The 139,115-nt window shown below is 46.0% G+C and overlaps 1 protein-coding gene and 1 long non-coding RNA gene across 6 annotated transcripts; both read left to right on the top strand.

Moving 5' to 3' along the window:
• The first annotated feature begins 35,633 nt into the window (after positions 1-35,633).
• On the top strand, positions 35,634-45,766 carry LOC121335870. Its single transcript, XR_005952661.1, has 3 exons — positions 35,634-35,730; positions 44,588-44,592; positions 45,642-45,766. It is a non-coding gene; the product is annotated as an uncharacterized LOC121335870 (long non-coding RNA).
• A 351-nt stretch (positions 45,767-46,117) lies between these two features.
• Positions 46,118-125,164, top strand: SERTAD2 (SERTA domain containing 2). Of its 5 annotated transcripts, none has more exons than XM_041404265.1 (3): positions 46,118-46,499; positions 102,704-102,861; positions 119,635-125,164. In XM_041404265.1, the coding sequence occupies exon 3, from the start codon at positions 119,639-119,641 to the stop codon at positions 120,581-120,583; it is 945 nt and encodes a 314-aa protein (XP_041260199.1). In that variant the 5' UTR covers positions 46,118-46,499; positions 102,704-102,861; positions 119,635-119,638; the 3' UTR covers positions 120,584-125,164. The 5 variants fall into 5 exon arrangements, with proteins under 5 accessions (XP_041260199.1, XP_041260201.1, XP_041260200.1 ...); XM_041404267.1 differs by lacking the exon at positions 46,118-46,499 and adding an exon at positions 48,023-48,219; XM_041404266.1 differs by lacking the exon at positions 46,118-46,499 and having other exon boundaries at positions 102,596-102,861.
• The last annotated feature ends 13,951 nt before the right edge of the window (positions 125,165-139,115 follow it).

Genomic DNA, 139,115 nt, shown 5'->3' with positions numbered 1-139,115 from the left:
AATAATCCCGATTTAATAAGACTTTTCTGTTTTCCAGTCTTATGGATAGACCTGAAGATCGCTATACCATGGCTGGAGCTCCTGGGAATTGTCTGTGTGTAAATAGGTAACAACACCACTGACAAGCAGTTGTACACTACCATCCACTTTAGACCTTGATGAAAATTCTTGATTTGCTCTTGCACTGAAATTAGAGTCACGATACCAGCACGTTGTTATTGATTTTGTATTTTTTTCCCTGATAATTACTTTCCCTTTGAGTAACACTTGGTTTGTGGAAGTCTGTGAATCAATGTCCCATTGAATCAACAGATATAGGAAACAGAGACTAAACAGGGAAACAAGTGTCTGCAAACACTTTTAAATGCATACAATTCCACAAACCTCAAAAGGAACAAAAAATAACGTAGATCTTTTAAAATCGGGTTTGAATTTTTTTCTGCAAATAGGTTTGTGAATAATAAACAAGCTACTGTCTGACGTAATTGTTTCTTTCTCCATCAGAAGCATTTCTAAAATGGTTTTTAATTAACATTTTCAGAAAATTCTTTGTGAAAATGTCATGCTTCATTTTTTCCCTGCATTTTCCCCTGCCGTTCTCTCCTGATCTCACCTTTTTTTCTTTCAATTTACCCATGAAAAGGGAAAGAGAAAAGCAGAAAATAAATGACAACAGAAAACTATAAAATAAATATAAAAATATGGAAATCTATTCCTTGTTTCAGTTGAGAAAAGATTCTAAAACCAAACAACAAACACAAATGCTGTTCCCTTGTGCAAACTGAAAGCAAGGGGAGAAATTCAGGAAAGTGTGAACAAGAAGAATGTATTAAATCAGAAAACTCATTGATAGCAGCACATGTATGAGACCAGTGCAAGAACCAACACAGAACCTTTTCCACCATATGACAGTGGACTCCTCTCTTGGAGTATCCCGCCATGTCCTTGTGGGACTGACCTTGCTCAAAGCAGTGCCGTGAGAACAGCCAGGGCACCTGCAGGAAAACACACCTCCAGAACTGTAGATCCCACTGAAAGTTCTTGAACCCATGCTGAGGCTGTTTGGTCATAGCCAACCCTTCCAAAACAACACTTTGACATAGGGATGCTGGTGTCAAGCTTCCTTATCAATGACACCATGAGAATTCCCCCTAATTTCCCCTTCCTTTTTTCCCCTCTCTTGATTGTTTGATTCAAATGCTGATCCAAACTGTTATCCTTCCTCCTTGACATATCCCCAGATGACAATGCTTTTGCCAATGAGAAGACAACAGAGCACATGAACCTCCCACCATACAAATGGACATCATCCCAAAGATGTTGTAGGCAAAGCTAGCTGGTTTTCCACCCTGTGAGAGTTCATGGATGGCTGCAGTGATTAACCCTGAAGCCCGCTGGCTTATTCAGTAGTAATTGTTGACTGATCCATTGTGTCATGTTTTCATTTCAGCGCTTGTAGTTCTTGGGAGCTTTCCAGTGAGTGAGTCTGCATGTTTCCAATGCCCACCCCGCTGGTGCTTCTAAATTAGGGATTTTGACTTTCCCTCTTGGAACTTGAAGATTCTTTTTTTTTTGGCTTAAGTGGCTTTCACCTGCATAGGGCTAGAGTGCTTCCTCCAGAAATCAGCAGAGGGATCATGAACAGGCAACAGCAACAACAAAACAAATAGAAAAAAAATCCAGTTACTTTTAAATATATTTTTTTAAATCCTTTTGCTTTCAGTGAAAAAACAGCCAGTATAGTTTTCACCACTGGCCCAAAAGGAAGATGTCATGCTGTTTTCCAGTCAAATTCAACTTGATACCAGTTTTAGATGGTGGGTATTTGAAATTCTGGCCTCAGTGTAAGGAATAAAAAAATCTTAATGGCTGTAAGAGAACCAGGTCCTTCCCTTCTATGTTTCATCTGCACATCAGTGCAGATGGATGCTTATAATAACACACTGGAAATGTAGGATTTTAATGCCCCTAGGAAACAGAGGTGATTGTTTTTCACACCTGCGGAAGGTCAGCACAAAGACTGGAAGAAATTAGATTTTAATTTCTTTGCTAGGGGAGGAGAGGAAGGCCTTCAAAGAGCTGTTTGTAGCTCCCTGAGTCTCATGCCTGATACACACAAGTCTCAGCAGCTGGCACAGGTTAGAGTAGCCCTCAGGCCACATTTCCTACAAACCTGCATAGCAGCGGGAATGCAGAGAACACTCATTTGCCACCTCCGCTTTCCCCATCTTCCTGCTGCTATTTCCCTCTTCCTAAGACTGGCAAGGTCATCTGCAGCTTTTTCCTTGGGTCTGGCTGCTGTTTGCTCTCTGCTCTTGGGAGACCCAAGAGAAACATCAGCAGGATTCCAGATAAGTCATCCATCAGTCACCTCCTGCAACTGCTTTGATTTGAAGTAGTTTGAAGACTGATGCCTCAAAGGCATGGTGGGGAGGAGGGAACAAGATGAAAGGGAAGAGGGCAGGAAGGGGTTGTATTTTATAGCCATGTTTTTCAAGAGAAGCCTGAATAAAGGTGCTCCCAAACTTCCCAACGGAGATGTGCTGGGCAGCCTGCAGTGTCCTAAGGGGCTGTATTACAATGTGGCCTTTTTCTGAAGAGGATTCACAAAGAGCACATGGGAGAGATCTTGTTTTCTACTGAGCAAAATGAAGTCCTCAGAAGAGCCACAGCACATGAGCTGAGGCAGGAAGGCCTAGAGCACTTTCTTGGTATGCAGACTTTAGTTTGGCAAGAAGACTTTGTTGGGCCTGGGATGCCAAGCAATTTGGACAGACTCCAGCCCCGTTGAAGAAAACCTCTCTGCCTGCATCTGGGAGGAACGTGAGATGTGCTCTTCGGCTCTTCCCAATGCCTCTGGCCTGATCACCTCATTGCAAGCTGGATGCAGGACCAGCCACCCATGCATAGTTACCTGGATTTACCAGAACAAGCCAGATTTCAAGACATCTGAGACCACAGAAAGAACGCCCCTGGCCTCCTGTGATGACAGAACCATAGAATATTGCTCTGGTCCTGCTTCATTAAGGTTCCTGGCCAGCAACTGAAATAACACAGTCCCAAATACAATCCTACCACAGCGTCACATGTTGATTCAGCATTTCTCCAGGCTGGGTAAGTGCTCACACCTGATCAAAAATATTCTGAGTAGGAAAAAATTCGTCTGTAAATGCATTTTCTAATAGCAGAGGCAGGCAAAGAATTTTGCAAATACCACTTGCTTGCCCAAACTCCAACAAAATATAAACTCTGCAGACAGGGATGGTTGACCTAGGGTAAATATTTAACTTTATCCTTCAAAGGCACATGCAGTTTTACCAGAAAGAAGATGAAAAATATAGAATAATACCCACACACACATACCTTGTTTACTCTAAGGATCTTTTGATGGCTCTGGAAACAAAGTTGTACTGAGGCAAGAGTAATTTTTAAACTTTGCGTGTTGTTCCCTTTTTCAAAACTATCATAATATGAAAACATGAAGAAAAACCAATCACCCCCCAAGAACAGCAGAATTTTTTTCCTTCATAAGCTCTCCCTGAGGTTTTTCTTTGAGTTTAAATCAAGGAAAAGTAGGAGAAAAAGGGCAAGAACAAGAACAGACATTCAAGATCTTGGATATGTGACAACCTGTCCTAGCAGGGGACATTGCCTCTAGCTGGTGGGGGAAATTTAGGGTCAGGCTTTTCAAAACAAGCTGGGCTGATCTGAAAACAAGCAATGAAGCTTTGCTACTGAAGAGGCAAGGGAAGCGACTGGGACGTCTCAGCCATGGGAAGCATGCTTGAATGAAGAGCTTGAAAATGTTCCAAGTGCCTGCTGATTTCTCCCATGGTAGTGGGTTGATAAAGTGCCTTGCCACTGGCAGGAGGTGGATAAGTTGGACATCTGAGGGTTTGCCTGGCATTCAAGGATCCATAGACAAGCAGAGCGTGCATTGATTTACATCAGTTGCATGGAATATGCTATAAAAAGCCACATTAGGAAAAAAAAAAAGTGTGAGCAATTTCTGAACGTTGATTGTGACTCAGTGACTAGAAACAACAAGGAGAATCTCTATCCTTACATATTTTATCCCTGATTACAGTATGACAATGAATACTGTATCCCGGATTATGGGTGACAGTAAACTGGGATGACAGCAAACAGGAATGACAAAGCTTCTGCCAAGAAACATAGGGGACCAGGCAGCTGCCCTTTGTCCACTGTAAGGCTGTCTTCCCATGCCCCCAGCTCACTGCAGGATGTGACAGTGGCCACACTTAGGAGCTGTGGGAGCCAGTGTGGGGACCAAGCACATCTGAGAAGTAACTGGAAGAAAACATAAGGGTAAGCAAAGCAAGAATGTAATATTTTCAGGGAATACTTTCCAAGTATCCAACAATCTGCAACTCAGATATTTCCAGGTGGTCCTTTGGTTTAAAAGCCTTCCATTAATTTTCCACCTGGAAATTTTTCTGCTGTGTTTTTCAACACCATCATCTCTTTTCCAGAGAAGTGGTTAATCCTCTGCACAGCTCACTGTATGCTTCTGTCACCCTCTGCACCTTTCCTGGTGGAGACAGGTAGCTACCAGGACTGCATCCACTAAAAATCTCCATGTTTGCTACAGTCCATGACATACAGATTTAAGAAGGTGTTACCTTTTGCCTCTGTCTTCCAAGGCTGCTGCTCAGCCACCAAGTGCAATTCCCTCCTTCATGAGGAAGGGAATTTGGCGTTCTGGCTCAGGAGATGTTATTTGGCTCATGAGTCTAATAATGTTGTGGGTCTCTGAGGCTGTCAGTCCTTGAATTTCTGTTCAGAGGTGATCTCAGGCAGTTCCTCAGTGGAGGTTTCTCTTCAGCCAACCTGGCCATTTTTTTGGAAACTCACAGAAATACACTTCCTGTGAGATTTCTACCCTTCAGCAGAATATTCAGTGGAATTGCACGTTGGAATCAAGTGCTGTTAATGAGGGACAGGTAAATGGAGTCAAGCAGAGACACATCTCCCAGTGCATGTGCCAATGTACCCAGCTAAAACTTACCTTTATGTTTACTGCTCTCCCAGCTCTCCGTGTGACTCACAAAGTAGTTCTCCTGATCTGGGAGAAAGGGCTGATGCAGATTTTCCCTTTAATCCTGAAAAGACCCATAAAATATGTGGAAATACAGGGCAGTCACATATATCTCAGGAAAATGGTAAATGCGTACTCAAAAGAGAGGAGAAACACAGAAACATGTGTCATGAGTCTGAAGATTAGTATGAAAATAACCTCAGTCTTCAAAGCAAAGTCACAGCAGGGTGTTGCATTGCTACTCTCCCCCTTTTCTCCCAACATGTTTGCATCATGGAAAATGAGCTTTTTTTTGCTAAAGTACACAGTTTCAGACACATTTCTTAGCTAGACCTAGGAAAGTACATAGGTACCTGATGTTTTTCTGGGGCTTGTAGTTCTCAGTGATCGCAAAGCCTTTGAGAATCTGAGCTTACTTTCTTTATTGTACAACTTTCAAAGCTGCCTAGGCTAATGTAGGTATGTGAGATACCTGCTGGGAGCTCCAAAGGCCCTTTTACTTGCCTGAACTGAAGCAATTTTAGCTCCCTAATGAAGCAGCATCATTATCAAAACCAGGCAAAACAAAACAAACAACAACATACCTGTGCAGAATAGATTACACACCACTGTGGCTGTGTAACAGTCCTGTTACTGCAGGTTTTGGAGTAATAGCCCAGCTGGGAATTCAGATGAGAAAAACAACGCAGGACGAGTGTGAACTTTCCACCTGCCTGAGGTCAGAGCCAAGACCTGCATCAGGGAGTGCAATTCACCTCTGGCACAGTGCAGCCACAGAGCAGGGAGTCAGCCCCAGGGTGAAGCCCCTGATCTTGCACCGGGGCTGCTCATCTGTGGGACACATGTGCTTCTGGGGGGAAGGTGAAGAGGTCCTGCTTAGCCTTGTTACCCCCAGCTTGCAAAGGAGCTTTGAGAAAGGTGAAGAGAGGCAAAGCCACCCTCCACTCCTTGCTCACACGCCACCTTTTTTCAGAGGTGACAGAGTGGCTCTATTGGCGGCAGAGGATATGCTGAGCAGAGCCACCACATCTTTCTGGTGGATAAGGAGAGGCAGCAGAGGCAGCTGCTGGAGCACACTGAACGTTTTTTCTGAGTGCCACAGGAAAAGAAACCATTATGAGAGTGTGCTAAAAGCCTATTCATTGCTAAGGAAAGGGCTGCTGAAGAATGTGGGATGCATGCCGAAAACTGCCAGCCAGAGCAACAGAGAGATTATTAAAGCCCTTTGCAAAGACCCCCATCTCCTTCCTTTGGCAGTGGCACTTCTGGACATGGAGTCGTTTCGGCCCTACCCATTGAAATCCTGTAAATAGCTGTTTGCATGGAGGCAGGAGCTGGGTTACAGCTGAGGGGTTTTTCGTGTGGGAACTGTAGGTAGCAAACGTGGCTGTTCTCAGCTGTGCTCCTCAGCGGGGAGCAGTGCTGACCCTCTCCGGGCTGGATGCTTGTGCAGGGGCTGTGCACACAGGAGGCTGGGGCCTGGAAGCCTTTTGGTCTTCCAGTAGGAATATCTTGCCCTGAATCGGCAACTACCTGTTCTGGCAAACCTGAGAGCTGTCTCTGTCCCATTTTCTGCCTTCCTTTCCTGCCCGCTCTTACATTTCTTTCTCTAACCACACCTTAGCTTTTTATCTCTGCGGTGTTGTTTGGGATGAGTGCCTGCGAGACAAACCCTAGCCAAGGGGAACCCATCCAAGGAACAAAGCCCTGGAGCAATGACAGCCTACAAGACAGGCTGTCCCCTTTGCTCTCTAAGGTGAAGCTGATCCTGTGAGATTGCTGTGCCCATAACTATTTTGTTTTAAGACCTAGTGTACTCCCTCCCTGCACACTCAGGCTGGTGGGAATGCTGTAGTAATCGGTGCTGTACAGACACACCAGGGAAACACCCACCCAACAATTGTTTCTGCAGGATGAGTAGAGAAGTGGAAGCACAGGAAGGTAAAGAGACATGCCCAGGATTACTCAGTACACCCAACTCTTTCATCTGCTTTGTCCCATGCTGTCCCCTCTGGCACCTGTATCACATATCAGGATGCAATAGCACAGCTCCAGGATGGGAGCATTGCTTTCCTGCCTCTCGGAATGGCATGGCAGGGGACCAGCAGGAAGGAGGAGGTGAGGCTCTATCCTCTAGGGGTTGAGATGGTCTATTAACTACTCCTGGCTTCAAGGAGACTCCAACATGACCGCTTCCATACCCAAGGGTTTAAAAGTCATAAGTCAGGTCCCTCCAAAAGCATGAGACTTTATGGTTTCAAAAGTATAAGGTCTGAAAGAAAAATAAGTGCCTGTTCTTAATTTTCCTTTGGTATTGAAACCCTTGGATCATATTTTTGAGTTTTTAGCCCAAAAATAAGTGTTTATTCTTTTGGTTGCCTTTTGGTTAGGCAAGACAGAGCATCTTCCTTGTCTGCTCACTCAGGCACATTCATGAGACTTTTCAGAACTTGAAGTCTACGAGCCCTCTGACCCTCTGTCCATCTTCATTAAATTTGGTTGATGGGTTCAAGTTGTGAAGGAATCAGCAGCTATGCCCACACATATTACTCTTAACTAAATTTTGTGTCCTTAGAAAATGGGACAGAAATAGAGCTGTCCAAGGTTACTGCTACCTTTTTAACATTACAATGAAATCTTCTTGGAGCAGAGGAAAGTCAAGGAAATACTTCATATGTTGGAAAAGCAGCTCAGAGGCTGGACCAGGAGTCTCCCTGGAAAGAAGAAAGCACATTCAATACTCAAACTCAGCTGAAGCAAAACCATAGAAAACAAACTGCCTGCATAGGGAATTTGGGGGGGGGGGGGGGGGGAAGAGCCAACGCTGGGAAAGGGGGAGAAAAGAGCACAGGGTTATTTAGTTCAAGTAAAAACAGAGCAGCACATCTGAAGAACATAACAGGGAGGTGCGTGTTACAACTGGCCAGGATGAAAAGAATCAGAAAAGAAAGAAGGAGAGGCAAAGGCAGCTTTAGGAGTAACGACAGGGAGATCAGATTTTCAGGCAGAGCTCAGACATGTCAGCTAAGTGGAGCCTTGTGAGTGCTGCCTGATGCTTAATCCAAAAGGCATCCCAAATTCCAGTAACAATATTCACCTCAAGCCAGCAGATGCACTGCTTCACCTACCGCCTTGGGGCTCAGAAAAATACTGGTGTTTGGAGGTTTGCCCTTCCTTCCCTGCATCTATCCCAAATCCTGACTTACCTTTGCAGGGTCCACAGCTCCTAACAAAGCATGAAGGGAGATGTTCAGCTGGGCTCAGCTAATGAAGGATCAGAGATCTGCCTGCCAAAGCCATATGGCATTTTCACCCCAGTCCATCCTGGAGATGAATGGCTGAGATGGGAGTACAAGTCACTTTGTTCTCTCTGGTTTACATCCCCAGAATTAAATGAAGGTGTTCTTATAATTTCTTCTCCAGGAGACTGTGTGCACTGTCAAGAAGGGTTCAGATCCCCCCAGTGCTGCAGCACATTTATTCAAGTGGTGGCTGGGTAGTACTTGGTCCCTTAATGATCTGGTACTGAGCAGGAAGACAAGGGGAGCAGCAAGGGTTCTCCAGGATGTGCACAAGGATGAATTATGTGAGAGTAATACTCAAGGATATAATATTTAAGGATGACTGCTGTGAGTTCTGTGACGGGAAACAGGCCACCCCTTGCTGCCAACTGGAAACACAGAAAGTGTTCAGGAAAAATCTTGAGATCCAGCCTGAGCTGAAAAGGGGAAGCTAATGGGGACAGGAGGTCACTTGCAAGGTAGGTAGGAGGTAGGAAATTCCTCCATGGTAAAACACCACTTCTGACTTCTGTTCAATCCAAAGTGCAGCATGAGTGGCCAAGCACTGCCATGTCCCACCCTTGGCAGCACAGTCACCTGTCTTGTTGATTCAGTTCATTCCCAGTGGGAGAGGATGGGGCAGGATTTGGCCCTTTTTCTCTAGATGTCTGTCCAATCTGCGGGCTTGCAAGCAATGAACCGTAAAAAAAGAAGAGTTGACAATTAAATGCTCAAAATCTACTAGGACTTTGTCCAGAGTGGGCTAAGCAAACAAGTACAGATGGAGCAACCTATGATCTGCACAGTTACATGAGCTGCACAGTTAAGGGTGTACTCTATGCTGCTTAATTGCTTTAATCATACTAATTTATGACCCAGTTTCTTGCTTAATTAGTGAAATGAAGAATGAAAAGTGAATACATAGAATTAAGTCTTGACTTGTTAATTTGGCTTATAACCTCCATTACTGAGCTGGGAGAGCCGTGTTCATTTGGTGTCTGGATGTTTAATGTGGTTGTTCACATGGTTCAGAAAATGGTGAGGAATCAGCAACGAAAGGGACTGATCTGATCAGCAGCCCTCAGCCTCTGGGCCTCCCAGCAAAGGCTGAGTCAGTGACTGTACAATGTCCTTGGAAGGGCCATTTTGGGTGAAGGGGGATGCAAACTTTCGCGATGCTGCTGCTGTGCATGACACAGCATTTGCCCACTCATCTGGAGCAAAGTTCCAATTCATCCCCAAATGGTTCCTCCAGAACTCAGCATCTTTCACGGAAGAGCATCACCAGCCAGCTCCAGCAGGTTCTGGATGCATTTTTCTTCATGGGACATTGACCACTGTTGTTCCCACTCATGTGGAACAAGACAGCACCATCTCTCATGCCCTCAGGGGCCCAAAGAGAACCTCAGGGAAAATGGCACAGAATCTTCCCTGCCTTAGCATTTTCAGACAGGAAACTGTTTTCAAAGAATGAATTCTAGTGATAAGGTGGGGTTGTTTTTTTCCCCACTCTGAAACCAATCTTTTTCTAGCTGCAGGGGGTTGTTCCCTCCATACTGTCAAATAGGAAAATTAATTATTAAAAATCGGATGCAAATGCCTCTGCTTTCTTTTGTCCTTCCCTCTTTTTTCTTTCTGCTGCTTTTAACTTTTGGACATATTCTATTGTTGGATAATTGCATTGGCTAATTGCATTTAAACAGTTTTAGCATGATTGGGTAATTAAATTCAGAGCAACTGGGTTGAAAATGCACAGAATCTGGTAGAAGTATTTCACAACAGGCTGAACTAGATAAACAAGAAGGGATGTGTTAGTTTGTGTGAGGGTACACAGGCATACTTAGGGTACACGGGTCCAACTCCCAGGCAGGAAATGCCATATTCATGACTCTGGACCCTTCCCCAGGACCTGGAATCGATGGAAAACAATTTTGGCTGGCAATGGAGGGAATTAGATTTTCATTAACACCAGATAAACCAATTCCAGAAGTGAAAACCCCACAAATATCTTAGGAGCTTCTCTTTTCACTGTATCAGAAGCCTCACTGGCAAATACAGCTATTATTTCTAAATGCATCCAGTGAAATACAAATTTCCAATAATTCAAATTTCCAGTAATTAAATGGTTGCAGCCAGGTGTGTAGCTGTACTCTTGGCTCTCTTGTAGCCAGCAGGAAAATAACCATTTTCTTTTAATCTTGTGCATATTCTGAAATAATTTCCTGGGAGCTTTTCACCTACCATGTGTGAAGCAGGTATCCAGCAGGAAGGGACATGGGACACATGAAGTTTTACCCAGCTTCTTGTTGCTGGCTCCTTCCCTACTCCTCCCTGTGGCTGCTTACTTCATGCAGAGTGTCCTCCTCCAGATCTCAGGCATGTGGGAAGGCTGGTGGGAAATGCAACAGATTTTGGTGAAGGTTTCCCAGGCAAACCCAGCAGCCCTGGTGATGGAGCCCTGTGCACTTCTCATGACCGTGCTGCTTCTCAGGCCCCCACAGCACACCAGAGGGAGGAGTCATTTCCCCTTCCTAGCACTGTGCTTTAGTCCTGGTGAGGAAATGAAATCTTCTCATTTTCTGCTCAGAGGGAAGGAGCAGGCAGGAATTGCTTGTATAAAGCCCACCACCAGCATCTCCAATGTAGCTAAAGCAATTTGCAGAGCCTGGAATGAAACTTGCACCAGTCTGCCTATTTACCCATCCTTCCTCTATCTCTCTCTCTCATCTGAAAGCAAGACACAAGTTTGTGAGTCACAAGCAGACTAATTTCAGAAAAGCCACTTCTGAGAGCCTCTGGTTGCTGGATGAGACACTGGAGCAAACCTCCTGCCAGTCCCACCAAGGCATCTGACTGAGATAAAACAGGGCAAAGCACTTCTCATTAAATGACCCTGGCAGAAATCATTTCATAAAGGGCATCTTGTTGATAGCAAGGACTTCAGGCCAGGGCTGTGACTCTGCCACACCAAGCACAATGTCCACACTTGGCATGATGAGAAGTGATGGTGAGCAAAGCCAGGAGAGCAAGTCTGAGCCAAGCACTTCAGCCTTGGGTTTTTCCAAGCAGTGCAGCCTCTGTGGGCACCGGGCAGGCACAGGTCTGGGCAAAGTTTGACATTTCCCAGCTGCAGAGGCAGAATTTCATTTTGCCGCTCAAGGCACGAGGAACTGAGGCACATGATGTATGGGAAGGGGATGGTGGGGACAGATCTGGGGCAATGGGCTTCTGCTCCCATTGGAGTAAGAAAGATGGGAGACTGGTGGGGGGAATCTCAGGGGAAACTCTAGAAAATTGCAGGACACCTCCAGCTCTGGCATACATTACAGGGCCATACTTGCCTGACTTGCCATAAAACCTCACAGATTTCACTGCTAGTGCAAATTTTGGCTTTTACACCAGCATATACAAAACCCATAAGCATATGGACAGCAACCACAGCAGCAGGTGTTGTCACTCAGTGCTCTATTGCACTGCCCTCCCAGGCAGAGAAGATGCTGTGAAGGAGAGGGTGAAGGTCTGGCCTGTGTGGTTTGTACCCCTGAGCCCCAGGTCTCTGCAAGTGGGAGCTAGGGGGCTGACATTGTGTTGACATCTCTGCCTGTTCAGATCCTGCGGTGTACAAAGTCAGTGCGCCTCAGGGAAACTGGTGTTTTCTCACACCCAGGCATCTCCCCTGGGACAAGAGCCTCTTGTTTTTCCCCCCAGTCCCACTAAGATGAACCTTGCAGGAGCTACACTGCATTGGGATCAGACTGATATATAGACTCTGTAGAATCTGAAGTGCTGGCATAAGGCACATGGAGTAATTTACTTTAAAATAAAGAAGAGCAGGGTGTGACTGTTAAAGGAGACACACACTGTGTGCACAAAGGGCTTGGGTTTGGTCATGGGCCAGCATCATAGCAGCTGTCATCCCCTGAGGTGGACATAGAGACAACAGTCACCTGCTGTAGCCTGCCAAAGTGGAGTGTTCTTTGCAGTTGCCAAAGAGGTATTTTCTGGAAGTCGAAAAAGCAGTACTCTCCCAGCACATTCATGTCCTTTTAGTGGTGTACCTTTTCTGGGGTCTACAGTGAGTGTCCACCATGTGGTACCCATCCTATGCATGCTTGCCCAGCCTCTCACTGCACCTCAGAGGGATTTTACTACCATCTGCAACTCTCCCTGTGTGTTTCTGGGTTTCTGAGTGCTGTGAAAGTCTTTTCTCTAGTCTGGGCCCCCAAAAGGAGCACTGATATTCTTCCAAAGGCTTCCTCCAAACATCTAAGAGAATCATTAGCTGCTGCACAGCTCCAAAGTAAACTGTAGCTTTCTGAGGTCCTGGGGGTGCTCTCTTTGGGAAAAGAAGCTTGATCCCATGTCAGCACCACAAGCAGAGTCACCCTAAGTCTTCCTGGCTGCCAGCACCAGCACAGCCCCCATTGCATGACATTGAGCATTTCCAGTTCAGCAGTCTCACTTTGTTTGCATTCTATTGCCCAGGCATGACTTATATCCTTGCTGATGGATGTGTCCACAGTCAGTGTGCCAGGCTGGGCACAGCCTGTCCTCTAAACCGAGCCCGAGCTGCTGCAGGCACAACCAGCAGCTCCTGGGGTCACACAGCATTTTTGGCTCAGAAGATGTTTGTGTTACAGTTTCCTCACTTGGGTCCTCATCTGCCTCAGGGAAGTTGAACTGGCCAAGACTGACAGAGTGGAAGGGCCCTCGGGAAAAATACCCTCCAGAGAGATGATGCATTGTTGTTTTACAAGCCCTCCTTCAGCAGGGTACCACATTAACCTGGGCCACCTGACTAAAGAGTTTTGCTCCTACTTAGGGATCATTTTCACTAGGGTGAAGGCAGGACTTGCATCCCCCCAGGTGGGTATCCCCATCCCCCTCTTCTATTTAAAGAAGTTTTAATTCCCCTACTGACCCCTATAAACCCTGCTGCTTTTCTCTGTGGACCATGCTGCTGTTGAAAGCTGGTCCCATTCCTCTGCCTAAGGCAGGGGCAGCTTTCCATGAACAGACCCTAGAGTCCCAGCTGGAAACTCAGCAGCTCCTACCATAATCTCTCTGCAAGCACACAGAGCAGAGGCAGGAGACACTGACACCTCCTGGTGTAGTGTATCACTGGGAAAAGGTCATTGCCATTGCCTGAGACACTCTGCTTTGGGGTATACCCAACACTGGGTTTTACTCTGCTGCATGGGCACCTTGGAACCTGATCTTGCTTTGAGGTGTCAGGAGATTCTACATTTTTCTCATGAATATATGGTTGTTTTCTCATTGCTTCTTTATCAACTCATGGTTTCCCTGCCAAGGTTGTGGTTTAGCTTAAAAAAATCCAGTCAGCTTTTAAATACAGTTTGCCACACAGCTCAGTGTTTGCTAATACTGCAGAAATTATCTTAATTTTTTTGAGAACAACATTTTCATATGAGTCCAGCCCAGCTGGTGAGCCCAGCAATCCAGGCAAACATTTCTGTGTCCTTTCCCCTCATGATAAACGTGACTGTGCCATTGCTCAGGGACTCACAGACCACACTGTCTTATTGTTTTTCACATGAGGTCCCTCCAATTTGGCAGAATTTTTGCAATGGGAGTTAGTTAGGGAAAGCTTGCTGATGAGAAAATACTAGGGCAGATGAAAGTCGGGCTCAAGCACCTCTCTTGCAACTCTAACAGAAGTGAAACCCAAATAAAAATTATTGCAACAGATGCCAATCAAGTTCCACATCTCTTCTTATCAGGAGCAAGTCACAACACTGAGTCTCAATATTTTGAAGTTGTACATAGGATAGGAAGTGTCACAAAATAACATCATCCTGGAAAAGTAGACTGGAAGTTATTCTCCATATTTTTAATTTTAAAAAAAGGGGGGGGAGGGGGGAAGCAGCAATCTTACTTGATTTACCCTAGTAAATGGTTTCCTTAAATAATAGAAGAAGTAATGAAAAGCATAGCTCAAGCAAGCTCAGCCTTTTGGAGAAACTTTACAGTTTCTGGTTTTTATAAGCAAACATCCTCCGGTTCCCATCCTGTGAACTTCAGCTTTGAGGTACTGAGCTCCTTTGTCCCTCCAGAACCGCAGGGCTCAAACCTTAGCGGGCTGGAAGATGAAGGCAGTGCAATAAAGGGAAAGCAAACCTATTTTGATTGCACAGTGCCACCCACTGTCGGACAGACAGACGGCACCGGGGCCGCTGCGCGGGATGGGCGGCGCTTGCTGCTCCCATCAGTAACAAAGACATTTATCTGAGATCGATCATTCTGATATCTAAGAGACACAGAAGTCTGTAAGGCAGCTCTCTACATACATAGAATATATACACAGATATATACATACTGCTGGGGTGAGTTGTGTGTATAAAGAAATAGAAATAGAAATAGAAATAGAAATAGAAATAGAAATAGAAATAATATAAATATAAATATTGTCTACATCAATCAATATCTGTGTACCATTCTGAGTCTTGATGGGTCACAGAAAGCTGAGCTGAAGTGAATGGAGATCCAGTGAGGAGACCTTGTTGGAAAAACTTTGGATGTGTCTGGAGGTCACAAATGTCTGGGAAAACACATCAGTTGGGTGCCAGCCCCGCTGGGTGGCCTGCAGGTGTAGAAAGGATAGTCAAGGAGATTGGGAGGGGATGGAGATGTGGTGGTGCAGGGAAATAGGGGCCCATGTGCATGCTTCAGTGAAGATGCTTAATTTGTTGTTTGCAATAGATACATATTTTGATTATCAGCTACTTATGTGTATCAGGATGGATGGAATTATGTGATGAATATCCTCTGTCTGGACATCAAATGGAAAATATTTCACCCAAAGCACCATGTCGCTCTCTGGGTTATGCCATTTTGCATCTACAGAAGGGAAGATATTTCCAAGAGTTTTATGAGGAGCTCAGACCAGAGCATCCCAAGACCATCCAATCCTACAGAACCGTGTACCCTGGGAAAAGACTGAGCTGTATTTTTCTATACATCCACCACCCATGGCCAAAGGCGATCCAAGCAGCCGGAGAGCAGGGCGTGCTCCGGCGAGCTGGGAGCTCCTGCAGGATGGTGTTCCCTTCTGCAGAGATGCCCTTGGAGAAGAGATCTTTCATTAAGATTGTCGTTTGCTACCGTTTCCATCTCCACAGAGGCTGCCTCCTCCTCACAGGCAGCATCCCCAGGGAGGGAGCGCTTGTGAAATATTCATACATCAGAAGAAATTACATTTGTAAGCGTGGACTGCGAAGCGACAACTGGCTGGAGGGGCGAGCAGGGAAAAACAACAGGAGCGAGGGAGGGAGGAAAAAAAGGCAGAATGTGGGAAATGGAAGGTGAGCTATGATTTCTCCCTGCCAAAACGCAGCAATGAGCTTCGTGGGCTCTGCTGGGGTTCATTTATGAGGCCATGTGTAGGGAATAGATTTTCTCATCATTCGGGGATGTCTGAACAGCATTCGTGTTCGTGCTTCTGTGAGACTGGAGAATAACCTCACATATTTGTACAAGGGACAAAAATGCCCCCCAACCACTGGCAGATCTGTGTCATGGGTTTGAATAGTTTGGGCATTTCTGCAAGGTCTGCTCCAGTTTTAAAGAATGTAAAAAAATTCCACATTTGGGAATCTTTGGTGAAATGGGATTGAACAGCAGGAAAAAGGCAAACCCAAGAACATTTAGCCCTGCATGTCAGGAGACTTCAGGCCCACGATCAACAGGTGGCACCTGAGTGCTTGGTGCAGCCTTTGGGTATCTCCAGCACACAGCTGCAAATCTTTTACAACCTGGTGGACCACTAATGCTCCACAAGCACATTGCAAGAACTCCTTTAGAAATACATATTCCCTCTTAAAAACCACGCTTTTCATTTTCTTCTCTCTGTGTCTCCCCCTGAGGACTGGATTCCTTATCAAGATCCAGTGCCTAAGACCTCCAGCAGTGTCAGTAACAGTGAAAACTGGAAGAATCATTGTTTATGATACTGCAATCATTAAGATCCCCCCATTACTGATGTAGTCTGTTGCCCACTGCTGCTTAATTTATCCAGATAGCCTATAGGTATAGGAAAGGGGATGGATAGCATCCTACAGATGTTTTCTTGAGATGATGGTTTCCCTCCCTGCACCCTCACAGCCTTCCCACCCTACACCCTTCTAGCTGGGTCCTCGCCCCCCTTGCAGGAAGCACACACACACTCACATGATGCGGGAGCAAGTTTTGACTATTTTAGGGCCTGAAATTTCCCTGTCGGCATGGCAACTTTCAACTCCTCACCTCTGACGGAAGCTGCTTAAAATAGAAAATCCAGAAAGCAAGCTCTGTGCTCCATGCTCAGCAAGCCCGGCTCCAGTATGGCAGGCAGGGCAGGATCTGGCTCACAGGGCCAGAGAAATGCCTGGCTTAAGGAAGATCACCCACAGGCCATCACCACCCCCTGCTGCAGTTTGTAAAACACCACCTGAATCTTCATGATTTTTGCTGTCTAACTGTATCCCCTCCCTATCCAGCCTTCTTAGCTCAGGGAAGCTTTATTTCAATATTCCCAGATTTATCCACAGCCACTGAGCCTCCATCTTTCCATGGATACTGTCTCCATCTTAAGTACATTTTCCCCACACCTCCAGGCCTATTCAGTACTATGAAAAGTGCCAACCCTCCAAGCTTACTTTTTATTTACCTTTTTTTTTCCTTTGCAAAACCCATTAATTTTTTACACTTACTCTTTTTCCCAAACCAGTTTTTCCTCCAGCTCACACGCAAACAATTGTGATTGCATGGGGTCAAGTGGGCATGTGGTGTGTCTGCTCTAATCCCCGCTTAACCTAATTCATTTTCTGTCTAAGAACAAAACTCTGCGAGATTCATTCAAGAGTCTGGATTATGTCTCTCTTGGCCTACAATGCTCACATAGGATTAGGGAATAAAAAAACCTAGAAGTCATTGACGAGGCACTAAACCTGCAAACAACCCAAACACCTTAAAAATCCCTTTCTGTGCCTGGATTTGAGCTACGAGCCAGGATGTGTGTGAAGATCTTCTCCACTGAAATGTCACTGCCAACACAGAGTCCAGCCCTCAAGGCTATTTTTAGGTCAATGGGGATCTGGGCCTTGCTGTCATATTTTGTGCCTGAGGGTTTTTCCCCCTTATTTTCTCCTCTCTGCAACCCAAAGTTTTCTGGAGAGTTCGGCGGATGGAGCTGGGTTGTCTGGGGGGTTTTATTCGGCTTTCATATGGGAAAAATAAAATCAATCTTCTACATCAGGGAGAAGGGCTTGTTTTGTACAAACACAATCACTGCTGCTTGTTGTTGCTTCTAGGGGAGCTTGTTGACATTTTTCAATCAAAATATTTTCCACTCTCCCTCCAATTGATGTCTTTTTCTTTTCTCCCCTCCTCCTCCTCCTCCCCTTCAGTTTGGCAGGTGTTGTTTTTTTAAACAATTTATGCACTTTCATTTCTATGTGTTTCTGAAAGGGCAACAAACACCCAAGCATGTTTCTTTCCCTTTCTGCAGGTGGGCAGTGAGTATTAACATAAAGAATTTCTCTCTCTCATGTCTTTATTTTATTTATTCCCATCTTTTTCCCCACTGCTTCCCTCTCTCCTGAACTTGTCGAAACTGCTCCAAGCAGGCAAAGGGCAAATGCACCCCACTGAGCCAGGCAGGGCCAGTAACCTCTGCTTTCCAGGATAAAAATGGATTCACTTAACTTTTCCTTCTTAGTTTGAGATCCAGGGATGCTTGACTGAGGCACTTCTGGGAAGGCATCTTCTCAAGAGTCTGCTGCAGGCTCCTGGCTCCAGGGGAATGCAGGACTCAGCTGGGAGGAGAAGTCACCTCCAAGCACAGGGATGAGCTCTTGCCAGAAGCAAGCCTGGGACACTGTCCCCTGCAGATGTTTGCACCTTTTTTGGGTATTCTGACTCTTTTAAAAGCTGCCACTGGAAATGGGGATTACCTGTATTTCACCTGACTTGCATTTCTAAATCGCCACTCATAGATTCCCTTAGAGGGGAAACAGGGAGGTCCATTCCCCAGACCAGACAGAAAACCTCAGGGTTGTATCTCTTACACAAAATGCCAGAGGAGATTTAATGCTTTACTACCACAGCGTGTGCTGTTGTTCAGCCTAAGAGGCAGCAAATCCCCATTTCTCAGGCGAAGCTCCTCCTGAGCTCCTCTGTGGGCATGGGAACTGCTACAGCCTCCAAGGAATACCAGGAAGAGTGTGGGTTATCAAGAAAAAGCAGTCAAGCTGGACAAGCAGGTATCTGCAGCTCATCTAAAGGACCTGCAGATAAGAGAAAAACAGCAACAGAAATTTCAAAAGCAGATTAAGGGAGAAAAAAAGTGCATTAATCTCATTTCTAGGCCAGGCCAAAAAATCAGGTGTTTGGGAGTGATTCACCAAAGTGTGCTCATTCCAAACATCAGCTTTCCTGGAGCCATTGAACAGTGAAGCAAAGTTAATATGCTCATCTAGTTGCCTTTATATAAATGTCTATGGTGTCATTATTAACACAGTCAATACCAGGAGCTTTATTTGTTGATTCCCCTGAGTGGGACACGAGTCCCGAGGTGCCCTGGGCATGAAGCCCTTCAGCCTGGAGCTGCAGGTGGGTTCCTGCAGGACTACAAAGGGTGCCTGTGCTCCAGCTGCCCAAGCAGACAGGGTAAACACCCTTGGCCCTAGCTATTATAAGAAAGAGAGGGCCCACATGTCCTGACTCACTCCCTGAGGACACCCAGCAGAGGAGCTTGTGGTCACCCGTGCATCCCTCCTGCCCCACCACTCGCCTTTGCTGTGGCTGCAGCTGGTTCCCTCTGAATGTTGGAGCCTCTCTGACCTGTGCTCCCAAGGGAGTGCACCCCTCCTTTCCCAAATTCACTGTTTGTCTCCTGTTCCTCCTCCTGTGCAGCCCCAGTTCCTCCTTCAGATGCCCGTTCCTCTGTGGCAGGGACTGGCAGTGATGGAGCTCCCTTTGGGGCAGCCCCGGGTTACGATCGGCCCATTGCTCCCTGCTGGCAGTGTTCATCTTCCAGAGGTGTAAACAACTCATTGAAAGTAAATCAAAGTTAAATATCTAAGTCCCCTTCCTGGTTTGGAGCTTCTCCATCAGCCTCACAGTCTTACCTGGCATGATGCAGTCACAATGCTTTGAGCTTTGGCCCAGGGATAGGACAGAAATTTGTGTGTGTGTCTACAGAGAAAAGGGGATGATCAGGATGAGGAGAAAGGATCAGGCAGCAGTGCAGCAGTTTTGTGCCAACAAAGGATGTTTTTATCTCTGTCACCTTCATTCCTGTTTAACTCCCCCCAGCCCCTCAGCAGCCACCAGCTGAAGCACAAACCCAGCTTTCAGGGTTCAGGCTCTGTCTGAGGGAACAGAAACCTGCTGTGAGAAGCCCAGATGTTGGGATAAACAGAGAATTTCCTAAAATTATTGCAAAAAGGTCAGCTACTATTTAATTTAGATATTGCTAATGAGAATTGCCTGGGTAGGCTGTACAGATTACTAGAAAGTCCCTTCCATACTTCTCCGTTAGTCTGACTATTTAACACCCCCTCTGTCCCCTCCCTAGACACCCCTCGACTGCCCCTGCTGGCAGGACATCTGCCAGGGGAGGGTGATAGGACAAAGAAGCCACCATAAATCACAGTGGCTAATTGCAAAGCTGTGTGTATCTGTCCTTGCCCTTTTGTGCCTTCGCCTTCAATCCACAGCTTGCCCATCCGATCCATCTCCCTGTCAGTCTTGCTCCTTCGTGTCCCTCTGTGCTGCTCCCCTTTATGCGCTGAAGCACAGCCTCTGCTTCCTCATAATCAGCTTGATTCCCTGTGTCTTCGCTCTTGAGCACTCCCGGCCCCTTTGCCAGCTTGTTCACTCCTTTTATATTTCTCTTCTTCCTCCAGTATCATCACCATCCTTGCTTCCCTGCTTGCCTCTCTGAACAGACACACATGATGTGTTTTGCTGTTGCCATGCTTTTCAGACATAAACTAATTATGGTCTGCAAGCCAGAAGGTCAGCAGTAGGATCCTTATTTTTGCAGCCCTCAAACCCACTATGTCAATGCACACACAAACATGGATGAAGGTCTTTCAGGGAGATGGTCAGGCCCAGACACCAAAACCCTGTAAAACCAGTAAAAAAGGCTGATTCTTATCATAGAAGCACTCCCTTGTCAGCATATGCTGTGCCCAGTGCTCGAGAGAAAAGCCACGTCAGCTGCACTTTAATGTCAGAAATATTCAGGAGGCAAAACTGCCAACCTTTGGGTCATCTCTTCATCCTTAAAATATTGGCCAGCCTCCAGATTTCCAGGAACGGGTTTTTTACCACCCAGAAGAGTGTTGGGAGATGACAAGAGGCCATACTTTTACATTCAAGTGATTTAGGAAAAATATCAGGAATAGATCCCAGGGAGAGAAGGAAACCCCTTGGGGATTACTAGGAGCCAGTTTAGTGCTTTCCTGGGGGAAAAATAAATTGCAGGGCAAACCAAGAACTGACAGTCTCTGAGGCAGTGTTTGACTCCCTGCAAAAACTATCCTTGATATTTGCTGTCAGTGCATTGTTCCAGCCCGAACTGCCTCACCCAAGCAAAGTTGTTCCACAGGTTTCAAACACTGAAAAATTGTAGGGAAAACAGGTTTCAGAGAACAAAGCAAACCAGGAAAGTTCTTCTGTGAGCCAAATACCATTACTTTTTTGCAGAGACTTCTGGACTGTGGGACCCCAGCATTAGCAAATCTTGTTAACAATTTGCTTGAGCATTTTTGTGAGGCACCAGAAGAATGGGTTACGTGTCTTATTGATTTAATGACAACTATCGCTGCTGGGAATTGATGCTTTCATTAGAGAAAGCAGGTTAGCAATAGACTTGTGAATGTCTGACCAACTCAGGAGGTGGCAGGGAACAAATGGTTTCCCCTATTGAAATAGGCACGGTGTAATGCAGGAAGACTCTGCTAATATCAGAGAGCTGTAACACAGCTCTGGTTCACTGGATTAAAAAATCCCATAGTTGCTGAAACCCTCCAAAGATTATGATTAATATATCATCTCTTTGGGAAAGAGCAGTAAAATACTTGATCAAAGCTAGTACTGTTTGCTGAATATCTGCCTTTGAAACCTTGGGAATAGGACTCAGTTTCCCCACACTAGAAATCTTTGGCTGATGATGCCACACATCTTGGATGACGATTCCTAAAAGAATATAGGCAACCTGAGGCAGAGAAGTCTTCCTCATTGGGAAAAAAGTCAGAAAGGAAATTGAGGGTTGAGGTGGGAAGAGACCTCTGGAGGTCACAAGGTCCTGTATCATCTGTGAATTCCCTGTGGATGCATCCCTATTCTCTCCTTGAGGTCCTTGACAGAGACGTGGGGCAGCACTGGGGGGCTCCACCATCAATCCCTGGCTGCACCATTTTCCCAAGTGGGCTTTGTGCCACCAACCACAACCCTCTGGATCCAGAGGGTTGCTTTTTAACCCACACTGCCATCCCCTTCTCTAACCTGCACTTTGTCCAGGGGGATGTCACAGGAGACAGTGTCAAAGCCCTGCTGAAACTGAGGTAAAGAAAATCCACCACTCCCACCACGTCCACCCCGGGTTGGTTAAACACAATTTCCCCCTGGCCTTTCCCTTTTTCTGCTGAAATAACAACAGAGCCCAAGGATGTGGTATTTTAAGAAAACAACTAGATTAAGAGACAGATGCTAAGTGTTCAAAGACTTCTGACAGAGATAAACTGCAGTATCAGCCTCTATCAGATGGAGAGCACAGGCCCCACGCTTCAGGAGAGAGGTTTAATGATTTAATAGAGCTTTCCCACCTCTCACTAGTGAGCTCCAGCCCTGCACACAGATAGGTGAGCACCAAGGGGAGACAAGCCCAGATGTAAATAAATCATTAGAAGCCCTCACTCAGGGTCTCAGCACTGAAGACTTTCTTTGGGCATGTTTCAAGCAAGAAGCAGAGCATGTTTCCCGGTGCCAGGTTATGTCCCACACCTCCTGGAGGAGGGTGGATATCTCTCTTCATTCTTCCTACTGCCTCTGGGGCTACAGCCTGTGCTTTCTCTGGTGCTTCAGGCTTTTTAGCAGGTATTTAACTGTTCATGTGAATGCACGGTGATTATGCTTATGGCGAGAGAGGGAGATCAAAGAATTTTCTGGATTCTGCTTCCTCTTTGTCCTTTTTTTTTTGTCTGCCTCCCTCTCCACCCTGGCTTTCTGTTCCCCACTGGAGCTGCTCCTGTTACCCTACCAAGCCAGCACAGCTTGGCCCTGCAGGTTGTCCTCCATCTGCAGCCTTTGCCCCAACATTCAGTTAGGTGGAAACCTCTAACCTTCAACTAGATGGGAAAGGAAGGAAGAAGAGGAACTTCCATGTGCCTGCTTGTGGTGCAGCATCTATCCTGTTTGTTGGGGGGCAGGGTCATATCTCAGGCATCCTCCCTGACTCCATTTCTGAGAAGGGATGTTCTCTGCAAGCTTCATCTTCCTGTGCAGTGGCTTCCAGAGGCTTTGCCCACTCAGGGCTGGTGTTCACGCATTTAAACACGACAGCATATGTGGATCCAACAAGACCTACCAAGTTTTATCCACAAGGAAGAGGGAAGCTTGTGATGGTACCACTGCTCTATTTCCTCTGGCCTCACTGACGTGTATTAACCATGGCAGTCAATACTCACATGGTTTAGCTTGATGAAATGAAGAAAGAGAAAGGGAGAAGGACACAAGCATACAGACTGGGAGACAGGAAAAGTCCTGAAAATGCCATAAAACCTGCCAGGCATCCTTATTGCTGCCACTGGGGATAAGATTTTTTTCAAGTGCAATGGCAGCAAATAGTTCAAAGATGTGATTTCAAGGACCCCCATAAGAAATCCTCCTCCTTGCTATGTGAAGCTTCACCTTTTCTGATTAGTTTTTAACATGCTGCTTAGACCACTGTACTGATTACAAAATGAAGTTCCTCCTCTGAAATCAGGATGTCTGCACTAAGTTACAGCTAAAGAAGCTCTAGTCCCAAATCCCACATAAGAAGCTCTGGCACCCACAAATTTCACAGGATTTTTGGGTGCTCACCACCTCCCAGGCAGGATGTGTCCTCAAATGACTGAACTGAGAAGAAAAAAAAAAAGAAAAAAAGTCCTCTCAAAAGTAAAACACGCTTCTGATGCAAAATTAGCATTTGGCAGAGAAGTGACTCATGGTGACTGAGGGCTTCGTGCAGCCCTTCTCTGAAGCATCCAGAATCTTTTTCTGGCTTGTGATTCACCAGAAAATGGTAGATGAGCATATCTTGACCTAAGCAAAAACTGAGGGTGTTACAGAAGAAGATGAACGTCTCTTCTCTGCTCCCTGAAATGGCGCTGCTGGCAGCTCTGTGGTGCCAGGAAGAGGGAAGACTGCACTTCCAGGGGTAGGTTAAAAGGCAGAAAGCTTCATTGACAGCATGTTCTAAGTCTTTGGGAAGCCTGATGGTGAACCAGTGGTGGATTCCACTTTATACAGAGCAGGACCCTGTGTGGGAGTGTGACATGTCAGCTCTTCTGAGGGCCTGATGCCTTTTATTTTTTTATTATTTATTACAGGACCCCATTTTTGTCACATTTTCCATATGCTCTTGTGACCCATAGCCCCCATAGACCCAGAGTCCAAAAATCTCACCTTTAGGCTCTTCACAAAGACTCTTCAGCCTTCTTTAAGAATAATTTTTGGGAATGGGGACCAGCAAAGCACCTGAGCACCACCCTAAACCCCATCTATACTTCCCCTTCGGACACAGCCTCGCATCAGCGGCACAAAGACAGAATTTTATCACCACACATGAAGTGCAGTTTCACCACCTAAATTGCTACAGGACAGAAGGAAGGAGACACCTATAAGACATGTATATGTTCACTGAGTGGAGCACATATAACAAATTTGGGTTAGAGTCCAGCTGCATGAACTGGGGCAAGCACAACACCTCCAGCTCTGCAATGCTCTGAGAGAACCTTTCTGCCCAAGGCAGGGCACAGTGTGGAGCCAACAGGCACATCTGGCTGATGCCCCAGGGACTCTTGCTTTTTGCAGGAAGGGTGATTGCAACTGTCCAGGCACAGAGAGGCAATGAAATACATTTTGTTTGTGGTTGGATTAGCTGGGTTTATTGATGGCTAAGGTGAAAAGACCAGCCCATCTTCTGCTTCTTGTTTCATAACTAAGCCCTCTGTCATACTTCATTTCTACATCTCTCTTAATTATTTTTTAATCCAGATGACTCCCCACAGCAAAGTCCCAAGTCAAGCAGTCTCTTATTCTCTAGCAGAGAGAAATAGATGTTGATAATGATCTTTTTTTCTTCACATCAAGTAGAATTAAGTGCCAGCTTTTGTCATGACTACAAAACATTCTCTCCGGGCCGAGGATTCCCTTTGGATAAATGCTCATCACAAAATAGCACCTTCCCAAGCACCTTCCCTCATTAATTACCCCCGGTCAAAATTTCCAGGATCTTCCTACTGCAAAAACACTATGACACTGATGTCATGGCTTAACCTGAGCTCATCTTAAACAATCTAAATCAGGTTTTGTGGGAAGGGTAGCCACGACTACAGAGCAATGCTGAGGGTAAACACTTGAGGTGGTGGATGTTAGCTGAGCTCTGATGGATGGCAGCATCCTGCTACAGGCACTTGAGGGATCCCTGGGTGAGTGGCTGGATGTGTCACTCCCCATGGCTCCAGACATCCAAGTGCAAAGTCCTTTTTTGCCACTTGCATTGTGAATGCAAAAGACTTTGGGCTTTTGTGCTTCCCTTCTCTGGGCTCTCCATGAAAAGGAAAGTGAAAATTGCTTCCCCCATGCTGCTGCTGAAGGGAATCCAAGCAGGAGCCCTTTCCATAAGGATGCTTTGCTGTGGGATCATCCACCTGCCCTAAGGTACCTGCTGAACCTTTTTGTCAAAGGGCAGAAGAGCAATGCAGAAGTGGCCAGCCACGCTGACCTGAGCACAAAAAATGTTGCCTTGGAGAGGCTGCCTCCTTGAGCAACAAAGGCAAAAAAAAAAAAAAAAAAAAAGGAGTAAAATTCCAATCCTGCCATTGCTTTCATGGTAATCAGCATGGCATTATGCAGAATGATTTGTAATTTTACTCTGACAGCTATTCTCTTCTGGCATCCGCCATGACTTAAACAAATGTCTGACATTGCAAGGGGCTGAGGGTTTGTGCCTTTCACAAAAACCTCAGCTCAATAAGGAGCCCAAAGAGAAAAAGGTGCTGCTTATTTCAATCCTGGCCTATGGATCATGGAATCTTTCCTTGGTGCCTATGGTTGTTCTCTGATGTCAGCCCCACTTGAAATTCCTTTTGCAGAGCAAACAAGAAGCACAACCTGTGGACTTTGCTTTTAATATCCTCCTTTTCTTCTGATAGAGAAGTGTCTGGAGTGAGAGAAGATGCAGGGATAAACCCTACAGCTTGACCCAACATGGCAGATTCTGAATATGAATAAGAAATGTCAAAGTAATATCCAACCTCTTACTTGGGCAAAAACTTTTATTTTTTTTAATGCCTTCTAGATAGACAAAGCAGGCAGCAAGTGCCTGGGTAATAAGTGATCAAGTAACTCTTCAGCTGTACAGGTTCACAGGAAATTGTCTAATCTTCCTTCCAACTCACAAAACAAGGGAAGCAGGATACAGAAAATGAGAAATATTCTCTTTTGCCTTGAATTAACTTGTCTTTTTGACTGAATTTCTCAGAAATCCAAGTCCAGTGACTGAAGGAGCTTCAGCCTTATGAGCTGTCTGATCCTGGACACTGAAGAGGATGAAACACAAAATGGGATGAGGCTCCAGAGCTGGAATGCTCCAGTTCAGATTCATTCATAATATTAATATTTCTCTCGCCACCAGATCTTGTTCATTCAAGATACCTGTATAGCTCAGGCCCTCCCACCAACCACAAGAACACCCTGCCAATCCACAGGGATTTCCTATAGGTCTATTTTTAGAGAAAGTTCAGAGTTTGGAATCAATAAAAACTGCTTAGGTCAGAGTTCCATCTGTGTCGAGCCTGGCTGGTTTTCAATCAATCTCTTCATTAAATATTCATGTCTTGATAGAAAATTAGGGGGGAAAAAAAAAAAAAAAAGGAGGATTTGTTATTGTGTAGGAAAAAAATTTCCTTTTCAAGCAAAGCAGCTATAATTTGTCCAAAGTTGATCCACACTTACAGAACTTCTTTGGCTTCTGTGAATATTTTTAGTTTTTATCTGGCTACTTTTGATGGTTTATTTAAGGTGTTGTTGGCACAAGTGGGAGATTTCTGGGAACTTTATAAAAGCTTTTAAGTTTTTTTGCTTTTATTCTGGAAGCTTTTGTGTGCCCAACAGCTGACAAGCCGTTTCCAGCTCTAGTGGCTTGTCCAATAAAATATATTAATGTTCCCTACGGCCTTGATACATTTCTGTGATGCTCAGAGAAATAGAAGGCTGCAATTCCCACCTCAAAGCCTCTCACCAAGTACTCTGCCTGATATGTAAAGACCCCAGTGTCCTGAGGCATTTGTAATATAAAGTTGAGGTTATATAATGCACCATCCCCTTCAACCCTGATCAGGACAGATCCAAGGTCATTTCCCTGGTAACTTCAGGAGACTTTGGCACAAACCCATGGCTTTTTTTTTTTTTATAATTACGAGCCACTTTTGAAAATTGCCTGATACCACCAAAATTTCCTCAACCCAAAGAGATTTTTTTTCCAAATTTTTTCCTTGCAATGCTTTTTTCCCCCCAGGTGCCCCTTTTTTAGGGTGAGGAGGTGTTGGCATCTCTTTTGATGCTGTCCAACTCGTGAGATCCAACAGGAGCTGGCACAGTGGTCCCTCCAAGCAGAAGAACAGTTCCCCCAGGTGGCTCTGGCACACCTGTCTGGGATTTTGTGCCCCGTGGCCCCTTCAGTCTGAAGGCATGTGAGCCTTGCCAGTTGGTAGATTAACATCAAACCAGCCCCATCCAAGTAAAGCAATTTTTAATTATTCCAAAGATGTGGCTGCTCTCCTCAGTGGGCATGGCTCCACAGCCTCTCCACTCCCCTCCTTCCCAAGCCCTGGCTGGTCCTTTAATGTTTGAGTTCTTCCTTTTAATCTCAGATTTAGTCTTGAGAAGAGTAAATGCTTTGCAGCCTGAGTGGAGCCAGCCAGGATCTGCTCCTCAATAAACATCTTGTCCTTTGTTTTGCCCGGCAATGTTATCTAGGTCATTGTTTTACCTTTCCTGCTCAGTCCCACTCAAGGTGACTGAAACCACACAGAAACCATAAAATGGGGAACTCCCAGTTTTCAGGGCCCATCTTCACCTATTGTTTGGATGCTCACCTCACCTCCTCCACCCTAATTTCTACCACACTCAGAGCTCCTGTGATTTCTCACTTCCTCATGGCAGTGTCTCACCAATCCCCCCATGGGCAGGATTTGCTGAGGTCATCATCACTACTGCATGTGGTGGGCAGTGGGGTGAACCTCAAACATCTGAACGCTGCCTCTGTAAAGAAATCAACCCCCTAAGGCTCAGCTCTGTAACAGTGAGCATGAAAATGAAAAAAAAATATTTAAAAATCCATAGAGTGCTGACTTTCATATCCCCACTCAGCTCTGTGTTTACCTCTGAACATCAGTGCTCATGGCAGGACTGTGTTTCCATGTAACACACACTCCCCTTAGATAATTACACTTAATTGCTGCTGGTGGTGGCTCAGAGGTCTCCCAGGCTCCACCATGGTTCCAGCAGTGCTCGGGAGCTGAGCAGAGCCACCACGTGTGCTCCAAGCTGCATCCCGAGGATGCCCAGCGCCACTTGCACCCCCTCCCTGCTCCCTTGGCAGCTCTGGAAAAATAAAAAAGGCCCAGGGTCTGTTACAGTAGGATGCAGAGGTCTGCCCTAGCATGCAGGCCAGGAGTTATCTGTGAAGTGGGAATAGCCCCTTTCATCCCAGCCAATTAACTCTGAAGGATGAAGATGTGATGGAGCCGGCAGCAGCTGAGTTTATCACAGCTTTCAATTTAGAAATAACAACCCACTAATGTGTGCTCTGAGCAGATGGATGTCACACAAGCCAGGGTTTTAGGAAGCATTCCTGATTTTTCCAGACTTCTCTCCTTAAGACCTTCCCATTGCCTCTTCTGAGCTCCAGGGAGATCAGCAAGGGCCAGAACAGGATGGTGGGGGAGCAGCAGCCAAGGAGAGGCAGGAAAGACTGGGGGGAAACCCTCAGAGCCAGGGTGGGGAGCACTAAGGCTGGTGTAACTTCTGCCCTGTGGGGCCCTGCAACAGATAAGCCTCCCCCATCGGGAAGGGATTCGCACCTGGAGCCTTGGTTCCTGTGCTCACACTGCTTTTCTCACCTGGCAAATGCCCTGCTCCAGGGAAGGACCCCACAGAGATTTATGAAGGCAGCAGTCTGACTCCAGCACATAACTGAGATACCAGATTTGCAACAGCCTCTACTGTAAACATTTTGTTTATTTCTCGAGTGGTGTATGAAGAGAATCACTATTTTTCTGTCTTATTTTTGAAGCCCTTCGCTTGTTCTTTTGTGGTTTCTGAAATGCCCAGACCTGCAGGAAGGTTAGCAAGAGCTTGGTGTTCTACCCTTAGGGCATGAATCAGTGTGAGTGGGCACAGGATAACTCATAGCCTGCCTGCCTGCTCACTTAAGGATCTGCTCTTTGCACAGCACCAGAAGCAGGGCTATATTGCCAAATAATCATTCATTCCTGAAATCATCTGCCCCAGCACTCTGAAATATCAAGAGATAAATACTAATTTCAGTGATTCCCTAAGCCACGCTCACAGAACTTGTCCACAGTGTTTATTTGTATTGTTTCAGCCAAAAATTGTTGTAATACTTCTTCTTGGTAATTATTTGAAAAAGCCATTGCAATGTGCCACCTGCCCCCTGCACAGTGTGCCACCTGCCCCCTGCACAATGTGCCTGTCCCCTTCTTTTACGGGCAGCTACAGGACCCAGGTGCCAGGGTGAGGAAGACAATTCCCCCATGGCAAGGAGTATCTGGCTCTTTGGCAAACTCCAAAGACCATTGTGTCAACCAGCCTCTCTGGTGTGCAATCAGGTTGTACGTGAGCTGGCACCAAAAGCTTGCTCTTCCAGGCACCTTCTGTCTTCAGGTGACTTTTGAATGTAGAAGGTTGGTTGCTTTGCCCAAAAGACCTGTTTTCTTGAAAGCTTCTCAGCTTATCTATGCTGTCTTTGTTTCTCAGCTGAAGCCTTTGCTAGCCTCAGACCTAACCACATTTCTGCTAGGCACAGTGGCTTCTTTTTTCCTCGGAAAAGATTTGTGTGCTGACCTTTTCCCCACACACCTCACTTTTGCCTTCTGTCTGTCTCACCTAGCTTCAAACAGTTCTCTGAAAAACCCAAATAAGGAGTTTTGTCATCCTGGGCTGTCCCTGGAGTCAATGCCCCAGAAAACAGAAGATATATTTCTCCCAACAGGAGTTACAGCTTGGCAGTTGGTGTTCTCCAGGTCCTTCTTTCCATTGGAATGCCCATGGACATCTCAGACAGCTTAGGGGTATGCAATGATATGCAAGGTAGCTTAGAGCTGAGTTGTCATTCACTTGTGCTCTGGTGATACCAGAGATGATTTGTCCAGGCATCACTCAGGAGATGTGGGCTATGGGGCAGGGTGGGATTCTTCAGGTCCCAGGCAGGAAGAATTTTGTGGAGTCTGCTTTGGGAGTGCATTTATGGGTATAGAAGAGCCAACAGCCACATGAGGTGCAAATGCAGTGAAGAAAGTAGCCTTTGACTGGTGTTATTTTTTGGCTGGTGAAAAATATGCCTCCTGTCTTCTATCAAATGCATTGAAATTACTACATTAAATTAAATAATTTCCTCCTCTTTTTCCCCCTTAAATATACAGTGTTTTGTTTCATATAGTAACATTTGCTATAGTAGAATGTCAAATTATTGTGGTAGAGCTAAACTACTGTGGTTTGAAGACTTTTGCAAAAATATGGGGTTTTATATTAGACAAACATGGAGATTTTGGTTAGTCTGGGGTAGCAGCAAATGAGGCAGAAATAAAAAACTTGGAAAGTTAAGAGACTGCTCTCTCTGTTTGGTTTGCTACTTACGTAGGAAACATTCTTGATTTTATAGGAAATTTTCTTTACTCCCCTTCTTAAACTGATGCTCTACTTTGCCAGGACCTGAAACATAAAAATTAAAAATAATGGACTGTCCTGCATAAATTATGAGACAATAACACCTTGAATGCATCTTCTTTCTATTATTAATTGTCCTTTTCCCAGAAGGGACTGTGAAAAATGGGCTGCTTTGAAAACAGTCTTCCCCAGCCTGCTGATGGAAGGAGGGATGATGGACATGGTTTGGATTCTACATCTTGTTGCTGCTGGGGCACCTCTTGCCTGCTCCTTCTGCCTGCAGGAGAGGAGAGGGGTCCAAGGGCACAACTGCCATGCCAAAAGTCACAGTTTTCATGAGTTTCATCCCCAAACCCATTGAGATGTTCATGCAGAAGGGTTTCTCCCTCTGGACTTTAATTTCAGCAGCTCTAGCTGAGCAAACAGAGAGGGACCACCAGGTCCCTGTCACTGCAGTGGGCAACAGCCCTGGGAGACCAGGTTAGCTCAAAGCTAGCTCTGGAATAGCTGCTCTTGCAAAATGGCCATGCAGTAAGTGTCTGAGTGGAAAAACTTTACTAAAAGGTGCATTGTGCTGCCTAAAAATAACTACCACGTCTTTGTCCAAACCACATGCCTCCAGAGGGCTCCAGTATTTAAGCACATTTGGATCAAAGAGGAATCCTAATCAGGGAGATATTTTGCTCTGGCCACAGATCTCTCTGAAGTGACTGGGAAGCATCTGCAGAGGCTCTGGGAGGACTTGGCTGTCACCCATGCTTAGGCACTGCAGTGAGTTGGCTCTTGGAGTGCTTTCCTTTAATTGGGGCGATCACTCACGTGCAGAGGAGCAAATTAAAATCCTGGGAGCTTGGCTCTATAGAGAAGCTCACAGCTGCCCAGGGAAGGCTGAGGGACTGACACAGAACTGTGGGATGCTTTAGGTTGGAACAGGACTTTAAGGTCATTGTATCCAGTCGTTAAGGCAGCGCAGCCAAGGCCACCACTGAACCGTGTTCCCAGATGCCACATCCACACGTCTTTTAAATACCTCCAGGGATAGTGACTCCACCACTTCCCAAGGCAGCCTATTCCAGTGCTTCTCTAGAAGCTTCTCCAGACCCTTTCCCAGCTTTAGTGACCTTCTCTGGACATGCTCTAGCACCTCAATGTCTTTCTCGTAGCGAGGGCTCCAAAACTGAAGACAGGGTTTGAGGTGCAGCCTTACTTGTGCTGCATAAGGGGGACAATCACTGCTCTGGTCCTGCTGGCCACACTACTTGGGTGAGCAGGGGGTATCACTTGTCACCCCATCCCCTGACCCATGGAAAAAATTCCCCTCCAGACACTGTGTTTGCCTTTTCAAGAGTGCTTGCCTGGAGGGAAGAGGCTCCCCAGAGTATGGTGTCTTACCATGGGCTGTGCCAGCATATTTTTGGGGATACCACGACCTGCCACGCTGGGCCTGTGCCTCCAAACTCACTTCTCATCTGTCTCCTCTGTCTGCAGGATTCCTGTAATTCCTCCCAAGTAGATGGGTGAGATTTTGGATGGGAAGGGTCAAGGTCCAGCTGAATCCAACAGATCTCCTTCCTCCTTCACCCTCACCCTGCCAGGCCTGTCCATTGTGGAGATCAGCTTTGCTCCTTCCATGATAGCAAACATTTCAAACACTACTTTAAAAAAATAAAAATAAAATTGTCCCAAAACTCTTTGACTCCCCAAAGCTCCTCTTCTTCCTTTCCCAGCAACTTTCTTTCTTTAAATTTAAGATGGTGCTGGTCACCTTTGCTCCAAAAATACACAAAGCTGCTGCATAACTATTTTCCAAATAATTAATCTTTCCAGTGGAATAACTTAAAGCCTCACGTTTCCTGTTATGTTACACAGCTGCAATTTGTAACAAGAGATCCCGCGCTGAGCTACGTGGGCAGAGGGCCAAGGACGTGGCGCTTTACCTACACAAGAGCCCTACATAAATAATCCTTCCCTGCATGTTAAACAGTTAGGTACTGTTCAGTTAAAAAAAAAAAAAAAGGAGATGGAAAACAAAAGCCTTTCTTTTGGTTGTCATTTCACCTTTTGGAATTAAATTTTCAGCGGTAATCTCTTTTGTTTTGTAAGCTTCGAGGGTTGGGAATGCGCCTTCTCAGCTGCCAGGGACATACATGCTCAGTTCCACTACCAATAGCTGTTTTATTGACTAGTTCACATGTCACACAAATATTTTGTCTGTCATAAAACTTATCCTGTATAACTGGGATCTCCACATAGGCCAAGTTTAAGCAGAGTAATCCTTATTTCTCTGCCCAAAACCAGGTCTGGGTAGAAATCATGGGAGAAGGCCAGAAGACAGGGGATGTCACTGAATGGGACAGCCCTTGGAGGGCCACTGGAGCCAGGCATAAATCAGAGCCACCCTGAGATGGTGAGAAAAGATGCCAGGAGCTGCACTGGTCCCCTGCCAGCTGCAACATGGGACAGCTCTGAGGTGAAATGAAACCTCCCTTGGCAAACCTTCATCCCTCCTCTGCCTGGCACAACATGCAGCTCCCATCACGCTGGAATTTGGGGGTCTGGCCTCCCCAAATCCCTGAGTGTCTCTTGTCATATGTGTTTTACATATCCATAATCACAGCATCATATGGGCTGTGGGGCGACTGCAGGGCTTGGCTGAGGTAGGAGCAGTGTTTATGGGTGTCATAAATCATCACCAGAATCATGCACACTGCACTTGTACAGCCAGGGTAACAGTGAGAAGGACTGGGATATGGCATAAGTCAGTTGTAAATTGTTGTCTTATCAAATTGAGGGAAAGGATTTCAAAGGCTTTCGGCAAAGGCAGATAAGCACAGCGTGCGTGCTCACGGGTCAACCTCCCAATTTCATCCCTGAAGATACAAGTAGAAGTTTGCTGTGGGATGGGAAGGTCTGAAAGCATCTAAACCAGTTCAGCACCCAGCCTCCTGTGCTGTCAGTGGGATTTTAGGCATCATTCACTTTCAGACCTCTAAACACACTCAAAGCATCTAACCTGTGGTTAATGGGACTAACATGAGGGAGGTGGGATGGGATGGAGTGGAGGATGTGTCCCTTGTAAGAGCAGGTGCTGCTGCTTGTCTCCTCTTTTTGGTGAGGAGATGAGGGTCTGAGTGCAGTGAGGTAAAAATCACAGTTCACTCAGCCCAGTGAGGCAATGAGCCTGGCAAGATTGCTTCCAGCACCTCCCAAATTTGAATGACACCCCTATCTGTTTGGGGGGTGGTACCATGAGACTTCCAGGTGATGGAGGGGTCTTGCTGGGAGGAGTGAGTGAGGAGACTGCAAGCTGTGGTTTCCCTTGGCCCTACCCATGGCTTGTGCTCACACTGACAGGATTTACCCCAGGTGACGGGCAAGGTGCCCACGCCAGGACCAGTCCCAGGGCATCAGCTTTGCTGCCTTGGGCAGACCAGCCACATCAGCTGCAACCTACAGGAAAAACCCTTCAAAAGGGAAACAGTCTGAAATTAGGCAAACAGGAGAACAGCTTCCAAAAGGCATGAAAATTAGCTCGTTTCATGCTTAGAATAACCCCATTACTTCAATATCCTGAATGAATTATGCCAAACTTCCCATGCACACAAGCACATGCACAAAATCCCCCTTTGGGCTACTTAACAACAGTGAGAAATTTCAGAAGAAGCAGCTCCTGAAAAGAGGGAATTTGAAACAAAAGTGTTCTTTGGAGCAGAACTACAAAGTGTGTATCATTGTGCTTTGATATTCAGAATGGCAATTGTTCTTCTTATTGTGAAATATATTTCTTTTGTACCAGCAAATCCTTGAAAAAAGCTTAATCTTGCACACATTGTGCATTAGGAAAATTCTCAAATTAAGACCTCTTTGAGACACTGATCAATGCAGTGGTGAGGAAGGCCAAGAAGAAAAAAAAAAGCAGCACAGAGAGGGAAAATTACTTCCTTCTGGACAGAGAGGGCTATTTGTTGTAAGCAAGGATGGGGGGAGCTTACACTGCATTATGAGAAATGATGTTTGTGACTTTCCTTCTCCTATGTGAGAAGGTTTACACCCAGGTCAAGCAGCTATAGAGGTAATTGTTCTTCAAAAGTGTCTGATGTCCTCCTCACACATGGGTGCTGTCAAACTCCATGCAACTTTAAGACATTAAAAACTTGTTTGTGAACTTTTTTACTCCAAAGCACAGAATGAAATGGTGAACTCACATAAGTCCTTGCCTTTTCCCCATGTCTGCTCTTGGTTGCTTCTCTACATGTGACTAAACCATGAGTCCACTTTTTTCATCAGAGTGATCCAAAAGACTGTGTGCCACCTGGAAATGACTTTGTGTCAGCACAACCCTTATTAGACACCACAGTGTCCCTACCAGCAAATTGGCCCAACCCCGGGAACACTTCTACCCTTTCTTGCATGGAAGAGACACAAATCCAGGGTAAATTTGTATATAGTTTCCCCACCACTTGCAGGAATTTGTAGCTTGGGCATCTTCTCCCAAGTTTGAAGCAGTGGGCGGCAAACCTTGGAGAAGAAATGGAAAGACCAGAATGGGAGATCATATATGGCTGGGGAAAGGAATGTAGCAGGAAAGGTGATGAATTGGTGAAAAGAACAAGCAAGCAACCAAAAAGTAAAATAAACTTACAGAAACACAGAGAAGTTCCAGTGAAAGGGGAAAGAGAAACAAGCTGGGAATGTCAGGCAGCAGTATAGACAGTATATTTAGTTAAGCCACTGACACTGGTGGGAAAAGTGACAATTGCAGAGTTTAGATCTTAATCCAACAAGGGAATTTCAGCATAGGCTTATTTTTAGACATGTGAGTAATCCTCATGATTTCAGATCAGAAAGGTAGATCCCAGCTGGTATCATCCTGTTGTCAGCGTGGATCTCACTGTTAATAAAAAAAAAGAAGATTTAAACCTCTTTTAAATCACATTTTATTTTCCCAGTGAAAAAAATATACATACCCAACTTTATTCAGATTAATAAAGACATGGAGGTGGCTGTTGTGAGAGGGGGAAACAGGGTTTGAGGTTTCCTGTGGGCTGAGACAGGTCTGCCAGGGAGGCTGCTCCTGTTCCAGCTGGGTTTTGCTAAGAGCAGGCAGAGCAGGAAAAGCAGAACGATGGAGTCACTTCTGGCATGATGGAGTGAGCAGCAGGACATGGGCACCCAAGACATCACATCCTCAGGAGTGGGACTTGTCTGGTGTAGAGAAAACAGGGCAGGTCACTACTGTGTACACCCCAGGCTGTTGCAACCCATACAGAACACGGCTTGGGTGGAAAGGGAAACAGAAGAGCACATCTAAGGGTGAGCCCAGCTACAACATTCAGTGCACAATTTATTATATTTACATTTTATATAATTTATTATACTTACATTTTATATTCAATAATATTGTTATAGTTACTTATTGATTGCTTCCAACTCCACTGTCTCCTCTTAAAAGTTAGACTAGACATAAGCTTGATATAAAGTATTTTATTCACTGGATTTTTGTGTGGTTTCTTTTGGAGGGGGAGGCAGGATTGCTAGTTCTTTCTGCATCCATCCTTTTAAAATGCTCTCAACAATAAGTGTTTTGAAGCTTTCAGATGCAGTGATTTTTGGAGTGACCCAGCTTCAAGCGACCTGTTCCTACGTGGAGATGGTACTGCTCTCTCTCAGTGACATTTTATCACTTGCTGCAAGCACTGCAGTGTCCCCTGAGACAGCAAAGCCCACCATGGGCTGTTCCTTATGTGCCACTGATCTCCACTGATACCAAAAAGATTAACCACAACCTCATCATCCCCTTTTTGTCTTGGGCTTTGTACTGGTTGTCCTGGTTTAGGGCAAATTTGGGATAAAACCTCCAAAGGGGTTCCTCTAGAAAGCAGATTCAAGTGGCAGCTCCCCAACTGGTTTGGGTCAAGATTTCCTTGGAGAAAAGTGGAAAAACCTATTTATTTAACAGGCAAAGCATTCACCAGCACAAAAAAATTATCAATATTAAACAATAAAAGCCCTTGCTGCTCTGAAGAGATGACACACTCAGAAAGTCCTTTTCATGGCTGCAGCTCGGCTCCCTCAGTCTCTGATCGGTCCCTCGGTGCTGGAAATGCCGCGGCCCAGGCCCGGCCTGGTGGCCACAGGTGGAGCTGCCGGTGCTCTGCTGGGTGTTCAGTCCAGAGCAGGTTTGAATAGCTCCAAGACAAAGAAAAACCACAGTCCAGGGAACTTCTCTGCCTCAGCTAGCTAAAAACTAACTAAGAGCAAAGGAGAGCTCTGTCCCGCTGTCTGTCCATCCGCAGACAGCACAGTCCAGGAGCAGGATGTGGGGGGGCAGGTGCAGTTCCTGATGACAAACTCCACACTGATTCTCTCCCCTCCTTCCCTCTTGGAACCAGTCTTTAAGGTGCAAAACTTATTTCTGGGCTAAACAGACGAATGGGAATACAAGCATCATAAAGTCACCCCAGGACACCGGTAAACCTGCTGGCTATTGAAATATCCACAGAAAACTGCACCTCCTCCTGCAGAGGCTGCTCTTAGCCAACTCCACACTGCTCCAGAGCTTCACATCTTCAGGGAATTTAGGAAAATAGGATGCCTGAAGGGGTCTCAAGTTGCTGGGTGCAGCGTGATGTCACAGAGAGAAGGTTCCTCCATTTGACATTGATGTGGTATTTTTGAGCCCCACGGAGAGCCCCAAATCTGGGAGAAATCACCACCTTCCTTGGAAAGGAGCACATCTCAACGTATTGGCTGACCAGAAAGACCTGTGTCTGCCTGCCTGTGACCTGGCATCTCCTGCTTAAAGATTCATTTTTAGCAAATAGACCCATATAAGAATAATTTTTCAGCAGGTTACTCAGTTGCTTTCCATTGGATTCTTGTGAGACACTTCAACAATGTCCCATAATTAAGAATTTATTTTGGAAATGGGTGGGAAGCAATGAGATTTGGCTAGTCCATCCTCATCCTTTTATCAATGACATTGTGGATCTCTGAAATTTAGGAAGTTAAAAAAAGATGAGGAGAACTCCACTAACTGGGCTCCTTCAAATATACATCAAATTGCCTCCAAGTTAGCCAAACCTTCCAAGGAGGAAATAAGGAATACAAAAGAGATGGAGGAATGACTGGTATGAAGCAGGTAAGATGCTCACAAAATTTAGCATTGTTGCAAAAAACAAAAACAAACAAACAAAAACAAACAGGAGAAAAGGTGGGGGGAAGTGGAGTCTCATTTTAATTAGTATAAAAATTCATCTCCATGATTATGCAAGCATTTTATACTGTCTTAGATACAAGTTCTGTGGAAGAAGTGCTTTACCACAGCTTGCTGCTATGGAGCTGAGAGCAGGAGCTCAGGAAAGCAAGGGCCAGGTCCTCTATCACTCCAGTCCTGAACCTGGTTTAGACAGCAATGATTTAAAAGGACCAGGCAGGAGCAGCAGCTTTATTTACGGGAGGGATGTCTCCAGTGGTGAGGAGTGACGGTGACAGGGGAAACTGGGGCTAGAAATGCTCACTAGCATCCCTGAGACTTTTGCCTTTAGTCAGCTTTGAGAGCAGCATTGAAACCTGCAGACGAGGGGTCACTGAGTGGTGGCACTGAACCAGCCTGAGCATCTTGCCCGCCTTTAGCTCCTCATCTTCCTCCTCTGACCTTTTCCTACGGGGAGAGGAGGAGTGAGGTGGGGGAGCAAACAGCACAGCAGGACTTCAGAAATCCTCCGAATGTCCACGTCAGGAGAGACACGGACCTTGAACACCCATTTATTCCAGCAAGGAGCATTTATCAGTCGCAAGAGCAGGAACCAGAACACGCTTTGCAACACCCGGGCGAGGCAAGGCAGCTCGTAGGGACTGGTGGATCGTTTCTCCCCTTGACTGCGGCAGACAGCGCCCAAGCCCCTCGGCAGCTCCCGGCCTCGCTCTCCCGGCTCCATCCCCGCCAAGCCGGGCTCGGGCGCAGCTCCCGCTGCCGCTGGCACGGCCGCAGCCGAGCGGGGCCGGGCAGGGCCCTGCTGACGCACCCGATTGGTATTAGAAGACTTCACTGGCTATTTATAGCCCCCACCGACCGCAGAAAGCTCTTGGCCTCGCTTTCTCTCCCTGCCTCCCTCCCTCTCGCTCACTGGCTTCAGCTCAGCACGGGAGGGGGAGCACAAGAAATGCTGTCAGTGAAGCAGCGAGTCCAAGCGCCACATTCCCAAGCACAGCAAAATTTCTGCCCCTCCGCTGGTGGATTCAGTCCGAACAAATTATTTCCAGCATGCCGGCCTTTCACTCTGGTGTTCTTTCCTCCTTTTCAGCCTGGATTTCTTTCCCGTTACGCTGCCTTTTTTTTTTTTTTTTTCTCTGTCTCTCTGCGCAGTTTCACTTTCCAGTTCCTGGCATTGGCTTGGCTGTCCCTCAACAGGGCTGGATACACACCAGACACGGGGAGACCTCTCTGTTGAGCTTGGCAGATTTCCCCGGTTCCTGCCAGGAGCTTCCCTGGGTGTCTCTCTCAAACACCCAGGCTGAGCCCTGACCCTTATTTTGGCCCAGGACATCTGATGCTCTCCTGACTGCAGGGCCAGGCTTCAGCTCCCACCTTCACCCTCTGAAGGACAAACCCATGGTCCCCACCCTTGTCACCCACGTCTCTCCAGCCCCTGCCCTGTTCCCGTGCTGGTGGGTGAGTCAGCGAGGACTAAGCGGAGCTGTGGATGGAAATTGTACCTACACATCGACCCCGGGTGCTCCTTCAGCACGGATAACCACAGCAGCAAGTTTTAAAGTGCTGTTGTTGCAAAAGCACAGTCTGCTCCAGTTTGGGGCAGAGGCTGCATTTGGAAATGTGAGTAAAAAGTTCAGTATACCTGGATACAGGCAGTGAGGTAAAAACAATGCCTAGTGTCCACAGCAAAGGCACTGATGGAGAAGTAAAGTCGTCTATAATCACTTCAGTGGAGTGAAAAATAGAGGTCACTGGAGGTGCACATCCATTCTTTTTTTTAACAAAACAATGCTGATTTTCACAATATTTATTGTCAGAAGTGTTTCTAACAGAAACACTCCCGTCTGCATGCAGGCCCTCAGGTTTACAACAGAGGTAAGAGAGGACTACTATGGGAATTAAATCTGGAGCAAGCTATTCTGCTTTCTCAGTGAATTAACCATTGCCCCACCTGAGAGGCTCCTTTACTTGCAGCTTCATCGGCACTTCAGGGCTAAAGCAATCAGGGGGTGGGGTGCCTTCTCATTCTTATCCTTAAGTAAATCACTTTATCTCAGTTTTTGTGTGGCACCCTGCTCCACACTTATCTCTGTGGACTTGCAGGCTCCAGGGCTCTCTCCCACTGCAGGGCATGATGTCCAGCACCAGCTCCAGGCACATCCCCAGAGGGCTGAGGCTCACAGACAAATAACAAAGCCAGGGTCTTTCTCTTCGGAGAGGAATGGCACACCCAGCTGCAAATACCTGGTCTCAAAGTTAATGCATTATGCTTTTCAAATTTATTATTATTTCTAGTATTTACCATGTCCAGTTCTGGGGTCCTCAGTATGAGACATCGAGCTCCTGGTCCAGCTCCTGGTCCAGCAGAAACAAAGATGATGAAGGGACTGGAGCACCTCAGTTGTGAGGAGAGGCTGGGGGGGCTGGGCCTGCTCAGGCTGGAGAAGAGACCCTGAGAGGAGCCTCACCAATGTCTGCCAGTGCCTGCAGGGAGGGGCCAGAGCATGGCCCAGGCTCTGCTCAGCAGGGCTGGGCAATGGGACAAGAGGCAGTGGGACAATGGGGCAGGAGCTGAGGCTCAGGAAGTTCCACCTGAGCATGAGGAAGAACTTCCCTGTGCAGTGCCCGAGCACTGGGACAGATTGCCCAGAGGTGGTGGAGTCTCCCTCACTGGGGATATTCAAGAACCATCTGGACACCCTCCTGTGCCATGTGCTCTGGGATGGCCCTGCCTGAGCAGGGAGGTTGGATCTGATCACTGTGGTCCTCTCCAGTCTGACCCATTCTGTAATTCTGTCGCTCATCAAAATGAAGATACAGGAAATTCACTTGAACCTGGAGATGGTGCTTGACATTTGGCCACAGAACCAAGAGCTATCTTGACAACAATTACTTTTTCTCGACAAGCTTGTCCGTTTGTAACTTTCTGATTCCATTTCTAAACCTCAATGTGAATGGGAGGGACTGTTGCTATAGGTGTCTTACTCACAGCTGTGTCATGACCAGGTCATCTGGGATGTGTGGGACTGGAAACTGGGTAAGAGAAAGGAAATCTTATTCCTTCTATGCAGCTTCTTTAGAAGCTTCACAGAACTGTTTGCTGTGTCTGCCACGGTGAGCAGGCTGCCAGTGGTCAAAAACAAGGAGATAGGAAGGGTCCTGGCAAAGGGAAAGCACCCCTTCTCATCTGACCATGCTGGAACATGCACGGTGTGGTACTGAAGAGCAATGTTCCCCACTGACCCCTCTCCTCACACTACTTCTCTGCAGAGCTGAAAGCCTACAGAACATTTTCAGAGGCAAATCAGTATATACTTGCCACAAACAACAGCCAGGACACTTCATTGCTGCATCCTTCTCAACTCGGGAGATGCTCTAGCCCTGAGAACTGCATGGTCACCCTGGAAATGCAGGATAAGCCAGTAAAATTGCAGGATGCCTCTGGCAGGTTGTTTTAAAAGCAGATCAGAAGCAACAGGAAATTTTTGATCTATTCCTTAGTTCTTACTTCTTCAGTTTTGGAGAGGCACATTCATAAACCATAAAAGCAAATTATCCCTCCACTGACAAAGATCCAACCTTGACCTTTCTGCAGCACAATTAACATGTAAAAGCATTTTTGCCATATGACTAGAGTTGTTCCTTTCATTTACACCTCATTTTCTGCCAGCACCAATGTGTAAGGTGGTCATGACTCACAATAAATATCTGGTAGTTCTCCTACAACAAAATCCTGATTTTGACGGACTTCCAATTTGAGCTGGACAAAAACCTCGTAAGATGTAACTTACTCTTGAATTCAGCATCCTGGTCCACATACAGCTTTGTTTCCTCTGATTTTTGTGTGTGAAATTTTCTCACCAGGGGTTTCCTGCAAGTAAATCTTGTTCTCGTGTCTCACACAAAAGCAACCCTGCTACAAGTACCTGACCCTTGGCATTCAACAGAGGAATGTACCTGATTCACTGCTATGATTTTTGGTATTTTTTCCAGTGCTGCCATTGTGCCACTCTATTCCTAAGCAGGAAAAACCACCCAGGCTCTGCCTTGGATGGGCTGCAGTCAGATGACAACTGGTAATGCTGAGATGCTGCAGGTGGCACACATGGCTGGGGAAGTTTGCACACAAGCACCCACTAGGCATTTCAGAGCTCTACATACATAAAAGTTCTGCTAATTTCTACAATAAACACGCGGGGGACAAACTCCGTATTTAAATTGCAGTTCAAACTTTGGACTTAACAATATTGTATTTTAATATGCTAAATGTCATGTGGCTTCTGGTAGTGGAATAATACAAGCAACTCAGTGTCTTATGCATTCATGGATTAGGTTGTAAATGTTTGTAAACCAGGCAATAAAGTTGTATGAGCAGAAGCATTTATAAGATAATAGTGAAGTAATTTGAGTTTTAAAATTATAGAAGTTGGTGTTTGGCAGTGCTGTGTGGGGAGACAGACACTGGACAGCTGAAAACATTATAGAAAACATTATAACCAACAGAAGAACACAGTCCAAGGTGAAGAGCAGCTTACAAATGTGTATAAATGGCATGATTTAGGGATAAACATTACAGATTATTTTGCCTTTAGATAAACAGATAAAGCTCTGTTTTCTTGCAACAAGAGCTCTGGATCTTCTCTCCTGGTCATTTGCAAAGCAAAGGGATTGGGAATGTGATGCTAAACTTTTGGAGAATGCACATGAGCATAATTATGTGATGGTAGTAACGACATTAAACTTAAATCTCAACCTGTCAAACACCACGAATTGTTTGTCCTGTAATAAACCAAATACTTTTTACATAACTAATTAGAAAGATGAATGTCATTTTAAAAAAGTAGGCATATTACACTTGTATACCTTTGTTCCTAGTTCTGCTTCACAGGGTAGTAGATCAGAAGCACCCAATATCTAAATTAAATTTATAAAATGGCAATTATCTCTGTTTCAGCACACGGTATTGTTATTTCTTTCCTAAATACAGATGGTTTCCAGCAATTGATAAACTCATTGCAGCTGGACAATGTTTGTAGGCCTGCGGCAGAGGATGGTTTTCAAAGGAATTTAAATATTGCAGGGAGTGGTTTTATATTCCAGGGCCCCAAGTTTGCTTTGTGATAGCGGTTTAGTTTCACTGTTGCTCAAGAAAGAAGCCCTCTGTTCAAGAGGGAAATGCAGAAGGTGTGAAGTGAACAAATAAAATGTTCAGTTCTCCATGTCTGGCACAGCAGAGGACTAGGAATCAGCATGGCAGAAAAGGAGACAAGACTGGATAATCAGCAGAGCTAAAAACCTGAACAAATCAAACATGTAATACTGGTTTGCATTCCCAGAATATAAATTAACACCTGGTAAGATGACTGTGTTTTTGAGATAAAATTTTGCTTTCTATGAATACCCTCTAAAATGGCTTAAAAGTCTTTCCATAAACATTTCTAGCCACTAATCTAATGGATGGGAATGTGTTCAAAAAGTAAACATAGATGGAGGAAATTCACTGCTTTTATTCACTTAAAAGTGAGTATTTGCAGGTTTTTAAAGGTATTCCTAAGGTCAATAACTAACTAAACAATCTTATTTTGTAAACAGCTGTGGTGCAGTAAAAAATCCAGGCTCCAAAGGTCTTTGTGTGAAACTATCAACAAAATAATCTCAATTATGCGCAGAAGAACACATATTTTTAGCAATTGTTCCCCTCAACATGATAGACGCTTTCTGATGCTCCCTAGAAGATGTAGCTGAAAGTGAAGTTAATGTCAGCAGGGCACCTGTATGGGATTTCTGACTGCTTGGGATGTGCATGGATGTGAGCAAGGAGGGATCAGGCCATCTAGCCAGACCCTGAATTGATTCAGGCTTTGAAACTTCAGACCCGTGAGCTTCGGGGGAATTACTCCCTGCTCACAGGGGTGGAAGAGCTGCATCAAGGCCCTGGCACGTACCCAGCTTCAGACACAGTGCACACCTCAAGCAGACCTGCTTGCCCGAGCTCCCTTTGCTCTGCATTTTGTGGTTTGGTTCTCTCAGGTGCAGCCAGAGCCAAACCCATGACACACTTCCTGCAGTTCTACCCCACACACAAATTACAGGGGGAGAGCTGCTGGATCTCCAAGCCAGGACACCAACTATCCCTGCAGAGCTGATCCTTGTCTACGAGGCCCCAGTTCACCTGTGAGCACTCCCGGAGCAGTTTGGTAGAAATGCTGTAACTTCTAAGCCCAGTCTAACTGAGGAGCAGCTTAGCTCTGTTCAGCTGAAGCAAGCACAGTCCTAAACAACCAAACCCAAACCAAACCACCTCAGAGAGAAATCACCTTTGGCAGGCAGGCCACGTTTCCAAACTTTTCTCTGTAGCTGTGAAATTGAGACTTTAGCCTTCATAACCTTCATACAACTGCTGCTTCCCTGCCAGCGCTGGCCCTGAGAAAACCCTGCTGCACATTGGGGAAGCTGCAGTGCCATGATGATATGAAATATTCCCTGGGCTGCTGTCTCTGGAAGGGTGTGCAAAGCCCCTGTGGAAGGCTGTGCAGCAGCACGGGATGATTGCTTCTAGACTCTCACCAGCCACAAGCAATCGTGCCCTACCTCACGAGCTCAATTTCTGTGTCAATTCTGTCAGATTATGGCTGCTAAAGAAGGTACAGCCACAAAAAGACAATTGTCTGCCCTGAGATCCCCACCCTTTTCAGTTCTTTGAAGAGGGGTATGTATGTGTATACATATACGGTTTTTTTTCACCTGTCATTGAATGGTGAATTCTCTGTTCATTCTGTTTGCCAAATTGCACAGGACCTCATGCAAAGCCCTCTTTTAGTGCAGCGTTCAGAAGTCTCCAAGCATGAGTCAGTGTGAGCACTGCTGAAGGCTGCAGAACCCTGCAAGTATTTTAACCTCTTGCTAATGGCAAGGGGGGGAAATTAGTGCAGCGTTCAGAAGTCTCCAAGCATGAGTCAGTGTGAGCACTGCTGAAGGCTGCAGAACCCTGCAAGTATTTTAACCTCTTGCTAATGACAAAGCGGGGGGGGAAAGATGACAGATCCTCAGTGCTCTGCTTTTGCTATCAATTCAAAGATGGGAGTTGCTTATAAACATCCTTCATTATTCCCAATCATTAGTCGAAAAGAAAATCTTACCCCCACCGTCTTTTTTTCTTCCTTTTTTTATTCTGACAGGATGGCTTTAATTGTCTTATTTTCTTCCCCTTTCATATTAGAGCAATTTGTGTACTGTCCATCCTGGATTTCTTGCAAGACACTATGGCAAGGATGGCAGAATGGGCCGTTAGATGCCAAGACACAAACCTGAGAGCCTTTTTTGGTGTATGGCTTAACAATTCCTGCTTCAAATGAGGAACTGTGAATTCTCCCCTCCAACTCCCTTGGATTTCAATAAAAGCAAGCAGGAAAATACTGTAATTAGCCCCACCATTTCTGAAGTGAAAAACATGAACAAATTATTGGAGGTTACCATTTTTCAGCTCTTCAATTACTGTGGATGTCAAAATAAGAAAAAAAAAATCTGTATTTATGGCAGTCTGTTGATGGAACAAGTTTTTAAAGCAAACACAATTGTATTTTTTCAGCCTGTGAAAACACCAATGTAATCACTTATTCTGTTATCTCATTATCTTACAGAAGTCTATCAGCTGTTTTGTGCTTTTACTGCAAAAAGCAGGTCTTAGGATAAGAGTTAGTACGTAGAGATGAAGAAGTGAAACACAATTTGAGTATCGCATTTCCTTCACGGGGATTAAAATGTTGGTAAGGTTCCAGCATTTGTTGGAAACTCCTACTGGGCATTACTTCCTCCTCGTGCCCAAAATAAATTCCTCAAATATTAATCATTTGTGATAACAGCGTTGCTGTTTTACACCACTGAAGCTGCTCCTACCTGTCAGTTCCCCCCCAGCAGCAGGAGAGAGGAATTGCGCTGCCGGTGCTATTGCTCTCATTTCTTTCCATTCACCTGGTTAAATTCCGACACCGTGCCGGATCCCGGGATGCGCTTTGTTCTCTAAAAATCGGCCACGATCAAAAACCAACCGAGACCTCGAGCCGTGACACCTGTCAAACACAGGCAACCCGCAGCTTCCCACTTCCAGACCGCGGCGTCCCGAGGGAAGCCGAGCCTCTCCCAGCACCCTCCCCAGGCTTTTCACCGCCGCCAGCGGGGCCTCCCCGGCTTCCCCCGGACCAGGCCCCAGCCCCGCTCTCCTTCCTCCCGCGGGAAACGACCTTGGCGGCGCCGGGGCCAGCCCCGATCCGCCCCGGCCACCTCCCGCTCGGCAGGCGGCTCCGGGCCGGCCCTGCCCCTCCCCGGGGTCTCGGAGGCGCCGGGGGCGGGGGGCGGGGCGCTCCCCCCGCCCCCGCCCGCGCGGTGCCGCCCTGTGACCAACTCCCGTGTGTGAGTCACGGCAGCGCCGTCAATGCCGTGTGCGGGCGGGCGGCGCTGCCTGGGCTGCCCCGGCCCCCCTCCCCCGGCACAGGGCTGGCGGGCCGCACTTGTCACCGTGTCACATCCTCCCCGCCGCCTGCCGACCCGGCTCACCCTCCCCAGCTCGGCCGCCGCCCGGGGCCGCCGCGGCGGCATGGGATAGAGCCGGGCACAGCCGCCCCCGCCGCTCGTTTTACATTGACCTCCCCGCGGTTTAAATCCCTCCCCCGCGTGTCCCCCCCGCCGCCTCCTCGCCTCCCCCGAGCCCCCGCTCCCCCGGGCGCCTCCCTCGCCGTTCCTCGCCGCGGAGCCCCCGGAGCGGGTGAGTGCCGGGCACGGCCCTCCCGGGCTCGCTGAGGGGCTGGGGGTGCGGGGGGCGCGGGCCGGGGCAGCCCCGGGCTGTGCGGGGCGGCCACCGACAACTGTTCCAAAGTTGGGGCATTCCCCTCCCGGCGCAGCCTGGCGCTGCCCGCTCGGACTGCAAAAGAAGGGGGAAAAAAAAATACAGGTATAACCCCCCGGCGTCGTTGCCAACTTCTAGTGCGTGTCGTGCTGCCGGCGAATGTAATTTTGATTTAATGTTGGTTATTTTCCCCGCCCGGGTTGAGGCTGTGGTGATGGTTGGCGTGAGGGTATCCCGAACGCCGCCCGGGTCGAGCAAGCCCTCCATGCCGGGCTCCGGCCACTGTCCGTGCTGGAAAAGCGGGGAATCCCACCTTTTGTATTTCTAGGTGCTCCATCCTCCTCCCCACCCTGTCAGTCCTGGATGTTTCGCTGTTACCTGGGCTTCACTTGCCGTGGCAGGAACATGCGTGTTTGGAAGGGCGAAGCCGTGGTCCGCAGCGGGGAGTTTTGGTGTCTTGGCTTGGTATTGGGAGCGCTTGATGCGAAATGGTTATGTCTCTGTTTCACTGCTATTGATTTTTATTTTCTTTTTTTTTTTTTTCCCCTCAATGTATTTTTAGAACATGAATGTGGTGTGTGTTGTGTGCTGTATGTACAGAGCAGCTAAAATAAAGCAGAGGCGTGGAAAACCCCAGCAAATACAGCAGTGCTTCCATGCACAGGGCATCCACAGCCTCAGTACTCTGCCAGGTTTATTTATTAATATTAATTGCTCGATCTTTGTAATTTATATCATATGGAAACTAATTGCTGAATTGAAGGTTTACCAAACCTCACAGGGCTCCAAAATCATCTGTCTCAGGCATCTGAAAAATAAATCTACTGAATTTTTGTTATGAGGAAAGGCCAGCATCCTTCTGGGAATCCTCCACATGAAGTTTCTCTTTCTAAAGGCAAGCACTCTTGTAAATAAGTCCTAGTAAAGAATGGCTTTACTCAGTGGGCACTCAAGTGTATGCAGAAGGTCAGTGAATTTCTAGAGAAAATTAAATCTTTACTAAATATTGTCTTGCTTTTGTCTATAAATAGAGGGAGAGAAACAAAAATAAATCAGCTGTGCGATTGACATGAAACAGAAAATCAGTCCTTTTCCCAAGGGGTGACTCGCCCAACATAACCTGAAAACTTCCTAAATTTTGCCTTTGTGGGGAGGGGTCCTTCAGCTGCAGTCTGTTGAGTCAGTGTGAAGCGGGCCTGTCTCTCCTCTGGAACTGGCTTGGCACCAGCGTAACTTCATTAACAGAGCAGATTTGCATTAATGCGAGGAGTAATCCAGAAGCTCACGTTTTGAGGAAGGCCCCTGTAGTAATGACGTGACAAGTCGTGATTCCTCCCCTCATCAGACCCAATTACAGCACCCTTACTCACTCGGAGTGGCACTTCACTGCGCAAGTGCTCCTGCGATGCTGCTGGGGCTGCCTGTGTGCCACAGTGCCAGTCTGGGTGAGGTGGAGTGGCGCTTGTTTTTCTCATAATTGTTTTATTCCCTTTCCTTGAAATGACAACGTGGTGGATAGCTATTTTTTCCTTGGGCCGCGAAGAAAACTTCTGAGGATTAAATGTAAATCTGCTTTGTTGAGTGACCGTACCAAAAACCCCCTGTTTAAGACTTCTGTGCTGCCAAGTGAAACGGGCAGGTAAGTTTTCTGTGTGTTTAGCTTTCCCCTGTTTCTACAGAAAGCAGGAAAAAGATTGTTGAAAATTGAATTATCTTGTCCTGAAATTCCTCTGCCCTGTGGGATTCCACACCTATATGCGGTGTTCAAGTTGGAGTTGTTTTCCTAATTCCCCTGTGTCTCTAGAACCGCCCCCACCCCCCAGACATTCACATTGCATTGTTAAGGTGTTTGCTGTTGAAATCACTGGCAGAAGGATCGGGCCCTCGGCTGGTTTTCTTTCAAGCAGTTGGTAATGACTGGGATGTGATGTTGTAGAGAGATAATATTATCTGGCGTGTCCATAGCTCAGATCCACTGTCCTACCACAGTGTCAGAAGAAAGCTCTGTGCTAAGCAGCCTGTAAAGAAAATGTCTAACAAAGCAGAATTGTCTTCTGCATTTCTGTACTTTTATAAATCTCTTGAAAGTTTGTTTGATGCTCTTTCAGAACAAGACAAGATCCCTGCATGTTTGTTTCATGTTTTCACTTCCTCGTATGACTGTGTTCATTGCTAAGCCTTTGTGTCACTGATTGAGATGTTATTGTAATTAACATTAATTATGCAAACTAGATTGTTTTTAGAGGCTCTCCAACTCTGTATTGATACCGTCAGCTTGTTTGTTTGTTGAACAAAAATCCACACGTTTCACCATTCTCGGAGGAAATAGATTAACCGATTCCAAGTTAATATATGCATGGGAAACTATAACAAAATCAAGTTATATTAGCTCAAATGGCACAATGAACCTTGATGGATGTGGTGAACAGAGCATGGCTGGATCTGAAATACCGAGGCAGGGCAAACAGGGGGAGCAGGAAAGGGGACTCTAGGTACAGTCATTCGGGGAGGGTGTTTACACTGCAGAGTTCCATTACATCTTTTCCAGAGAGACAGTACTAGGATCAGTTGGGCCAAATGCTGCCATCCCTAATTGAATGAAACTCTCACTAAAATACACTGAAGCTGCCTGCTTGAATTTTTTTGAGAAATGGAGAAAAATAGCAGAGTTTAATTAATTAATTATTTAGGACATTTTTGATTTTAGACTTGGAGAAGATATTTTCCTTAAATTTGGTTTAGAAGGTATTCCAGGGTTGTCTTTTTAAAATAAAAGCTTAATAAAAATATCTTTGAAATATACATCCCTGTAGCGATGGTAACATTCTGTCATTTTTTTACAATGCTGATTGTAGTGACATCCACAGAAGTCTTCATGTCTGATTCTGAATCACCCTTTTGAAACCCTTCTGAGCTGAGAAGGATTTTAGAATTTCTCCCTAGAAATCAAATTTGTTGCAATGTTTGTATGTTGTATTCTTGTGTACTCTTAGGAAGAAAAATAATAGAGGCGGGGAGAGTTTAAATGGGAATTGGCAGTCCTGATATCATGTCTGAAAATGTATGCAGACTGGCAGATTATTCCCTGTCTTAAAAATCAAGTCTCTCTAACTTCCTATTTAAATAAGCAAAATTTGGTTTGCAGTTTGCTTTGAGTAATAAAAGGGATTTTTTTTTTTTGTTTCTACTTTTGGTGCAGTGGTCCTCTGGAAAGTTAGAAACAGCACCCTGGGGCTCAGCGAAGTGGAGGGTGTATAATTATATGGGAAGGCTCCATAGCTTCAGTGAATTAGCATTAGCAGCTGAGTGAGTTTGTTAAGTTGTAGAGATGGCATTATGGAAATCAATAAAATGCTGATTTCTTTTCCTTATTGCAGATTCCACGTTAAAAGGAAAATACGCTATTTGTTTGTTTGCCTTTCATGTAGGCTTGCCAAACCATTAGTTGATATGGAAAGGCAGGTTTTGCAGCTCCGGCAATCAGTAGTCAGGTTTGTTTTGTTTTGCTTTTTTTAGACTCTTTTAAATCTTTATTTATTAGATTGTCTTCCAGAAATCACACTAACATCCTGGCCTGCAAGTGGCTTCACATGTGTCTGTTTGTCAGCAGAGGAAAAAGGGAAGGTCACTTATTTTTCTTATGACATGCTCGTGTGGCATTGTCTGTTGTAGCCCAAATGCTCTATGTTCCTGATGTTCCTGTTTCTGCTTTAAATTAAGTTCTCCCAAGGACTTGGAGGGTACTGATGCTGAAATCCACGTTCAGAATAAAAGAGAAATAGTGACCCTAACTGTTTTCAGAGGTGTGCACTAGGAGGAATGATATTAAGCACTATAAGATGTATAATGTGCATTGGCCTTTATTTCTTTGTCTCAAAGCTTCTCCTGCTTTTATACCAGAGAGACAAGTACCCAGATCATTCATCACACTGAGCTCTTACAGAGACATGACAGACCAACAGCCTTATGTTGCACGCTGTGGAACATGTACAGTGCATTAGGTTCTGATGATCTATATAAAACATTTTAATTGGGAGGAGCTGTAAATGGGAACGGCTGTCTTCTAATCCAAGGGCTTCGCTTTTTCTTCTCCCTGATTGAAATGAAACTTAACTTCACCATCAAATTATTCTGTTTTAATGTAGCTGTATGTTATGATTCCTGATGAAATGGGTTATTCATGCCGAGTTGCAGTTTGGGGGACCCCCTCTGCCTTTGTGGTGGATGCTAATTTGGTGGACTTTCTTTAGCTAAGAAGGTCCAACCCTGCGGCTTCTTCAAGGATGCTGCGGCGAGCATCTGTTCTGTGACATGTGAGCAGCCTGTGTAACAGAGTTCAAATATCACAAGGCTTGTGGAGCACGTTCTTGTATGAAGAGACACAGTCCAAAATGCTGGGTGTATGGTGCAGACAGCACTAAAGATCAGCAACTTGGAAAATTAATGCTGTGGTTCACGTTGACGTTTCAGAGGGAATTCTTATGGAGGCATGGTCCCAGCAAGGGTAAACTCAGGGGTCCAGCAGCACAGATAAAATAGCAGCCTTACTCTTATCTCTTTGGTAAGCCAAACCTGTTTGCTGATAAACTGGCAAAATTATGTTTATAGTCTCCCTATGCTTTGTTTCTGCTAATCTCTAATTAAGTAGATCCAGGGAAGGCCAGCATGGTGCTTTTAGTGCTCAACTAGAGCTTAGAAATGACACTCTGCTTTCTAATGATTACAAGCAGGTGAAGTGACAGGAAGGGCAGAGATGTTGGAGTAATGTGATCTGCAATTAAATTCCTGATTCTCTAAAATATTTACCCATAGCTGTAGTGATCCACAGTACTTCATATCTGGCATTGGCCTTGTGTGGCCAGTTAAGGACAGTTAAAAAGCACAGAAATACATAGGGGAAAAAAAGAAAAAAGGATAGAGAGATCTTCGCTGAACCAGAACAAAACCTCTTTAGCTCCTACCGTTTGAAATGGGGAGGAATCCCAAGAAATAACGAGGGTGAAGTCTCTCACAACTGCAAATTACTGTAGTGATTGTGACTCTGAAAAAGCAGGTTCTAGATAGAGAAGGAATTGTAGTTACTCTCTGGTCTTGTCGTAACCTTGCTAATATGGTTAAAGTATTATTTCCAAAAACAAGTGCATTGAGAGCTTGGAGTCTTTTTCTTAAAAATGTGCAAATCTATATTAATGTAATTTTTGTGGGGCAAAATAAAATTCTGCTTGTTGGATTACCCAATTTCAATATTGTTATTAAAAAAAAGAAATGCACCCTGTTTTCCACCTGTCAAATGAAGTCAGATATTCCTGTGGATGCCTTTTTCTCTTTTATCTTTTATTGTTTGTTTCCTTCCTTCCAAGAACCTTTTCATCATCTGCTTTCCTACTTTCTGTCGTACTGAATTCCTTTTTCATTGTTGTTTTGATTCCTTCCACTTCTTTCCGGATAATTTTTTTTTCAATTTGTTATGTTCCTTCTAGCCTTAATCAACTACCAATGTTGCTGCTTGCCTATGGAATCACAAGGTCCATGATGAGGTGTGTCATGCCAATAGTATTCAGTGTCCTCTGTCCTCAGCAAGGAAAAGGTTTACCACTGCTGACCTGTAGTCCGATGGAAAACGTGAAGGGAGAGCCTGTTGGGGGTGTGACTTGAATCAGTGCAGTCATCTAGGAGGAGTCAGGGCCACAGCCAGAAATTATACCCAGGTGTCACCAGCTTCCAGACACGTGCCCTGTGCTGTAGCAAAGCAGGTTTTTTCTTCTTCTATCTTTTGCAGAGCTCCCCTTTTTTTTTTTTTTTTTCTTCTTTTTTTTCCAGTTTGTTTTTCTGCTTCTCTTTATTTGGCTCTTTTCTAGTTTTGTCTTTTCTCCTCTGTAATATGTAATAGCTACTAATGACCTCTCAAGCTGCTTCACAGGAGTGTTAAGGCTAGTGTGTTTTCCCTCATCCTGTCTGGAATATTTGGCTGTTGCCAAAGAAATTGAGATCAGAATCAGGGTCTCTCTGAGTACCGTGCACCAAAAGTGTATGCATGTGTCTTGAAGATACCAAAAATACTACTTAAAAAAATCAAACAAGATTTGTAAAGTTAAAAAATCTAATACTTGTTTTGAGATGCAGTGTGTGAGCTGAGGTATAAAATGATACAATGAATAAAGGCAAAGATGCAGCCTTTTTCAGAGAACCTTTAAACTATTAAAACTTTTTAAAGGAGCACATCAGTTCTTTGCTGAACCTATTCAATTGAAGGGAGGTGAGCCATCCTCCCTCCTGTGAGAGGGAACAAATCTGATAGTGAACTTTCAAAACAGAGCTGAGCTCTTTAGGCCTGGTGGTGCTGATGGCTGTTGCCTGATGTCAGGTGAAGGAAGTGGCAGATATGCAGTGGGAAAATGCCCAGGAACAAGCATTCAGCCACTCCAGGGAGGCTGTTTTAACTGCCCTTTGATTTGGAATATTTTTAATTTATTTTGGTTTCAGATATTTCAGTGTAAATTCTAGAAAAGGCAGTTTCTCTCTTTTCAGGTTGGCAGATTTTTGTAGCATGCCTGTCTTGAAAAATCCAAAAGAAGGAGGAGGTAAAAAAGTAAATCTCAGTTAGGGTTTTCTTGTCCCTCCTGCCATGTTCAAAATGATATCTCATCTTGTTCTTATCCTTGTTCAGAGTAAAAGCTGTGATAATCCATTTCCTTTGCTGTGATAATCCCTTGCCCAAATGTCCTGGTAGCATAATTTGATTGTGGTGCTTGGACAGCTATCATATCACTCCTACAAAGCAACAGTAATAGTTGTTACAAACAACAATATAATCCAAGAAATCTAGAGTTAAAGTGCTTACAGCAGAGACTAATTGCATGCTAGAGAGTTTTACTGTATCTTCCTGGTTGATGTCCCTCATTGGCCAAGGCAGACTTGCAGATGAGTTCTTAACATATTATTTAACAAGATGGTAGTGCTCTGTGTTTAAATTGCTTGTTGTTCTGGGGTTTTTTTATTGGCCCTCCCCAGTGTGGGGTTCAGAACCTCCTTATTAGTTTTATGGGAAAGCCATAGATCCAGATTCCTTCTGGAACTATTGCAATGTGAGGGAACAAAGTGTAGGGATTTTTTCAAGAGCTACTAAAGTAGCCTGTGCTCCTTGCCCAAGCAAAGTTAAGAGTCCTTATAATCGCTGGGGCTTTCGTGTGGTTTTTGTTTAATTTTTTATTTTTTCTTTGCCTTTCTTTCCCACTCGAACCCTGATTCTGAAGGAGCTGGAGCAATTACCCAGCCTGTCTTACATCTTCCCATTCAGAATAGGATGAAGTGGGAAAGAAGGTCTGCATTGGACCTCAGATATTCTTTCTAGCCCCTTTGCTACCCCTAAGTCACACTACTTCAACCTGGAAAATAGCAGAGGTAAAATTCCTGCTTGAACACTTTTTCCTAGCCTTAATGAGAGATTTTTACAAAGAGATGAAATAGTGTAGGTGAATGCATCTAGCACCCTTTAGGAAAGGGTCACCACCACAGGGATGCTGCTGAAAAAGGATGCCAAATCCTCCCAGACTCTGTACCAGGCTCTTTGCAAGGCTCCTATGAAATAAAGAAGCTATATAGCGAGTGTGTATGTCTGAAGGTTATGCTGGATTTCTGCCCTGCCACAAACCCTGATTAGAATAATTTGTAATAAAAAGATAGGCATGGATTCCAGAAATGGATAATGTGATGGGGGAAAGAGGGAGATGAGTAGCAGAGAAAGCAAATCTGAAGGTTTTCCTGGTCTACAGATGTACCCCAAAGTGTGGATTTACTGCCACTGTCTGTAGGAAGTAGCTACAGTCCTAATTTTTGATGTCAGAAATGACTGTTACATGGTTAGCTTAATATACGTACTGTGCGCTGCTGTTTGTTTATTTATTTGCAGTAGGACTCGGGATATTTCAGGTACTTTCCAGGTGCTTACAGATAGTTTCTACTCCAAGGACTTCACAAATCATAGAGGCCAGAGGAAAGTAAATGGGTGGGAATTGAGTGCTGAGAAGCAGAACGAGATTCACAGGATGCAGGGCCCTTGAGAGCAGTGCAAGCGTGTGTCAGAGGTGCTGTGCAGGTAAGATGGAGAGGGTGTTGCCTGCAGTAGCCTCCAGGAAAGAAACAGGCATTTGGTGTGTCTGGAAAAAGAGAGATCTTTTTGCTTTTCTTCTGCATTGCAAGTCAGTCTGTGGTCAGTTTAGAGCTCCCAACTCCTGATCTCTCTCTTGGATCCTTTCCCCTGTATTTGTGATTGAGTGATGTGGCGGCTTTGTAAGTGGAGTTATTCCGTCATGTTCTGTGCAGAGAAATGCTGTGAAAATGGGAGAGCCGGGGACTGAGGCACATAAGGTGTGTGCATGCAATATGAGGCTTGACATGGCCAGGGAGAAGTAGCATTGGGGTTTTGCACAAGCCTTCTTTGGGGCACGAAGTGTCATCATCTTCAGTTCATTTTTTTTGCTGTGATTAAGGCCCTGAGCATGCCTGTAATGCAAAACAGAAAACATAAAGAAAATGTTTTCTCTTCAGCCATCATTCTAGCATGCTTATGTGTGTATGAATCATTCCTCCTCCATCTGGAAGGATGAGATGCAGAGCTCTTTTCTAAGGAGGTATCTAAAGTACATCCTCATAGCAGCCAGCAATTGGCATGACAAAAGGGTTATAGCAAGTGGCTGGCACTTTTCCCATCCATCTTGCCACTGGAAACATAATGCTTTTGCAATGTGCTTGTTCTTCAGGCATCAGTGTGCGGAGCCAGTCCTTGGGACATGCAAACGGAAAAGTTGCATGTTGTTCGCTTTTGTTTGTGGCACCTCCTCAGCAGCCCAAAATCTGGGAAGAGGAAATAACACTGATAAACTGTTTTCCTTGATTTAAGTGTGATGTGGAGTGGATGGGAGCAGCGGGGTACTCGTGGAATATCCCCAGGTGTGGGAAGATGGGCAGTGAGGCATCTGGCACTGCCAGTGTAACATCAAGTGTGGGAGAAGACTTTGTTTTGCTTCTAACCTTGTATACTTTGCACAGAACAAGGAAAAATATACCAGTATTGAGTGCACAACGAAAAGGGTCTGATTTTTAAAGATGTCATCTGTTATTCATGTAAGCTGTCTTGTATGTATTTTGTCTTTCACTTGATTTGCAAGAAGGCCAAGGCCCTGAATCAATTATTTTAGTCTTTAGTGTTCCTGTGATGTCAAGAAGGGGTTTTGCTCTGCTTTTTTTTGGTAGAGGAGTGTTTAATGTGGTGTCAGAACAGGCAATAGAAAGAAGGGCCCCTAAATCTCAGTGCCCTACTTTAACATCTCTATTGTTACCTTTCTCTTTTGCTGACCATGACAGGGAATGTCTTTGTCTTGCAAGCAGTGGCCAGCTCTGTATGTAGTTCAAATGTAGAAACTGGGTGTTCTGCTGAAGCTCCTTCAGACACTCCTGAAACTCAACAAACGCATGTTCGTGGGATTGGACATGTCTTTGCTGCTTCCTTCTTTTGAAGGGGGATTGGAGATGAGGTAGGAGTGTCCAGGATTCATTGCCTGCCCTCGGGGTCTTTGGTGCAGTAATGAGCTTGTGTTTTGGACCAGTTGTTCCCAGAGCTGGGACCAGTGGCTGGGGAGTGCCTCTGCAGACAGGAAAAGCCTCTCTGCCCCCCATTCCTGCTCTGCTTTTTAACCAGTGTCTGTTCAGCAAGGCAGGCTCGTTTTTTGCTGCAGGAGCTGAGAGGATTTCTCCACCTCACGCAGGATAGTGTGGAGGTTTAGGGCACTGCTCCTGCAAGACCTCAGCTGACTTGGATCACAGTGGGAATGGCAGGGAGGAAATCACCAGCCTGTCTTACTGGAGAGCACCAAGTCCTGCTCTGCTGCATGGAGAATGCAGGCTGCTTAGTGCCTTGCACTTCAGCTTTTTGAAGGACAGGTTCTTGTCTTAGTATATGGATGGAAAACTTCCTTTCTGCTTCTTTGCGAAGGGTGGGTTCAAGATGCAGCCGTGTTCTTGACATCTCTTATGAGCTGACTCTACATAGTGACATGCTGACCTCGGGAGCTCAAAGTACTGTCCTCTTCCTTGGTATACTTTGGGTTTGGGGTAGAGGGAGATGGCTGGTGGGTCTGTAGGCTTTCTGAAGCAGGGCTCCTCTTCTGAGGTGAGAACAGCTGTGCCCCTTTCCTTTGGAGCTGTTGTGACTGCAGGCAGGGACTGTGAAACCCTCCCGTGCCACTGAAGCTGAACACTGTGTATCTGTCTGCTGCCTCCCAAAATGCTTTTAGGGGACTGCTCTGGATCTGGGATGTAAAATGTCCTAGAAAGCTGTTCTGCCCTGGAGAGTGAAATACTCTTGCATATTGGGGCATGGTGTTGGACTTTGTATCTGGGGAGAGCTTTTCTTTGACTATATCTCAAGCTTCTGTGTATATCTTTTTTCAGATACATGATAGCCCGGAGAAGACCCTTCAAGCAGGGATGCTTGTTACTTTCTTTAGCTTCATAATTGCTGTTTATAGTATAGTGCAATAAACACAATTAGCATTTTTGGCTTATTTCAGGGTGTGTGCTTGCATGTGAAAAGGATTGGATATGTTAACTCTGCCATCCTTCTTACCTGTGCCTGAGATATGATCTGATTTTGATCTTTCCTGATACATAACAGCTTTGGAAAGGAAGTAACACTCCCTATACTTTCAGAAACATTTCAGTAGCTTGACTTCAGTATGCAGTACATTGACGTCAGGGATGAGGGATGTTATGTTCAGTCTCTTGCTTTGAAAACTGGCTTCTGGATCCTGCAGAGCACGGTCAGCAGGTGGAGGATGTTCACATTGCACACTTCACCTGCAGTGTCCAGCTGGGACATGCTCCATGTGTATAAATTCAGTTTTGCTTTTCTCTGTGTCATGGGTCACAGTTTACAGTCTGGGGACCCCTGAGGCAGAAGAATTGCTCTGCCATGTGTGTGTGAGTACACTCAGCAGGTGTCGTTTGTCCTGTAGTGCTGTTCTAGCCCAAGTCAGCTGTGGGTATTTCCACTTGTTGAGAGGCTGAAGACCAGGTTCCCGTGATCTAAATTGTGCCTAAGGCTCTGTGCTTGAAGGCCAGGAGTCAGATGGAAGGAAATAAAAGATACAGTGACTTAGGAGCAATTTAGGACGTGAATTTGGCTCCTCCTCTCCTGAAATACCAGTGTGCCAGAAGCATCTGATGTAGGAAGCTGCTAGGAGCAGGCCAGGCCAGTGACTGTATTTCACTTTCCAAAGTATTTCTAAACATCCCAAACTAGACTTTGCACCTTTAACCAATTTGAATTCTCAAGCCAATCCCTTCAATGTTAGGCAGAGCAAAGAACCTGATCCAAGCAGTGCTGCTGATTACTGGAAAGGTCCTGACATCTCACTTTACCCTCTGGAGAGTAACTGGAGGGGTGGGGGAGAGGCCTGGAGCTGTGTTAGTACATGTGTTGTTTTCTGCCTCTGGGGATTTTTGTTGTTGTGCATTCTCTTGTTTTTCCATCTTACACAAAATCTGAGAGCTTGTGTTGCAGCTGTGGCCTAGAAGGAGCAGTCAGTCCTCTGTTACCCATCAGCACCAGACAGACCTGCTGACGAATGAGGAGGAATTTTGGGCTCTGGGACAGGGATGCTGAGATTCCTTTGCTGCCTTCCACGTGTGGTGGGCTGTGGAGAACTGAGCCCTGTCAGGCTTGCTTGTGGCCACAAAGAGTGTGATCTCTCGCTGTGATGGCCCTGGTAATCTCTGACTATCAGTCATCCTCTTCTCATTCGGAGGAACCTTGACTTAATGAAAGATACATCAGCTTGAGTAACTTCTACTTGAAGATGCTAAGCTCTAGGAATACTCTGGAATATCGTATCCTAAGCTTTTGAGCCCTTCTGAGTGTAATGCAGTGCTGTTCTTGGAATTATTTGTTTCAACTATAGAGCTAGTTTAAATAGAAGTATTGAAGTATATGTTGCTGTTCATCATACATCAAAAAGTGAAGTTCAGTGAATAATGAGTTACCACGGGGCACCACAATGAGATAAGAACTCATCATAGCTTTGCAATAAATGGCAATGTCATCAAAAGAAAAGAAAAAAAAAAAAAAGAAGACTTTTTGTCTATAATCTTAATTGGAAAAGCCAGAAATCTTGAGTAGAGATTTTTAGCGTGCTGACCAACTGAAATATATTGTAATAAGAACAAATTTATGTGTGTAGAAGGTGTTCAAGATTTTGATTGCTGCATGAGACACATGGCTTTGGGATATTTTCCTATGTATGCCTTTTGTGTAGATAAGTGACAGTACCAGATTTTTGGTCCTGGAGGGAAAATGTACTCCCTTATTATTGAGCAGCTTTCCAAGATGCAGCAGTTGTCACTAAAACTCAGCAGTAGACCATGGAGCTGAATTTGGCAGGTGGGGACTTTTTTCCCCCTAAACTTTTAATGGCAATGACTCGCAGTTATGTCACACTGTAATATTAAAGTGTGCAAGGCACTTTGGCTCATTTATGTTCTCATTCATGTTTCTAGCGTGCACACAGAAGCAGCTGCTTTCTGGGATTGCTGATGATATGGAATACGGTGAGGATGGCCAGCCCTTGGTGTGTACAGGGATATCGAGCACTCCCTCTCTCACTGAGTTTTGCAGCAAAGCCACTATGCTCGAATTTCCTTGTCTGCAGAATGTGGCCCCACCCTGCAGTTTATAAAATATTTTAAATAAAAAAATTTAAGAGGAATGATGTGCAAGATCCATGTCACTTCTCTTCCATTTGTGGTGCTTACTTTAAGTTTCTGCTTTTAGCAAGTAGAATCATTGTACCACAGTGGTCTCAGGCACAGTTAAGCAGGACACCACGAACTGCCCATCTGCAGCAGCTCTGCTGGAAAGGTCTCATCTACAGGAGCCCTTGTCTGCTTTAAGGATGGAATGCAATTGAGCATCTGGTGAAGTCTGCTCTATGGTAGAAATTAATTATAAATATATACCTGGGGATTTTTTAATCATTAGTCTTAAATTTATTATTTCCTACCAGTTGTAGGACTCCAAAGAACTGCTTTTTCTTCTGTAAGAAAAAAATATCTGTTTGGTGAGTAAATGCAATGCTACAGGTAAGATATGGCAACAATAATGCATGAAGAGCAGTGTGAAGAAAAAGACAACTTCCTGCTCTGGAGTGTTCCTGATTTTTTTCCCCCTAATTATATGGAGCTGGAAGAGTGAGCTGGTAGGATATGAATGCTGCCATCCAATAATAAGACTTGTGGTCATGGGTGCCATGCAGGTATGAAGCTTCAAGAGACGATGATGTGTTTTGGGGGACAGACCAGGAATAATTCAGGCCTGCATATGGCTTTCTCTGGTAGAAAGGTAAGTTAAGGGAATGTCTGCAAAGCTAGTGCCCAAAGCTGGAATTGTGCTCCCTATTCCAGTTAAACCAATGTGTAAACAAACCAGTTCACTTGATGTTCCCATTAATTTGGACTGCTTACCTTTCCAGTTTTTCTAGCTTGTGATTTGAGCAGAATGAGCCAGTAGGAAAAATGACAGTCTGAAACTGGCTTGGCTTGTCCCTGGCTCTCCCCAGAAAGCCAGTTCCTTTTCTACCACCAAAATAGGGCCTGGCTCCATAGCTATTGTTCAGGACACCTGAGACAGCAAGATCATCTGCCACTGCCTAGAAAAGGACAGCAAGGAAAAACTTTCAATCCTTTGCCAGCCCCTTCTGCATCTTTCTACGTGCTAAGGCCTTTCTCCACTGCACAAATGGTGTAGCAGCTGTGGCTTGAAAATCCCTGGGGCCTTCCCCTCACCCTGGGATGTGTAACTGTGTCCAGCCTTGGCACCTGTACAAGCACAGGCAGCAGAAGCTGTGTGTGGGGCCAGTGTCACGTCTGAGCTGAGCACACTGCTGTGCCTGTGCCTCCTTCCACACAGCCACGCTGTGCAAAGCAGGCTGGCCTCTGGGAAGACAAGTTGTGCCATTTTTCTGACTTGAGGCCTTCAGGCCTGTGATGCTCTTGATCCTCTTGTCTCTTAAGAAGGGAATACCATGAAGAAGCCTTTCCTTTTTAATGGGGAACCAAAACTTGGGTAACTGAGGGATCTCTGGGACCAGTTGAAGTAGGTTTTCCCACTGTGTGTGTGACGGGGAGTGGTAAGGAGGAGACTGGGTACTCAGTACAGCATTAAATTTGATTGTGTAACTCCAGTGTAGCATGCTTGTGACGTGTGTTTCTGACTTCACCAAGAAGCACTGAAGGTGCAAAGCCCCTCAGTGTCCTCTCTGTTCCGGGAAATCTAGACAAGCTTCTGGCTAAGCAGTCAACAAGTCCACAGAGTCCCTTTGGTGTTTTGATGCCTGTGGAAAGAATAGTTGGCAGTAGAACTAATTTTCTGGCTTTTGTTGCTGATTGTGACAAAAAAAGTCAGCTTTCTTGATCTGCAATGACGCCAAGGCTGTGTGCAGGCTGGAGAATGCAGCCAGTGGTCTTTCCCTGGTGCCTTGCATCTTTGGAAAGAGATTTTATTGGTGCTAAAGTAGACCTTAACCATCCATGGGATCTGGTTGAATTCAGAGCTCTGCAGCTGAGATCTGAGGGCTGCCTTCTGGTCAGGCTCACTTCACCATCAATTTTTATATGGCTCGGCATGGGGCAGTAGTAGAGATTTTGATGTTCTGTATTTTCACACATCACTCCATGCTTTGGTACACTGCCTGTGTATCAGTGGATACAGTTGGAATGCTTCCCTACTGAAAGTGTTTCCTCTTTCCCCTTGATATTGCTAGAAGCCATTCTCAAATACGTTTTGCCAGACAAAATAAAATGAAACTTGTGAATCCCAAACCCCAAGATTTACTGTAGGCTCTAGGGGGAGAAATGAAAGCAGATTGCAGACTCCCAGAAATTTGTTTGAATGCATTGTGAGGAATACCACCCGAGAAAGGGGTATTCCTTATTCTTTAGAGAGAACAAGAGATCAGCTGAGACCATTTTCTCTAGCTTTATGTAGCAGTATAAAAACAATTCATGGGAATTTTGTTTTTGACTAGTTAGCAAGTTGAGAAGTAGCAATAGAAGTTATTAGAGCTGTGATTAACTGTGTTGCTTTTGATTTTGTGGCTGAATCAAAAATGTGGATCGGTTTGACCTGAAACATGAAAAGTTTCTTTTGCTAATGTGAAAAATTAAGATTTTGGCTAATCCTAAACCCAAGTTTTTTGTATTATCTAAAGTCCTTTAGGTTAAAGAGTGATTGAAAACAGTTTTCTAGTTTCAGGGAAACAAGACTCTTCATGGTTATTCACTGAATTCAAATTGATTTCTGTCCTCTTGAATCCACATTTTGCTGAATATAAGGTGGGAGAGGGAAATGGAGCTGCAGTTCCCCCAGAGTCTCTCCTGTTCAGCTTTTCAATGCAGTGCTGCACACATCTCTGTGATAGTCCTTCAGACCAAAAAACTTCCCAGCACTGATAACAGACAAAACTGAAAGTCTCTGTCACAGTGAGAAACAGAGTTTTGTTTTTTGACAAAAAGCAGTGTGCATGTAGAAGGCAAGTGAAAATTATTCCCTAATGAAAAAGCAGTAAAATTGCTGAAGAGCACAGCTAAACAGAGGTCAAACTGCAGTCTGAATGGAGACAGTGGTTAAACCTATTTGCAATACATAGAGAGTGCAGTATGAAATGCAGGTAACCAGCCCAAGGAATGTTACCATGCATAGATAACACATATATGTGTAGGTAATACAGGCCATCATACTTCTTGAAAGTCAGAACAGATTGCAAAGCACAGAATCCACGCAGGAGTTAAAAAAATATGTAGCTGCAGAACATAATACTAAGGTCACCACAGAAACAGAGCATTTTTTTCATGAACACAAGAAGCACATCAAGGAATAGTGGATTAAAGAAGTTGCGTGAGCTGCTGATACAGGTCCTGGCATTCCAACAGTGCGTATGATCCATGCTGCATCCTGCTTTTTTTCACTGGGATATGAAGGAAAAGGTGAAGGTGTTAAAAGTAAGGGTAGACAATTCAATGTAGCTATCAACCAAGTTATTAGCATATGGTTCTGATGTACAGAAAAAAATGTTATTTTGAACTGTTGTCTGTATACAGAAGGTCTACATGAGGCCACCTTGAGAGTGTGGTTATGTGGGGAAGGTACAGAGATGAGGAGGCTTCCAAAAGAGGAAATCATGTCTAGACTTCAAAATGCCAGTTCTCAGTTTTGTTTTAGGTGGTGATATCCTGTCTGGTATCTTTGAGGAGAAATAATTGAGAGGAAACAGTCAGTGACATGTAAGGAGGTGCTTTGTATCATTTCAGAGTAAAAGATCCTAAAATTTATGTAGAAAATTGTCACCAACCCTCAAAATTTGTCACACGAGAAAGACAGCATGTATTTTATTGTCTGATAGAGCATCAATTTAATACCACTGGCCAGCAGTGATGGAAAATGTTCTTGTGAAAGCTGTCTGAAAAGTCTTGACTAACTTGCATGCTGTAGTCAGTGCGCCTTCTTCATAAATTTTTATGTTAAAGGTTAAATATTTTGGTTTCTTTCATGTTTTAGCTCTCTTGTGAGTTGAAATGGTTGTGCTGATTCTCAGCTTGGTGTTTTTATAATTAACTTGATAAATGTAAGTAAAATATAGAACATGGGACCTACAGAGTAAAAGTTCACTGTTTCTGATAGTTCAAATTAAGTTTCCCCACTTTTGCATATTTTCTGTGTGCACTGTACCTCTGATGTTGGGGGGGGGTGTCTCAAACTCAGTACTTCCCTAAATGAAGAGGAAAATAATTATTTATGTTGTTTGTGGTTAACCTACAGAGCAGTATTAATGGTCTGTAAAACCTCTTCAGATAATTGACTCAATAGAAACTTTTGAAAAATTATTTAAACTTGAAAGAAAAGTTCCATGGGAAGGTAGGACAAGATGGAGTTAAAATCACCAGGAGGGTGAGTTGGTGTGTAGGTGAAATCCTTTTGTAATACATTCATGGGATGTAAGAAGGCAGAGCAGTGTGTATTTGGGTGCTGAGGGGAAGAAGCCATTAAGTGGAACCAAAAATCTTCAGTACAGTTAATTCTTTCACCCAGATGACAGTGGCAGTCCACACTTCGATGGAAATATTGGAAAGTTCACCTGAGGTGTCAATAATTGCTTTTTGTATTCCTCAAATTCAAATATGCTGGAGTGTTTTCCCCGGCAAAAATGACAGTGTAATACTTAAAACTTGAAACAGAATCTTACAGCTATTGAAATAATTATATTTGTGCCATATAAAAAATGTGCTTGAAAACAGGATTTGATGCTATTGTGTAATGTGTTCCTTTACAGAGAATAACGTAAATTAATAAAAAGTTATGAAAAAATCACACATGGTTGGATTTTTTTTCTCTCTGAACTATTAATGATTTAGAATATTTTGATACAGAAAATTCAATTAAGTAATTGTACTTATACCTGAGCCAGGGCATTCATAGTCTTAGAAGTGGAAGGCAGTGAAGTTTCTCTGAAAACTTATGTAGTCCTTGTAAAACTTGGGTATTTCTTCTGTCAAGTATTTAAATTTTCACCTCAATCCTTTTATGGATGGACAGGCATTAGGGTTTTTTTAAATTATTTGACTGTGTAAACTTCTTTGCAGGGATTTTAGGGGTATCCTAAGCTTTTAATTATGTTTTCCTCCATACTGTGATAGTTCTTACAAGAAAACTGACAGTGTTTCCCTCTCTGTGCTTCTCTATTTCTCAGAGAAGATGATGTGCCGTATTTTTTTTCTGTCACTGTTTTTATTTCTGGTATCTCAGTGGAAAATAAAAGCCATTCTCTTTTCCCCACGTTTGTGTGTGCCCACAAGCAGACACGCGTGCACACTCTTCGCATGCTCGCAAGCACACACAAGGAATTCTTGCTTGTGCGCAGCCAAGAGAGGCTGGACCCGGCTGTCTTCGGCTCGGTGGAAATTGGCACCGTCCCATCTCCAGTAAACAAGAGCCTGACGTCAGCTCACGCAGCGGTGATAGCAGCAGAACTTGAGAGATTTTTCAACTGGCCGAGCTGTTGAAAGGCTATCTCTGGGTTTGATAATCGCTGGCTGCACTTGAGAGGATTTGGTGCAAAGGTGGGGGGAGAAATGGCTGGTTAATGACAGAAATAATAGAGCAATTCCTGATAACTTCATACGGGGTGGAGAGGTGATTTTTAAGTCTTACACCAGAGGGTATTTTGATTCCCAGCTCATCAGCTGCAGTTGTTCTCTCCAGGTTCTGAAATCCTGGCTGATCTGTAGAACTCCCATTCGTGCCCTGTTGGAAGTTGGAGAACAATTAAAGTGCTGTAGAACAGTCAATCAAGCAGATGATGAAATTTTACTTTTCTAATGTGTTGAATTAAGCACTTTTATTATGATTTCAATTCCTGTTGTTTGCTTTATGCAGTTGTAGATGAGTTCAAAGAACCTGAGCCTGGCAATGCTAAGATTTTTGCTGGTTTTATGTATATTCCATTTCTATTAGTAGGCTATAAGTCATTGAGGCCCCACATTGTGGTCACAACACCCAGAAAAGGTTTACTGGTTATTCATCATTATCAAATTAAGCTAGAATAAAGGGACCATTTTTTGGTACTGGTTTTAGATAAGGCCTTCAGAAAAGTACCTGTTTTCCTGAAATGCTACAAACTCCTTGACTGCAAAGTTAGTGAAGACTGTTGCATTTCTGAATCAGAGCCACTATGACTTAAATTTAATTACAGCTGGTTCTCCTCATAACCCGACAGTTGAAAGAGACTTTTCTATTGTTCAGTACTACCGCTGAAAACACATTTCCATTATGAACTTAGAGTCCTCCTATGCCAAAATCAACAGTTAAAAATGAATGGTTTGCTCTGGTAACAGGAAAAACAAACATGAAAATCATTGTGTTGTGTGACAGAAAATCAGAATGTTAAAGTAAAAGAAGTTGATAAACCTACAAGAATAACTATCTGATGGGCTGTTCTTGAATCAAAGACACTTCCAAGCAAGTATTTCAAGGACATAAATAATAGTGCATCAACTTCTGCTTTGTTTCTTGTATGGCTGCAAAGATAGCAAAAAGTTCATGTTCCATTTAGGTCCTGTCACCAGGGATTTAAGAGTTTTGTGAAACCCTGGAAAGGAATGTGAATATCTGCCAATATTAACATTTTCTAATGTACACATTTTTACATCTGCTTTTAGGGTACATTCAGACTAGGTTAATCATAAAATCTGTCTTAGCAGGGAGGGACAAGAATGCAAGAGGGAAAGAAAAATTGGACTCTTTCTAGGACTATGTCTGCCCTATTAGCAGTTTTTGAGCCTTTTGACCAAATCTGATGGTGATGCACTAGTCTCAAAAGTTCATAGCTTCTGTGAAAGTGGGCAAGAAAGCGAGGACCTGTGTGAGCCTATACTTCTTGGTGAATTCATAGTCACTGAATATCTCATAACGACACAACTGGGATTGCTGATCTTGCAGAGGGGAAGGAACGGGTGAGCAATGGGTCTTTGAAAACCAGGGAAGTCCTGGATTTCTGTGAGTCTGACTGTCCTTGGAGAGTCGTGTGGCTACTTGACATCCTGTCCCCAGAGGAGCTGGCATGTGGCAGGGCTTGACTGCGCTTGATTTATGAGAAAAGCCCAGGACAGTTTTAGACCAAAAGCCAAGTCAGAAAGCTTGTGCTTGAGAACTTGCAGTAGCAGAATAGTTGACAGCTCAGGTAGGGAATTTGTTCAAGAGAAGTTGGCTGGAGCAAAACTGTCTAACTTCCTACACTTCAGGGCCAACGTGCAACTCCGGTATCACAGCTTTGGCCCTGTACAGATGTGAACTTGCCAGCATGCAGGAGAAGGGCAGACCTCTTCAGCTGTCCTTCCTAGGCAGGTGTGCCGCAGGCTGGGCACCATGACCTGTGTACAGACTTTGGGACAGGTTGCCTTAGGTCTCTTTATGACCTCTTTCCTTCTCTGTGGTGGTAGGTTCTGAGACAATGCCTTCCCTGCAGCCTGCCTCCTTTTCTGTGCTTGTGCCTGCAAAGGGAAAACTGGGACTTGTAGCCCTGTGAAATTTTTGTAGTGGCTGTAGCTGAGCAGGGGTCTCATCCTAGGTCACTTCAGCAGTACTGAGTGCTTGTCACAGCCCTGAGCAGAACTTCCCCTTCCAAAAACCAGACCAGCAGCTCACAAGGGTAGTTAATCACTCAGCTGCAGCCTCCCTGAAGATTATGTTAGACCATAACTGGGAGGAGACGTGCAGTAGGAAAGGTCCTTTATGTTGTTGTTTTGGGTTTTTTTCCCCTTGCCGCCTTTTACTGTCTCTCATCTCGTTTAACCAGCCTGCTACTGCTCTAAATAGAGAGATGAGGTGCTGGGAAAGGTCCCTACACTTCTCTCTGCCTCCAAGTGGGTAACACTTGCATTTGCTGCCTGTGGTAAGAGTTAGCCAGAACTGCTCACACTAGCCTTGACCTAACCCAGAAGCCAGAGACATGTTGTAGCATGTTTCCTCTTGCTGGAAACCTGCAGAATGGCCTTTGGGATTCTCAGCCCTGCTTGTCTCTGCATGTAACAAAGTCTGCTGGATGGCTGTAGTGGTTATGGTTCACTCTGGTATCAAGAAAAGTTACATTTGGCTTTAGAGTGGCTAGGTATACAATAATACAGATTTTTAATCAGTTTAATAAGATCTTAAATTTGCTTTTGGTTTTATGGAAAATAATGTAAAAAGGCTCCCAAATAGGCTGGTTTGCTATCAAGATGTGATTTTGGAACGGCTTTGTCATGCATCTTGAAAGGAATTATCCTTCTCCAAAGATTCAGAAGCATCTTGTGGTTAGCCCCTTCAAAGTAACATTGCAAGGCTTCTAAAGAAATTATGCTGAGGGCATCCTTTTGCTGTTAGATGATTTTGGATCCTTGCAGGTTGATATTTTCAAGATTTTTATTTAACATAAAGGGCTAAAAAAACGAAAGAAAAGTAGTAGAGCTGAAGTTCTTTTTTAATGGCTTCTCAGTACTTGGAAATGTTACATGCTCCTGCCTTTGCTCCTTCTGTGCTCCTGAAATGTTGCAACTTTTCTGAATAGTAAGGAATCATCGTAAGGATGGCTCTTCCCCATGTTTGATCACAGTGTGAGATGGATGCAATGCACAAATAGCTCTGGCAAGACTGAGGGAGGGTGGATTCTTACCCAGCCTCTGCCACTGGAGCCTTGCAAGAGCTGCTCCCAAACCCCTTCTGTGTCTGCTACAGCACACACATTAGTGAGTTTAATGAGGCAGAGGGCAGTCCCAGGAAATTTTGGGGATTTGGGGTTCTCTTGTTTAAGACACTTCTACAAAGTGAAGGAGCAAAATAACTTTGCAACTCGCATTGACTTTATCTGAACTCAAAAAAAAAACCAAGAACATTTTCCAGGCATGGTTTCCTACCTTGGCCAGGTCCTCACATCTTGCTGGTATAAAACATGGATGTCCAGCTGAAGCGACCAGCAAGAGCAGAAAGGGGAGAGGCACAGTGATCCTGTTTCCCAGCTTAGAGATTGTCACCCTTGCTTGCTCCTTCCTTTTTTTATTCTCTCTAATTATTTCTCCCTAGTGGGCAGGGAGTCCCTTGGAGCATGTGATGCCTTCGCATTCTCCCTTGTTTGTGTCTCATTGAACGTGAGACCCGTCCCACCCTGAGGGATCCCAGAGTTCCCCACAGACATTTCATCGGACTGGAAAGGTTCTCCTTCTTGTTTGGTCATTTTAAGGGTGGTGTCAAGCACAGGAAATTTACTGATTTCTTCTTGTTGGCAATGCCAAGCAAGCCCATCATGGAGAAGGAAATCAAGAAAACCAGAGCAGAGGGTGGGGTAGACTGATGAGCAGGCAAATTTGGACTTTTATGGATCTACACTGAGCAGAACAGGGATTTGTGTGCTATTTGGACAGTTGGGTAAAATGCACAGCCCTCTGTTCAGCTCCATGGTACTGCTGTTCCCTGTTGAGGTCCCCCATTTTTACCTGTGCAAGTTCCTTGTGGAATTTTTGTCAACTGAAATAAAATAGCGTGATTTGGGGCGGGGGAAAAAAAAAAACACTAAAAACCCTCAAAAATACACACCCCTCCACACACAAAAAAAAAAAAAAAAAACCAAAAAAAACCAAAAAAAAAACTTGCAACTGAAATGTCTGTTTCTACCACTAAAAACTCAGTTTTCTCGTTACTACAATAACGTGTTGATTTGAAATGGCCGAGTGGCTTTAATTATAATGCTGATTTTATTTTCCTTTTTGGTAGCAATAGTAGTCAAGCAATGGCACGCCGACAAAGACAGCTTTGAACGAGCAGCAATGCTGAGAGGTGCCGTCCTGCTCCCTCCCCCCAGCCCCATCTCCCAACTCCCGACAAAGAAAACAAGTCGCTGCCTCTTCAAGACTTTTCTTGTCCTTTCTGTTCGTGACAGGCGTAAGTGTTAGTAACATCTGCTGGCCCGAGCTCGCTTCCTCCTGCTGTGCCGGGCTCTGGCAGGGCCGTGCAGAGGAGCCAGGACGCTGTGCCAAGCACGGAGCGTGGCTCTGCCGAGGCAGCGCTGAACTCGGCCGAGCTGTGCCTGCGGTGGCCGGGCCGGGCTCCGTGCGCCCGGCAGGGTCTGCCCGGCTCCTCCTGCCTGCCCGCCTCTCGCGAGTGGAAGGCTTGTTGGCTTTTTCTCCTTGCGGATAATGAGTGTTATTTTAAGTAAAATAGCCAAGGGGGATAAATAGATCAACATGTGAATCTGAAAAAATCTTCTGTGAGCTTTGACTTAGAAAGTTACTATAAATTAGACGTTACAGAGAATGCTTTTCTTTCACAGTTTATTCTTTAACTTGTTTCTGCCTTTCAACAATGTTCTGTGGTTCTCTAGGCGGTGGGGTTTTTAGTGTTTCTTGGGGTTTTTTTCCCCTTTACTCTGTCAGATTTTCTTGGTGCTGGCAGTATTTTCCAGAGCAACCTGAAGGAAAAGTATACATGTATATAATTTCACAGGGACACAGAATCTGTAAAGACAGATGCAGACCCTGCTTTATTTTGTAATTGTTCACTTCAGAGCTGGCTAGCTTTTCCTTTGGATAAAACGGACAGAAAGCATTTGGGTTTTGCTTTTTTAAAGTAAGGCATATGATTTATCTTCCTAAGGCTGGTTGGTTGAATACTTTTATTTTTTTTCACCAAATTTAGAAAAAAAAAAAGTAAAGGAATATATGGAGATTGGGTCTATTTCATGTCACATGTGAGATCAATGGGGAAAATTATGTGCATCTAAGAGTAAAATTTATCTCAGACTTGTCAGCTCCTAACAAGTAGTGATCTTGCTGCTTGCTCTTAGGTTTGCAGTAATGTGATGCTGTGCTTCAGATCTGTTTTTTGGGGGATGGACGGGGAGTTCCTGAGACTATTTTATATACCATTTCCTGATGTGAGAATTTTTAAAGACTCTTGTAATGATTTATCTGGATATTTTCTTCTAAAAACATCAAAAGGCAGCCTGAAGTTACACTATCCTATACTTCACTCCAATCAGCCTTATAGAATAATCCAGTTGTTTCTTCCTTCTGAGTACACAAAGAGTGCGTGGCAATGATCCTGGAGCCTGCAGGCAGCTGCAACAGAAAAGGACTTCCGTGGTTTGCTTTTGCTTTCTCTTCCTGTCCCCTCCATTTTCATATATGTTTTTGAGAAGGCTGAGTTTCTAATAGACTGCCTAGTGAAAGACCAGGGGAAAGTGAAACTGTATTTTGGGGCTTGTTTTATTCTTTTGGTTTTCATATAGTGTTCTATCTATAACAGAAAGGCACTGTTCTTTAATATTAAAAACAACCCAGTGGATGGAAAAATTAAAATGTCAGTCAATAAAAATTAAAGTCTGAATTTTATCTGTAAAAAATACTAATGAGAGAGAAGTTGAGTATGTCTACCCCTCAGCCCTGCCCCCTGCAAAATGCCAAGCATCATCACTCTGGCATCATTTAGAAGTGACTTTGTAGTACTTCTAAGTAGCTGAAAGTGAAAAGATTAGAAATCAGTTTGATGATACAGTTTCTTTTCAAATGCTTTCTCTAAATGTTTAATACTGTGTCCCTGAGGAAGTCCCATTATTAAAGCTGCGTGACTCTGAAATCACCTTGACTCTGCGGGGGCGATAGTTGAGAGTTCTGGGGATTTTCCTCATCTGACTCTCAGAGTTCCCTTTTGTTGCAAGGATTAAAAAGGTTTTTTGTGAAATGTGTCCCTCTCAGAGTTTGTATCATCTCCAGTCAAGCCAAATTGACAGGGGTGGCAGGAATTACCCCATGTACGCTAGGTGTATAAACCAAATCATGTTATTAACTGAGACTACAGGTTGCTGTAAACTTTCCCCAAAGGATTTTGGAGCTTGTTCACAAACAAATGCTGAAGAAAAGTTTTGGTGCTTTCCAGGCACATTTCCCCCCGTGTGACATTAATAACACTAACAAAAATAACTCAAGAGTGCATATTTCTAATAGTCTGAGTGACAGAGACCCTAACAGACTTTGCCCTATGGATTCTTGTAGAGGGGAGCTGTTCCTCTCTCCTCTGCCACAGCCTGGTGTGGGGTAGGATGTGGCAGCTGTGTGGCAGCGTGGCAGCACACAAGGCATTGGGATCAAAAGTGGGAGGATTTCACTGTGTCCTGTAGAAATGGTTAAGAACTTAACCCGAAACAGGAGCTGATAAAGACACGAGAGTTTAGCAGTTGGCTGGCTGGGAAGTTTCATTTCTCTGCAGAGTGCAGACTGTTGGTTGTTGGCTGGTTTTTTCTCTCCTGAGTTGCTCATTCTTTGCTCCAACTTGCCTTACTCCAGGTTTGGTTGTAGGGCAGCCAGTGAGCCAAGGCATGGGGTGTGCAGGGCGATGTCCAGGGTGCTCTGCTTTATCCTCTCCTCTATGGATAATGTGGTATCAGCTTTGACAGCGGAGCTGTGTGCGTTGCGTAAGGGCGTCGCACGTCTCCTCAGTGTCTGCTCAGGGCTGTGAGGCTGTGAGGTACCACGCTGCAGATCTGCACAGCAGCTTCCCTGGGGGGAGGCATCTGTGAGAGAGCAGGGCAGTGCTGCTACATCACTACTAGCTCTAGGATCTGCAGCACTTGGATCTTTCCCCGGGGGCCTCTCCTCTGCGTATTAACCCAACCTGACCCTGCTTGACTTGCAGGAACTGCCTAGATCACAGCTAAAGGGGGTATGGCTGTAGGCATGGAGGTGTAAGGTCTGACACTGATGGTATCAATGAGCAGGAAGCCTTACACTGCTCTGTGTGTTCTTAATGAATGCTGAAGCCAAAATGCATTTCTTTTTTCATCTGTTACTGGTACAGCATGTTTAATAGTTTTTTGAAAACTGTGATGAAAAAGAAAGGCCAAAACCCCCTAACGAAACCATTAACAAAGCATTCTTCTTAATCTGTGTGGACATAAATATGGGCAGAATACCCTTACAGGTTTCTGACTGGGTCATTCAGCCTTAAATTGAAGTGACCTCATTCTGGAGGGATCCAAGGAGCTCAAGCCTTGAATCTTTTTCTTGCTGATGATTTTTGTGTTGTTAACAAGACTTCTGGTGGGTGATATACCAAAAAGCTTGCAGTGGCAAAAATTACTGATGAATTCAGTGAAGGAGAGCTGTGTGCGTGGAGGTTCCAAGGAGAAGAGGATGTCTTTGGATTTTTGTTATTTCAGCTGGAGCTTTGGTGTGCAGTTTGTCTGGTTCTTCGAGCTGCCACTCTCTGACAGTGAATTCACATTTCAGCTTTTTTTTCAGTTTATTTGATGTTGCCTAACAGGTCAAATTTTTTACTTACTTATGATCAGACAGTGCTGATGGGTTTAGGAGAGCTGATTTTGAGGTAAAACTCCAAGTGTAAAGTGACTCTTTGTGTTTAGGTATACGTGAGCACAGAAATACTTGTAGTGACATGTGTTCCTTCTAGAAGCAAATGCTCTTCTCAAAGCTTTGGGCTTGGTTGGTTGTATATACCAAAACCACTTTCTCTTCTGTTTTCCTCTTTCTGTTCCAGAAACTGGTCAAAGATCTTTTTGATTTCAGGTTTTCTTTTTAATAAGAATTTTTAATGAACAGATTTCAGCAGTGATTTGAAAGGAGTCTGACACAGAAGTTAGGCATAAATGTCACAAAATTCAGTATCTGTGCATGATTCCAAATCTAAAAACTGAGATTTGCTTTCAGATTTGAAGACAACTCAAACTGCAAAGCAAGGCAAAAAGAAAGTCTGGTACTTCTAATGCTGCTGAAGTTCATTCAGTTTTTGAAGCCACCAGCTACTAAAACATGCTAATTACTCCATGGAGATGATAATGTTCTTGGGACATCAGCTGAACAGTTGGCATGAAACCTGGGCCCAGAAAAGTCAGCTGCTACTGACTGTGATGGAGTCAGTGTCACCTGCTGACCCTTTTTTAAAGAAAGGTTTAGGGATGGTGTGTAAAGGGGGTAGAAGATGTTTTCCTTCCCATAACAGAAGATATGGGTGTGTGACTACAGGAGTTGCCGCTGCCCAGAGGCAGACTTGGGGTAATTAAGCAGGAGCACAGGCACCTAAAGAGGGAGAGAATTTCCAATACTAGACATACAAAATTAAACCAAACTGGTGATTCTAGTTTCAGGTGGTGACTGTACTGGTTTTGCATGGCAGAGACAGTGTACACGGGGAGTGTTAGGTTATAGTGCCCGCAGTAGCTTTCCAAATACCACTCAGACAGCCACAATTGATTGATTTTGTGCCTCTAATTTTGACTTCTTTTGATCAATGGGAAAAACACATTCCTCTAAGCCAAGGGGACCATACCCCACCATCTTGCAGTTGTAAATAGAGCTTGGTTCTCTCCAAACTTCATTGTGAGGTGTTGTAGTGTGTGTGACTCACAGCCTAATGAAACAGTCTCAAAAATAATACAATCTCAGCATTAGTTGTGTTTTTACTAAGCATATCCCAGTATTTTCTATCTCTTGGAGAGTCAGATATGTGGTTTTAAATCACCTGCCTGCCTGACATTAGATTGCCAAATGATCAGTGATATCTGTTGTGAATGTGCAGAACTGGGTTGTCCTGTGAGCATGCTGGATGGCTGCTTTGGAAGGGGATATTTCTGTCAAAAAGTACCTGCACTTTAATGTTAATTGGACCTTCACTTCTTACATGTGCATATCTGTGTAATTGTATGAGAAAAACCTGCTATGGAAAGTTATCTTATGGTTCTCTGTGTGGGTATAATGGAGGAAGGAAGCTTTTTTATTATTATCTTTTTTTTTTTTAATTTATTTTGCTTAGTAGTATAATGTAAGGAGGTTCAGCCCTGTGTTTTCAGTGAATAACTGCTTGGTTGTGAAACGAAGTAATGAAAAAACATCCAGTTTTTGGGGATTCTGTGCATGTGAAATAGAACATTTTTGCATACTGAGTAGGATGCTCCAAGGCATGTGTAGTCTTTGAGGCTTTTTTTGTTCCTTTTACATATGGGCCTTGGTGAAAAATCAGACCTGCTGTAGGTAAAATTTCCATTTGTGATCCTCTTGCTTCTAACCTTGTTGAGCTCTTAGATGTACTAACTTGTCCCTTTGAGTCTCTGTGTGTGGTGCAGAGCTGTTTATGCATCTCACACTCCTGTTTGCTCACCAAAAGCCATCTGATGCCCACAGAGGTATCTTTCCAAGCCAAGGTGCTCTTAAATAGAAGACCTGATTTTGATTGTTTGGTACTTAGAGTTTTATGACCACAAACTGTTGAGAGCTTCCAAGACTTTGATTCCTTTGAATTAGCTTGGGTTTGGATGCGTTTGTTTTATTTCTTGTCTGTGTTATATCAATGTCCATCTTATCTTTGCTGCTCCGAATTTGTCATTATTATGCTATGCTAACACCTTTTTTGGCTTCTGAAGCTGCCTTGTGTTGCTTTTGGGTTTACTGGTTTCTTCGGAGGGAAAAACTTTTGATTAGTACCTAACCTACTCAATAGCATAGGTGCTTTGCAGAATAATTTTTTATGAATTCCCCCAAAACAGGTATCTTCCAGTGGACTGGAATACAGGAGAGGGAGAGCAGGGGGTGAGTTGAGTGCCCAGCCTTTAAACATTCCCTTTGCTCTCTTCCATTTGCTGTTTAATTCCTGAGGATTGTATTTCCTTTTCCCATCCCTCTGACATATCTGTTTAGTTTGTAAGATGCCTGGCACAGGGCTGTGTGTCCAGACATGGATGTGTGTGCAGAGCTGAACCCCCATGAATCTCCGGGTTCAAGAGGAGGACAGCAGCAACAGCGTTGCCATCCTGGAGCTGCAGTGGTTATATTCCCATTTTGGGAGCTCCTGTACTTGAGGCTGCTTGTCTCTAGGTAACTCCTCAGTGTAGGAACAAGAAAGTGACACTCCTCTGCAAGTTGCTGCAGCACATCCTAGGAGCATTGTGCCACATCCAGCCCTCTCCTTCCCGGGGCTCCCTGATCCCTTTGGCCCCGTTACCCACACATCATCTGGGGGAGTAGTGCTGGTTACCTGAGAGCCCCAAACTCCGTGAACTAGACCCACTTGGGCGACTCCTTTGTCTCTCCTTCTCTGGTGGGGTTTTGGGGATTTGCTGGCCTGTCTGCAGGTGTTAAAGGCTTCGCCATTTCACCTCTGTCTTGCTACATTTTCCCCTGAAAGTGGTGTAGCACTGCAGCTGCCTCTGGCTTGGGCTGGTGTTGCCTGGGGGCTGCTGTGAAGTCTCCTGGCCCTCGCCATCTCTGGCGAACTACCTCTGTAATAGTTATCGGCTGTAGCTGCCTTACAGCTACAGGATGCTTTTTCTTCCTTCCCTTCCTCCTGCATCCTTCTTACCTTTATTGGGCAGCTAGACGTAGGTGTTCTCTGGAGTGGGTGCTTTCCTCCCGTTCCCTCGCTGTCAAGCGCTCATCACATGGCAGCAGAGCTCACCCAGGCTGCCGATCACAGCGCCTCGTCAGCTGGCACCGCTCCCGACTCCGGAGCTGGCAACTGCCCTCCTTTCTCTGCGCTCCGATAGCGGGAGCAGATTAGCGGTGGGAGCAGCCGGAGCGCTGCTTTATGGGGCTTTACTCCTGTACACCTCCGGTTTTCCACAAATCTTGCCAAGTGAGTTTCCTGATTGTGGGCTGTGTCATTCGCTGTGCTCCCCTTCCCTGCCCCCACCCATTTCCTGACATCACTTCAGATCCGGCTGTAGCACTGGTCCGGTTCTGCTGGAGCACTCCACCCTGGACTTCCGAATGCAGTAAATCCTTCTGGCCGGGAGAGTCATACGGTGTGTGGAGCATGAAAAGCTACAAAGCTTTGTCAAGCTTAGGGAAGAAATCCTCAAAAAATGAGGGAGAGTATTAAACTCCTTTTTATTTTTTCTCTCTTCTCTCCCCCTCCATACTGTGTTGCCTTCATTTGGTGAGTTTGCTCTACCCTAAACAGAAATAAATAAATAAACAAACAAAAACTTTAAATTTGTCTCTCCTGTAGCAATTTTGAAATTATCTGGCATAAAGGAATAAATAAAATACATTCTCATTTCTTTCAGTGGTCTCTTTGGGGTGCCTTTCTCGACTATCACTGTCATCATCTTTCAGAACACCATGAGTACTGTTTAGTTTACCAGTGCTTACACCATCTGGCCTCAGAGGTTAGAGTTGGTCATTCTGGGGCTAAAACTGACCAAAGCAAAGGTTTGCAATGCTGTGATTATTAATAATCTCTTGGCAATCTTGCTGCCATATACCCTACTAAAAAAAGCTTTTAATTAATAAAGAAAGTGTTGGAGCCCCCACTGGCGTTATGACCAGATATTTTTCTTCTGGAGGTCCCTAGGATCCAGGATTTCCTCACCTTCCTGGCATTTGGGTTTGTCCCATTTGCTACTGATTCAAATCTCAAACAGCAAACACAGACTAGGTTTTGTACGTTTTTTGTCTGTTGTGTCAGCACTGGGAGTAAAAGGACATGTCAAATTTTGAACATTGTTTTTCCCAGTGTAAAGTCAAAAGTCTTTCCACCTGCATAAATGGGGATCAGATGGACTTGAGTCAGGTGTGTTTACCACAGCATGCTCCTCTTCTAAAGAAAACTAATTTCTTTAAACAGTGGGCAATTGATGGAATTTACAGCCCAGTATGTTTTGCTGCAGGATTAATAAGCGGTGTTGTGTAGGACAGCTGCAATTTGCTGCCCTAAAACACTGCTTGTGATCAAAGTTCCCTTCTGCCATATTGCCCATGAGCTATATATGGTGACCAGAACTTGGATGTGAAATGTCTTCAAGTCCTTTTTTTCCAGGTTAGTTGTCTGAGGCAAACTCAGACACCCCTTCTGGCTGTCTCTGCCTCTTCACCTTTAGCCACAGTTGAATTTTTGCTCACTTTGTATCAGTCTAAAGATATTTGCCATCATAGTGTAGTGTCAAAGCCCTGGAGAGAAACAATGTCTGGTGGAAATGATGTCTTACTTGGATTGAAATCGCTTTGATGAATACTGTAGAAAGAGTGATGCTTGCTGGTGAAAGTTTTTAGGGGAACCTGCCTGTTTCTTGCAGGAGACATCACAGTTAGTTCTGCTGGATGCTCCACCATCATGAACAGGCAAATATTCCTTTTCACTTTTGCCTTGCTGAGGCTTTTGCACTTTTTTTTTTTTTTTTTTTTTTTTTGGTAATCATCTGCAGTCATCTCCTTTACACTGGGTTAAATAGCAGCATGGAACTTAATGGGAATTATTTTTATTATATCCTGTGGCAGAGCACAGTGGTCCATCATGAGCAGAGCATATTTCCATGATATCCCTAACAACTTTGTCTTCCATACTTTATTGTGACTCTCAGGTTACTCCCCGGGGAAATTCCAGGGATTGGACGTTGTGAGGTGCAATGTCACAAACACTCTAGGGCCAGTTTGTGTCTACAGTGGTCAGTTCCTATTTTCTGCTGTGGGTGCTGGTTACACTTGCAAATGATACTGACGTGGGAGAAGCTCTGAGTTTTCTTGAGAACAGGATTAGAATTTAAAAACTTGACCAAGTGGAGAAATCATTTGGAAAAAATAAGAGGTTATTCAGAGAAGGACAAGCACAAAGTTGTTAACTTAGGTGGGAATAATGGGCTGCCCAGACCCAGAATGGGAGATGGCTGGCTGAGCAGCAGCTCTGCAGAGGGGGGATGGAGTTGATGGTGGATTCCAGGCTGACTGTGAGTCACTGGCCTCATTCATACAGTTGTGAAAAAGGCAAGCTGAGGTTTATAACCAAAAGGGTACAGCAATCCTTCCCCTCAGCTCGGCTTGGTGAGGTCTCAGCTGGAGTCTTGAACCAGTTTTCTGCTCACAGCCTTTAAAAACAGCAAAACAACTCAAAAGTGGGTCAAAAAAAAAAAAAAAAAAAGGAGGAAAATAGCATGAATGGATGATTTAGCAGACATGACCTGTACGGAAAAAGTGTAAGTATTGGGGTTGCTCAGTCCATGGAAGAAAAAAGTGAGGGGATGGATGAACATGTTAGCACCTGTAAAATGTGGGAAGGAATAAGCTGTTTAGCATATATTTCAGGAAGAGGACTGTGTACTTGAATCTTGTGGGAGCTTTGTGCAGAGCAGTCCCGGTGACAGCCTGTCACCAGAAATCCACGGGAGCCTCTTTTTAGCAAATGTATTTATCTGGAACTGTTTCTGTGGCAATGGCCCTTCCTCTCTCCTGCTTTGTGATGGCCAAGCCTGAGAAACACATGGTGGGAAGGGAGCCTGTGCTTCCCATTGCAGGAGAGCTGGCTCTGGCCCAGAGAGTCGAGGAGAGCAGGGCAGCTGCAGAGCTGATCTGCCCCTCCAGTCGATGCCGGCATGGCAAAGCTCACCCTGTGCCCTTGTGCTGGGGGGGCAGTGCCTTCGTAGCCAGTAGTGCTTGGTCAGAGGCGTGCTCTCATGTCAGGCAATGAGATTTTTTGGCTACTGGTGTCGTGCTGGAAGTTTAACATATGCATTTGGCTTGCATAGAAAGGCCAGTCATTTTCCTCTCTAAGGCTGGAGGCAGGAGAGGTGACCAGGGTGAAAGCAGGAATGTGGCTTTAGACTCACTGTGGGACTTGGTGGTCCTGCAGGAGCAGCAGGTATCAGGTCTCAGGATATGACAGATCCATCCTGACAGATGTCCCTTTAGCACCAGCAGCCAAAACATCGTGGTTGTGTTGTCCTGAGGGGTTTGTTCTCATCTTTTAGGGAGATGTTTGTCTTGGGGATGGGCTTGCTTTTCTCCATCATGTAGCAGCTACCGCAGCAAAGCAATATTAGGAAGTAAGATTTTAGCTGTCTTCCATGTGATTAGTCCTGCTTGAGGGAGGGGGAAGGGCCTCACACTCCCTATTAATCATTTCTTCTTCCCTCCTCCCATCTGCTCAGTGATTCTCTTGCTCTTGCATACACCACTAATATTTGATCACTTTTATTTCTCTCTGATTCTCTGACTCCCTGCCTGTCCTTGTTGGTTCTTTCTTGAATCTCTGCCCTCCTTGCTCCCACATTCTTGCAGAGATGCTACTCGATTACCTAATTTTCTTCCCTAGCTTCCTTAAAAAAAAAAAAAAAAAAGAAAAAAAGGAAGAAAAAATACTCCGAAGTTCCTCATTCCCTTTTCCATGGACATTACGCCTTTTCCCAGCAGTCAGCACCTTCAGCCAGAGTTGTAGAGCATGTGTGGGCAGTGCCTGCTTCCCTCCTCCTCCTCTTTGGGCCCTCCCCAGAGGGTGCAAGCCTGACTCCTCCTCCACCTCCTTCTCTTCCAGCTGCTTTCACTAGCCTCCTAGCTCTTCTTGGCAGTGAGGAGCCTGGACATCTGTAGAAGCAGCTGGAAGCAAGATGGAGAGCCAATATCCTGCAGCTCATCAGATCTCTACAAACCTCAGCTCAGGAACAAACTGCTTAATTTGCTGGGTTTTTGTACTCCTTTAGTTCGCAGCGCGCACCGCTCGTTGCTCACGATCCCAGCAAAGCTCCAGCTTTACTGATACGTGTCATGGCATGGCTATAGTCTGTTGTTTTAGAAATCTTGTCACCAGTGTGTAAATCAGAAGAAGAAGGCAAAGTTAAGCTTTGTTTCTACCTGAATCTTCAGCACTATCTGCCATTAGCATCATATGGTTCCACGGACAGTATTTAATCCTGCGTTAGTAAATTTGACATCTGTCAAACAAGCAGCAGTACCACAAATTCATAGTACTAAGAACACAGCAAAAGTGTTTTTTGCCGGTTCTCTGTCACTTCCCTACCTGATTTACATCAAAACCTTGCGAAGATGACTGGTGATATTCTGAAAGGTGACAGTCATCCTTCCCTGTAAACACTGGAAGGCAGCGTTAAACCGAGCTCCGCAGGGCTGAAGGAGCAAAAAGAGGTGCAGGATCCCTGCTGCTGTTCCTGGAGGTGGGAGAAGCTGGCGGGGGCTGGGAGCTGCAGCATTTTGCAGCAGGGCGTTCGGGGATGGGCCCCCGAAGGGAAGCTGCGAGCCGCGTTGCCGTGAAAAGCCTCGCAGCATGTTACATGATGCAAGCTCCTTGGCAAGTGCTGTAATTGTGTCACTGAAATGGCTGAGCCACAATGCTCAGGGAAAGGTTTTTCCTGGTGAGCCTGCGAGCGCACTGTACCCTTCCCTGGTGCAAGAGAGCACTCTGGGAAGGCCAGGGATACCACAGAGTGCTGAGAGAGCTCCTGTTTGGAGAAGGGTTCCTGTGCTCTGTTTTGGGATTTGAAATTTGCCAATTTGTGGCTGAGAGCACGTAACAAGAGATATAACTAGACAGATGCTTTAAAAATATTTTTCAAAGGACTTGGAAATGAGTGTGGCGATTATGAACACCATTTTCATAAAGCTTTCAGCCCAGCATCCTGTTTTACTTTCACGACAAACTGCAGTTATGCACAAAAACAGCTACTGGAGTTTTTAATATCTTGCTCCCCTAGCAGTAGCTGTTTGCTTTCAAATGCCATTATTTGCACCCAGAGCCATTGGAGCACAGAGGTACAAAGTAAAGGGAATTGCTTTAGAAATCAGGCTTTAGGCTTGGCTTGGGGTCTGTCTTCAAACCACCAGCTCTGACATGGCTAGGCAGTGCTTTGCAGCATGGCACCCATAGGTACATGTAGGTACACAGAGCCTGCATGTGGTGTTGTCAGAGTCCAGTGTAAAGCAAATACCATTTGCAAGTAGCCCTAATATGTCCTATTTTTTTTTTTCTTCCCCTGTCTCTAAACCTTTGCTGTGAAACAGAGCTCTCATATTTTCCATTCCTAATTCAAGAGCTGGAGGGATTGCTAAAGCCAGGTATCAAGTTACAGGAGAAAGAGTGAAGACATTTGGTTGCAGCTTCATTGGCTCACACAGTGCATACACCCAAGCAAACATTTTCATCAGCCCCTATGTCTCTGTTAAAACTCTAAGGAAAGTCATCTTTTCTCTAGGTCTGTCCTTGGGAAGGACACTGTCTGCAAGGAAAGTTCCCTTCAATAGAGGTGTTTGAAGGCTGGAAACAGGAGGAAGGAAAAACCCTGTAATGATCAAAAAGCATCTCGTCCATAGCACAGGAAATGTTGTTCCTACTCATCTGAAATACCAAAATAAGGCAAACCAACAAGTTTCAACAATAACAATGTTCAAATTAAATCCTTTGAATGGGTAATGTGTGTAGCTTAAAATGTGACTCAGCCAGGAATTGTTACTATTTCTGGTACTGTTTTAGTTTTTAAACCTAGTCTACTTCAGATATTTGGCATGTCCTTGGTTGTGATTGGAGGCTGATTAGAGGTGGTGACTAAATATCCTTTATGGGCTGACTAATTCAAGCTTGGGTCTTTTTTGCTGAAATTGAGATTTGATACTCTCCAGGTTAGGCATGAACTTGAGTGAAGATTGCAGTGTGTAAAAGAAAGCCAGACCCCTGTATTCTTTTTTTTTTTTTTTTTTACCTTCTCGTTATCACCTCCTATGTAGCATTTCTTTTCTTGTTGGGGTTTTCAAGACCATGGGTTTTTTTTTTTTTCCCTCAGACAGAACCTCTTCTCTGTATTAGGATGCTTTCTTCAAACCTTCAGCTGCTTCTGTTTGATTCTTAGAGTGGTGGTGTGTGTTTGGCTGTTTCCTCAGTAGTTTATCCCACCAGAAGAGCCTTCTCATATCTTTTCCTTTCCTACGTGTTCTCTTGGTTTTTCCCCTGTGTGCTGGTTTTCCTTTTGCTGATCTCTGTATGTTAGTCCTTTTTGTTGCTCATTTGCACTTGTCTGGCTGGGAATGATCTGCAGTCAGCTCTTCTGTTTCCCCACCATTCCTTTCCTTTGGTAGAGCTGATGGGAAATGCTGTATTTCCCCCTTCCCTCCTCCCTCTGCCCCCTTCCTCTCCTGCTTCCTTTGCTCGTACAGCTAAGTGAAAAGCACTTAATAAAAAGGACTTTGGGTAAAAGAGGAGCAGAACAAACTCCAGTTATTTCCCTGTGTGTGTTTTCTACTGTCTGCCTGTTCCTGCAAGCAGGCACTCAGCTTTGAGGCTGCATATTCTTGGGTATCAGTAGAGAGATTAATTTTGGACAGGGTAGTAGTGGACTGACATTTGATTTCCTTATTTAAGTGTGACTGTTATCCATATGCTGGAGACCACACGTGACTTACAACACCCTCTCTCTGCACTTCCTCAGTGTTTCTGCCCAACCTTCAGTTCACATTTTGTTGGCTACCCTTGCAGTGAAAAGAAGTAGAAATTGTCTTTTTTCCCACTGAAAGTTTAGGTTAAAATTAAAACATATACAGAGGTGCAGAAGCTCTGGGACTTGTCTCCTATAACCCAAAGGCTGCCTTTGGGGGCAGCCCTGGGGGCTTTTCAGAGAGCTGGAAAGGGGAAATTTCAGTGTTGTACACAAGGATTTTGCTTCCTGCTGCCTATGTGGCAGTTGTAAAGGTGTCCCTAAACTCTAGTAGTTGTCAGTGAGTTTGCTATACTGAGACACTCCATGAACCCTAAATGTGAAGCATGCTGAGATCAGAGGGGAACCATAAATGAATCTGTATTTTCAGCTTTTTTGTCTTTATTTTTCCCAGTTTGGTGGACAGTGATTTGTTGTGTGTACTGCTTGTGTACCGTGTAGCATGAACAAAGAGAGTCCATGCAATATGAAAGACACAAACTGAATTAAAACTGTCAAGTTCCTGCCACTTTTCCAGGCTGGTTTTTTCCTGTGTGGGCTGTGTGTTGTTTGCATGCTTCCGCTGCTGCTCAGTGAAACACACAGCACTTCTGGAGAACAGACAAAACAAAACTAGGTGCTTTGTTGTTGCCCATATGCCCAAAACTAAGGATAAGAAAAGACTCCTCCCTTCTCATGGTGTGACTCTTGGGGATGGTTCTGTTCAGGGCCAGGAGTTGGACTTGACAATCCTTGTGAGTTCCTTCCAGCTCATCAGATTCTGTGATTCTGTCCCTCATCACAGACCTTCAGTGCAAGCAGTAGGAGTTTGAAGAAGTTGGGTGAAAACCTGAAGGGAGTCCAAGGTCTCCTTACATTTGTGTAACTCCCGGTGGGAGCAGTGTGACATAACACTGAGCAGAGTCACTGTGCTAATGTACCTTTGGACCTGGGCGAGAGAAAGAAAAGCTGTGAGACAGCCTCTTGTCAGGAGCTTCTCCCTGCAGTCTTCCAGATTCCTGAAAGACAGGTCACATCCTGCCAGGCATGGGAGATGCTGAGTGAAGATGTACAGCCTGTGCTCTGCAGGTCTGCAGGCTGGATAGGTCCTTTGAGCCTTTGCCTATGTATACAGGAAGGAAACACTATGGAAGGTCCTTTATGCAGATGCCTTCAATAGATGAGGAAAAAGAAAGCCCAAGTTATCTGCCTCTTCTTCCATCTTGCCTTACAAATGCCTCCCATGGTTGCTAGCCCTTTCCTGGGAAGCACAATCCCTTTCCCTCTGAGGGGCTGTGGACTGGAGGCTTGCTCTGGGGCAGTCCAAAGAGGCAAATCACCTCTGAGAATAAAACAAGAATATTTGGATCACACCTGCATGCCCTGCTGTGTACCCTGGTGTTCAGGAAGGGGTATTACTGGAGAACTGTAACAGATGAAGCTCAAATGAGCAAAACCAGATGTCAAACATATTTTCTACCTATTCAGGCTGTCCCTTACTGTAATAGTGGCAGCAGGAGAAACGTTAAATCTTCTGCAAGTGAAAATGTAGCCCCAGACTTTGAATTGCTTATTCAGCTGCTGTGTCAGATAGATGGTGTGGGATAGAAGCACACACCATCTTCTGTCAGTGTGGGAGGCTCCCATTGCAAGGTGGATGCTTAGGGTGGGACAGCTTGGGAAGGCTCCTCAGAGTTCAGTCCACATGTGCTTTTAGTCACTGCCTGTCCTTTACTCAGGCAGGAGTTTCAGGCTGGGTGCTGTAGCTCACAGTCTGACCCCAGATGTGTGTTAATTATTTATTTTCCTCCACGTGCTGGCAGATGGTTGGAAGAAGGGTCTGCCAAGCATAGTGCATGCTTGAGGGCAGTGATTTTGAGACACGTTGTTGAGATTATCTGATGTTTCACATTTTCTGTAATTCAGTTTGTGTGTGTGTGAAGGGAGTATTTAAAACTTGCAGACAATAGTTTGCTGGGTTGCAGGGAATGAAACCCCTAATGAATAGTCCATTGTTTACATCCATTTGAGGCTGTTTCTTTGCTGAATTAGTGCCATGAAACATAGCTGCAACTCTGTTGTTTTTAACTCCCCTCTCCTTACCCATCCCCCCTTCCTATTCCTTATGGTTGCTAAATCCTGCTGCTATCTTCTCTACACAAGTTTCCAGGCTTCCTTCTCTCCTCTTGATTTTCTTCTGCTTAAACCTCTTGTCCAAACTGGGTCATCTTTTGCTTCTAGTGTGATACATTTTCCCATCCTTGGCCTCTTGGACTCACACTTCAGTCCTTATTATTTTTATCCAGATGAATGTGGGGAAAGGAAAAAAAAAAAAAAAAAGCGCCCGAACTGTTTTCTGCCATAATCAGGTCTAGATCCCCCTCTTGCCATTGCCTTTCCCTCCCCACCTCCTTGCTTTGGAGCTCTTTCTGTGCCAGTTTGCAGCTTGTTTAGATACATAACTGTTTTAGCTCATATTTGCCTGCAAGCCCTCTGCCCAGTTTCTAGCTCTTATTTTCCTCTCCATTCAGGAGGCTTCCCCCTTTGCTCTGTTCATACTGCTTCACGCTCTGATCTCTGTGCCTTCTTCTGGTGACCCCTACAATTTGAGGTAGCTCCGTTTCCCATGTCTTCGAACAGATAAGTGGTCTATTGGCAAAGTTATAAGCTTTTTTCCCCTGCATTCTGGTTTGTAGATGGCCCTTTTTTTGTTGTGTAGCTAATTGATGCTGTGTAGCTGTTTACCTGCACGATGCTGGAGTGATTGCTCAGACTGATGCATACCACACTCTGGAACGCTTTCTTTTCTCTCCAGCCCTGATTTATGGATAACTGGAAAAAGCAATTCTTGGCTGCCCTGTTTTGAAAACTATTACACCACAGAAAAACTCATTACATGAACACAGCACCTGATATAAAGAAGCTGTGTTTGGTTTTCTGGTTTCCCCCATGAAAAAAAAAGCTTCCCTTTATTATTAAAACAATAATTCCCCTCAAATTATATTTAAGGGATGTAGGCACCAAGACTTGCCTGCTCTTCTAGGAGTTCCTGGAAATGGGAACTGGGGAGTTTTTCGTAATCAATAGAGGGAATGTGGTATTTTGGACAGGTTTTGCTTGTTTTCTGGATAGGCAGTGTGCACATGCCACATAATGCAAACCCACCACATTTCTGTCGGGCTTGTGTATACCAGACAAGATGCTAGCAGAGGTATCTGCAGAGAATTCCCTATGGATGAAGGGGTTGGGAGGATTGGAAAGCCCCACAGATGTCAGAAAAGTAGGTACAGACCAACTGAGAGTCTCCTTTAATTAAAGGAGTGCTGTGCATTGAGCAAATCAAGTGCATTTGCTTCCCGTTTTTCCCCAACCTCGGTGGGATGCCCTCTGGATTGCAGCTTAAGGGCAATGCTGTAAATTTTGAAATACTGTTTGTTTGTGTAGGACGGTGTCCTGGGTCAGCATAGCTGCTCTACAATATGGCAAAATCATCAAGTGACAAGCAAACCGATGATGCTTCAGCCCAATGCCAAAGAAAATCCTGCAAGAGAGAATTAGCTGTGAAAATTTACCCTGTTGCTACGGAACTCATTTGGTTGCATATATCATGTCAGAGTTGAATGATTGAAGAAATACTCCACTTGGGAAATGAATATTTGTGCCAGTTACAGGACAGCTTATTCATGCATGAAACCTGAGACACCTGGTAGTGGTGCTGGACAGGTTGTTTTTGAATGAATGTACTTGTTGGAAGGCAGGGGAGGAGTGAAATGCCTTTGTGTCTTTAAAGTATTTTTCCTTTTGATGCCATATACTGTTAAGGAAACCAGATTTTGGGGACATGTTAGTTCTGTAAGCAGCAAGAATTTCTGCTCCCTACAGTGGGGATTCTCTCTCCTTCTTACTTCCACTGCAGATTGATGTTAAGATCCTGAGGCTGTGGCACTGCTTTTGTTTTGGCCTCTTAATTCCCTATAAAAACACAGAGCCAGTATGTATAATATGATCTGTTCCTGACTTTCTTACGAGAATTTTCACTTCTTCCCATCTCCATCCCTAGACATTGCACATCCCTCCCAAACTAAACCCCTGTAGCCCAGAAATAGGTCACACCCCACCACCTGGACAACAGTCAGGGCTTGCGTCATCGCTTGGCGTGACGTTGGCAAGCGCTCAGCAAGCAGGACCGGCTTCTTCAGGGAGCAGGATGTGAGAACACCCTTTGTGATTCCTCCAGATGGGCCTTGGGAGGTGATGGGGGAGAGGACTCTGTTTACACAGGGAAAAAATAAAGAGGAGATATAAGCTAACATGATCAGCACACAGATTTTCTGCTGGTTGGTTTGGATGATTTATAGTGGTATACAGAGCTTTGTCGCCTTTAAGCTGACTTGTTCCACTGCTGGCCAGAGGTCAGCCCACTGGCCTGTAAAAAATGAATTGTCGATGTCTGTGGCTTTTCCCGGTGGCCACAATCCTGGGGCTGTTGTCAGTCCTGCTGTTGAGCTCAACTTGAGGCTGGAGGGGACTGTCCAGGATACTCGCTGAGCCTCTTAGCAATGGTGATTTCATTTTGGACATCCCTATAAAGCGACCCTATGCAGGGCATATCCAAATCTCCTTTTTAGTTAGTGGGTAGAGGAGCAGCAGTGCCAGCAGTTGGACTGGTAGCCTTTGCTCAAAAATGTGATTTCTTGTCACGGTGGTTACTTTGGGGAAGCTCACAGGAAAGGACACTTCCATTTTTTTTCAGATTTCAGTTGCTGCAAAAGGTTAGCTGCCCAGCGGATGGGCACAATGGAATTAGCAGCAGAGGCAGAGGTATCTATGAGCATGTGACCATTTTTGTACGAAATGTACATTGTGCTTCTTCCTGAGAAATGCTGGGAACAAATTGTTATAGAAATGGAAAATACAGTCAGTCTGTTTTGGGCTGAGGCAAGAAATGAGGGCCCTATAGCCTGGAGAGATGTGTATGAATCTGCGTGGGGAAAATGCTCCTTAATTAGATGGGTTGACAGATCCTGTTTCTCCTGCTCCTTCCGCAGTTTGCAGCGTTCAGTCTAGGAAACGCCTCCCGAACTCGCCCACCACTGCCCTCACGGAAGGCCTGGCACACTCACCTGGAGTCCTCCATGCCGTATGGCTGGACGTCACTGAGACCTGGATCATGACCTGTTTGGCTGGATGGACAACTTCAGCCTGGGAGGGGAGCCCAGCACATCCCCTGCCCTCTGCACACCGTGTTCTTTAGTGCTCCTTCCTGGCAGCTGGCTGGGCTCTGGCGAGGAGAGGACAGCGTCTGTCCCGGCGGGGCCTGGCCGGGCGCTGGGGCTGTGCCAGGGGCCCTGTCCCCTCCTCTTGTGCTGGGGAGCTCACGGTGCTGCCGTGCTGAGCACTGCTGCTCTGAAAGTTGCTTAACAGACAGTGCTTGACTCTATCTTGACAATACACCCTTTTCTTGAGAGAAATGAGAAGTTTCAATTTCAGTCACTAGCCTGTTTTTCATTGACCTGTTTTAGTCAGCAAGTCATGGCTTTACTGTGCCACTCTCTCAAACTGCCACTCATGAGCCTAATGAGATGGTGAAGCAAAACTCCTGTCCTCTGCAGAAAATGCAAAGAGAGAAGAGACAGTTTTACCCCAAACATTAGAGGAGACTCGGTCAAATTAACACTACAGTAAATGTAAAATAGTTTTAATTTACAGAGTACTTTAGGCCCCATTTGGGAGGTGGGGGGGAAGGGTTTGGAGTGACGTTAATAAACCTTTTAAAACTTTTGACTGAATCTTTTATTCAGTGTTTGTATAACTCAGTTATCTGCTAGTTAATACCAGTATTTTTGATACCTCTCCAGAGCCAATACATGACAAACCTTCAGCCCTGTTGGGTATTTGTGCTACAGCATATTTAATAGCCATGACAACAATTCAACAATTGTATAGAAGCTTCCCCTCCCTGTCTGAGTGTTGCAGGCACCAGAGTGTCTCCATTGGAAAACCCCTAAACATACAGTTTCAGCCAAAACTGGCTTAATGATAGTCTACTGAGAGCTTGACAGGCTTTTTTTTTTCCCTTTAAAAATAAAAAAGAAAAGGGGGCACTTTTTTCCCTCCCCCCCTCAATTTTTTTTTCTTAACTTCTTCGCTGCTTTTGTGAAAGCTGCCGCTGTAAAACACAAGGCAAATTAAAAAAATAAATTGCTTTAAATTGCTTAACAGGCTTGGTGAGACAAAGCCTGGTGTGTTGGAGTGGCTGCAGGGAGCTCTGCGGCTGCTTTTGTATGATTTCAGAGGTGAATTTAGATGGCTGGAAGATAGATGGGTGCCAGATGCAGTTTGACACAGATTCCGGCAGCTGCTCCTGCGCGAGGTTTCATTAGTGGTGAGTTAGCGAGCAGCAGAGCGCCGGCGAGGCCCCCAACGCTGCGCTGACAGCAAGAGCACTGAAACAATACAATATTCGCTAAGTGATTTTAATCTGGGAGATTAAATGACACCCAGTTGGTTTCCCGACTTAGAAAGCCAGCACAGTGTAAAGCTGTTCGTGGCACTCACTCTACCGGGGCCCTTGTCACATACATTTACATTGAGAGTGCTTTCCCGAGCTCCTCGCCCTGAAATGGGAAGAGAAGGGTTGATTTTGTGTTGCAGACATATTTTTCCATCCTCACTGTATAATGTGCTTTTAACTACAACAGGAAACATTGGCCTCACTTCAGCAAATGCTTACATTGGACCGAAGTGCTCGCGTGCTCCTGCTAAGCGCAGGCAAAACTGTTTGAAAGATTAGGGCCACGGTCTGTAAAGTGAACGGCTTCCTTTTTAATAGATGGGCAAGTCCCAAAATCAGGAAGCAGTTGGTATTTACGGGCTTGGGCAATTGGGTTTGGTTTTAAATAAACCAGTGTACTACAATGGATGACTTGATAAAAATGGTGGAGGAGTTGCTGTTCTCCAGGAAGATGAAGTTTTATTTGAGGAGGAACACTGAAGATTAGGACTTGGTGAAGGGAGGGAAAATGTAATCGAGCTTATTTGCAGTACAACCTAGGCTGACTTCAGGATTCTTCTAGGGGGACTTAATGGGCTGTATTTTGGGAACCCTTGCTGTGACACATTTACTGTGCGGTTATTCAGACTTTCTGTATTTTTTGTGTATCTCTAATTGCTTCAGCAAGTAAATCCTTGACTAGGGAAAAAAAAAAGGTTTTCTCCTCTGATAGATGGGGGAAAATATGTCGGGAAGCAAACAAACAAGATCTTTCTTTCACATGTGCCACCTGAATTTTGCCTTTACATATTTAACTGCTGATGTCAAACTACTCTGTTCACTTTGACTCATTTGCTGTCCTCACAGTAAACAGACAAACTAGTTGGCTTTTTTTTTTTCCCCTCCAATAAATATGCCAGTTGGATGTGTATGGGCTGCTGTCTTTGGATCTCAACTGTTGTTTGTAACATTTTTGCACATTACAATTCTGCTTCTAGATGCCTTTGGTAAATACCCCATGCATGGCTTCAATTAAGCTTTCTATATTGAGAAAGTATGCCTTAATTTATCAGGTTAAAGATATCTCTGTTACATCAATTTGTTCACAGTGTGTTGTGACCTAATCAACTAGGGATGTAAGCCATTTCATGAGGAGTAATTACTCAACAACAAAAAATGTCCCTCTTTCCTAATAGCTGTGAGTGACTTGGCTAATTGGAATCCATTTTGGTAGTGGCAGGTCAGCAATCAGGAGGTGGCTTTCCTGGCTGGCTTCTAGGTGGGAGGGAGAAGGCAGCAGCAGCAGAAGCGCAGAGCTGTGGTTTCCTCAGGTCACTGGGAGAGCTTCTCTCCCTCAGATCAGTGTCACATGTGCTGGCATCGGGGTGTCCTCGTGATCCCCTTTACCACCAATGCTGTGACAGTTTGGTCAGAACCCTTTCTTGGATATTTTTGAGGGAAAGAATTCATGAGTGGGTTGGAAATGCCAGATCTTCTTTCAAGACTTGCAAAAGAGTTCTGGTGTTGTTGTTAGTGGGGGCAGGGGTCTGCAATGGTGTGACAAATCTCCATGGCCTGGCTAGGCCTTGGTCAGGAGATGATGTGAAGTTTAGGTGTGATGGCTTGTTATGTCTCTACTCAGATCAACTTATGACAGTGACAGAGCAATTTTTGCTTTCAGTGCTGTATCACTTAGGAGCATGAGCTGCCAGTCCTGCTAGGGGTGATGTGCAGAGACATCTTCTAGATGACCCCGTCGGTTGCTGTCCTGTTTTCCTACTTGATAGATCATAGAGGTGCATTCTGGTTTTTCCTTTTATTTTTTTTTCCTCCCCTCCTTGTCTTCAAACCTTGCTGAGAGGGAGGTGGAGAGGAAAATCCTCATGAATTAACATTATTTCCCTGGTGGGCTTTGCTGCCATTTTATCTAATTACGCCTGCTGTTTTCCAGATCACATTGTAAGCATTTGCATGAAGGGGCTTTCACTTACCTCCTCAAGTAAATTAAATAACAGCCCTTAGGCTGGGCTGACAGCATAATGCATTTTCATGTGGGAGATCAACAGCTCCCATACCTTGAGATGGGAAATGCTGAAATGACAGGGAAGCTCTGTGCTTTTGTTTGGAATTAGGGCAGCTAGACGGAGTTTGGGCCACTCTGAAAATGCCTGCTGCTGGCTTTTCTGCTGTGTAGAGATTGGCAGGAAGAGAGGGGCACATAGGAATCTGCAGAGAGCCACAAAGAACAGACTCACAGGGATCCACAAGCTACGTGCAAGATGTGCAGGAAAGCCAGGGAGAGCAAACCTGTTGTCAGCAGGTTTAAATGCACAGCCCTATTGGAAAGCGTGAAGGGATCTGCAAACTGTGGAAGATTGGATGCCACAGACGTAAAGCAAATGAGAGGTGTAGGCCCTGCCCTGAGGATGTTTACAGCGTGACTTCGTGGATGAGGAAGGCTGGACTTGTGTGGAGAGCTCAGGAAATCAAAACACATGGCCTTGACTTTCATTTCCACAATAAGCCAACCCGTAGTTTCCCTGTGCTTCATTTGTTCAATTTGCAAAATGAGGCAGTAGCCCTTCTGCTGAAATGACAGTCCGCTGCTTTCCTTGCCGGACCCGTTACTCCCAGCGAGCATCCAGCCCTGGGAATTATCCTCCTCTGAATGTTCCCAGAGCCCTTCATGATACCAGCCTCATGGGATGATCTGGTCCCTTCACATATGTGTTACACATCAGAAATGTAGATCAGCCCTTCCCTGGCTGTGGTCACTTCTTCATTCCTTTGCTGTAGTTGGGAGCTTCTGAGGAGGAGAATGGATCAGGAACAAATGACCATGAGGAAATGTATTTCTTTTGCTCCTGATCAGCCCAGGCTTGTCCTGGCAGAAAAGAGGGTGTTAATGGGAGGGCAGAGAGATGAACTCCACCTCCCCCAACTATTAGGCTTGGACAAGCCTTGGGTAGCTCAAAATTCTGGTGTGCTCTTGGATTCTTTCTTTACAGGACCTGAAGTGGGGACATGCCAGCAAGTGGGCTGATGAGCTGCACGGTCAAAATGAGTCAGCACTTGGGGAGTGAGGAAGAGAAGGAGATGGACCTCTACAGCAAGTAGGGAATTTAATCCCTACTCTGGCTTGCTGATGTTGGTCATGAATGGGGGTCAGCAACAGGAGAGGCTGCTTAGGTTGGGAGTCTGTACCTGATTTATGCAAAGCTCCCATCATGTAGATGTTTCACATAAAGGAAGAAAGGTGATATGTGTTCATTTAGTTCACTGTAACTCTGTGGTGACAGCGACCCTCGCAGAATTACACCTGTAATGTTGAAGTACCTTCTAGCTTTTGGTGCTAATTGCTTTTATCCTGTGTCATTGGTTAGGGATTAAGGAAATCATGCAGATCACTAAGATCTGCTTGAAGGAGTCTTCAGTGACTTGCTTTTGTCTAGGGATCTTTGCTGAAGGAATGTGATTTACTTGTTTTTCTTTAGAAAATCAAGTTTTCTGTTCCATCAAAACATAGTTCCAGGTTGAAGGTGGAGGAGAGCTAGAAATGCTAGTGTGGGGAGTGTGTAAACACCTTTTTTAAAGCATCTTGGCTCTTCCAAGTAACTAGAGAACTACTTTGTGATGCATTTCTCTGTCTGAGATGAATTTTGAATGCCAGCGAGATAATGAGATTTATCAAATAAAAAGCCTGTCTTTCACTTTGTTCAAGCTTGGCCTCATGCCTCAAATACGTGGAGTTAGCTCAGAAGCAGCTTGTAATTTGTATCACAAAACCACCGTGTGTAATGCGTGATGGATGGTGGCCACTGGCTGCGGGAGGTTTGCAGTCGGGACGTGCTGACGGCTCCCGCTGACATTTGCGCCTGGTCAAAGTGGCTGCAAGGGACTGGGGACCAGCGTGGTCACCACGAGGCTTCTGTGGGAGAGGCTGAGGAGGTGTTTGCCTTCATAAATCAGGGATTCAGCTTTAATGTCGATCACTCTTTAGCATGAACTTGCAGGATGTTCACGATGCAAGACACAGTGCTGCTTTTAACGTGGATGGGGAGATGATTCAGGACTGATACAGCTGCTTCAGTGATCTGGTAGTATACATCCCATTATCATTATTCACTCACATTATTCACTGTTAGAAAGCTTTCTAACAATTCATGATATTTCTCAAGCTCTCATCCCCTCCTCTCTCTTTCTAAAAAAACTAATTTAATTTTATTATTATTATTATTCAGATTCCTGCTGTATACATCCCCCAAGCAGGTGGGAGGGGGAGTTGGTGGGTGATGACTTGGCTTTGTTGGAACTTCACTTAATGCAGGGTGGGGGCAGAGAAAATGAAGCTAAATTACGCAGATCCTGAAGGCACAGCTAGTGCACTGCATCACTTGTGAGCATGACTAGAACTGAAAATGAATCACAGCCTTGTTAGACACGGTATGTGTCAGTGCATGTGGGCAGAAATATCATTCAGCGAGAGAGAGAAAAAGACAGAGAGACTACATCTTTTCAAGTGTGCTGGTCCCACTGAAATCACTGTAGTATTTAACCTAAGGGGTGAGAGCTGGGGAACAGTGGGACAGTTGCTCTAGGATACTTCACCTTGTCAATTTTTATTCCTTTCTGAAGGTTCAGAAGGAGTCTGGATTTGTCAGCAGTGGCATCTATTTTCTAAACAAGAAAAGGCTATAATTGCAAGCTCAGGTTTGAACCCACTGCTGAGGACTTTAAAATACAACCACCCATTTGGGGCTAGATTTGAATGTGGAGTTGCTTCAGCCCATGTGTTCATTACGCATTAGGAAGCAAATGTGATTTGCTCTTTGTGTAAACTTGTGATGATTGCATGTGCACACAAATACACAGTACACACACGTGCACACTGAGCCAGTTCATATATTCCAGAAACAAAAATCCAGCCTGGAACTGTAACCCTGGTTCTTGCAGCTGTAAAACTCAAACATTCTATTTCTAGAATGGAAATTGGTTTGCAGTTCAGTCGCAGTGTGACAGAGCCACGTCAGGTGATTTGATGGAGAGATGCTGGAATCAGCTGGCCACTGAAACGTGCTATATCTGTGCTTGTGTTCCAGAAGATACTTGCCACAAGTGATAGCAACGTTCCTAAAGAAGCTCTCCCACCTCCTGCAGAGACCTACCCATAGCAGCCAACAAGCAGCAGCCATCTTAAAATTCCCCCCTTGGCACATTAAAACCACACTTCTTCTAAGCCAGATGGAATCATCCAGTGTATTCTTTAAGGGATTTTGGTTGTGCATTTTTGAATGTTGTGCTTGGTGCCTGTGCTCAGTCATTGGCCTGTTATGTGTGATATGTTGTATAATTTAAAAGTTGATGATTCCAGGCACTAACCAGAGTTTTTAATAAGTGGCTAGAGATGTGTGGTTTCTCCTCTATCCCCCTCCCACAGACCAGGTCCTTTGTACTTTCTGAACATGCAGTGGTTTTTGAACGTTGTGAAGGATGTAAACTGCAGCTGAGAACACAACAGTGCACCTCCCCCTGCCGAAAAAAAAAAAAAAAAAAAGGAAAAAAGATGAAAACCCCATCATCAGTAGCTTTCTTAAATCCTGGTCATCATGTGGCATTCCTAGAATGTCCATACTCACTAAATGAAAGATGGAAAATAGGGATAGCTTGTGATTTTTTTGACTCTTAATGTGACTTTTTTGGGAGAAAAGCAAGGAAGGGACCCGTACTTGTGACAAGTTAAAAATAATTTTTAATTACTTAGAGTAAGAACATGTTCTGAAAAGTAAGGATTTTGGACTTAATGTGCATGGAACAAAAGACCGTTGTGAGCTATGTACGAGAGTTGCTGCGAGTTTGTATTCTGCCCTTTTTTTTCTGTGGGAGTTATTTCCTGTTGTTGACTAGAGTTCTTTATTTAGAACCACCTAGCTACTGAATGACGGCTCGCTTGCAAGAAGAAAAAGTGTGATTAAAACTTGCTAAGGCTTATTCCAAGATCTCCCTACTTCCATTTATTTAAGGGGAATCTTTGCTAAATGAAAGAATGTGAAGTTCAAAACAACAAATGCATTTCCTTCTCATTACTGCGCCCATATCAGCTGTGGCAGCTAGCAAAACGATCTTGGGAGCCTGAGGTCTTTCACCTGAACATCTCATGGAAGACAGTGTTTGTCTAACAGAGATGACTTGGTTTAGGTTGTTCTGGTTTTAAAACAGAAACAAACCCATCGAATGCCAGGCCTCCCTTTTTGCTGGTAGGAGTCATTCCCATTTCCCACTGATGTTCTTGGGGGCAGCTCTTCCTATGAACCCCACAGGTCGAGTAAGGAGCAGGCACTTGCGCTTTCCCAGCTGCTCAGAGAAGGAAGTTTCTTGGAAGAGCACTGCCAGCAAAAAGAAGTTTCTGTATGCTGACCTGCTTGGCAGTAGTATTTGGGTATCTGTGTGGAGTCAAATGATCAGCACTTTGACAGCTGCCTAACTTCTTTTGCTCTTGTGGCAGGGTGTGAACATCCAGCAGAGTACAGCAAAGCTAGCAGAAGAGCAGATTCAGAGGGAAAAAGAAAAAAGATTTAACAGATTTAACATGAAGGTTAACTCTACTGTAGATAATAGGTAAGCAAGCAAAGTAGCTGGGGTTTATTATGAATTTTTTGCTTAGCAAGAAACATACTAGGAATGTCCCCTGGGTGTGGATGATTAGAAAACGCACTGGGGCATGAGTGATAGCAGATGGACAATCATCCCTCCTTGGCTTGGCTGGGCCCTTGCTGTGAGCCTCTGGCAGAGGGTGCCTCTTTCTGCCCAGCTCTTGCAAAGGGTCTGGTGCTTCTCTCTGCAGTGGCTGGGGCTGGCTGCTCTGGCTGGGCAGGGACTTCACTCGGCAGGCAGGAGTTATGGCTCAGTCACTGGCACCTGCCCTTTCGCTAATGAATCCGATAGAAACTGGTTTGCAAAGTTGAACCTCTGTAGGAAAGTGCATCTCTGTGAAAGAGAGAGGAGTTTGGGAGCCTTCTGCCCATCCCACATGTGCTGGGAAGGTTTGTGGCAGGGAAAGCCTCAGTGATACACCTCTTGTCATTTTCTTCTCCTGCTGCTGTCCAGTGATCAGACAAGGAAAGACCCTGGACTCGGTAGCAACACCATCAGTGGGAATGCAGCTCTTCCTCCTTGTTTCTTGGGTCCACTCCTTTCCCTTGACTTGTTTCCCTCTGTACTCCAATTGTGTCTCTGTTTTGTCCCTTCACCAAGTCTCAAATAAAAATAAAAGGGGACAATTATTACTGTTTGAGCAACTTGCTTATGGCTGTCACAGAAAACCACCATCGTTTATGCCACGTGCAGCACCTTCTTCTCTACCTCCATGCCATCCCTGCTCAGGACATCTCCTTTTTCTTTCTTTCTTTTTTTCCCTACAGTTTTCTTTTGCACCCCTGCAAACGTCCACACGTGCTATGTCTTATGGGTGTGACCAGACAGGAGAGCTGCCCATCTCCTCTTCCAGACCCTCGCAACATTTCAAGGACATTAGCACCCCAGAGTCACTGTGGGAGGAAGAAAGAGACCATTAAGAGGTGTGAAAGGAAGGGGACTCTGATGATAAATGGTGGATTTTCAGCTTTTTTCCTTTGTTCTGTTGGTAGGACCTAAATGCTGGGTGGGTTTGCAGTGATTTAGTGTTTCATCCTTGCTTGGGAATACTAATTAGGTGTAAACCTCTTTTAGCCTTTGGCTAATGGTCACTATAAACGAACAGCTTCCTTTAAAGTGAAAGAACATAAAAAAAAGGTTAGAGGAGAACTTTAATTTGTGCAGTTCCCTTTTTCTTCAGAAAGATAAAATGCATTTCTGACGGTTATGGAGTGGTTTTAGGTAGAGTTAAGAAATGCAGACATCACCCACAGTCTGTTTACCTGCATTTGCAGTATGAGCTTCTGCTGACTCTTAGCCGTGCTAGCACTAGGGAATGTAGAAAGACAAAATGAATCATTACCACAGGCATAGTCACTAAAAGCATCTGATGTACTCATTCAGTCTTTTTTTTTAATCTCCTCTTTGCACATAATGTAAGGAGTTACACATTTTTGAAGGGTTAAAACAGAAAGATTTGTGCATTCACTGCATTGACTCAATGAGTTCAGTTCTGTATGAACTTCAATTATTTGTAGAGGAACAGAATGGCAGTGGGAGTTAATGCTGCTACATTTGATGTTCTTGTGCTAGGTTTTCTGCCAGCTCTTTTTTTTTTTTTCCTTCCTCTTCTGAATTTGGCCCTACAGATTCAACTTCTGTTTTATTGGGGTTTGTTGGTTTTGGCTTTTTGCATTTTTTTTTAAAGAAGTGGTGTAGGTCACTCACTGTTTACTTAAAATTAGACCCTCAGAAACCTTTGTCTGAAAGGAGTACAGATAAACATCGTCTGTAAAGAATTTTGCGCGTGGGACAGTCAGAGAAAGGATTTATCATTGCAAATTTGAATTACTTTGAAAATGCCTCTATCTTGGTAAGCATTCTTTGAATCCAGAGGCTCTAAGAAGCTGCAGAAACTAGTTTTAAACAATAGGCCCAAGCTCCCAAATCTGACTAGGAGCATTAATGTGCTTTACAGGTTGTATTCCAGCCAGCAAAAGCAGCCTATAGGTGAGTGCATTCATTTGGATGTCCATGTATTAACTCATGTTTCCATATAAATAAGGATTGAGATAGCTTGTTGTTTGTTTGGTTTTGGTTTGGTTTGGTTTTTTCCTAGTAATGCATCTGAGCACAAACACGTTTAACTCCAGTGACATGGTTTAAGTCCTGCTTAACATATTGAAATGCTGTGCAACATCCTACATCAGCACTGTAGCCACAACACCATTTTGATTGTGCCCTCCCAGCCTCAAACTCCTTCTAACTGTTGTACAACGCTTTAATGCAACAAATCTGAGCAGGAACATCACTTCTAGAAGCCTCTGGTGATGCCACTGGTGGCCCCATTTGGTCTATCGAGCCTTTGGCATCTCAGCAGGGTTGAGCAGCTGCCTATGCACCCAGGCCTCTTTCCAACCTGCCTCTGCACTCAGGCCTCTTTCAGGTTTCAAGAGTGTTTAGGAGAAGTGTGGGGGCATCCATCCGTGCTCCAGAAATGTATGCCTCCATGGAGAACTTTGTAGGAGCAGCTTTGCTTCAGGAGAGGGCTGTAGTCTGTGCCGCGCTCAGGGTAAGGCAGAGCACTAGAGCTGTTCTCCCCTGGTGAGCAAGGAGCAGGTGGTCCCTCAGCACTGGGGATGTGGTGGTGACCTTTGTGCTGAAGTGTGTGTGGCTTGCATGTTTGACAGCCCCACGTTGTTAAGATTTTCAGGTTTGTGTTGGGTTTGTGCTCAAGGCTGGTGGGTGGCCTGAAGTCTTTGGCTTGATTGCAGCGACATCTGTTTACACCAGTGGTTAATTAGGCCTGAAGACCGGCCATCTCTCTATTTTTCCCCACCGTTTCTGTGTTTTTTCTTGATTAGAAGTATTCCTTCCTCAGCTTTAAATCAGAAGCTTTGGTTTTATCTGCAGATTTTTTTCCCCCCTTGATCCACTGGCCCTGGTATGAGATGAATATCAGGACATCAGCGTAGCCTCTCTTCAAAAAAGTAACCAAGTGTTCCAGAAAAGAATGACTTGTGCTTTTGATAGAGACTGCAGAGTGAGCATTGAAAGGGAAAGAAAAGCAGCCTGACATTGTCTAAAACTCAGCTCAGTGCAGAGTACAATTCTCTGTGTCACAAGAAGCAGGACTGGAAAGGGGAGGCTGTTTTAGGAGCCTGTGTGCCATACAGGCAGTGCCAGTGTGAACAGTCTGGCCTGGGCCAGGAATGAAGCACATCTTGCAGGGAATGCAGCCTGAATGGGATTTGGAAAGGAACACAGAGTTTTATTAAAAGGCAGAAAGATATGAGGAGATACACAGCAATGGTAGGCAGCCAGAACCTCTGTCAGAGGACAGTCTTTCAGCTGGAGCAAGGATGATGCACACCAACAGTCTCCAGAGGACTGGGAGTGCACAGGGAATTACAGAGGGAGGGAGTCATCTCCGTGCATGAGGAATGCAGCAAAACCTCCTCTGACTAAGCCAGCTAATGCACGCTGCTTTTTTTTTTCTTTCCTGATAATCCTGTTCCATAATATTTCCTTAATAATTTAGTATGTGAAGAGTAGCCCTTCTGAAAAACATCTAAATCACCAAATCTTACATTCAGATGAAACCTTGCTACCCCTGTTGTTCACACACACTCAGGATTTTTATTTGGTCTGGCTATTTGAGAGCTATCCTGGAGTTAAAAGTTGGGGTTTTTTTCCTTAATTTAACGAATTTACCATGTGGCACAACACTTGGTACTGCCAAGCAATAGCTTCCTATTACTGGGCTGTACAGGCCTGCTCCTGCATTACCAAAGCCAAAAGCAGTATTTGGGAACCGACATTGTCATCAAAATCTGTAGGAAGCTTGGAATAACTATACAAAAGGGGTTAGTTGCACTCAGAATATTGATTCATGAGCTCCCTCGTTTTTTGCATCGCTGTTCATTTTACCCAAAGAAGATCAACTGCCCAACTGGACATATAATATATGATACTGCATTAGAACTAAGGCTGCATTTGGTCATACTCATTAATTAAACTGATTTCTCCTGTAGGGTTTTTTTTTTTCCTAGAGAACTAACTGAGAATGATAATTAAGCATATTATGCATTCTAGGGAATGGTGTTTCTCCTACTGTCACAAACACATTAAAGGAGAAAAATATGAACTAAAGGAGAAAATGAATGGGGGGGAAAAAAGCTAAAACTGGAGTGAGAAGGGGTGGAGCATTGCTTCGTTTGGTTTTTACTGACTCCTGTGCCGTGGGACACATGGGACAGCCGTGTTAGAACTGCACCAGCAAAAAAAGAAAAAAAATACCCATTGAAATCCCAAGGAAAGGAGCCCAGCTCCCAGGTGCAGCTCCCTCCCTGTTTTTGTACAGGTGCAGACTGCAGTAATGCAGCACCCCAGTGTTTTACTGAGGAGCTTATTATTTGTGGCTGAGCCTCACATGAGAAGGGCCCTACTCCTGGGGTCAGTGCTGAGCCTGAAGAGGTGTGAGCAGTGTTTAACCGTGCCTTTGCTTGCAGCGTGCTTTCTCCTTACCCAAGGAGAGCCTCTCTGCTCGAGTGGAACGAGCAGCTCTGGCTGTAGGCCGGCCCTTTGTCTAGCTTCTCCCAAGGTACCGGTGCTGAGGGGGTCTTTATTTGCAAAAAGTTGTCTGCCTTGGGGGGCAGTATTAGGTGTTTGCCTGCCAGCTTCTGCATGCACCAAAACAAAGACATCCAGGGAGAAAATGAAGTTGCGTTGAACAATTACCTGATGAAATCTCATAGTATTCATACGTATTGCAATCAGAAAGGAAAAGGCCAAGGATGCAATTAGAAGCATAGGAAGCAGTTCACTCCCTCTATTTTTGAAAAATGTAAGGGATGCCAACATTCCAGCACAAACTTTGCCACTCTTTCCTAATTAGCATCCGTGTTGATAGGCAGATTACCTGGCAGTCTGTAATGTTTCTAATGAATTGATTTATGAAGTCCAGTCTCTGTTTCCCCCTTCCCAGTCTTTGATTTCTGATTGTTCATTTATTACCTTGTTCATTTATTTATCTTCAATGCAGGGGTGGTTTTTGAATTATTTTCATGAGATCTGGCCTCAGTCAGACAGGCTGTGACCATCCTTGCTGAAAGACAGGGCTGCACTCAGGCTATGCCTGTAGCCCACATCAGGCTGGTAGTGCTGCAGAAAGACACAGCTCAGCTCCTTCTCTTTTACTGTGTCATCTTCACATGTGAGCAGCTCAAGGGCCTCTGTCAAGGCTACGACTGCACAACTAAACCTGTGCTTCTGCTCCCTGGGAAGCCCATACATGCATGGTTCTGAAATGGGATGCATTTTGGGTGGCTCCGCCTTGCAGACACTCAGACTTTCCCCCCCTCCCGCTCCCGCAGGCTCTGGAAACCTCTGCCGACACACTTCCTAGCACAGCATTTTGTGGCTCCATTGCAGGCTGCTTCTCCGTGCTTGCTGAAGTGTTCAGGCAAACTGCATTTGGGTCTTGCAGACACCTTCTGGTCAGGCTTCTCCAGAGCTGCAGAGCGGAGTTTCTTGGCCAGAAAGGTCTCCCTCAATCAGGTGCGAGGCCATGTGAGGAGCAGCCAGCAGCGGGATTATTCTCCTTGCGTACCCAACCTCGTCCCGCCGCGCTGGAGCCTGTGCTGTGCACGGAGCACAGGAAGGAGCTCTATTCATATCGATTCGTATCGTGACCTATGCTCAGCTGGGAGTGCTTCTGACTGTGGATGCAGGTTGTACTAGTTGTGTTCAGAGGCACAATCGGAGTTACAGCGTGACTATAAACTCCTGCCAAGAAAGACTCGGGAGAGTTACAGTAGGAAACAGAAGGGGCGGTGAGCTTTTTCTTATGCTGGTGTAAAATTGGAGCAACCGAGCGAAGTCCAGAAGCGTTTAAAACCCGAATGACACAGGCTCAGGCTTTTTACTGCCGACTGTAGCATGGCAAGATCAGGGCTGTGCACATCGGGCTGGAGCCCAGCTGCTTATTTAGCAAATGTTTGTGGTTGTGCCTCTGGTGCCGGTGATAGCGTGCACACACCCAGGCACGGGGACTGTAAACCTGCTGCGGACTTTGAGCTCCGGAAAGCAGGCGCTGCTCGGCTGGGCGCATCCACGGCGCGATTGCGCAAGGCCACATCCCGCTGGCTTACAAATCTGCTGTAAAGGAGGGTGGGATGGGGCCCCGAAATTCAGGGAATCTGGCATGCAAAAAAACACCAAACAACCCAGCCAACAGTGTGCAAGTATTACAGATATTTTGCGTGGCTTTTGAGTAGGCAGAAGCCCACTGAACAGGTATCACTCAGGCCCTAAAGAAGATGAACCTTTTATTTAGTGATTTTATTGTGACGCTGGTAATTTCAGGGAGAGACTTGTTTCCCCGGGCAGAAGGACCAAATTTCAGTGCCTTGCTGCTGGAAAGTATCCAGCCAGGGAGATTCTGGTTTTAATGTTTGCCAGCTCCTGGGCAATTTGCAAATCACTCGTCAAAATCTAGTAAATGGCTCGTGAATTGCTTTGCAGATTGGTTTAGGGCTAACTCTTTGCCACAGATACGGGATGAGAGAGCTTGGATCTCCTCTAAGGAATAGCACGGGTGGAAAGGGAAAGGTGTGCTGAGGCCCCCAAACCTACAAAATAAAAGTCAGTTTTTAGATCTGATGCCCTTTCCTTTATTTTTAGTGAGTTCAGCAGAGTGCTCAAGTGCCAGTTCTGGTGTTTTAACATCAATGTGATGGGGCCTTTTCAATTCTGATTTTAAGAATCCATAAAATCAGCACTTAATCCCCTTTTATTTTGGCAGATTCACTATTTTAATGGTTTGGTGTTGTTTTTCCTTTGTGGATTTTTGTCAGATACAGTTTCCAGGGTAAGGAAATGTTTCTTCCAAAGGTATCTTTTTCGGTTTTCTAGCTGAAAATGGAACTTAGTTTCTAGCAAGACCATCATCTTGATTGATCACAAATCATTACAGACCGTTTTGAGCATAATACCTAAATGAGTCGTGGTATTAATGACTAATAATCGCCTTTATATTAGGTCTTAAAGCTTTATTGTCCCGAAGTACAACCGGTTTAGTGGAACATGAAAGGCCGGAACGATCCGAGATGCCTGCTGGGGCTGCAGCCAAAACTGTGAGGTGTTTGAATCGCCTTTAACAGCGCTGGCTGGGATTACGGCCCCTTTCAAAACTCAGTCATCGAGGTGACTTAAAATAATCATCTTCTTTCCAGATAGCGCCTGGTGCCGAGCGCTTCCCTCCTTCCCCCAAGTCTTCGCGCGCCCGAACATCTCCGTTTGGCCTCATTTTTGTGCTTCGGTGGTATCTGCACAGCCCAAATTAGCAGCGAGGATTCCACGGACGGGGGCCGCCGCCTCCCTCGGCTCCCAGGTGAGGTCCCGGGGCGGGGGGCGGCCGGCAGCGCTCCGGGCTTTCTCCACATCCCCTCTCGCCCCGGCTGTACTTGCCCGGGCCGGGCGCTGACCGGAGGTGCCGGGGGAAGAATTTAGGGTTGTACCGGGACAATCCGGGGCCAGCCCCACGCGGGGAGCAGGGCTGGCAGAGCCCCGTGCCCCGGCCGGGTCCCCGCCACCGGATAGCAGGGATACTTGTCATATTTGCGGTCGGGGCGCGCTGGCACCCGCCTTTGTGCCGGCCCGGCGCTCCTCGGGGAAGCCGCGGGGGCCGCGCCGCCCGCCCGGGGCCGGGGCACGCGTGGGCAGCGCGGGGAGCCGGAGCGGGGGAGGAGGAGGAGGGTGGGGGGAGGAGGAGGAGGAGGAGCAGGGGCGGGGGAGGAAGGCCGGGGCCGAGGCGGAGCTTTGACGCGGGCCGGAGGGTGAGGAGCTCGCCGGAGCCGCCCCTGTCGTCAGTGCTGGCGGCAAGTGCTGGGAGCCGGGACTGGTGGTGCCTCCTCCTTCTCCTCCTTCCACTCCTCCTCCTCCATTGTATAATGCTGCGTGATCGCAGCCGCCGGGGCAGAGCGGAGGCTTAAATCCTCACGCCGCTTGCTCCTGCCTCCTCCTCCTCTTTTCCTCCTCCTCCTCCTCCTTTCCTCCTCCTCCGCATCCCACCCGGCCCCTCCCCGGAGCGGCGCGGCGAGGAGCGACATATGGAGCTGCTCTAGGGCGAGAGTTTCCGACCTCCCCCTCTCCATGCTTTAGTTCTCAGGTGGAGCTGCATGTGGTGAGTGGGGCTGGGGGGCTGCGGGGCATCGGGGGGGGAGGGGGCAGGCGGCGGCGACACTCCTCCACCCCCTCCGGCTTTGCGAGTCATCGGGGCTTGTTTTATCTCTACCTTTAAATTGGTACCCGGGCAGAGGAGCCCGGGGCGGGGATCCTCCCCCTCTCCTCCGGGGGATGTGTGTGTGGGGGGGTCGTACTGAGATGAGCAGAGAAGGGAGAGCGGCGAAGTTGACCTTAAAATTCGCCCCCTCCCCCGCCGATGCGGGGGGATCCCGAGCCGAAGCAGGTGCGGGTAGCTGGGATACACTTCTTTATCGAGGTGGCTGTGCCGGTCCCGGTAGCGCGGCCGGCTGTGCTCTCCGGAGCCGGGCTCCCTCCGACGCCAGGAAAGCCGCAACACCCCGGTAAGTTCGCGTGTGCGCCGGGGAGCCCCTGGAGCCGGGGGCTGCAGCCTGGCTCCGTTCTCCCAGCAAGAGCGGGGGTTCAGGGAACCCCGAAAAGTGCGTGCTGTAGTGCCGGGGAAGCTAAAAGGGCCTGCGGGGGACTTTCACTCCGCTGTAGCAAAGCTGACATATGGCTGGGCAGGACCCGGCTGGCCCCGCTGCCTGGCCCTTTCAGGGTTGGTGTTAGGGCTGGGGATTAGCCTGTCTTTTCCCTGAGCAATAGCGCGCATGGGTCTTCCTTGGGAGCACCGCCAGCGCGGGGAGACAGAGGCGTCTGGGGGGATTTTGTGAGTAAGGTGGTTCGTCTTTTGGAAGCATCGGCAAAAATGTATATTTATTACCATTTTATTCGGGGTGGATGAACACTTGAAGAAAAATCCTTTTGCGGTACCACTTTGATTTAGAGCATTGGCTGCTTCACTCATCAGGATCTGGAAAAATAAGTTCTTCCTAAGCATGAAAATAGGAGTACAGTTACCTGCTGTCATTTCTTGCATTTTGTGAAACACAGCTGGAAAACCTAGGACCGCTTTAGTTGGAAATCTATGGAGAGGCTTGTGTGCTGTCCGGTGGGCCCCTTGGTGGCTGATTTACAGCTGTGGGTCAGCTGCTGGTGTAAAATAAAGCGAATCTGCCCATTTTATCTCCATCCGGGGGAGGCTGTCAGCTTCTTCAGGCGAACTTCAGTGCAGCACGCCAGAGCTGTTGCGTGTGGCAGCGTGTGCTCAGACAGATCCAAGGCTCTCGGGAGCAGGGAAATCCAGGCTTTTTCATCTGGTGCCTGGTGCAGTCATCAGGGTGACTCTGGCTGCCGTCAGTGAATGCTGGATTTTGCCACTCTAGAATGCACTATTGCTCAAACAACGGTGGGAGAGGGCTTGGCTTCCCCAAACACCAGTTTTATATTTGTGTCTCTCAAATGAGTGAACACTTGCAAATGTGTGTGAGTTCAAACAGCACTTTCTACCTCTTTTAATTCTGCTCATTTTAGGCATGCATCTGCGCAAGTGAAGGTTCCTGTGTCTTATGGACTTCTCAAAGGGTACAAAATTGACAAAGGCACTTCAGTTTGCATCTAAGGGCACAGGATGCTTTCACATGGTAAAACAAACTATAAAAATGAACTGTGTTTTCAAATGATTGCTATAGAAATAAGCCAACTGATTTAGCAGGGTAAATAGAAAGTAACCCTTTCTGGCTGAAGTTAAAATGCATGTCTTTTACATGATAGGATGGTATCTTTGGGCTCTGATTTAGCATAATTACCCAGGTGGTGGTAGAGAGAGGAGGAGGAGGAGGATTAGGAGTTTGTGCTGCTGGACAGGTATCCAAGAGTGTGTCCTTCGGAATACTTCCATTGTTCAGGCAAGTATTGCAGCATCCAATGTAGCAGCTCTAGATATTCCTCCTCTCGTGACTGATCCTGCTTCCATTTAAGTTGGTAGCAGCAACCACCCACTCCTTTTCTGCAGGAACTGGATTGGACTGCTGAAAGAACGAAGCTAGAGTTTGTGCATATTAAAAAGCTGCTTTGATTTTTTGTGTCAAGCTGATTACTTTTTCTCTGAAGCTGATTGGAAACAAACAAAAAGAAACTTGATAGCCATAGGTCCTTCAGGTTTTGTCTTAAAGAGCATTAAATACATGTGTAGGTGCTGATTTATTAAAAGTTGTAATTGTGTTCCTTTATACACCTGCTCTTTTTAATGGGAAAGATGAAATAAAGAGTTTCACATGGGAAATAATAACATAAATATACCAAGTGCTCAAATTGTCTGCCTGAGAGGCATCAAGGACTTTCAGATAATGTCCTAATAGCAAGGAAACATTCAAACTTCATATTCAAAATTTATTTTTTTAGCTTCCATGAAGTACAGCAGATTTCATGCAGCATCTAGTTTGAAGGATTTTGCCATCATTCACGCAAGCTGCTTTTAGTTTTTCAATAAATATTTCATTGGGAAAACATTTTTTTTAGGAACTCTGACTTTTTTCACACTGATGTAAAGCACTCCTGGCACGGTTCATCTCTGGCAGTGCTAACACTAGACAGGTGATCCAAAGTATTTGTGACTATTTTTGCTTTTATGTAACATCTTAAAAGTGTAATCTGTCAAACAAGGAGAATGCAGTACTTTGAAAGTGCGAGTAGTCTTCTGGTGATCTACTTCTTTTAAGGGCCAGGTAGCAAGAGAGACACCTTCTTTCAGCTCTGTAGTGTAACTGGCTCACAAGGAGACAGCTCCAGTTGCAGTGGTTCCTTAACATGCGCACGAATCAGTGCCAGAAATAGCAGCTTTCAGTTACCAAGTCCAAAGATCAGGAGTGTTTCAAAGGAGAGAGCAAGGTCCAGCTTCAATGTAAGCAGGTTGGCACTAAGCAGAGATCTTTAGTCTTGATGAATTTTTTGCTAATTCATGGTTTGTGGAAGATGAAATTTGCCAATCTGAGCACAGCGCTCATTTTCTTCAGGGGTGTATAATTGCATGTTTTCTGCCACTTCTTTTGATTTCTAAACTTTCATCAGTCAGAGAAACTGCTGTCATGAAGAGGTGCCTGTTTTCTCTAAATGGAGAGAGACTCTCAACATGCGTTAGTTCTTTAATTCTTTTATAAACAGAGTCAATTTTTGTGTTTGCTGTAGTGGAGGCTTCAGGTTTGTTCAGCATTACCAGTGCAAACACTATAACAAAAATAAGATAACAATGCTCGGCTGTTCAACACGAGTGGGGAAGGCAAGGCCCGTAAATGCTGTGCTAGCGTTGCTCTTGGGTGTGCTGAAGTGTGCTGCAAAGCAAACGTGTGGCTGGGAGGCAGCAGAGGTTTAGTGGGAGAAGCAGGCATTGTGTGTGTCACAGCAGGGTCTCTGCCCTGTCTCTTGGCTGTGTGGGTGTTAAACTGTGTGTCACTGTGCAGAGTAGAAACTGCACTGCCTCCACGTTAGCCTCCTGGTGAGCGTGTCAGATGCTGGCTGTCACTGCCGAGTGGCCAGGAGGAGCTGTGAAGATGTGCTGGCTGGGACATTCCTCCGGCGCAGAGGGGATTTTCGGGGTGGGGAAGACCTGATTCGACGGGCATTTCCGAGGGAGAGTTGGGGCAGTCTCCAGGGGTGATGGGTGCAGCCTCAGTGGCCTTCAGAAAGGGCTTTAAGCTGTGACTAGGGATGGGAAGGCTTGAAAGGACTGAAGAAACTGGCAAGTCACCAGAGAGCAAGTTTTTGGTTTTCGTGTGTCCCTTCTTTGAGGGTGGAGGCTCATCTAGCTCAGGTGAGACAGCAACCACCACATCAGAGTGACACTGGATTCAGGCTGCTGTAGTGAAATTAAAACCATGCTCAGAGCCCTGTGCTAGGCGAGGTCAGACCCCTGCTCTTCAAGTGAGAGGCCAGGTTTGGTACCCTCCTCAGCTTGGTACATAAAAATCAGAGATGTTGCCAAGGAATGTCTGAAGTTCCCAACCTGTATAACATAGTCAGTGTTTTGAGTACCATTGGTTTTAAATTTCTCCTTAATATCACAAATTTCTCCTTAATATCACAAATTTCTCCTTAATATCACTCTGGAATTGAGTTTTAAGTGGCATTGGATGACATGATCTCAGTCTGTGTTGTTATTAGGAGCCAAAACCTGTTTACCTTGCTTTCACACCAGTAAGATGTGAAAGCAAAGTAAACAGTTTTCAGTGAAGTTAGAATAAAAATTTAATTCTTGATATGGAATACAGAGAGAAGAGTTCAAACATGGGTTTGTTTTCTTTTCATGTCATTTTGAAAACTGGGTAGTATATGGAAGTAGCAGAAAAAAGAAGTTCCCTTTTTCAAGGAGTCCTGAATTGGTGGAAAGATCTAAACTTGCCCTAATACTTCCTCAGATGTAACAATTAAAACTATTTTTCTTGATCCCCAATTTTCCACCCCACCCCAGAAACCCTTGTACTGTTTGAACCACACTCGCCTTTAATGGAAATGTGACAATTATTGGCTGTTTTCATACAGTTTCTTACAGTAGCCTGTAACATCAGTCTTAAAAAACCCTCCTGTCGTGCCAGGCAGGCAGTAAGGTAGAGTGAACTGTGCTATAGCAAGAACCACCCATGACTGGAAGTAAACTATGCGGATATATGTTGGGGTGGAGGTTGAAAGGAGCGTGGAGGGCATATTTGAAGCAGACTGTGCAACTGCTATAGCAGGTCTGACTAGTTTGAGATGCCTAAAGGCAGCTTTGTCTTAACTTCAGGTAGCTGCAAAATGAAGTTTTAAATCCTAATTCAGAAATACATCATCATCATCTTCCGGTGCCTCCGCAAACTTTACTTTTCATGTGTTTTTACAGGCGCTCTTTCTCCCTTGGAAAAAAGCCTTTAGTAGGTACGCGTCCACGTGCATGCATATCATTTGCATATTTTTCAAATATACATTTCATCAAGATAGGAGACTTAGCGTTTGTGTGCAAACCACAGTGTTTTTTTTGAACAGTGGTGGTTACTTTTTGATTTCTCACTGTTCTGTGGGCCTTGTGTGAGACAAGCCACTCCATTTCAGCACTTTTGGCATGGCCCGATTTGCTGCGGGTCGGGGCTCGTGCCTGCTCCTGGCCCTGTGTCAGAGCAGTGCCTTAGGCTTCAGGAGCCTGCGCTGTGGTCACAGGGATTTTGACCAGGGTACTTCCATGCTGGCTGTGCCAGGGGCCCAACAACCTGCTTGGGTTACCCTGGCTCCCCCTCACCCCCTCCTGTTCATCTGCTTGGCGAAATTGGCTCTTCTGAACAGCCCTTCCACTTTGCTTCCCTAACTAAAGTGTTCCACAAATAGCTTGTGAATGAATACAAGAGAGAGAATATTTTCTCTGTGAGTGACACACAGTGTCAAGCTTCCTGTCGCTGCTCTGCTTCCCCTTGCTGGCAGGGGCACACACGTGATGTATGTGTGCTTAGATGAGGACTTTAATTGTGGGGAAAATCAGTATAATACTATCATGGGTGAGGTGAGTGGGTTGTGCCTGACTGAATATGAAATAAAGTTTCAGACATTTTGTTTCCTGAGCTGTTCTCCTTCTATATTTTCCGCTCCCAATTTCCAAAATCTTAGTTTGTGGTTAAGTTTCTTCCTTCTGTTAATTAACCTGTCCTAAACGTGCTTCAAAATACAAACTTAATACACGTGTTGTCAAAATATGTTGTTAAAAGGGTGCCTCCATCTAAGTTTAAATTATTTACTTGAAAATGTTTAAATTACTCCACATAGAAGAGATGTGGGTCCCATGGTGGCTGTTTTAAAGAACATCACTTCAGTGTAGTACTTTTTATTGTGAAATCAAGCCAGTGCCATGAAAAATGGAATCTTTTGTCTCTAACTCATAGCTATTACAGTTTGAGAATAGTTCAAGGTTGGCCAAAGTTCCCTTTAGTCAGTTTTCAGAAGGCTCCTTTGCAGGACATGTAAACACATGTTGTATTTCAACAAATGCAAGAGCTTTAGTGCACTAGACTGAAAGGCCAGCAGTTAGCATCTTGTCCAACGTCATTTAGTACCATCTGAGAAAACTTTTGTGTCAAATTTTAACTATGTTTTAAAAATTTGTTTTGTGTTCACTGGTGGTGGAGAAATGTCCAACAACTTTTTCACTTCTTTAAGAAAAGCTTGCAGGGTGAGTGGATTCTTTTTCATAGAATGTATTTGTTTGCAGGGTTGTGTTCATTTGATTTAAGCAAAAATGTTGAAAACAACTCATATGCTGTTTAAGCTACTTTAAAAAATGCCAGGGAAACACCTTTCTTTTCTCCTAACTCTCAGCAGTGCAAAACTGGTTAGCAAATAAAATTTGCAGGCCAGAAACTAAAATGACTTGTCATTGCTGGGATTTGTATGGTACATTTGCAGTATATATTTCTTCAGAGGATTTTTTTTTTCCTTTCTCCTCTTCTTGCCTCCTGCCATTTGCTGCTTTTCAGTTTGACTGTGATAATTTATTCAACACTGTTTTCAGAGCAATAACCTACTTTTTGGGAAACCATTCAATTCTTTCAGTAGTGTGGGGGTTCCCCCCCTGCCCCTCCTTGTGTTTATTAAGGGTCTGTGACAAGGGGGAAAAACAAGCTATCTTTGGGGAAAAGATGCTGCGATAGGATTCAAACAAAGTAATTATACATAGGTGAGAAAAACTCCCTTATTATACACGAAGGGGTCTCGTCTCTCATGGGTGCACACACAATTCTCATTAACCTTTGCAGGAATTGCACGGGTCCAGCGGAGATGGGCGTGCAGTGCTCAGTCCCTACGCACACTAAAAATAAAAGGCAGCCCGTGACACGTGCGTGCCAATAGAGATGTCTTGTACAATACAGCACAAGGCTGCCGTAATCCATTGTTCTGTGCGCCAGTGCAGGGGAGGAGGGATGCACAGCCGGGCTGGCTATTTCATCATTCTCCCTCAGAGCCTGGCCAGTAGCATCTTGTCATTACAGGCGTGTAATTTTAGCATTGAAAAGGGAGTGTGTGTGTGTGTGTGTTTCCCTGCCTGTGTCACTTTCTGGTAGCTGTTCTAGGTCTTTCAGATGATTGTTTTGAATTTCATTTACAAGCGAGGTGTCTCTTTTTAGACAGCACTTGAGCTGTGCCGGTGCCTGCTGGCTCTGCAGTGGGAAGGAATGGAAGGCAGTCTTGGCTGGATTGGGCCCTGGAACAGTACAGAGCCATCTTAATTGCTGCTGCTCCACCTCTTGAGGAGATGGCTCTGGTTCTCCCAGCATGGAGTTGTGTGCACCGGCTCCAGCGTGGCTCCTTGCCCACTGACACGGGGATTCATGGTGTCGTGGTCCTGCCTGTGGGACTGGCACCTCCTGCTTCCGTGCAAGGAGGCCCAGAGTGCTGCACCTGTGGGAAGAAACAGTGGTGTGGAGCAGAAGACTAGACTGATCCCAAGGAGACTTGTGTGTAGAAGCCCTCGCATATTTTTTGGGTGCCAACAAGCAGAGTCTGCTGAATAATCAGCTAATCATGTAGTAAAGTCAGGGGATCTGGCCCAGTGCTGTGCCTGTTTGCTTCACTGCAGCTCTGATTTCCTGCTGCTGATGCCCAGGTGTGTAAAGCAGCTCCTGGTCCTTCAGCAGATTGCTGAGCCCGTGTGTTCACAGCACAATAGAACTGAATTCACACTTGGCAGGCCTGGCTGCTTCTTTAACACATGGAGACCCAAATTTCAAAGCAGCCTCAGCCTGGCTCTTTTTGGTGTCTCTTTGAAGCACAGAGCCCAGGTAAGCTGAAGCCCATGGAGGAGGCTCCTGGTGGTGGCTCAGACACTGCTGTGTGCAGCCATCCTAGGAAAGGATATAAAGGAGATTTGGCACAGAGGTGACCTGAGATAAGGGCAGCTCTGACATCTTCTGGAAAATCTCTCTCTCCTCAGTAGGCAGCCCTAACAAAGCATCTCCTGGTAGTGGGAAGGGGAACACCTCCACCCTGATCTGGCTCAGATCAGGTGGTTGGTGGTCAGCAGGGCCATGTCCGCACCGGGCTGTGGCAGGGTTGGCAGTCATGGACAGTGTGATTCCTAAAGCTTCCAGTTAAGGATGAGACCAAAAAAGGGCAGGCTGGGGGCTTGTTTGCATCTTCTGGGCACTGTTTTATAAGGAAGCACATGGGAAGTCCTGTCTGAAGCAGAACATGTGAGGATTGACATTTTGGCTTTGAGATCTTTGAGACAGAAATTAGTTTCTGCTGGGCAGTCCAAACCTGTTCTGCTTTTTTCCAGTAAAGACTACTGCCTGCCTGTATGTGAATATTAAATAAATGTTTTTCAACCCTGGTGTGTTACCCTGGTATATTCTCCCTCTTGCTTTGCACTTTTGCTCTTGCCTTCAGCCTCACAGTGGTTTGCAGTGTGCCTTGCTGGCTTTCCATGCTCAGAACCTGTGCGGTCTTGTCCACCTTCTGGTTCTGCCAGGGCAGTCTTTAATGCTTTAACAAGCTAACAAGTGCTCCTCTGATTTAAACTTGCATTAACTTCTGCTACCCTGATAGAATTCCTAATATTATAAACACCCTTAATAACATGACTGTAATCTAGAAAACCTGCTGTCCTTTTTCCAAACAATTACTTAATGAGGCAGTAATTTATTCTAAGCTATATTTATTGGAGCCCATTCCAGCTTTATCAGACACACTCTGGTTGGATGTGTGCAGTTAGTCAAAAACATTAAAACTGCTCCACTTCTTCCAGGGGAACATGTTACATTTAGCAAACTGACAGCATTAGAAACTGTTTCCAATTTAATAGAAGCATATGTTTCCTGCAAGGCTTAACACACTGCAGAGTCAGAAATTGCCTTAGACTGCGGCTTTGCCTTTTTTTAGCGTGGTGAAAAGGAGCTGCAAACTGAAGGCAGAAGTGGAGTTGGTGTTTTTGGTTGTTTTGCAGAGATCCTTCTAGCAGGGCTTCGGCGGGCTGCAAGTTTAAGAAACTCTCAAGAAAGTGGTGTGGGCGGTGCACACAGAGCTCTCGCTCCAAATGCAGTTTCTGATCATGAACAAACAGCAAGAGCTTGCTTTGCCCTCTGGGCCTCAAATAGTACAGTATGCAACAAGGGAGAGCAGGCAAGGCACGAGGATGGAAACAGTAGGATCAGATTACAGTTTCAAAATATCGCTGGAACACGTTGGCTGGCGTTACACTATTGACTGGCTTTATAATTGCATTGCTTATTTGCTAGGGAAGGCTTCACCTTACTTTCTGATTAACATGGACACTCCTTCGGGGACCTGGGGACTCCAGGTTCTGAATATCAAAGGCAAACCCCGTGAGACCTGCACGACTTCAGATGCTTCTCAAATGAGAGTCTGAGCTTCTTCTGTTGTCTCCTTTTGCCAGAGGTTTCCTTACACAGCCCCTGCTGAAGTTCTGCTTAGAATAGCCTGTAACAGTCACCCACCATGGTTTTCCTTCTTATTTTGAATTTAACTGGATAGGAGAAAAGACCCCTGACACTCAGCTTGCTAGCTGCTCCTTGCTCAGTCTTCACTCTGTGGGAAGTGCCTAAAGCAGGAGACTAAGGCTGTGCTTCTGTAGGGAGAGAGAAGCTGCCTTTCTTGCTAAATGCAGGAGTGGGGTGCCGAGGAGCTTTACTTGCTTCTCTGTTTCTTCTGGAAGAGCTGAGGTTTACCCATCCACCACAGGAGATGGGGAAGAGTTAGGTCCCTGTAAAATAAGTGTGAGAAATACCTGCCACTTAGAGTTACTGCTGGCACTGACAGCCTTGCAGTGAAGGCTTGCAAACATAAAAACAATCCCCTGTTACTCTCTGGAAGCAGAGAGCTGCCCAGGAGGCCAATTTTTTTTATACTCTAAAGGAGAGTTTTGTAAGTGCTTATTAAACCTCACTCAGTTAAAAAAAAAATAAAATTAAAAGGGCAGCCAGAATTAATGTAAAATGTGTCAGGGAAAACAAACCTTGTAAATACGGAATGTCTGAGCACTGGCTCTGGAGAGGACAGAAACCTCTGCACAGCTGCATTCCTTCTACCTCTCTTCGGGAGTTGTGGGATTTGTTTCCTATCTCACATGTGACATGAGACACAATTCTTACCAGGCAGCGTTGTCAGGACTCCTCTATAGCCAAGCAACATGGATGCAGTACACTCCAACGTGTAAAAAGTGCATCGGATCCCGAGAAAGCAGCCTCGTGGGGAAAAAAAAAAATAAAATTAAAGCGCACTCCCCCCTCCCCGCCCCCATCCGGGCTGGTCGGTTCACACCCTGCGGGCCAGCTGCAGCTCACACAGGCAGCGTGGCCGTGCAGCTCTGCATGGAACAGGCTGTCCCGGCTCCGGGGATGCTGCCGTGCCAGGCTTTAAACACTCCGGTGTCAGCAGATGAAATCCCCAAGGAGGGGCCATTTCCACCCAGCTCTGCCTGTTGCCTGTGAAAGTCCGTGTTGCTTATTTGCTCCTGCCCTGGAGTTAAACCTCCACACCTGGGCTGTTCAGCTTTCCCCCTTGTTTTGAGGGAGGCTGGGAGAACCTGCCAGGTTTATACTGGCCTTGCCTTCTGCTTTTCCTTTGTAACTTTGAATGGGAGGAGGGTGCCAGTGCTCTCAGATGTCTGCACTTCCACCTGCTGGGGCAGGTTTGCTGTGCTTTGCCAGGACCCTGCAGGCCAAGGAGCATCCTTCTGTAGTGGGTGAGCCCACGGTCCTGCCCCAAGGGGTATCTACAGATGTGTCCATTCTCTCTGCTGTGGCCTTGGGGATGTGGAAACAGGGACAGGGAGAGAGAGGTTTCCTGGTTTGCCTCCCTAGCTCTAGGGGACAGATACTTTGAAGTTGTGGAGACTGGTTACAAGTCCAGGTGGTCCCTCAGGCTGGGTCCAGCAGCACTGAAATACCTCAAGGAGCTCAACCTGCCTCTGTTAGCTCAGAGGATCTGGCCCTTGTCTTGCCAGTTGAACCCAGTTGGCATAAAAGGCCTTTTTATTTTAGTCCTGCAGCTCTCTGTGCCAAATCCTCATTCTGCTGAAGTCAGTAACAAAACACCCATTGACTACCATTGGGCCAGGATACAAGCAATGGACCCCTCAAGGATGAGGAGTGAAGGATGGAGGAGAGGAAAATTGTATTTCGTGTGCCAGAAGTGACACAGAAAGCACTTCCATAATTCATTGGATAGGTTCTTTGAGAAAAGCTGGTGAGGATCACTTACATCTGAGGTTTGTGAACTTAGGGGAATGAAGTGTACAAATTCAGTGCTGTCATTTCACTTTGGGGGCTCTTTTGGGGAGCTTTGGAGTTGTGGGGTTTTGTTGGGTTTTTCCATGCACACGTGTGAAGTAGCATTTTATTTTAATTCCCCCAAGTTGCCTTCCTCTCTCCTTTTTTACCCCCCTGTGGTTTTAATTGCCTAAGACTTCAGAAAGTAACTAGTCCTGCTTTAAACTCCTCTCCTCACACAAGCCCCTGTGGTTCACACCTGTGTTTCTGTGTTTGGCTGCCTGGAGGGGAATGGTTGCCTGTGGACTCGGGGATTTTGATGCTTTTACTTTCTGACCAACATGGTGTTTGTTCTAAAAGTAATCTCAACTCTAATAAGCTAATTATTTATAATTTATAATAAGCTGTTCATCCTCTAGACTGACTGAGGGGGTGGCATAAACCTATGAGTGGAAATATGACTTCTTAAAAACCCTTTTCCGCTGTTCCTCTTGATGTTCAGTTCCTCCTTCTTTTTTTCTTTTTTCTCCTTCCTGTCTGTCTTTATGAGCAGGGAGGGCCTAGTAGATTGCGGAATTGATTTCCAAGATGAGCTCTCAGTCTTGAGAGGTATTTTAAACTTAATTGTTAAAAGTCTTTGGGAATTAAAATTACAGGTTATTTTCTGTTATCAGGTGAGCAAAATCACTTTTCCTCTTAGTTTTTACATATCTGGTGCTTTTCTATGCCAAAGTGCCGATTATTAAAGACTTCAGAGATAGTCTGGCAGTGTCGAAGTGTCCGAAGCACAGTCAATAAACACAGTGCTCCTCTCACAATCTGCTCTGTCCTCTGGAGAGCGAAGGATTCGTCACTAAGTGGGCTCAGAGACACAGGCATTGCACAAGCTCTTCTCCTTTCATCGATGAGGGTTGGCTCCGGAGAACCATCCGCTCCAGGCTGATTATCTCTTCTACTGAGCCCCAACTGCCTTTTTTCCCAGCTCTGTCTGAAGAGCATGCAGAGCCAATAAAAGGAGGCTAAATGACACACAAATGAGGAAAAGAAAATATACTACTTTTGTTCTTCAATTAAGAAAAGACAACTCCCAGACAATGCTAGGGTTTCTCTGGCGCTGAGGCGCGTGCAATCGCCCTAAATGGGCAAAAAGGCGAGTAGAGTCTTTGTCAGCAACAATGGTCTAGCTTTTGGTTCTGGGTCTTCCAGAGCTGGAGCCAACTGGTAGATAATATTGGGGAAGATCTCCAAGTAACTCCCCCCGCCCCAATCCCCAGAAAGATGCAGCTTTTCCATTGTCTTTCTTGAGCTTTCTGGTTCTACATACCTAGGAAACATTGGAAACTCACTTGCAGACCAAAACCCTGCAACACCCTTTATTACAACAGCAACAACAACAACAAAGTGACGTCCAGTCTCAACTCTTAACACCCGGCCTCAAAACGGGTGAAAGTGCAGCAGAAATACGTCTGGCTGAGGTTGCTGCTCAGCCAAAATAGATGTGTGAAAGACCTTCCGTGAACATTACCCTTAGTTTCTGCCTGTGCAGTGCTACATTTGGATGGGTTGGTGTTGTCTGGTTGCCCTTGTCACAGCTGTATGGCTTGGTGGGACAGCTCTCTTGACACCTGGGATGGTGCGGGTTTGTCTCATTTTGTGCTGATCTTTGGTCAAGCTGATCTTTTAAGTTTGGCATTTTCATTTTTCCAGCAGGAGGTTTGGCTGGAAAGGCTAAAGCAAAATTTTTAAGATGAACGGAATTGATTGAGATCAAATGCTGGTATTGTACAGCATGTTTTTGGGGTTTTTTTATGTTATTCTCTATCTTAAGACATACAACTTTTTTTTATTTATGTTATTCTCTATCTTAAGACATACAATATTGATCCCTTTAATGCAGGCATGAAACAGCTTGGTTGAAGGAGGGAAGAGATGGTTTGAACTGTAAAGAAGAAGCAGGGAACATTGTCTTAAGCTTTGACGGTCAGAAACTATGAAATTCCTTTTTGAAGAGCCAGAGAAAGACTTGCAAGCCCCCAAGCATGTCTGATTTTACCAACTCTATCAGTTGGTCTAAAAAGATATCACCTCCTTGCTTCGCTTGGCATGAATGAAGTGATTTATGGAAACTGGAGGAAAACATTCTTTACAATTCCCATTGGCACTCCAGAGGAGAAGGGGATAAAATAAAACCTTATAAAGCCGAGAGTCTAGCAGTGCTTATTTGAGCCCTCTCCTTGGTGGAATAAAGCCTCCATGCTTAGGCTGACATCCTGCTTTGGTGCTTTAGGGGTTAAACCCTCTTCAGAGAGTATTAGTGGGGAAAAAGGAAACTGAAAGCTGTGCTGAAAAGCTACTAGGTGAGACTGGGAGTTGCCTGATCTATTCTATCTTTTAAAAGGGCAAGCTCTGAATCAAGCTACGTGAAGATCAAGTGAGATGTGAAAGCTTGATAGTCACACATACAGGAAATCTTGAACTGTCTCTGAGCTTCCTGGAAAATGACGTAGTGAGGTTATCGTAGTATTTACTCAGTGATGATCCCACAGTTCTTAGTGATCAGCTTTAAAAATGTGTTCACTTCCAGCACCTCAGTCTTGGGTGGAAACGGGCTCAGTTGGGTTTGTTGGAAATGCTTGGCAGCGTCAACTGGCAATGATGAATAACTGAGCACAGGGAGCGGAGCCTGGGATGTTTTCTTATCATGGGGGAAAAGGTTTGCTTTGTGCAGGGAATGTTTTTATACATTCCTGGCAGAGGCTGACAAACTTCAAACTCTTCTAGTCCCTAAGCCATTTAAAAATGTCTTCTTTAAATAGAGCATTGTGGAAGGAGCACTGGTATGTCTTTAGGTCAGAGTCTGTCTTTTTTCAGGGGGAGGAGATAGCAGGAAGGGATGGAAAGCTGCTCATCTCCTCCTAACCCCTTGCTGCTTTAAAAACGTGCTGGAATTGGGCAGGGTTTTTAATTCTTGCTAGCCTGACCCTCCCTTTCTTGCTCTTCTGTGTCTGAAGTGAAAGGAAGCATGTCTGCTGTGAACACTGGAATAGCAAAGCCCCCCTCTCGCACCCCAAACCCATGTGAACAGCTCCAGAGTAGTCCATGGAAGTGACACCAGGGAGCAGAGAAAAGCCAGACTTCAGCAGTAGTGCTAAATTTCAGAGGTTTTGTTCACCCGAGATTCCAGGCTCAGGAATTGCTGGTAGCTGGCCAAGGAGCTTGGATGGCAGCCTACCTGTTCCTCAGCTCTGCTCAGCCTGCTCCCTCCCCCCGCCTTTCTTTTTATAATTGCATAATATGCTAGAAAATTATCTGGATTTGGGACTTATTTTTAACCAGAAGAGGCTCGCTTCACCCAATCCGGTTTTCGATTTACCACCCAGCAAATGCTTCCTGAAGCCCTTGTAGCACTGAAACCCTGACTTCTTTAGCCCCCTCTTCTGCTTTCCAAGGATCTCCCAGCTCTTAAATGTTTGTCAGTCATTTTTGATGACGTTTAACTATGTTGTCTTTCTGCTGAACTGGTGTGTGACCATCAAACTGTGTTAGACCTGCCTAGTGCAGTTGTTTTGTAGGCACTAATCCCACTGGGTGGGTTGGGAATTGTACTCAAATAAGGAAGGCAAATTTTGTCTCCCAGATGATAGCTGCATAATGTGAGAAGGGTCAGGTCTGGGGTAAAAATCTATATGGCCATTGCAACTTCTTTCTGGGTACATGTGGCTAGAAAGCCTCCTCCACTTTTTTGGGGTTTTTTTAGGGTTCGGGTTTTTGGTTTTTTCCTCTTTAAACAAGGCAGAATTCTTCATGCCAGAAGAATTTGTTAAACAGAGGGAAGGATACAGGAATGAACAGGGAACTCCTTGTGATCATATTAAAAGAGTGAGCGGGTTAGAGTTCCAGCACCTCACCACTCTACCTGAGAAAATGAGAGAGCATAATGTTAGGTCGTGCTACTGTCACAGCACAGCAACTCCTTCATTCCTCTGCGTTTGGGGGGATCTTGGTGTCACAAAAATAATGGTGACAAAATGAGGTTGGGACTGTGCTGTGTAGAGGAGCATTTCCAGGCGCTCTGAAACATCCTGGAGGAGATGGCACTTGGGACTGAACTGCCCTACTTAATCTTAGCTCAGAAATTATTTATAATGCGGGGCAAGTTTGGTAAAATCCCCTTTGTTTCCTTCAAAACCTGTCATCTGACCAGCAGCAGAGTGTAGTGCAGAGAGTGGTCTTGGGGATTAGACTAGAATACTTGACAGATCTTCTTCATCTGTAATTTATCTAATTCTGAGTACAATAACTGCATTTCCTGCTCTGGTACTTTAGGTGATCAGCTAAATAAACCCATATGTGTATATCCTGGTGTACCAAAGGGCTGATCTCCCAACCTCACTGGGAAAGTTTCTCTCAACACACAATTGCTTGAGCCTCACTTCCCTTCCCCGGTGAACACACTTTGGAATAAAAAGAGGAAATTCATTGTGAGCACTTCGGTGCTTTACATTTGTATTCCCAGGCATAGCACTGCCTCAGTCAGGGAATGTGAGGAAACCTTCAGTACAGTGCCTGTGGCTTGTGCTCCTATGGACAGGTATTTGCTTAATGTAAGGAAGAGGAAATTTGCTGCCAGGCATGCTAGATCTGGAGTATTATAGGTGCTGCCTGAATTCCTGCTTGGAATTTACCAGCACAGCCATGCCTAGACGTGGATGGAGCAGAGCCTTTCGTTGGGGTGGCTGCTGCTTGCTTGTCACGCTGCTGTGGGCCAAGGCCGAGTTATTGATGGGGACACGTGTGCACCTGCTTTGCTGCCTTCATCAGTGTCCTCTCTTCCCTTGCAGATATATGTTGGGGAAAGGAGGAAAGCGGAAGTTTGACGAGCATGAAGATGGGTTGGAAGGCAAAGTGGTGTCTCCCACTGACGGTCCCTCTAAGGTGTCTTACACCTTACAGCGTCAGACTATCTTCAACATTTCCCTTATGAAACTTTATAACCACAGGCCATTAACCGAGCCAAGCTTGCAAAAGACAGTTTTAATTAACAACATGTTGAGGCGAATCCAGGAAGAACTCAAACAAGAAGGCAGCTTGAGGCCCATGTTTGTGGCCGCTTCGCAGCCTGCCGACCCTCTCAGCGACAACTTCCGCGAGGCGCAGCCGGCGTTCAGCCACCTGGCCTCGCCGCCCCTGCTCCCCGCCGACTTCGTAAGCACTATGCCCCTGGAGTCCTGCCTCACCCCGGCCTCTTTGCTCGAGGACGACACGTTTTGCACTTCCCCGGCCGTCCAGCACGATGGCCCGACGAAGCCGCCACCTCCTGCTCTCCAACCAGTAAAGGACAGCTTCTCCTCAGCCTTGGACGAGATCGAGGAGCTTTGTCCAGCACCTACCTCCGCAGAGGCAGTAGCAGCTGAATCAGCAGCCGACGACTCTAAAGCCCAGCCCAGCGAGTCCAACATCCACAAGCCCGAGGGCCTCCCGGAGAGCAGAACGGCTGAACCCAAACTCATGGACCCCCTGCCTGGCAACTTTGAGATAACAGCTTCCACAGGTTTCCTCACAGACTTGACCCTGGATGACATTCTGTTCGCTGACATTGATACGTCCATGTATGATTTTGACCCCTGCACGTCTGCCACGGGGGCTGCCTCGAAAATGGCTCCCGTCTCAGCAGATGAGCTCCTAAAAACTCTCGCTCCGTACAGCAGTCAACCAGTAACTCCAAATCAGCCTTTCAAAATGGATCTCACAGAACTGGATCACATCATGGAGGTGCTTGTTGGGTCTTAAATGTATTAGAAATATAGCAACTTTTTTTTGTTTTTGTTTTGGGGTTTTTTTGTTTTTTTTTGTTTTTTTTTTTTTAAATTTTCTTTTATTTTCTTTTTTTTTTTTAAATTTAAGTACCAGTATATACACTTGGTAGTATTTCCATAGTCCCTCCCAGCCCCGATTCACAGCACTGTGCATGCATCCTTGCTTGCCTTTTTTGAAAAGAAAAGGATCACACTAGTTTTTGCTTCGAGCAGAGTTGGAGTGCCTTCATCCATGTATGACCACTTCTAATGTATTTTTTTTAAAGTGGTTCCTCAAGGAAGACCGAATATCCTGGTATAGGAGAGAATATGTATTGTAGACAATGTTATGTTATTACAAAAAAAAAAAGAAAAAAAGGAAAAAAAAAGGTAAAAGCTAAGCACAAGGATTATGTTGGGGAAAGCTGTAAATTGCATGTGCATACTTGTCTATTTTTTCTATAAGTTTTATTGCAAGAGGTAAAAAATTTTATTATTTAGATAATCTCAATACCATTTTAGCCCTGTATAGGTTGACTTTAGCAATTCAGCCTTTTGGAGGCATTAACCTGCTCCTCTTTAAGTGTTGCATTTACATGGCTGTTTAGAAACTGCTGCCCAAATTTATTTTATATTTTTGTACAGATTCTGCAGTTTATGGTATTGTTTTTTCTAAAAACAAATGCTGTTTATACACACAAAAAAAATAGCTATTTTGATAGGATTTGCTCACATAGTTCCTGCATAATTCAGATGTACAAGAACCACTTGTACTTTTATACAGAGTTGTAATGTTTTATATGTGTATGGTGCAAAGAGAAAATTGGATCAAATAAGCCTGCAGTCGGTTTCCCTGAATGCAAACAAACAAAGAAACAAACAAAAAGTGCTTTAAGAAAGGGCTGGGAGCTGCTTCTGCCGGAGTTTCACAAGTGTTTGCTCCCTGCTGTACCCACTGCGCACTACTGTGATTCCTGAAACTTAGAGCCATGTCCTTTTCCAACACGTATGTGAAGCAGTTGGCAGGAAACAGTTGTGGAACTTCACGCCCGGAGGTCTGAGCGCTGTCCCCAAGCCCGCCCGCCTTGCCGGGCCCCCATCCCGCCCGACGTGGAGCCTTAACCCGGCGGAGATCGGCACCTCCTCACCCGGAGCTCCTGGGAATGGCGTGGGGGAGCCGTGCCTGGAGCCCCCGCGAGCCAGCCTCCCGTGGCATCTCCCTGACTGAGGGCGCGGGCGGAGAGCGCGGCTGGGAGCGTCCGCTCGCCCTTTCTTGGAGCATTTCTCCTCCCCTCTCCCACCTCACTGTGCTAAGTGCTGAAAAAGGCAGCTTCAGTATTACTGCAGTGAAGCTCATCTCGTACCTGCACTGGATGGACTTGCTTTAATATCCATTGCTGTCGAAACTGGAGCCAGTCGTGTGACATCACTTGGCATCTCCTATAGAGTTGGGTTCTTGTATGGACTGTGTTACCCGCTTTACACTTTATAGACCCGTTTTACAAGGAATATACAGACACAGCTTTCTATGCATGGTCCCCTCCCCGTAACACCTGAGAAGTCTTCTTACTGCACCAATAGCTGGTTTTTTTTTTTTTTCCTAAGTTCGTTGTGGTGTACATTTAATTTAAAAAGAAAAAAATGTTTGCAATGTATCATGCCTATTGCTGAAGTTGCTATGGCATTTTAGTTTTCCAATGGTACTTTAGTTGTTGAGTGCCGGTTACAACCTATATTGTTGACATGCCTATGGCTTCTTTAGGAATAACTTTTGTATTTATTTAAGAAATTTTAAATTATGTTTTACGTCATTTGGCAATATTCAGTCAATTCTGCTCCCTTCTTGTCACGGATGAAATTGGGTCTTGCCTGCCTTTTGAGGAGGCGGCTTTTTATAAATTGGCACTTTAAACCAGGCCATATATATTTATTAGTATATAGATAGATGTAACGTAGATATGCACACAGACACGGGATGAGAGCGAATACATTTTTGCAATGAAGGAACTCCTAATGGAAATGAAATGCATCATGTACAGCTGCGAAAGGCGCTTTGGCTCCCAGTTCATCTGTCGGAGCGAGACAGGGCTGGGGGAGGAGGGGGACACTGGCCCAGGGGGGTGGGTTTGCTTTCTTCTTCTTCCCAAGCTGAACTCTGAAGCACTGGGGTGCTGATGGATTTGCAGTCACTACACAGACTAAAGAGAACAGAAGTTACTGCTTCAAAGGGAGAACCATTGACCAAGTGTAGCTTTAGGGACCAGGGGAAGGGAGGGATGGAACGGCTCCAGCTCCACCCAGCTCTTGTTCCACAGCAATTCTCAGCCCTTGCCAGGAGAACCCATGGCCTTGCTGTCCCTGCACCTCGAGTACCTGGGAACACAAACCTGGAACAGCACCAGGCTCACACAGCAACATGGTAGGTGCTTGCCCCTTACCATGGTTAGAAACTGATTTGCAGGACACTGGAGCCGCCTGTTTTTCGGAATTACTTAAGTATTTACACCTGCTTAAATACCACCTGCTAGGCAAAAGCTCCCATCAGTGCCCTTCTCAGAGACCTGTGCTGCTAAGGGGAGTCAGCTGAATGAAGTTTTTGTACCCACAGAGCAGGAGCCGAGCTCTAAATCCAGTCTGCCGCTTGGGCAGTGTCTGTGGCTCCTTGGTGCTGAAGCGCATGTCCTGGGGCAGAATCCCTACAGGAATCGCACAGGACAAAACCTACTTGATTTGTGGGGCTCAGCAGAAGGTTGGGAAGGCTGGTGCAGGCCTGGGTTGGAAGGGCTGAGCTGTGGCTTTCCCCCTGCACAGTCACTCCCTGTCTCTAGCTGGGCCTGTGCTGTGGTCCCAACAGCAGCCAAGCATGGAATTTCTCTGACACCTACACCAGGGATGGAGATTGACATTGACGTGCAATGAAGTGACAAGATGGGAGCAGAATAAGAGGGCTTTGGATTTGAAGTGATTTTTTTTTTCTTAAATTATTTATTCTTTTTTTTCTTCTGTAAATATATTTATTTTATTGTGAAGCTAACAACATCTGGATTGTAACATGTACAGAATGTATGGTAGGAATGTATCCTCTTGTAGGAATGTAAAGCTGTATGAAAAAGGGTATGGGAGCCAGATTCAGAATTAATTGAGTTCCAGTCAGGATATGCATGGATCACAGGATTATTTTTTCCCTACACTCTTTTTCTAATATGGGTCTGGTTGTTTGAAATATGCAAAAAAAGGTATGGAGGAGGGACAGGGTTATGTTCAAAATTAGTTCTAATCAGGCTCCTACCCCCCACTGGCTGCTTGAGACGGGCCTCCCTTGGCACGCTACTGGAATCTGCCGCTGGAGGCAGGAGCAAATGCAGCCATCTCCATCATGCTGGCCTGGGAAAGGTTTAGAAAAAAAAGATTTTTTTTCCCTTATTTTTTAAACACGCATGGGAGGCCCAGCCGAATTCCCTGGGGCCGGACGCCCGTAGAAAGGGGCAGGATGTTCCCTCCGGCCCCGGGAGTTGTGCCAGAGCCACGTCCTTGCCCGGAGCTGGGCCCGTACGGTCCAAAGCCCGGCTCTGCGTCCCACCAGCCCGGCCCGGGGCTCCGCAGCCCCTCCGCAGCCCCGGGAGCCAAGGAAGCGGAGCATCCCTGCTGCAGAGAGCGGCTTCCAGCGCCGTCTGTCCGGGCATCGCTCTGGCACCGCCTGCAGCCGCCCGGGACGAGAGCAACGCCGCGAGGGCAGCGCCTGGAGCAGTCGCTGTCAGGAGACACTCGGACCTTGTGCAAGGTAATTCGGATTTTCCTCAACACCGTGTGGTAAGAGCCTGGGTTGTTTAAAACTGAGGATTTTAAAACTGATAATTTCGAGTCCAAAGTTTACACGTTATTACTATTAAATTGAGTATATAGCAATGGGTCCTGTTTGACAAACGGTTTAATTCATTCTGGCATGTTTTGAACTTTTTGTTCTTGTTACAGGGTTTCTTTTGGATTGGTTTTGTTCTTTTTTTTCTTCCCCCCAATCCCCCAATCAGGCTTAAGTATCCTGCTTCTGTGCAAGTTGCTTTCAATATTCTATTAATTAATGAGACTGAACATTTTAAAATAAATTAGTTATTTTAAAGCACTTTTTTCTTTTTCTGAAAATAAGCCTAATGCAAGTTCTGGAACCTCTTTAAAAACACAAATTGCAGATAAAATCCCAACCTCAACTCCTATCTAGTTCTGAGTGTATTCCATACTAGTGCCTGCAAAGGCCAAGATTCTGGAAAAGGTGTAAATAGTGTGACATGTTCAGTGCATGGTTGTTTGAACAGGGCTTGTTATTGTCAAAAAAAAAAAAAGAAAAAAAAAAAAGAAAAAAAAAGAAAAAAAAAAGAAAAAAAGGGTGTATTTCCCCTTCCCCTCCCACAGACCTTAGAGCTGTGCCTTTTCTATGCAATATTACAGACATCTGAAACCAGATTACTGTATTCACATGTAGGTATGGGCTGTAATCAAAAAAACAATTGGACAAATGTACATGGAAATGAGCAGTCTTACTTTTGTAGTTTTATATTATACAATAAACAATTAAAATAAATTCTGGCTTTGTTCTTTCCCTCCACGAAAGAGGGCGGTCAGGGGAGGAGGAGAGCCCATGAGGGCTGCAGGAGGAGGGCTGGGAGGTGTTCACCCGCGGGAGGTGGCAAGGGACAGGGGAGGGACAGCCCGGCCTGACCCCGCTCCGCCTGGCAGAACAAGAGAAACATCGCCTTGTGCGAGGCCGGTTCGCGCTGTGAGGCTTTTGTCCTCCCCGGCACAGAGAGGTGCCCGTGGTGGCCGTTCCTGGACTACGTGTGCCGAGGGATGCTCGGGGCTGGGAGCGGCTTCCCAGGCAGCGGCCAGGCTGGCCCGGAGCGGGACCTGCCCGCCGCTAATGCCCGCAATGCACCGTCCTTCAGGCCGCCAAATCCCAGCAGGAAACATCTGATACCTTAATCCGCCGCTTCGTTTATCAGTGCCCTCCTCCCCTCCCCACTCCTCCAGGTGCCTGGTGTTCGCTTTCAGGGCCAGCCAGGAGGGAGATCTCGCCCCTGCCTTTGGCTCCATCCGGCCTCTCGCGGCCGTGCCTGCAGCCCCGGAGCGCCCTGGGCTGGCCCCGCTGCGCTGCTCAGCCCATGAGTCACCCCCTGCGCACGCCTCGCCCGGCCTCCCACACCCACGGGAGCCCGCCTGCTCCATTTTGGATTTGCAGAGAACCAAGAGCCAGCGGGAAAAGCCGCGAGTTGTCCCCGTCCCGCCGTGCGGCACGCAGCAGCCCGGCTGCGCGGAGCTGGCTCGAGTTACGGCGCAGCGCCCCGGGCTCTGCACCAGCTGCCGCCCGGGGACAAATGGCTGCGGGGACACGGGGCGCAAAGAAAGGAGAAGTGGGGGAATTAAAGCCGGCCCCGGGATTGGATTTCTGTCTGCTCAGCAAGCGCTGCGCTCGCAGGGGTGAAGCGCAGCCGGGGCTACGGCGCGACCCTTCCCCGGGGGCTCGGCTGCGAGCCGGGCTCCGCGGGGTCAGCTCCGTACGGACACGGCCGGCTGCTGGGGCGCTCGTCCGAGGCAGGGCCGGCGGAGATGCCGCTGTTGCACTCCCGAAGCTGCCCCGGTTTTGTTGCCACCTACCTTTTGAGAGTTTATTTCCTCACTTGAGACTTGTCAGGGAGAGCTGCCGCCAGCGCAGAACACCCGGGCTCCACACAGAGCCCTTCTTCCCCCTCCTGAGGTGGGCAGCTTCCCACCCACTCCAACCTCCCACCTCAGCCAGGGCAGACCATTGCTCTGGGTTTTTAGGATGGGGTACCCGTGCGGGGAGCTGCATCTCCCCGCAGGGGCTGCCCCGCCCCGAGGGCAGCTCTGGGCATTTGCCCACAGGCCGCCCTTGCTCTGCGCTCTGAGCTCGCCGTGCGGGCAGCAGGAGGAAGGGGGAAGCAGGCTGGAGTTGGGCACAGGCTGGATGAGGCTCAGGCCCGAGGTATCTCACACCAACACCACACCGGAGGAGTGAGGCACTTACCTTGTTTCTGGAGGTGACAGGGTTCTGGGGCGCCCTGGGGACCGAAGGACACTCTCTCCCTCCCTTGGGTGCTGCCACTGTGCCCCATTTCCACAGCACTGGCAGTGGCTCGTTTCAGCAGCATTGGCCCAGACCTGCATTCAGCCCTGCAAATGCTCGGCATCACGAGTCAGGGCTGCAACTCCATGGCTATCAAAAGCCACACCAAGCTCCTCTGGGCCCGAGTAAGTGGAAGATCATGGAGCTGAGGCCACCAGGGACCTTGCTCAGTATATGCTGTGTGGGCAGAAACACACCCAAACATGGCACTGAGGCAGGAAGGGACACGAAAGTGCCCTTGTGCACCACGCTGCTGGTGGCCTCACCCAGGAGGGGTAACGCTCCCTGCCTCCAACCTGCACATCCATGTGGGACACATGTTCCTCCAGCACCGGCATTAGGAGCCAGCCCTGCTCACACAGCACAGCCAGCTTCCCTGGACCACACGCATCTCATACTCACCAGAGGAAACACAGCAGGGGAAAATTGCTGGAGAATAAAATCCCTCCTGCCACAGGCAGTGCTTCGTAGAGCTGCTGTGAACCACAGCAAACCCATCAGCTGAGACAGGTCTGCTGGGATGCCGGCTCCACGGCTGAGCTGTGCAAGGAGCTGCTTCTCCTGGCTCCCCCTGCCCCTTTCCACCCCACTCCTCTCCTCTGGGCTCCTTGCCCCCAGCTCCTGCTCAGCCCCGGGTCCCATTTGTCTCCATCACTGGTGGCTGCAGGCTCCTCTCTCTGCCTGGTCCTTGCATACATCATCTGCCTCCTCTCCAGGCAGCTCCCTCCCTCCACACCTCCCCTCCCTTTGGAAGAAACTGCCTTAGCAACTGGCAGCAGGCCAGCAAGATCATGGGTTTTCCCTCCCACCCTTCCTTCTCCTCCAAAGAACAAGGTGGCCAGGGAGGGGGAAGGAGCCATAAGGCCTCATGTGCAGCAGCCACAGGGGTTCTGCGTGTGGCAGTGGGCTGGGCACACCTACATCTCATCCTCCGGCACTCCAGGTGTGCCAGGTGCTCTGGGGTCAGGAGCAGGGAGGCTATCTTTTAGTCCTCTGTCTCTCTCTCTTTTTCAACCAACATGTTCCCAAAAACCAGCTGATTCCTCCCTAACCATCTCTAGATCTAGAGATCTGCCAGAGGAAAGCACAGAAGGGACAGCTTCCAAATTGCCAATTTGTGCAAGGATTTCCTTCCATTCTTTTGGCCCTGCCTTCCCCACCTCATGCTACTCTCCCTGGACTATTTCCTCTCCTGTTTCCTCTCCTTTTCCCCCTGTTCACTGGGCTTCCTTCCCCTTGCCCTGTTCCTCCCCTTGCTTTCTCTCCTTCACACAGTTTGGCCTCCAGTACTTGCCCCTTTCCTGGTGTGAACAGGGATGACATGGATTGTGTGCTTGTGCCAAGCTCTGCATTTATTAGAGAGTGAGGAAAAAGAGAAAAGAAAGTGCCTCCAACCCCTGGAAGCCTGCTAGAAGACAACACTCAGGTAGGGTAACATTGCTCTTGCTTTCCTTGCACTCTGCCTTACCGTTTGCATGGAGAAAGGATTATTTGGGCTGCTCCAAAGGGACTTCACTGTCTAGCTTGCAGAAAAATCTAACCCTAACCCTTTGGCAGAGCTAATTTGGCCAGCCTGCTCCTTCTTGGGGTGGGAGGCAGACAACCTCCCTTCCCCCTGCCCTGATGGCAGAAAAAAGCAGCTGCCACCACCCTTTCCCTGCCTGCCAGGGGTAATATCGTGGCAGCCAAAGTGGCACCTTAAACCAAAGGTTTCCACCAAAATCCTTTAAAAGTGTCACATGAAGTGGTCTGTGTTTCTTGTCCTCCCTGCTGTTTGGTGGGAGAACTTGGTGAAGCAGATCTGCCTAATATAACCTTCATTAAGGGATGTGAGGGGGAAAGTAGGAGACCCCCCTGGGAAAATGCAGAGGTGCCACAAACCCGGGGGCTGTGGATGAGGGGGTTTGAGTGCTGGCTGGTTTAACAGCAGCATTCTCAGGTGAGGCCTGGCAGCTGGCTTGGAACACGAACACAAGGGGTGCTCCATTTCCAGCCAGTTTAAAGCCCAGCCCTCTGCTCCTGCACCTTTCTCCAGCCAGAAGTGTAAAGAAGCTGCTTCTGCCACCCTGAATGGCACTGAGGGTCACCTCAGCCACTGTCTTCTCTAGCCTCAAGCTAATGCTCCCGTTCCAGGGATGAGGAGCACCTATTCCCAGTTTGGAGAACATCTCTCCTGAATGTAACTCCATTTTCAAAGCCCTGGAGCATCCTACCTCCCTTTGGTGGCTGTGGGGACACAGCTTCAGCTACACCAGGGTTTGAGGAAGGTCTGCTGAGCTGCCAGACTTTGGCTTTCACTGGATGAAAGCAAAGGGTCTGGGCCCAGATCATATTCCCAGGAGGAAATGTGTACAATTGGAAGCAGCAGTGATGCTCAAAAACCACACAGGGGCTGGCCAGTGCAGCCCAGAGGCAATCCAGCTCCAGCAGCAAGACTTGGTCCCAGCTGTGGAGCTTCCATCCAAGGAAAGGCTTGGGGTTCAGGAGAGGAGCAGCTCAGCTCCAGGGCAGGAAAAGCCTTTCAGGGTTACCTGTGGATCCATGTGGCCTCTGCACACAGCAGCTGCTCTGTCTCCACCCCTTGGATGCTGTGACACAGGGACACCACGGGCACAGCCCCGAGCTGGCTGTGCTCCAACAGTGTCACCTCACATTCCTTGGAGCAGCCCCTCCTGCTGAGGAACCTCGGAGCACTCAGACTCGCGCCAGGGAGGGAGAACTGCACTGTGCTGCTCTGGGAGCCAGGCTGCTCCCACCTTGGAAAGGAAAAGGATTCAGGGAAACAACAGGGCAGGGGGACTGGGGAAGAGCTGAGCTTGCAGTTTGCTCTTTTTGCCCTCTCAGATGCAGCTCTGCCAGATCAGCAAAGCCACCCCCATTTGGATGACACCCCAAAGACACACAGCAACAGCCACAAACAGAGCAGAATTTCTAAGCAGAGTTCAAAACACCCTCTCCATCCCTCTCCTGACACAGATGAGCCCCCAAACACGGTGTGGCTTCAGCAGTCTCATGGCTTATTACTTACTACAAGCTGAATTCGGGATGGTTTCCTTTTGCAGCCCAAGCGAAGAACCGCAATGCAACAAAAAAAAAAAAAAAAAAAGGAAAAATTAAATCACCTCATCACCTCTGCCACTCAGTTTGGGTTACTAAAAAGCCTTGACTTAGTGGGTTAGGGATCACCAGCACACCCAGAATCACTTGCAGAGAGGAGCACAACAGTGATTTGTAGACCCGTGGTGTGTCCCAGGGGCTCTGGGGATGGCAGCGATGCAGAACGGCAGCCACAGCAAAACCAGACACTGCGGGAGCAAAGCGAGGGCCCAAACGTGCCGGTGAACCATCCACTGCGAGATGGCTCAGCCACTCTGGGGTCCCACACACGAAAGCAAGGACAACCCAGCACGGTGTCATCCCTGGCAAAGGAGTGGGGGAAAAAGGGAGAGAAACATGCTGGGCAGGAGGGACGACTCTTCGATGTGGCCCTGGGGATGAGCTTGGAAAGGTGGCAAGTCCCAGCTTGCTCCCTCCTGCCAGAAACTCCTATTCCTGCCTCTCCTCCCACGCCCTGTGCTCCTGCTGTGACCTCCCTCCCAGCTCAGCCACCACACAGCCGCTCCCAGGCAGCTCCCCTTGGGGAGCAGAGGGGCAGGGGATGAGGTGAACGAGGCTGGGAAGGAGAAGGGCTCCAAGGGCGCAGGACTTGCCAAATAGAAGCATCCCTTAGAAGGGATGGGAGCAAAACCAGCCTTCCCACACTCGATGGGCTGTTCCTGGGAGATAGCAAATCCACGTGGCTCTAACTCCATTTCACACCCGGACCTGGAGTGGGGTAAGTGCTCTCCAAAGTTATGGATGAGAAAGATGTAATTTAAAAATAAAGAGTAATCCTCTCCAAGACATCCTAGCCTGGCTGGTGCTCGCCAGGCTCAGAGCAGGCACGGTGGCTCCAGCCTGCCCAGCACCCCTGCCCAGGCAAAACTGGTTTTGGCACCAGCTCTGGGTGCCAGAACGTGCCCAGCTGGCTGGGAAGGGCTCCCTGGAACAGTGGCACCAAGGGAAAACTGCAGCCTCAGGAACACACACACACACACACACTGAGCCTGCTCTCTTGTGCTGCTCTAAAAGCTTCACTGCTTCAAGGGAGAGGCATCAAAATTTAAGCCTAAATTAAGATTTAAGATAAACAGCAGGAACAAACCCATTTGGCCCAGCTCCTTCCTCTCCAGCAGACTTGCAATCTGTACCAGGTGAGCAGAGCCCAACCATTTCTGGTTATGGTGTCTGTTCTAAAGCAACTGATCTAAACTTCAGTGAAACAGGCAAATTGGCTCTGCTGTTGCAGAACACCCTGTGCCATCTGCAGATGATTCTTTACACAGAGAAAATGTGCCCTGACAAACAGAGTTAAACAACCCAATAGCTCCGTGTAATATATAATTTATCACCCAGAGTAACCATAAGAAAAGCACATTTTAAATGTGGGGTTTGACTGTGGTTAACCCTGAAATTAGGGTCTTTCTTTTCTTGATTACTGCACTCCTCTTTTTGAAGCACAGCTACCCCCAGAGCCAAGCTCAGCTCTGCTGCTTTAAACCCAGCTCCTAACCCCTGCTCCTCACACAGCCTTTAGCATGAAACAGGTCCTGCAAGTGTACCTTTGGGCCAGCAAAGGCAACACCTGCCATGGAGAAGAAGAGTTAAAAACACTTTCTAAAACACCACCTCCTTGTTAACCCAAGAGAGAAAACCCAGGCACCCACTCCTGGTTTAGTGTCTCACACACCCCGAGCAGCAGAATAATTTACCAACATATAAACAGAGGGCTTAGGGGCAGCTGCACCACATAAACAGTCACGGTGGGGCTCTGAAGTTGCTGTCAGGATATGGGATATAAAGCTGGGTGAATAACTGATTTTTCGGTTCACTGGCAACCCTGAAAAAAGTTTCAAAAGAAAAAAAAAATTCATTTGGGGTCGACTGAAACAAATGTTTCGCTTTGACTTTTCAGCCCCTTTAACAAAAGTTAGCTCCGAAGATCATTCCAAATGAAAAGTTGCTTCAAATAGGAAAATCTCAAAGCCTTTTATTCAGAAAAGGCTGAAACAAAATAGGTTTGTTTCTTTTCTAGCTAGGAAAAGAAAATGTGGCAAATCAAAACAACTCATTTTCATTTTGCCAAAATTTGCCTTTTTTGCTCAAGATTTTACCCAGCTCCAGCACAACCAATTTACACATGCAATAACTTAAAGAGAGACACTAGTAATCCTGATGGAATACAAGTTTGTTTTGTTTTGTTTTTAAAAAAACAAACCAAACAACAACACTGCACAAATGTCCTGAAACTGAAACCCAACAGAAAGTAAGCTCAAAACCACTAAGCTTTTCTTGGCTCGGCTAGAGAATCTTATTAAGTCTCTGAATCATAGAGCCACAGATTTGGGATGTTGTGAAAATTAAATTAGTCTTACTTATTATTAGCAAGGCAAGAAAGGAACCAGGAGATTAGGATGCAGCAAGTGGCATTGTGAGCCAACTTTTCAGCGTGTCCCTGCCTTTCTCCTGCAAACCCACAATTAGTGGCGCCCACGCTGCTCCGTGGTGTTTTTAATCTCGGGATGCAGGTTCCTGACTCTCCCCTCAGCCTAATGCTAATCCAGGATTTAATGCCACGCCACAGTGAGATTCTCATTTCACTTCATGCCTTGTTTCATTTGAAGCCTCTGCTTGTCTGTTCTCTGTAGGTGCATCTTACCCTATGGCTGCAAACATTTAAGATCCAGGGAAAGCAGGAGTTAAACCTTTGGGATAGAGGAGGAAAGGCACCCATGCATTTGGACTTCCAGAGAGTACAGTCGGGATGACCCCACCCCTCTCCTGTTTGGCCTTTTTCCTTGGGAGTTTAATACTGGAGTTTGCTGGCTGCTGGATGGCTCTGATGCCTTGGGGGAGAGAGGCTGGCCAGCTGGGACAGGAACACTGCCCTACACCATAGGACCAGAGACAGAGATGGGATTTATCTAGAATTATTCATGCTTTCATTCAGGATTCATTTACTTCACATGCCAGGGAAGAAGTGGGAGCGAGGCACTTTGTTTTTCTAACTGCTGTACTTTTAAATGAAGCCAGGCTATAGCACAGCTCACCTTCGTAACTCACAGCTTCCAGACATCCCACCACACTCCTCAGTGGAAAGAAAGCAAAGAGCAGATATTCCAAATGCCTCACCCAAGCCTGGGTTTTAAACAGTAGCAAAAAAACCAAAAAAACCCTGGTTTTCATATGTCAAAAAGAGACAAAGACAGGCAGTGACAGTTTGCTGGAAATTGTTTTAACAGATCACAACTGAAAGTGGCTTTAAACCCACAGAAGTCCTTGGAAGGTAAAAAAACCCACCCAAAGGAGAATTTGGACCATCTCAAATCACCGCTACACTATGAAGCCGTAGCCTTCCTGAGGGCAAACTCCAAGGCAATATTTAATGAGCCAATACTTCCATTTATCATGAGCTCATTTGAATACCAGAGTCCCTACATAATAAATCAAACCTGCCTCAGTGTTTTTATTATTGTTTTGTTTAAACAGCTCCTTTAATCCCCAAACAGCTGGCTATCAGCACAGCAGGGCTAGGGGTGAGCAGCTGGGCAGCACAGCACCTCTGTCCCTCAGGCCATGGGGCTTCCAGCAGGTGAGGTGGGAAGGGCTGTCCTGCTTTCCCAGCCTCAGCTCTCCCAGGAAACAGCACTCACACCAGAGAGGAACCAGACTCTCCAACTCTGCTCAGAGCAAAAAGGAGCTAAAACCTTCCTGGGTGGAGATGGGTTTTAGCCCTGCACACTGGGAGTGGGAGCCCAGGGAGTTCCAGCACCGACTGCACAGCTCCAGTCACCACTTCTGTCCTTCAGCCAAGGACAGCAGCTCCTCATCCCTTCCCCCTCCAGGGTACTGCACCCCACAAAACATGCAGGCTTTGCAGAGGGGATTCCCAGCCTGACTCAAAGAATAAGCAAGGTGCAGAAGAGCATGGAAAGCTGGAGTTCCTGCAGCCAGCACCTCTGCAGTCCTTGGCCACACCTCTGGAAGAGACAAGCTGCAGGGAACTCCCAGCACACACATTCCTGTCCCTTGCGTTTACTCCTGGTTTCACATTTCCTGTGGTGTGCCAGATGAACAGAGGGATGAACCAGATTTGCTCCAAATCTCCCCTCACAGCCTTTTGGGAGCAGAGCTCTTCCCTTGTCAGAGGTCTCCAGCCCAAGGCGAGCACATGCAGCCTGCCAGGATAGAGCAGAGCCCAGAGACTCATTCCTTGGAAAACTGCAGGCTCCCAGAGTACCAGGGCGCCCATACCACCAGGGGAAGCCTACAGCAGATGGGATGTGGTGCCACTTCCAGCAGAGAACAAGTAGCGGGGGTTCTGTAAGCACCCTGATCACTGCTGCAGCACTGAAGGTGAGCAGCTCCCATGTGCACTGTGCTCATGAGACACAGCTCTATCAGCCCAAACAGCATCCAGTGCCTCTCAGGATAATTCCAACTGCAGGAAAGTACCTGTACCAATCATGTGTGTGTATGTATAATCATATACAACTGTGTATGATAATTATCCAAAATCAGCTCCTCACAGCAAACTCTAGATAAGGAAAATGGTCTGGGCCACATAAATTACACAAAAAAGCAAACATCAATCCCTATTATTTGACACAAACCACACCTCTGGAAGAGACAAGCTGCAGGGAACTCCCAGCACACACATTCCTGTCCCTTGCGTTTACTCCTGGTTTCACATTTCCTGTGGTGTGCCAGATGAACAGAGGGATGAACCAGATTTGCTCCAAATCTCCCCTCACAGCCTTTTGGGAGCAGAGCTCTTCCCTTGTCAGAGGTCTCCAGCCCAAGGCGAGCACATGCAGCCTGCCAGGATAGAGCAGAGCCCAGAGACTCATTCCTTGGAAAACTGCAGGCTCCCAGAGTACCAGGGCGCCCATACCACCAGGGGAAGCCTACAGCAGATGGGATGTGGTGCCACTTCCAGCAGAGAACAAGTAGCGGGGGTTCTGTAAGCACCCTGATCACTGCTGCAGCACTGAAGGTGAGCAGCTCCCATGTGCACTGTGCTCATGAGACACAGCTCTATCAGCCCAAACAGCATCCAGTGCCTCTCAGGATAATTCCAACTGCAGGAAAGGTCTCCCTGTATCAATCATGTGTGTGTGTGTATAATCATATATAACTGTGTATGATAATTATCCAAAATCAGCTCCTCACAGCAAACTCTAGATAGGGAAAATGGTCTGGGCCACATAAATTACACAAAAAAGCAAACATCAATCCCTATTATTTGACACAAGTTGAAGTGTTTGGCTAGAGAGTGCAGCCTTGAGTTCATCAGCCCCTTCTGTGACCAGCTCCCAACAGGCAGCAAACATCACACTGAGACTGTAGCATCTTTCCTGGCATCTCCCTCGGCAGGGAAAAGACACCTCTAACTCTGGGGCTACACTTCTGCACAGCTACAACAGTAACTGCAGCCTTAACATCAACTTTTGTGAGTTACTGAATTTCCCACACGCGAGTTTGTTTCGCAGGAGAAGAGAAGGCCTACCTCTGTCTCGCTTTGCCCTTTTCCAGGGGCAGCTCTGTTTTTGGGGAGCTTGGAGCAGCAGTGGGGTCTGCAGTGCTCTGACAGGCAGGAGGGAAAGGCAAGCCCAGTTGAAAGTGGAGCAGGATCTCCCTTGCGGTCCTGCCAGCGTTCCCTCGCCCGCCTCCACCTGTTTGGGTTGCTGAGAAGAAACCAGAGCCTATTATCAGGCCGGCTGCTTTGTCAGGTGCTCCTTTGATGTAAATTCAGCCACGATCAGATGTGCTGATGGCAGCAAACAGCCAAAGAGAACTCAACTGCCCTGCACGGTGACCTGCAGAGATTAGAGCCAGCGGGGCTGTGGACAAATCATGGAGGTTAGACATGAACGAGCTGAGAAGTCTTGGGAGAAGCACCCAGGGAGGCAAAAATAAGCAATGCAGACAGAAAACAGGAAAATGAGGTAGACCAAGGATTGACTGGACCCTACTAATGCAGAAATCAAAGCCCTTCCCTGCCTCTTGATACTTCAGCTTTGCCCAAATGCTCCTGCTCCACTTGCTGCAGGCTAGCTGGCTGACAGAAACCCTTAGTGCACCTTTGCTGGATTCTGCCTGTCACAGTCATCACAGCAGAACAACTCAGCCCTTACAGGGGGTGGGGGGAAACCAGGCTTCCCCCACCCACCCTTTTCTTTTATCCTTTTTTCCTTTTTCAAAAATTTGTGGAGAGCTGGTGACCTTTTGCAAGGGTAGAGGACCAGGAGGCCTGAAAGGCCAGACAATCCCACGCCCACATCTAAGTTGAAGCAATGCAGCTTTCCCTCCTGCAAATCTGTCCCTGCCTGCAGCTCAGCTGCATTTTGCAAGGTTTCTTTAAAATTTGGAGAGTAGGACTCTGCTTTTGAAGGTGGAAACATTTAATTTGGGGCAGTATAGCACACCATTGCACTACCTGATTTTTTCATTTTTTATCTGTTGCTAGTGGTGATGTTCTGCCCCTGCAAGCTCCCAGATTTGAGGACCATTTCTGATTTAGAGACCACTCAGCAGTGTGCCAGGTGACAGATGGTATTCAGACACCCAAATTCATGGGGAATACCAGAGAGCACCAGAGAAAAGTACTTTTTTCACTGATCAACCTTCCTGCAGCTAAAGGAGGCCTGATGCCTTATTACAGGCACATCTATCCTTGGAATCCCAGTTGCAGACAGCATTTTCTGTATCCATCAAAAAGGGAATTTCTCTAGCAACAGCAGCAGAACTGTAAAATTCCTCCTGCAAACACATTAAAATCCCCCTTGCCACCACACACCATGGCTCTTCTCACCACCACCTGCAAACCAGGGCAGCCACACTCTGCTCACATTTGCAAACACAAGGGTGAATTTTCAACCCTGCTGACCAGGAGTGGCAGAGTAAGACCAAGATGTCATGGAGGCAGATTTCTGCACACCAGGCCATTATTTGCTAATGAGATTTCAGCTGTGATGCTCCTGACTCAAAACAAACTCCAGGGACCAGTACACTCAGGAATTTGTTGTCAGGAAGTCCTGCACTCTCTTCCCTCATGCTGTGGTGCCAGGCTGGCCTGGGCAGTGCTGCACCTCACCACGTATCTCCCTACACCCACCCCCAGCCTCAGGGGAAAGTGGCTTTCAGGAAGAGATGAAAATTGAAACGCACACACTGCAACATTTCAGCAGTGTCCTGAGACAGCTTCACCTCCACAGTGCCAGCAAGGTCCCCCAGTGCACTGCACAAACCAAACACAGGGAATAAGCAGGAGCCTGTGCCAGCTGCAGTGGTCCTACAAGCTGGAAAGGACCAAACTCCCTACCTCTTCAGCCCTGTACTGGGGAGAATTGGCTCAGGCCACCTCCTGAATGAAAGAACAGCTTTCCTAAGGACTGAGCTCACACTGCCAGCCTGCTAAGGAGCTGCATTGACTGGAAACCTATAGGACAGCTGTTTGTACCTCCCTTTCCAGCCTGCTTCCTCCTCCCCAGCCAAAGGAGGGGGAAAGTTGCCAGAAGAGACTTCATCTAGGCGGCTAAGGACAGAGAGAAAGGGATAGGACACCTCTTCAAAATGGAAAAGGGGAGATAATGTTCCCGTAGGAGCACAAAGCAGCCACACAACTGCTCCTTTTGCCATTGTCAGAGGGAGGCAGCTCAGTCCAAGGGAGAGTGGAGTAACCTGCACAAGTCTGAACAGCTGCAAAACACCCCACCAGCTGCACTTCAATTCTTAACTCGCTTCACCATCAACGCAGTGACAAAAGGCTTTAGTGCTCCTAATGAAAACACAGTCCCTGCACCAGTAAAATCACACAGCCTTGAAAAAAAGCCCTTTTTGGTAGCAGAATTCACGTGCAAACAGGTTTCAGGTCCAAGTTGCTGAGACTGAGATAAAATGTTTGATGATGTTTGGGGCTGGAGACAGGGAAGAAAGGGAGGATTTGAAGGTGTTAGGGAGACACTTCATGACTGCTTTTGATTTGTTTCCAGAATATCCATGTTTTCTATTTGTGCTAATGCTCACTGTAGTTTAAAAGTCAAAATGTGATCAAAAAATGCCTTACAGGTCCTGAGCCAGTCTTTGCATTTTTGAAAGTGCCTGGTAGGTACTTTCTGCTCTAAACTCCTGTGGAAGGTGCTCCCACATCCTTCTCCACGACTGTTGTGAGCAAGTGCTTTAGGGAGAGATTCAGCAAATCTTGTTGCCTTGTCTTCTGTAAACTCCTTGGACTGGTGAGCATAAAGACGTAAAAAAAACCCCCAACCAATGGTCCAGCTACTCATGGAGTGTCTGCACACAGCTGCCAGTGTTCACTTGTTCTTTCCAGGTAGTCTCTTCACACACTTGTTTTCCTCAACCAAAAAGACCTGAAAAACCAGCTCCAACCACAGCAAAAATTACAATTCAGACAATATCACAGCTCTGCAGACCTGAGTGACAGCCCAGAGGACACCAGAACATTGAACATTACACAGAGAACATAGAACAAGAACATTAGACAGAGACAGTTCTGCTATGACCACACACGTCTTTTGCACATCCCACTGTACCTCAATCTGCTCCTTTGATCATAGAGCTGTCCACTGGCTTTGGGAAGACATGTTGGGATTAAGCTGTGTGGCATGAGCAGCAGGACTGCCTTCCTTTCCCCTGTATTGCTGTGGCCAAGACTAGCTACTCCCTCAAGCACTAGGGGAGACCTTTACTAGGGATCCTTTGGGCTACTTACACCAACAAGCTGCAGCTGACAATTAGCAATGTGGCTCTAGCATGGGAGAGGCCAATTTGTCTGCTCCTTTTATTACTGGAGTTGGAGTCTGTAACAGATCAAGTCCCAGTGTGGCACAAGGTGCTGCATCCATGCCACCAAAAGTGCTTGGGATGGGATGGGCTTTTCCCCCCAGGGTACAAATCCAAAGGGTTCACCCCTGTGCACAGCCAGGCCAGCTCACGTGGCTCATGAGGATGGAGCTGAACACCACCGAGTCTCTGGGGTTTGTGCTGCAGCAAGGTTTGGGGTGCCCACAGCACCATGGCACGACCCCAGCTCCCTGAGGTACCCCTGACAGCTGCTTTTCCTACGAGGTATCCTGCTGAGCAGCTGGAGGCCAGGCAGCACTATAAGGTCTGATCCAAAGAACTTGGTTTTCACCCCTCGTGCAATGCCTCCTGAAGACCAGCACAGCCAAGGCAACGCTTTCTGCTGTTTGTAAGATGAAGACAGTCTTGAAAACTACACATGGCCTCAGTAAACTGCCCTATCTGCAATTCTGTGCTGAGGGAAAGG

This window comes from Onychostruthus taczanowskii, unplaced genomic scaffold (assembly GCF_017590055.1).
Source record: "Onychostruthus taczanowskii isolate IOZ18803 unplaced genomic scaffold, ASM1759005v1 scaffold21, whole genome shotgun sequence".
Taxonomy (NCBI): domain Eukaryota; kingdom Metazoa; phylum Chordata; class Aves; order Passeriformes; family Passeridae; genus Onychostruthus; species Onychostruthus taczanowskii.
This window is presented reverse-complemented; position numbering and strand designations above follow the sequence as displayed.

Coding starts and splice junctions, on each gene's coding strand:
- SERTAD2 (XM_041404264.1), top strand. CDS start 103,854: ATGAGCAGAGAAGGGAGAGCGGCGAAGTTGACCTTAAAATTCGCCCCC. Junction 104,057..119,634: donor AGGAAAGCCGCAACACCCCG/GTAAGTTCGCGT, acceptor CTTCCCTTGCAG/ATATATGTTGGGGAAAGGAG.